Genomic DNA, 144,179 nt, shown 5'->3' on the forward strand with positions numbered 1-144,179 from the left:
TTTTGAGACCTCTCTGTTTAGATACCTGGCTCATTCTTTGAATTGGCTGTTTGGTTTTTTTTTTTTTTTCAACTTTTTTTTTTTAGATCTTTATATATTCTGGATATTATTCCTCTGACAGACTTATAACTTGCAAAGATTTCCTGCTCTGAAGATTCCCAATTCACTCAGTTGATCTTTGTTTAGCTTTGCAGAAGTTTTTTAATTGCTTGGTTTTTGTTGTTGTTGTTGTTGTTGTTGTTGTTGTTGTTGTTGTTGTTGTTGTTGTTTGAGACAGACTCTCGCTGTGTGTCTCTGGCTGTCCGGGACCTCACTTTGTAGACCAGGCTGGCCTTGAACTCACAGAGATACGCCTGCCTCCCCCTCCCCGAGTGTTGAAATTAAAGGCATTCACAAACACCACCCAGCAAGCTTTTTAATTTTGTGAGGTTCCACTTGTCAGTTGTTGGCCTCCATTTCAAATTCCAGGACAAATAGAATCCTATTCAGAACATCTTTTTCATCCTTTTCACTCACTCCCACCTGGCAGAGATCTCTCTCTCTCTCTCTCTCTCTCTCTCTCTCTCTCTCTCTCTCTCTGTATGTATGTATGTATAAATGACATCAACAAATCAGATAATCCACTTTTAAAATGGGGTACAGATCTAAGCAGAAAACTCTCAAGAAAGAAAACTCAAATGACTGAGAAAAACTTAAAGAAATGTTCAACATCTTTAGCTATCAGGGAAATGCAAATAAAACTACTTTAAGATTCCATCTTACACCTGTCAGAATGCCTAAGAGCAATAGCACAAGTGACAGCTCATGCTGATAAGGATATGGAGCAAGGAGGACATTTCTCCATTGCTGGCGGGAATGCAAACTTGTGCAACTACTATGGAAGTCAATGTGGTGGTTCCTCAAAAAAAATCAGAATAGATCTACCTCAAGACCCAGCTATACCACTCTTGAGCATATACCCAAAGGACACTCCACCCTACCAGAAAGCAATTTGATCAATTATACTCATAGCAGTTTTGTTTATAATAGTCAGAAACTAGAAACAACCTAGATGTCCTTCAACTAAAGAATAGATAAAGAAAATGTGGTACATTTACACAATGAAGTGAAAAAATAACATTATAAAATTTGCAGACAAATGGATGGAACTAGAAAAAATCAATTTGGGTAAGGTAACCCAGACACAGAAAAAAAAAGCATGATATGAACTCACTTTTAAGTAAATATTAGCTGTTAAGTAAATTATAGTCATGTTACAATCCACAGACCCAGAAAGGGCAAATAACAATGAAGGATCTAAGTGGAGCACATGGATCTTCCTGGGAAGGAAAAATGGAGTAGATTTTGCAGGAGTACTGGGGATGGGTGGGGATGGGAACAGGAGGGATGGGTGGTGGGAGAGAGTACTAGGAGAGGCAAGTGGAATTGGAGGACATTTGGGGGTGATATGGAAACCTAGTGCAGTAGAAACTCCCAGGAACATATAAGAGCGATTCTACTGAGGACTTCTGGTAATGGGGACTATGGAGAACTAACCAGCCATCTTATGTAACCAGGTAATTCCCAGTGGTGAAACTGGAACACCAACCTAGCCACAAAAATTAGACCTACAATCTATCCTGTCTGCAAGATGTGCTGAGACAATGGACTTAGAGAACTTGTGGGAAGGACCAACCAATGACTTGTCTAATTTGAGGCCCATGCCACAAGAGGGAGCCCGTACCTGATACTGCCTAGATGATTCCGGTTAGCCTAAAGACCTAGATAGAAAACAAAACTGTCTTAGTTAGGGTTTCTATTGTTATGAAGAGGCACCGTGACCACAGCAACTCTTATAAAGAAAAACATTTAATTGGGATGACTTGCCTGCAGTTTCAGGGGTTCAATCCATGATCATTATTGTGTACATGGCGATGTGCAGGCACACATGGTGCTGGAAAAGTAGCTGAGAGTCATACATTTTGTAGGCAACAGGAAATGGACTATGATACTGAGTGGTATCTTGAGCATAGGAGACCTCAAAGCCTACCTTCATAGTGACACACTTCCTCCAACAAGGCTATACCTACTCCAACAAAGCCATACCTCCCCATAGTGCCACTCCCTTTGGAGGGCATTTTCTTTCAAACCAACAAACAAAACAATAAAATGCTTCCTACTAATATTCTGCTATACTCATAGATGGGTGACTAGCCCAATTATCATCAGAGAGACTTTTTTAAAGTTATTTTCTTTTCTACAACTATTCATTGGCCTCTTACCACTACTTGGATTGCAATAAAAATTAAAATAAAAAGTTTAACTTTTAGTCATTTTTTTTACCATAATGGTAACAAAATTAATTCTTCTAAACATTTCTAAAAGACACAAGAGTGGTATGACCTAGCAACTTTTGACTGTGGAGAATGTTTGTTTGCTTGTTTTATTTTTACTTCATTCCAGTGGAACAATTTGGAGAGCTATTGTAAATTAATTTACATGATGATGTCTGGCAAAATTTTACTTGGTAATTGTCAAACTGGCTATGGAAGAGGAAGGAAATGAAGGGGGCAAATATTCCTCATATAACCAGAAGGAGGCCAAGGCTCAACACACCTAAGAATCACTTCAGCTAAGTCTTCTTGATGTAAATTTTTAACATCACTTACAGTTGATTTTGTAATTGTGTAGGAATGGGTATGAGATCCAGTTGGGAGGGTTGTTTGACTCTCATGCATGCATGAAGTACTGGGTTTGATCTCCAGCACCTCAAACTGGGCACAGTGGTAAATATCTATAATTTACATACTTGGGAGATGGATCAAAAAGATCAGAAATCCAAGGTGATTCTCAGCTACATAGAAATTTAAAGGTCAAACTGAGCTATATGGGACCCTGTCTCAAAGGAAAATTATAAAAGATCATTTCAAACTCGAAGAAAATATGACTGTCACGATCACACATTATTCATACTCATCACACGGTATAGGAATATATATATGAATAGAGGCTGTAGAAAGACTACAAAGGATTAAAGAGACTGCATCAGAGTTAAGAGGCTCCAAAGAGACCCGAGGGGCAGGTGAGAGAAGTGACAACATCTCTGTGTAAGGGTCAGATCAGTGGCCTTGTTTCTGGGGGACATTGCTGTAGGAACAAGGTGCAGACTCAGAGTTGATTAGAGCCTTAAAGTTGATTCAAACTCTAAAAGCAAGTTGTGGAGCCGGGTATTGGTGGCTCACGCCTTTAATTCCAGAACTCAGGAGGCAGAGACAGGTGGATGTCTGTGAGTTTGAGGCCAGACTGATCTCCAGAGCGAGTTCCAGGCCAGGCTCCAAAGCAATGCGGAGAAACCTTGTCTCCAAACAAACAAACAAAAAAGCAAGCTGTGTACTACATGAACCAGGTCATCTCCCACACCTCAAAAAAAATCACTACTTTACATTAATTTAGTGAGTTTAACTTCCCTGTCAGGATTGCTGTACAAGAGAGAGAAAAGTTCTACACCTCTGCAGAGCAGTGTTTTATTCAGAAAGTAACCAGTACATTGACCTATAGCCTTATTGCTTCATATTCTGGTTGCCTAGAATTATCTCACTTCTGTAAGTCTAATTTTCTCAAGCCACACTTGACTCCTGTTGTGAAACTTTTCCTGTTGTGAAATGTGAAGAAACATGTGTTCACCCTAGACAATGCATGAATGCCAAGGTAGAGAAATGGTTCCACTCTCCCTAGCTAAGTGAACTGGTGAGCTTATTGGGGGTTATTTACAGGAATGAGGACAGAAGCTATTTACAGGAGCACTTGGGGTTTAAAGGCAGCTGTATCACCAAAGTCAGGACTCACAAAAACTGCATCTCTGGAGCTCCCTGCTTGACTTGCAAACTGTGCAGCTAGGCTGGCCAGAGGCACTTGGGGGGGGGCAGTCTCCTGTGCAATTCAGCAACCATCCAACTTAAGGCCAAAGAGATTAGGGAGGGAAAGGGACATGTTTGATTTCCCATGGAGAAGCATCAGTGGAAGAGAGAATTTTGACTGGTACTCTGAGAAAGCTACTTCTTCCTAGGTCTCAAATCATCTCTACAAAAGGAAAGCTGAAGAGGTTGAACTGTATGCTGCAAAGTTCCTATCGACAAACCTCAAGTGATAATATTGGTATCAACTCTTCCAGACAGGAACAGTGTCTGCATTGCGTCTACATTGGACATTATGCTGCCTAAAAAAATCAAAGCAAAACAAAATTTCAAAAACTTTCATTGGAACAAGAAGGTATATCAATATGCATAGTGCCTTTATATTTTTGTTTCACCAACCATATATTGGGTGACTAAAGAATGTTTAGGAAAGATACATATTGAATTCAGAATCACATAGAGTGTTATTCAATTATATTGTTTTAAATACTGCGATGAAAGGAAAAATATGGGGTGGTATAGCGATGTGTAAGTAAAGCCCTTATACCTGACTTGAAGTGAAATGGACAGTAAAGCCTCTGTGTCTGGCTTTGATAGAAATGTTTCATCAAAGCTTTTGCTATGTTTGGGTTGATTAGTAGAAGTAGAGAAATTGTTTTAAGACTGTTTCGGCTTCGAAGAAATGTTGTTTTTCTGGAGAGTCTGCACTTGGTGCTATGTGACATGTAGCAACTGCACTGACCTTGGTCCTAAGACACTCCTGGAAGCCCTGGAGCTCTTCCTTTTGATTGTGGCTGAGATTTATGTGGGTTGTCTGCTTTTGTGGGCAGCAAGAACAAAATGACTTTGATAGTTGGAACCTTTCCAGCCCCAATTATATATGTTTGGTGCTTGTATATGATTGAATAAAGTAATTGGAGTGAGCTCTCTGGGTGTCAGTCTTTTCCAAGACGGCTGTACCACTCTCCTTCTTCAGAAAATGAAGGCTTAGTAGCATCTTGGTGAGCTCCTCTCTCTACTGCAGCACCTACAACCCAACACCAAACAATAGGGTGGCGAGGGTATACAATGGGAAATCTTGCCTGATTTGGAGTGTCAGGAAAAGTTTCCCTAAGGAAACATTGGCTGAAAGGTAGAAGATGTATAGGAGTGACATAAGTAAATTAATGGGGAAATAATCCACACGGTAAAAGGTTATAAGGCAACCCTCCATCTTGCCTGGTAACTTGACAAAATTTGTACTGAAATTAAGTCAGTGTGATTTGAGTGATCAAGAGATAAGGCTAAGAAGGCAGGGACAATGTGAGTAGATGCTGCAGGATCTTGCTCGGTCTGAAGTTTTAGTTCACTATTTACTATCTTGCTTTGGATCTAATTATTTTATCCCCCAAACTGCCCAGTTTTTCCTCATAGTATGGCCTCAATAAGATTACTGATGAATGGTGGATATCCAGTATATCTCTGTGAGAAAAAGAAAGCTCTTACTGGATAAGTGATAAAACAAAAAATAATAAGTTAAAGAAAAGGATCAAGAGAAGTAATAGTTGGTAGATAAAATTGTGTAGAAGTCCCTGATGAAAGCAAGATTTTACTGGTGACAACTGCAATATGCAAAGAGTGTGTGTCACCGTAATTGACATCTATACCATGAGCAGTAGCTATTGGGCAGACAGAGGTAGATTTTTTTCAATTGTTTCTGTCATTTCAGTGACACTAATTACACATTTTTGCACCCAAGTCCTTGTTAGGATACCTTAGAGACTGAAAAAAATTCAGATTTAGCATGATAATCACTGATTTACAATTTTTATTACTGATTTATTATCTTTCAGTGCTTAGTTTTAAATGCATATTACAACTCACATACCCAAGATATTTACAAAAAGATCATTCTGATTTTTTTCAACAGCACATCTGGAATACATAAGAATTCTAAAATAAGTTTGCAAGTTATAACTTCAAGGTTAAAAAAGGAATTTTAAAAAAGAGAGAGAGAAATCTAATCTTTCAAATGGCTCCACAATGGCTGCAAGCCCCAGCACCGTGGAGAGGCGTCTTTCTCTTGCAATTTGTGGCAAGACTTCAGATGAGGCTTCTGGGCAAGACTTAAGGTGAGGCTTCTGTACTGAGCCTTGTCTGATAGGCTCATTTAGATTATAGGCCCCTCCCTGGGTGTGAAAAGTGCTTCCGGGATCGGCCTGAGGTCAAATGCCATCTGAAGGTACACCAAAACAAGAAGGCAGTGGCTGGCAACCTGGAAGTATGCCATGAATGCTCTACCTATGTAACACCTGGATCCCAAGTCCTCATACTCAGGCATGTGAAAGTTATCCGGGGACCAGCTGTAGTGTTACAGCAGCTCAGATGGAAAGATAGCCTGGCAGTCAGGAGCCAAGGAATACCACAAGGTCACATAGCACAAAAGATTCATCAGGAGGGAAATCATCAGTAGAGACGCTGCTTCTGCTCGGGCGAAAAACAGAAGAAAACTGAGCAGAAGCCAGGGCCTATATAGAGTCTTTTGGAGAGCGAGGGTGGAACTTTCCAGAGGGTGACTTTCCAGGGTGGAGATTGGTGGGATTTCTAGTCCAGAGATTAGACTTTTTACTCTGTAGGGTGGGGGCAGGCTCCAGCCATTAGGGCATGTACAGTGTTCTGTGGGTGGAACCTGGCAGTTGGAGGTGCTCAGGGGAACCCCCTGGCCACTTGTAAGCTTGAGGGGCTTACACCATTGGCCAGGATTAAGGCAAATAACAGCAGAGCCTCATCCCCAGATGCCAGGTCCAACTATGGTCTAGTAACGAGCTCAAGAGGACAGATCCCTTGCCTCCATTTGTTTCAGAGTTTTTACCACCTCAAGTTCCCCTTCAGAAATTAGTTCAACCAGTACTTCCGTGGCAGAGTCCCCCCTTCCCCCTCCCACTCATCCCACAGGAATCAAAATATCTAATCTGATGACATCTGCTTTAGGGGAAAGGAAAGCTGGCTGGATCGTCTGCGCTGTAAAAATCCAGGCAGACCCATTAGGGTCTGGGGACTTCTGAGTCATTTGCTGGGCTTTCTTCATGAACCCTTGATGCTGGGAAGGATTTCAAAAGTAGAGGAATCCTCAGAGGAGGGAGAGATGAGAAAATGAAATCCAGAAGACAGGATGAAACACACATGCCGTGAGAATCCTGAAACATAAAGAATAGGCCTGTTTGGGGCTGGCTAGAAGGCTTAGTGGGCAAAGGAGGTTGCCACCAAGCCTGACCTCCTGACTTGAGATTCCTGTCACGTAAGGAAAGAACTGATTGCTGAATTTGCCTGTGCCCGTGCCCAGGCATATCTCCCCACCCCACAAAATAAATATAATTTTTAAAAATAAAAAAAGAAAGAAATAGGCCATAAGTTCCCACAGGACTATCTCCTTAGAGACAGCACAGTTCTTACTCACAACTCATTGCCAGCTATCCTTGGGCTTGCTCCAGTTCTCTTTCTGTGGTACAGAGCACCTCTCTCTGTTTCTATTCCTTATTCACTACACTGAATATGTAACCTAGAAATGGTCTGGCTTTGTTGCGTGTAGAATTCCCTGGCTCTCACTTACCCAGGTTTCAGACTACCTGAAGTTCCTGTCTTGGAAAAAATCTATCTCATCTTGGTTAATTGGAGAACTGGTAGTTTTTCTAACACCCACCCCTCCATCTTGTTTTATCTAAATATATCAGAAAGGAACTCTAATGAGTCAGATTAACTAGTGAGTTTCCAGCTAAAACCAGTAGGCTACATATGAAGATCTTTGAGGTAGACAATGTGCTAAGAGCTCTTGTGACTCTTAAAGGGTAGAGCCAGAAAAGTCACAGTGACGTCCATGTGCCAAGTTTTCTTGGGGACTGAACCTCTCAGATACCCTTGAGTCAATTTAGCAGGCAAGGCATAGATGTTCTGATTCTGGTAACCCTTCTATCTCCTTGCCTCAGTTCTCAGAGATTCAAAAATAGAAAAGTGTTGCATATTAAATTTTTTATAAGCCAGAAACTTTGAGTACCACAATATGAGCCTCCCTCTGGAGAGGAGAGGTAGAAGTTTGTCGTCTGTCTTATGTGAGAGATGTAGCAAGATAGTTGATATGTCCATTATTCATATCCAGGAAGTGACATCAAGTGGGTAATTTGAGCTAATATGAATATTTAACTTACTAAGTCCTGGATCATGTTTAAAGTGAGTTCAAGCATCCAAATATGAAGAGAACTTTAAATCCAAGTATGGTGAAGAAAGCCTGTTAACCCAGCACTCCAGATCAGCCTGGAATGGGGTGAAGCCATGTTTCAAATACACACACACACACACACACACACACACACACACACACACAGAACACAAAAAAATAACCTTTGATAAAAAATATAAATGGAAAAGATGCCTATGGGATTGACATTGCATAGGCAAGATGGCTGAACATTACTTATTCACACTGTTCCCTCTTGATACTACATAAATAGGACCTCAGGCACTGCCAGAGGTGAAGCACTCATTGGTAATTACATTATCCCTAGAAGACAAGAATGTGAGAGTGTTGCATGTGAGCTGGATTATATTTTTCTTACAACATTGCTGTGACATTTCTATCTCCTTGGTTAGCTTACAGTCACCGCAATGCAGTCCATACTATGACAAGTTATTCTGTGAATAATGGTTTCTTGCCCATCATTCTTATTTGTGGAAATAGATGAAGCATTACAAAAGTTTTGGGTACTCTCTCCCCTTCTCTGTAGTTGGCAGCTCTGATCCTAATTTAGTTGTGTCAAAGTGTCTAGGAATCATGTGGTCTGGCAAAGTGTGTATCCTCCACACTCTATCTTAACTGAAAGTCCCTGAAGCAATAAAGTGTGTGTTCCCATTCAAAGTCATTTCTGGCTTCCCTCTGTCCTCATTTCACAAACCTGAGACACTGAGTGCTGTTATTAGAGACTTCTTCACATCTTGTGACCAAGGTGTTTTTTTTTTATTTTTTTATCAATAGGGTCTTCCCTTAAATCCTGGTGGACAAATGAGAGCAATGGCTTTAGGCTGTAATGTTCTGGCTGCTGTTATTAGTCCTTAACTAACAACTCATAAGGGAGTAGCTTACTCCTGAACTGGGGATTTTGTTTTACTATCCATGGCTTCTGGAAGGAGTATTATCCAGCCCTAGTAATAATTAACTTTGAGGATGTTAGGATGAAACCTAGTATTTCACAAGTTCATTAGAAATAAATCTGAAAATAGTTTGAAACATACATTCCTGAAGATTTCATGGAATATCATAAAAAACTAGCTCACCCTAATAGGCAGAACTCAGGATTGAGTCTTGTCACTGGTACTTTGAGAAGGGGGAATGAAGGGACCAGACCCCTGTGTCCTCTGTTTTAGCAGCCATGACAGGCTAACATGTGCTCGCCTGAATTTGCCCCTCCTGTCCTGGTCACTAAGAGGTCATATATGCACACTTGGCATGTTGACAACTCTTATTTCCCATCTCTTTACCACCCATGGTTACCATCACCCAAATGTCTTCCATGCATTTCTGTCCATTAATTTTGTTCTGTGAGAATTCTTCCCAACCCTGAGCTTTCATCTGCCTAGTCCTCTAGTCTTTCTCCCTGCCTAAACTTTTCTGGCCACAATATTCCTCTACATTTTTACCTGTATTCTACTATCTAATTCCCTAGTACTAACCAATTTCCTTCTCAGTTTCTTAGCTTTCACACCACAGTGAAGAGCTAAAGCTAGCATTCTCATTGGAACTTGTAGCATTCATCCTCTAGGGACTGGGTTAGTTACCTCACTTAAAATACTCTTCCCAGTTCTTTTTATAGCCCTGAAATGTTCATAATTTAGTTTCTCTTTACAGCTGAGGAATATGCCAGTGGGTATATGGATGACATCCTCATTATTCTTTTACCAGCATTTAACCTTTGTCTATTAGTATTGTGAATAAGGCAATAATGGCAGCGATTATCCCTGACATAAGATATAGAATCATTTGAGTATATGCCTAGGAGTAGCTGGATCCTTTGAGCTAGTTTTTTTGATAAATCTCACCAATTTCCAAAGTGGTTATACTAGTGTTCAGCCCCACCAACAGTGTATAAGTTCTCCCTTTCCCATGTCCACACCAGTATTTCTTGTTATTAGTACTCCTGATAACCATTTTGACTGGGGTGAGATGGAATCTTAAAGTTGTTTCAATAGCATTTTTTTTTTATTTTTAACATTTTAAAATATATTTCCTAGCCATATGTATTTCTTCTTTTAAGGATGTTCTGTTTGGTTCTATAACCTCCATTTTTAATTGGGTCATTAATTTTCTTGGTGTTTAGAGCTTTTGTTCTGGACACTAATCCTCTATCAGATGTGTAACTGGTAAAATTTTCCTCCCATTCTGTAGGTTTTCTCTTCATTTGACTGACAGTTCCCTTTGCTGCTAATCCCCCAATTTTATGTAGTACAGTCAGAATTTATTCTCAAGGAACTGCTCTTGAGATCGTCTGAAGTTGAGAATGTCACATCTCTAGGTGATTAGACGACAGGGATGGTAAACTCCATTTTGAGTGGATAGCAGAACCACCCATCCATCAGAATACCCGTTTCACTCCTGGCTTCTCACTACATTGTAAGCTTCATGAAAGAAGGCAGTGTTTCCCACGGAGTACAAAGCCTGGAATTCAGCAAGTTTATCAGTTGTGATGCCTACTCTCAGCTCTCAAGTTGCTTTGATCTAGAATCCTCTGTGGGAGGTGCCTCTAGGCAACACTTTGAGGTTCTAATCACTAAATTAATTGAAGTGGAAGAGCCACACTTTGCAGGTTGCAACATTCATGAGGTGAATGTGAGCTGAGCACAAACATTTATTGTTCTCTGCTTCCTGATGATAGGTACACCTTGACCAAAGTTACTGTGACCAGGACTTCGTTATGAGAAAAACGAACTTGAACCCAAATAAAACCTTTTCGATGCATTTTGTTTGTCATGACAGGGTTTCTTTGTGTATCCCTGGCTGTCCTGGAACTCACTCTGTAGATAAGGCTGGTCTGGAACTCAGAAATCTGCCTGCCTCTACCTCCTGAGTACTAGGATTGAACGCATACATGGCCACCTTCGGCAAGCCTTTTGTTCTTTAAATTGCTTTTGTCAAAGTATTTTATTACAGGCACAGGAAAAGGAACTAAGATGCTATAAGGGAGGGCACAGTGAAACCATGGCTATCATAGTGCTATGTGGCTATCTCTAAGGTGGAGAGGAAATAGAAGGAGGTATTTAGGGGAGTCCAAAACTGCCACGGCTGCCTCTCTGGGGCTGAAAGAAGCAGAGCCAGGGGGAAAAAAAGCCTTGCTGGTTTTTAAAGGAGAACTGGTTGATGCAGGGAGAGGAAACAGAAAGTTGGAATTGGAACTGGTGGTGATGGTAGGGACTGGGAAGGGCAGTGGGCACTGCCTGGGCCGGCAGGGAGTGAGAAGCGATGGAGTGGGCTGCATTACAGGTACCTGTTAAGAGGAATACAGGCGCCTGGAGGTCAGTGTGGGGCTCTGATATGGAGCCAGATGCCCCATTTGCTGGAGGTGGGAAGAGAGGAGGGAAGGGGCTCTTGGGGCAGATCAACCTGTTCTGCAGGTTTCTGCATCCTGTGAGTTTTTGGCTATCTGCCAGCAATCCTTCTATAGTCCAGCCTTAGTTGAGGCCAGACTTCCCTAACCCCCACCCCCCACACCCACCCCATCCTCCTCCCCCTCTGCCCAGGATTGGGACTTAACAGATAGTCGTATCGTATTGTTGTTTAAAAGAATTAACGGCACAGACATCTTCCCATACTTACTATGGCAACTTTTGAAAATAGGATAAGCTCTCTCTTTAGCTCTTTTTTATTTCTACAAGGAAACTAATAGTGTTTTGTTTTTAACTTTGGATTGTCATTCACATTACCTCACAGGATTTTTTTTTCTTATACTAAATCTTGGGTCTGTTCATTTATTTGTTTGAAAGAACAAATTTATTCTGGACTCATAACGCAAACATAACTCCAAAGCTTCATTCAGCAACTGAGATTCACATGTGAATACTGAAGAAGATGGAGGGCAGACTGGTAAGAAAAACAACAAATCCAGTAACTTGGAAGGAAATGCAAACAACTGCACCTCCATGTTCTTCTTTCTGGTCCTTTCCTTTTACTCATCTTTAAGGGGTAAACATTATCCCTAGCATAGGAATGGACTTTGGGAGCCCACTTCACATGGATATTCTCTCAGCTTAGACACATGGGGGAGGGCCTAGGCCCTGCTCCAAAGGATTTGACAGACTCTGAAGATCCCCCATGGGAGGCCTCACCCTCCCTGGGGAGCAGAAGGGGATGGTATGGGGGTTAGTGGGGGGCAGGGGAGGAGGGAGGGAGAGGGACTGGGATTGACATGTGAAACAAGCTTGTTTCTACTTTAAATAAAAACAGAGGGGAAAAAACAAACAAAAAGAAAAAAAGAGGAAAACACAAACCCTGTGAACCCAAGTGTGGAGAATCAGCTCTCTCTGTAGGCATTTCCTACAGCTAAAGCACTAGAATCTGAAACCTCACATTTTGAACTTGGCAAAAAGAGAGATCTGATGCAGTGGATGGTCTGGGTCTACAGAGAGAGAGAGAGAGAGAGAGAGAGAGAGAGAGAGAGAGAGAGAGCTGGCACAGTGGATGGTCTGGATCTGCACTCAGACAACTGTACAGCAGCTGCAGGCTGCCCCAAATTTCTTGCTTCTAATATAGCACATGCAAACATCTAATCTACTGGCAGGTTTCTGATGATGGGGTGCTTTTAAGTGTTTCACAACTGGCTTCCTGGCAAAGAAAAACAAACAAAATAATAATAATAATCTAGTGGTAGTATTTGCCAGTTTCCATGGTATACATAGCTTGTATCATGGCCAATTTCCAGTAACAAATGTGATGTTCATCCATTCACAAAATTCCTGAAAATGTATCAGTTGACCATAATTAGCTGGCAGCAATAAAATTTAGAATACTACTGTTTTTTCTCAGAGCATTATCATCATATACATCAGTCTGTTTAAAGTTTGGGTTCCATTAATAATGCCATGTGTAATTAAATTTATTTATTAAATGATAATATTTATAAAGTGTCTTGTGATAAGAGTGGGAGGGAAAAAACTGACCATCAGTTAAGAATCTGAAAAAGATCAATGTTTTTGTTTGTTTGTTTGTTTGTTTGTTTTCAAGACAGGGTTTTTCTGTATTGCTTTGAAGGTTGTCCTGGAACTCGCTAGGTAGGCCAGGTTGGCCTCGAACTCACAGAGATCCACCTGCCTCTGCCTCCCAAGTGCTGGAATTAAAGGCATACGCCAAAAAGATAAAATTTTAACAAGTATAATATTTCCATTCATATTCAGGCTGTCCTGGAAACATAAACACAAACTTTTATTTACTTATCTAAGGTCAAGAAATGCAACAATAACTATTTGATCATTTAATCTGGATGATTTTACTATTATGTAACAAATGCCTAAATATGTGAAAATACAAAAACAAATTAGATTCTTCCATTGAGATCTTCATTCTGTGACAAGGCAAGACAGTCTATCGGTTCCTCCATCTTGTATTCTTGCTGAGGTCACTTCACATTTAGTTAGAATTTTATATCCTTGATGGAGAATATTCCATTGAAAACAACAAAACTCTATTCTGAATCTAAGGTCAGGATATCCTAGCTCACATAGCTTAGCTTCTGTTAAACTGCTTGCTTCTGCAGAACCTCATTCCTTACCCCCTCCAGCTAACTGCTTATCTTGGCTTCTTCTCAGCCCTCTTTCAGCTGCCGAGAAAGATGTCAGCACATGGTTTCTGCCTTTAAAAACCCCATGTTCTGGACATCTGAGGTCACACCCAGGTCCTCAAACACTTGGGTGTGGTCCAAGCCAACCGGAATAAAGACTCAATTGGCTATAAACTGTATCTGAGTGGTCACCTCTGGTAAATTCTCCAAAACATTTTGGAGGTCCCAACAAGATCCCAGGGACTGGACCTGGACATTTGGGGGTCTCAACACCCCAAAACTACCAACCCCCCCAAAAAGGTAAATCGAGAGTCAACTGGTCGAACACCTCAGGAGGTCAATTTCTTCTGCAGAATGCACCATGTGATTAGGGCAGAAGATGGGGTGTCAGATGCCACTGCAGATCCTGAGTTCAGGGTCTGTATGAGAAATTACCAGAGGCATGTACTTCAACCCTCCCAACTTCATCTGTGGGATGAATGAATGATTGGTAGCTACCTGTGATTTGTCTGGTTATATGATGCTTAAGATTACATTTCGGGTTTTAAATATATATATATATATATATATATATATATATATATATATATATATACCTTTAGCATGCAAGCCTCTAGTTTGTATATGCTGTATCCTGTACCCAGTCAGTCCACTTCCCTGGAATAGTTGGGTATTTCTGAAAAACTATGCAATCATGTAAAATCTTTCACTGCCTCAGCTGTTCTTACAAGGTAATTAGTGAACAAGGCTTACAGGCTAACTGCTAGTTCTATTTTGGTTTGGGATAACTGGGGGATCTGCCTGATACATCTTACAAAAATTAAGCTTTTTTGCACCTGAACAGGATATGAGTTAATGCAATCCCCCCAAATTGTAACTTTGGGGTTTTTGCCTTTAAAACCTTTGGACTAATGATAGCCTGGGCCTTATCTAGAATTTCCAGTGTTTGGTTTGGCCATAGCCACTATTTGAAAATAAAAGGCTCTTCTTACTAAAATCGCCTTGTCAGATTGGTGAACCTCTGGATGAACTCAGGCCCCTAACAGCTGTTATTGTATCTGCATTGTTTGTTTCTGTCTCTTTAAGTCATCCTGTCACTTGCCCGCAGGGAGGGAATTCAACTATATTAAAACATTTTTAGAGGAGCTTGTTCGATAGGGACAACTATAGAATTCATTTCTCCCCAGGAAGATTTTGAGAACATGAGTGGCCCTCTTTTAAGATGGGATGGCCACCTGAGGGATCGTTGGATCCTCAGGCAGTCAGGGTAGTCTGGGATGTTGTGACCAGCTCTCCTTGTCATCCAGATCAGTTCCCCTATGCCAGTCATTGGCTAACACTTGCCCTTCAACCACTCCTATGCTTGAAAACTTACATTCTTCAAGGGTCAGGGTCCTCCTGGTCTGGCCAAAATGGTGGAGAAGCCCAAAGTACCACAGGTTCTCGAAGTTCCATCTGAAGAGATGCATATTCTGCCATGTTCTCACTGGATCAAAAGGAAATTCAAGAGGGACCAGAGGAAATGGTTCTCACCAGAAGGAAGGCCAGGAGGCTGACTTATGACACCCGGGTCCCTTCTTTCCACTAAGGAGACCAGACAAGCTTTGTCTGAGGATTCAAGAGCACCATCCATTCTCTCTTTGAGGGAAATGCCAGGACCCTATTATAGACAAGGGGGAGAAAAAGAAGAAATACATCTCCCACCCACCCCCATTTATGGTGTATATTCCCCTCACCATCAGTGATTATTTTTTCAGAGAAGCTGCAGGCATTTATCAGCCTGTTGGAAACTGTTTTTAAACACACCAGCTGACTTGGGATGACTGCCAGTAGCTCTTGGCCACCCTGTTTATGGGTGAGAACTGAATCCAGCTAGAACTTGGGAAGTTGGCTCTGAGGCCAGGCAGCAAGACACTGCCTGATGCAGAGACCCAGGTAGAGTGGGCCCTCCCTTCCACCTGACCCAGTTTTGATCCTAAGGCCCATGAAGGTTAAAAGGTTGTTGGACACATTTTTCTAAACATTGTTGGGAGCATTAATAGTGGCAGCCAGAAAACTACCAACTGGTCTAAGGTGAGTCAGGTAATTCACAGGTCTGATGAATCTCCTGCTGGGTGTCTGGAAATGCTCTCTCAGTCATACCCGATATTGACTCCCCGAGACTCAGATGCTCTTGAAAAACCAAAGATCCACCAATATGGCCTTTTGTCAAGCAGTCAGCACCAGATATAAGGAGAAAGCTACAGAAATTAGAGGAATTTGAAGGGATGAATACTTCTCAACTATTAGAAATTGTTCAGGAAGTTTACAACAGTCCATATTCAGCCAAAGATAGACAGGGAATGAAACTCTCCCTGAGTGGTTATGGCTGCCTTAGGGAAACAGACAAAAGAGTAAATAGAGAAAATAAAAAAAGGGAAAGAAAATGTCTGATAAAGAAACAGTGTGCTTGTTGTAAGCAGAAGGGTCACTGTAAGAATGGCTGCCCTAGCAGAAAAGAAAAAGAGCAGAGCTACCCATCTTCAGCTATCTGAAAATTGATGGAGTCTGGGTTCCATAAAACTTAGTCTCTAGGATCCCAAGATGACCGCAAGAGTAGGGAACAAAACTGTTAACTTTCTAATAGACACCAGAACAGCCCACTCTGCCTTGACAGATTCCCTTGGACCACTCACCTCCAGGAAAACAGCAGTCCAAGGAGCAACATGTCATACCACATAGTTTCCATAGACAACCTCCTGGACCACAGGCCTAGGACAAGGTACTGTGAACCATTCTTTTCTTATTATGCCTGACTGCCCATACCCATTGATTGGAAAGGACTTATTACAAAAACTTAGGGCCACAGTCTCTTCAAGGGAAACTTGGCTAGTCTAACTGTGGACTCTGGTCAATCTCCTACCAATATTCTGGTCATCTGTTCTCTATCTTAGGAGTACCTCTTACACAAGGACTTGGCCACCAGGAAGGAAGAGTTATCCTCAGGCTACCTGAAGGAACTTAAAGCAAGTCACCTGGATGTTTGGGCCCAAGGGGAAGCCGCCAGGCTTAGCAGCGCACCAGTCATTCATCATAGTTCAGTTACTAAGTTCTGTAACACCAGTACAGTTCAAACAATGCTCCATGAACCAGGAGGCCAGACAAAGGATCATCAAACAAATCAACCAGTTGAAGGAAGCAAGAATTCTTGTCCCTGCTACTCCCCATGGAATACTCCCTTGCTCCCTGTCCTGAAGCCTGACACTTGACTTCAGCTAGTACAGGATTCAAGAGAAGTCAGCATGTGAGTCGAAACCATCTACCCCATGGTACTCAACCCTTACATCCCCCTAGGCATTTTTAGCTCCAAAAGAAGATCTACTTGGTCCTGGATCTAAAAGATGCTTTCTTCTGCCTCCCATTTACCCTAGTCAACCATATTTGCCTTTGAAGAGACCACTGGTCAACTAACCTGAGCTCTGTTTGTACAAGGGTTCACAAACTCACAAACATTGTCTGATGAAGCCCTCAGTACAGCTCTATTGGAATTGAGACAAAAATACCCACAAAGCACCCGCCTCCAGTATGTAGATGATCTCATAGCTTTGACCTCTGAGAAGGGATATAAGGATATGGCCAGCTATGGATAGGGATTTGCTGAGCTAGCCAAGCCCTTCTAAGTCAGCATCCCAGATTCATAGCCTTTGCAATGAGCTGAGATTAAAAACACATCTGGTCTATACCCTAGCACTGGCCCTCCAAGACATTACTAAGCCATTTACTTGTATGTGAATGAAACCAGAGGCATTGCCAAGGGAGTTCTCATGCAAAACCTGGACCCCGAAAAAGATCAGTGGTATATGCGCCCAAGAGACTTGACCCAGTCAAAACCAGATGGCCAGCATATATAAATGTCATAGCTGTCACTGCCCTGCTGGTAAAGAAAAATTGACAAATTAATTTTAGGACAAGAACTGTTTCTCACTGGGTGTTGGTGGTGCATGCCTTTAATCCCAGCACTCCGGAAGCAGAGGTGGGTGGATTTCTGTGAGTTCGAGGCCAGTCTTGTCTACAGAGCAAGTTCCAGGACAGGCTCCAAAGAAATACAGAGAAACCCTGTCTTGAAAAACAAAACAAAAAAAAAAAAAAAAAAAAAAAAAGGTCTCACAGCCCCACACTCTGCTGAGGCCCTCTCGAGTGCAGCCTATGAGAGATAGATGTTTAACACTGAGATGATCCAATAGAAAGGCTTTCTTCTGGATCAACCTCACATTAGGTTCCACAAAATGTCAGCCCTCAACTATGCAAGTCTCCTGTTGGACAACAAACCCCAGAAACCCCTGAATAACTGTCTTGAGGTGACTGACATAATCTCTTTCAGGCTTTTGACCTGGCACTGACAACACCAGATTGTGTTATTGTTCACAGATGGAGGAGCACTTTCATCTAAGACAGGATCATGGGCAGTGGTGGTGACCCAAGTTGGACTATCTGGAAATAACCTTTAAGCAGGGTTACCTCAGCTTAAGGAGCTTTGCTTTTAGCTTTGACTTGAGCACTCCATTGAGGGAAAAGACAAGGCTATCACCATATACACTGACAGTCAATATGCTTTCAGCATGGCCCATGTCCATCGGGCTACATACAGGGAAAGAGTATTGCTAGCCCGAGCAGGAAATTAGATAAAAAAAAAAATAGAGAAGGAATCTTAGCCCTACTGGAAGCTATCTGGTTATCCAAGGGGGTGCCCACTACTCATTGCAAAATACAGCAAGGAGGGTGGAATTCCTTAGAAGCCAGAGGCAACAGAGTGGCTGACTTTACTGCCCAGGAGGTGGCCCTAGAACCAGTGGAACCTCTTCAAGTCTTGGTAGCTTTGTTGGAGCCCAGCTTAACAGCCCACCCTGAATACAGGCCAAGTGCTATTGACTGGGAAAAATGAGAACTGGCCACACAGAATAAACAAGAATAATGGATGTTACCTGATGGCAGATCAGCAAGTCTGAGAAGGTGACTGGTTTTTGATCCCCACCAAGCCACCCACCTGGTTAAAGACACCACTGTTAGATGTGCTGTCTCTCCTCAGGTAAACAATAAAGGGTTAAGGGAGACCCCACAAGGAATTTTTTTCACAGCTTTCTTCATAAGAGTTAGAATTAACTCCCCAGTAAGGGAATAGGTAAATTACATCATTTCAATACTCCAAACTGGATTCAATAACTGGGTTATTAAAAATGTCATGATTTACAATTCTATGGTTATAGATCAGTTCAGGCAACAAATGTGAGGAAAACATAGATAAATGTGAGGGATAAAAAAAACATGTATAAGCATATGGTGTGTGTATGGGGAGGGGTGTGTGTGTGTGTGTGTGTGTGTGTGTGTGTGTGTGTGTTATATGTGTTAAAAACCAGGTGTTCCTGCAGCCTGTCCCAGAGTCTCAACATCTATGGAGTCAGAAGTAACCAACCCTTTAAAAGGTCCTTGGGTCCTTGCCATCACATCTCTTGCTCTCTTGCTCTCTTGCTCTCTCTCTCTCTCTCTCTCTCTCTCTCTCTCTCTCTCTCTCTCTCTCTCTCTCTCCATGTCCTCACTCCAAGACAGCCTTTCACTCCTCCTCCCTAATAAACCTTTTATGTGAGATCTGTTGTGTGGTGTGATCTTTTTGAAGAATACCTTGGCCTCAACCTGCCAAGGTATCTTCCGTTGCTAATTCCTAACAATATGCACAGGTGTGTGTGGTGTGATGTATGTATATACTTGTATGTGCATGTGTGTGTACATGTATTTCAGTTGAAGTACTATATGGCAGAAGGAGGGAGGGGAGGAGGAGCAACCTGTGACTTTCTTCCTCCAGCTATTCCCATCTCTGCAAGTTTCAAAACCTCAAATAGTGCCAACAACTGAAAACCAAACCTCTAATGACAAATCTGTGAGGGGCATCTCATATTCAAATCATGATAGTTTTAGCTGAGCATATGCCTATAATCTCAGAACTTAGAAAGTGGAGGCAGGAGGACCAGGAGTTCAAAAAATAGATTGGCTACCTAGTGAGTTAGAGGCCAGCCCAGGCTGTATGAGACCCCCTACGTCAAGAAAACAAAACCAAGTACTGTAGTTTTAAAGATACCATCCATAAGAACATCAAAAATTATATAACATCAAGAATAAAATAAAATGAACCCAATAAAATGAATACATGGTGCCAGTACAAAAATATTAAAATATATTAAATTATCAAATACATGAGATGATCATCTTAGATATAACTGATACCTATTATAATATCTTCACATACATATATTTACATACAATTTGAATTTTTAAAAAGTCCTAGTTAAATTCATTATGAACCTGAAAAACTGGTTTGTAAAGGATTAGGCATCCAAGTAAAGCCAGGAATAATTTCATAATAAGATAGAAGAGCTTGCCCAATTATGTAGCGATGCTTATTACAAATCAGTCATAACTGAAATATTTTATTGTCTTAGAGCAAATCAAAATCACAGCTACCAAGTAGCAAGCCTATAAATGATCACATAAATATTAATATTAGTACAGAATTTGTTTTCTCATCTTGGGGATTTAAAGGTATTCATGATTCTATGAATCACCAGATAATAATTTATTTCTATTTAAGAAAAACACAAGGTGTAAACTATGTGTGTTTAAAATACACTCTATATGCTGGAGGCCAGAGGATCAGAGACTTACTTCCTGGGTAAGTAAACACCGGAGTACTGGGTATTGCTGCTTGATCTCCAGGTTTGGGACTTACCCAACTTCTTTGAATTCCCTTGAACTCCACACATACACTATTTGTATGGCAGCTACAAGACTTGCTACACAGTCAAGAGTACGTGGATTGTGTGTGCATCATTAAAATGAAGCCAAGTATCTGCTTCCCCATTTTCCTGTACCAGCCAAAGATGCCAAAGTAAATTCAAGCCATCCCACTTTCTCGAAGCAGATCAAGTTACAGGTTTCATAAAATGGAAATTAACACTTTACTAACATTAGAAAATGCTGTCTAAATATTTCAGATAAGTTTGAAAAAGCTCCCTAGGCCTGATAAAATGCTTATTCTCTCTATCCCTTTTATTTCTACCTTCAGGCACTGCTATATAAACCTGCCAGGGTTATTAATGCATCTCACAAAGATTCCTTGGTGTTACTAAATATGGAAGAGCAGAGGAGCAGGGCCTTAAAAGAAGAAAAGAGTATTGCTGTTGAGGAAGGAACAGTACTGCCCCCTTCCCTTTTCTTCTTAGTGCTTTAGGTCTTCACATAGGAGTCTCTGCAAAGGAAAAATTAAGAACAGCTAGCTCCATTGGATGTCTCTCTCTCTCTCTCTCTCTCTCTCTCTCTCTCTCTCTCTCTCTCTCTCTCACACACACACACACACACACACCACCACCACCACCACCACCACCATCACCACTACCACACACACACACACACACACACACACCACACATACACACCACACACACACACACACACACACACACACACACACACACACACACACACACACACACACACCACCACCACACACACACACACACACACACACACACACCACACATACACACACACACCACACCACACACACACACACACACACACACACACACACACACACACACACACACACCCTATAGAGAAAATCCACTTTACTTAAATCTTTGAAATATTCTTTTCTCTAGAAATAACTCACAGATCATGTGTTGATGGTAGGGTAAAATTTTCAGTGTGTAACTGTAATATTTTGTCAGGTCAGTGCCTACTGGTAGTTTCTTTCCTCACCTGCTTTTCTTTCGGGGCTGTGTGATGGCTGATGTTATGTCTTAAGTTTAAATTACTGTGCTTAAGAGATCTATAAATTAAAAATGCCTCTACCCTGTAAGTCCCACTTGCCCAAGGACAGATAACTTCCTGGGATTCTAGGGGCTGTGTTGATGTAAAATAGCATACATGTGCATTTATGCTTCTGTAAACAAGTTTGGTTGTACTGAGAGAGAGAGAGAGAGAGAGAGAGAGAGAGAGAGAGAGAGAGAGAGAGAGAGAGCTCGATTGCATGTAGGCGGGGAGCACATAGCCTTTTGAGTTTTGCCCTTTATCTCTCTCTATGGAAATAGGAGACAGACAAAGAGAAAAGAAAATTTGAAGGTCTCTTTGGAAGAAACAAGAAACAAATTAAAATGTTGAAATTGAACTAATTGCATAAAGGCACGGAGTATGTAGTCTTGTGAATTTTGCCTTTATAATTCCCCAATTAATGTAATTCAGAGCTAAAATCTGAGCACAAGTCTCACATATGGCCCAGGACAGTATCTATGGTCTTGGCCAGTATTTAAAACGACTCTTGTTTACTAAAATTTATTCATTGTCAGACTGGCGAATCTCTGAACAATCCCAGACTTGTAACAGTCTGAAAGACATAAACAGTCGGAAATCTTAAATGCAGGTAGACTTAGAGGTTTTCTACATGCCAGGGTTACACACACTAATGCCTTATATATAGACTAAAGTGCTATTTCTGTTTGTTCTTCAATGCTAATGCCAGAAATTTTTTTCATTTTGATATCGGCTGCCACAGGTCTTATTAGAGTTTATAAGCTCCTCATCTTCAAAACCTTTGGTTTCCATTTAATCTTGACCTGACTTTTCAGTACTATTCAAGTTCAACAATGACTCCCAAGTCTCTATCAGTATCTAATCCCATTCTATCCTGCTCTTTCCTTCCCTTGTTAAAGGTCATTGTTCCACTGTTGTGTGCCCTTGGGCTTCAGTAATCTGTCTGTATCACTGCACACATTAGCCCTTCCTTAGCTTACTTTACTTATTCAGCCTAGCCCTGGGTACACCTACTTCCATGTTTTGTCTTTCTGGTACAGAGAATTTAAAAATCACTCCATGAATTCTAGTCCTTGCCACGCTCACCATCTTTGCTTTTCCTCAGAATGTCCCGTATTGACTGTATGGAACAGGATAGTCCTGAATGGATCGTGTAAGATTCTTGTAATTTTTGCTTCCATTTCTCTATTTTGTTTCTTGTTTTTCCCAAAGAAACCTTAGAGTTTAATTTTGCCTTTTCTTCAGTTTCCTAGTGTCATGGTAGCCTGATTTAGGTTTAGTAGAAAGTGTTTATTCATTTAACTTCCATGGTCTCTCACCAACAAGCTAAAGTTTGTCATCAGAACACTTTTGATGAGAAAAGGGATCTATTCCCTCTGCTTTAGAGTTCAATAAGCAAGGATAATCATAGCTTGAGATCAGGGGTAGGGAGAAGAGTAGGATTCAGTCTGGCCTCTTTATTGATAAGCCTCTGTAAGGAAGCAGGCACTGGCAATATATTCTGATCCTCTTGCCTCAGAGCCATGACAGTCACACATGCAATTATGATTTCAAATAACTAGTCACTACATCTTTGTCAGAAAGCCATTCTCAGACATAGTCAACAGGCACAACAGACCATATGTGCCCACATGTTGACAATTTCTAGTGACAGGTCTTACACAACTCCTTGCTGTGGACACCTATGTGTAGTTGGCTCTCATCACTGCCTTGATAAAATGCTTTCCACATGTTATATATAGCTTCCCAGAGCTGCCATTTGTCTATTGTATGGCTAGTCATAACTTCTTGCCTTCCCACAATCACCTCGGCCATGTTCCTAGAAACCTTCCAGACAACAAAGTCACTGCACTGGGATCTAGATTTAGGGGAGAAGACAATGAGGACATTCTGATGTATAACTTTCTCAGACATACTCTCAGGGATCCATACTTTAGCAAGACAGCAGCTCCAGCTTGAATTGATCCCATCTCTTCTATTTATTGCTCCTCTGCTAGAAACTGTTGTCCTACCATGGCCAATCCTATAGGATACACCTACAATATCTACCCTTGACCCCCATACTCTAGCCAGCCTTCTCAACAACCAAGTTCAAGGCCAATTTGAGAACTTGTCTCAAAAACATAATCCGCAGTGACATCTTTAAAAGTTGGGGGGACATATTTTCTCTTCAGAGAAACAATCATTTTCTTTCATATTCATTATGCATGACAACATAAAAGAATAATTTATAGTATTACCCTCACCTCATTAATACCCATTTTCTTCACAGATTAACTGGTAAGCAAATAAATAAATATAAGACAAAGATATTATTTTACTCTTCTTCCTCAATGTTTGATCAAGTATTCAATCAATACTATTAGCTGTGTTATAATTATAACTAAAATATTACTATCTTTTGAGGTTTAAGTTAAAGTATTAATTTGCTTATTTTGTGTATCAACAAGAATCTGTTTTCAATTTATAGGTGTTCAATGTTTTGTTTTTATTATTTATTATGTTTATTTATGTGTGCCTGGGTGAACTTATGTGGACTATACTTGTGCAGGTGCCCTTGAAGGCCAGAATGAAGGGACACTCTCTGGAAAGCTTCAGTGTGGTGAGCATGGCTCTGGCAGGTATTGCCCTTCTCTCCCATTTCCTCTTAAAACCATTCGACTATATTCCTAAAGCTAGTCACTAAAGTCTATTTCCTTATTTTTTCACTTCCCCCTCCTGAATCTGACTTCCAAGGTCCTGAAGTCCAACAATCAGAAAACACCTTAGTCTCTCGTAATTAAAATGCTCAATTAAAATGAAAACCTCATCCTAACACAGGGTTTCCCCCTTGTGCCTTTATAAACTGCCTCCTATTTGCCATGCCTGCCTTCCCTCTATTCAGAGGCAGTCATTTGTACCTCGAGGGCAAATGCTCATGCCTACTTTCTCTTGTTCCCTTCCCTTCTACCTCATCCTCTATCTCCTTTGTCTATTATTCCCTGCCCTCTGTCCCTCTGTGGCAAATAAATCTCCTTTGTGCTGAGAACTTGGCCTTGGGGGTTCTGAGCCGATACTTTTCCTTTCAGATGGGGTATTGGATCACCTGGAGCTGGAGTTACAGGTAGTTGTGCACTGCCAGACATGAGTGTTAGGAAGTGAACGAAGGTCTTCTAGAAAAGTAGCAAGCACTCTTAACCACTAAGCCATCTCTCTAGTCCTCTTTTGAGTTATTAATCATTTGCATTCTTTCCACCTTGATCGAAGCTACTTTCTCAAAAGTAACATATTTCAAGAGTTCACTCCTGAAGTGACAGCACAAAGCCTACCGCACATAAAAACCAAATATCCATGATAGAGATTATTTTTTAAATGCAATTAACAAGTGTGTATGAAAATACCATAAGAGCAGAAAATATGTTTTGTAAATTGTTAAAGAAAAAGTACTATAACTCAGGGCTCAACACGGGGGTAACTTTACTGTAAACAAGTGCAGACAAGTCCATGGACTTCCTTTCCCTCTAACTGCCATGTGAGGTGCCACATGTGTGCATTTATCAATCACTATGGCTAGACTGTATAAAGAAAAAAATTCCTGCTGCCAAATTAAGAGGTCATATGCTCCTTCTTCTACCCTACCTCTACTCAATCATTCCTTCTTCTGCCCATCCTTACTTAGCACAGAGACATAACAGAGGTGTGAACTTGGTTAAGGAGACTGATGCTATGGTTACTCTTATCCTGCCTCATTCATAGGACAGAGGTTCCTCTCTAAAGAGCAAGCTAGGAGGGCTGTAGGCTCCTATCTCCCCCCAACAGTCAATCTAAAGAAAACAGGTGTCTCGTCCACAGGATGGCTGAAGCTCTCTACCAAAGTACTAACTTTATTTGAAATGAAGTACGGGAGAATTTAAGCCAAAGGTGGTCTTACAACCAATACAGGTGTTTGTAGGCAGTGAAAGACATCAAAGTAGTGCTTATAGAAATTTGGCCAAAGAGGACAAGATAGACTTAAGAGGAAAGCGACTTCTGGATCAGGGCACTCTCCCCACTACTTCTAAAACAAAGTTCAAATTTAATTGCATTAAAAATAGGACACTTCATATCTAGGACATGGAAAAATAATAAAGCACTCAACCCACAGTTACAAAAGGTTAAATTTTGACTGAGTTCTTAGAAGAAAAGAGACCACTCTCACCCTTGGTGAACAGCTATCTACAGTGCATTAGCTTTGGTCTGCAATCAGTTCCTGAAGCTCATGTGTTGAAGCTTAAATCCCCAGTGCAACAGTGTTTAGAGGAAGCAATTTGGGATATAAATAGCAGGATATTTAGGTCCTGAGTCATCAGTGGTTGAATTGGTGACTCTAGTTATATTTCAATGGGCGATTGGAATGTACCGGAAACTTTGAGATGGATTTTTGTTCACCTGAAATTCATTTTCATCTTCACTAGATTCAGAAGCATCTATGAGATTGAGGCTTTCCTCTGGATGTTCTTGTGCCTCTGAGGGTGTTTCCAGATAGGACTAACAGAGGAGGGAAGCCTCCTACTGAATGTGGATGGTTTTATTACTGTATTATTACTTTAGGCCAGGAACTCAGGATTCAAACAGTAGAAAAGGAGAAAGTTGAGGCAAGCACTAACATTCCCTCTTTGGGCTTCCTGGTTGGTTATGAAATAAACAGCTCTTCTTAGCCACTTGTTCCCACTGGCAATGTTCTTCTGCCAGAGAAAATGGGGTCAAAGGACTATGCCTGGACCCCTATGACATGAGCCAAAATAAATTTTATAAGTCCTATATAGTAGGAAATTTTATCACAGTAACAAAGAAAAGTACCTAATATACCCAATGCTTAAGAACATGCTTTGTTCCCAATTTGTGTTCTTATTCTCTTTATTGTGCAGCTACCATTCATGAGTTCATTCCATCGTGCTCTTTGGATAATGATATTCTATTTCAATGTAGATCCAGAAATAGTAATGCCAAGTGACCATGAACTGAAACCACTGAAATGCAAGATAACATTTTCTTCTTCTTTTTATTTATTTATTTTTGAGACAGTCTCTGGACAGAGCTCTGGCTATCCTGAAACTATGTAGACCAGGGTAGCCTCAAACTCCCAGAAATCTGCCTGCCTCTGCCTCTGTAGTGCTGGTTTTAGGGTGTGTGCAACCACACCTGGAAAAATCTTCCTTTTAAAGTAAAAGCGTTGTGGGTATTTGATCACAGCAACTCTAGAATGATAGGAGATAAGTGGTAACAGCTGAAAAGTCCAGGATACTGATAGGAATGTGAAGAGTAAAGGGCAAATTCACACAGGTCTAAACTAGAGATGTCTATTTCATTAGGGAGCAGACAAGAGGTCATGCATGTTAAAGTCTGTCAAGGTTAGGGTTCCTTTTTCCATTGTACCTTTTGGTTTCTTTGTCAAAAATCAGGCGTTCATAGGTGTGTAGACTAATGTCTGAGTCTTCAATTCGATTCCACTGGTCCACATATCTATTTTTATGTCGATACCAAGCTGTTTTTATTACTATAGCTCTGTAGTAGAGTTTGAAGTCAGAGATGGTGATGCTTCTGGAAGTTCCTTCCTTGTAGAGGATTGTTTTAGCTATTCTGGTTTTTTTTTCCCAAATGAAGTTGAGTGATGTTCTTTTAAGGTCTGTAAAGAACTGTGTTGGGATTTTGATGGAGATTGCATTGAATCTGTAGATTGCTTTTGGTAACATTGCCATTTTTTATTATGTTGATCCTACCTATTAAAGATCTTTCCATTTTCTGATGTCTTCTTTAATTTCTTTCTTTAGAGACTTAAAGTTCTTGTCACACAGGCCTTTCCCTTGTTTTTAAAGAGAAAACATTTTAATTGAGGGTGGCTTGCTTACAGTTTCAGAAGTTCAGTCCATTGTCATCATGAAAGGGAGCATGGCGACGTGCAGGCAGACATGGCGAGGGAGCTGAGTGCTACATCTTACAGGTAACAGGAAGTTGACTGACTGTCACACTGAGGGAAACTTGAGAAAAAGAGACCTCAAAGCCCACCTGCACAGTGACACACTATCTCCAACAAGTCTAAGACAGTATAATTTCAGTTTCTGTTCTTAGCCTTTCGGCTGATACATAGAAGAGCAAAGCCTTGACTACTGTTATAGCAGTTCTGATGTTTCAGTCCATAATTGCCTGGCTGCATGTTTCTGGGCCTACAGTGAGGCAAAACAGCATAGTGGAAGAGCATGGTGAAGCAGAGTTATGTAGATTGCTATGGGCAGAATATTTCAAACTACATTTAAAAATACACAAGCATTAGTGGCTACTGATGCATCTTGAATGCTTTTAATTGTTTTTAAACTTTTTATTTCATATATTAATTATATACTTGAAGAGATTTCTTGATGACATTTCTATATTACATAAAATACACTTTCATTATATTAACCTATCACTCATTCTTAACCCTCCTTGTAATACCCAGGTCTTCCCCTTTTAGTTTCATGTCTTTTTATCCCCTAGAGAATAAAGAAAGAAAACATGGTGTTTTCATTCTTCTGTGATATGTGTGGATTACTTTACATAGTATATGATCTCTAGTTCATTTTTTTCTTCAAATGACATAATTACATTCTTTGTTAAAGTTAAGCAAAACTTCATTGTGTATCTATACATTTTATTCATCTGCTGAAACACATCTTCGTGAATTCTATAAATTAACTATTGTGAATAGTACCATATTATATTTTAAATAGAAAAAGTTAAAGCAGCAGAGAATCATATGCTTTTCATAATAGTTAGACTACCAAAGGCCTTTTATTACTATAGAAAGAAAGGGATGGTCAAAATGAAGGATAAGTTAAGGAAAAGGTTTAGGAGAGGCACAAAAAGGAAGAACAACACATAGTAATAATTTTTGTGCCTCATGATTCAAGATTATTTTGAGTCAGTTTCTTAAGAAAAGTAGGTATTGAAAAACTCTCAGTATATGATAGGGAGTGTAGGTCAGTGATACAGTACTTATCTAGCATGTGTGAACCCCTGGAATGAGATCTCAGTTCTGAAAAAAAAATATAATTCTGAACAAAAAAGCATGTGAGAAGGAGAAAACAAATTTAACAGTGGGTCAAGAGCTGGGAACAACAGTTATAATTAGATCTGTACTTATGAAAACTAAAACAACTTATTTACAAATTGAATCAAGTGTTAACATGTGAACAGCTATTGACTTGATAATAAAATAGCCCATTAACAATCAAAGTGTGCTGTGAATTCTTTTTATAAATGTGTATATGCATGTTCAAGTATTCAGGCACACACACACATGGGAGTCAGGGGATGCCCTCAGCTGTCGTTCCCAGGAACACCATCCACTTCCTTTGAAACAGCCTCCCATTGGCCTGGAATTCATGTATAGCTAGACTGGCTGGCCAGGTTCTCCACTGATGGGATTACAAGTACAGAACACCAGACCAGTTTTTTTTTTTAAACATGAGTTCTAGGAGTCAAACTTAGGTCTTCATGCTTGTGAGGTAAGCACTTTGACTAAATGTACTGTCTCCCTGGCCCTGGCATTTGTTTTGCACAAAAGTTACTAGAGTAGAAACTGTCTTCACCCTAAGATGTACACCTACAGTGATATGCCATACATGGTGAAAAGCAGACCACTACTAGAAAAGAAAGAAGAAGAGTAACGGCAAGCTTTCTGGCTTTCTACAAAGTTATAGTAAGTACAAACTAGGTATTTTGGTTCAACCTGCTTATCTCTCACCTTCCTGTTTTCTCAAGGCATTAAAAAACTCATTTTATGTGGTTTGGTCTCAAAGTTTATTTCACTTTATTCAAGACAATGATTAAATCATACATATGGACACAGAGGAGACTGTATATGAAATATAAACAATGATTTGGTTACTTTAGTTCACTAACACTAATTGTTCATTTTTTTCTCTACAACAAATTCCTTTGATGCTTTTACAATCTCTTTAACTTTCTCTCCACCTTTTACTCATTCCATCTCAACGTGCTAGTAAATTATTTTGAGAAATGGTAACTCATGAAACACTTGGAAAACTGTCAAAGGATGTGACAGTATTGTATCTAAATTACATAGGTGTCTACTTACTTAATAAAGATAGTATCATAGAGTTACACACACACACACACACACACACACACAAAAAAAAAAAAAAAAAAAAAAAAAAAAAAAAAAAAAAAAAAAAAAACGAACAAAAGCTATCAATCTTGCCAGGCTGCCTGGGGGACAATGAACACAATCAAAGTGCAATGCAACAAATGAGTTCTGTCAAGTCACTATTGCCAAGAGGTTTTTCTGCTCAACAGTGTAACAAGTTAAGCAAGCTGCCTACCACATAATAAATTGGAGACCAGGCTGGCCAAAAGAAAAATTGAAAATAAAGAATAGGAAATGTATTTAAATGCTCCAAATATATCATCATCCATAGAACACAAGTAACTACATTCAGGAGAAAATGTATAGTCAATCTAGTTTTTACAAGAACTATTTTGATTGCTTACACTATTTGCTTCCGGAATCTGCCACCTTCATTTTGTTAGGCCACTGTTTTGATTAATTTTACGTGCATTACTCCTATTATATGTCACATCATGCAAATAAAGAGGCAAAAATAAATCAGATCTAAATAATAATGGCCAGTAGATTCTGATGATATGCTTCAGTATTCTCCACTTAGTGGCTTTACTAGCTACTCCTTTCTCCTCAAGACTGATTATCTTGTCTACTACTCAATCTATTTGACATCAGATTCTAGAAATGAGCCTTCCTAGCAACAAAGGAAAATTAGTATGTGGCCTCTCCATTGGTAGAAGGTCAACAAGGGGAACTATGAACAAGTTTCTGGAAAGAGCCATAGGGAACCTTAAACCGTTTATAAAGCCAATTATCTGATTAAAGCCCTTCAATGTTTGTGGAGAGGCTGGGATGTTACAGGTCCAGGGTCTAATAACAAGGGCCATCTTTAGCCCACTTAACAGCCTTTTGTTATCCACCTCTCCATGTGACCTAACCATTTTTGTGATTACATAAATCCTTTGGAATAGATGAGCTGATAGCTTCCACCAACTGAAATGTTAAGAATGCTGTGAAATAGCATCTGAGATCTACAGCTAAGATTTCCCTATCTTGTTTCGAGCTGCTTACCTCAGGTTCCCACCAATGCATTTGGAAAATATCTTGATTTATTACTTTTGCTGTTGTTATATAGCACTTTCATAAAACTGCTACCATATTGGAACAAAAAACTGGGGTAACCCAAACCTCATTCATACTTGCCTTTAGAATAAACTATCTCTTATTCCCTTCTGAAAAAAATATTGGACTGCTAATAATAACTTCTTCCTTATTGGTTCCGCTAACCTAGACTTCTGCTCTTATTATACACACCTTTGTACTCTAACCGGCCATCATTCTCTTCCAGTGCTCTGCAGGGCTATATCCATCCCACCAGAAATGCGTGGTTTTACTTCTTAGATCCTTATTCATGATAACTGCAGAAGTCTAGGAACGTGAGAGTGCCATCCAAACCAAGGCATGGAGCACAGAGCTGAGCAAACTGACTCCCAACTAATCTTAAAATGCTCCCCAAAGCTCATGATTTGTTTTAGTCACTGTAAAACTGATGGCCTCTAGATACCCATCTTTATTTTCTGCCCTTTCCTTCCCTTTGTAAGAGCAAAACCAACCAACCAAACAAACAAAAACCAGAATTTCAAATATCCCTCAGCTCTACACAGCTGAAGGTGCCCTTGAACTTTTCATCCTCCTGCATCCGATTCCCCAAATACTGGGATTAGAGTTGAGCAACATCAAGACTGGTTTACATCCTACCCCACCCCACCCCCTTTTTTGTTTTCTTTTGCTTTTTTCCAGATAGGGTTTCTCTGTGTAGCTTTGGAGCCTGTCCTGGAAGTACCTCTTGTAGACCAGGCTGGTCTTGAACTCAGAGAACCTGCCTCTGCCTCCCAAGTGCTAGGATTAAAGGAGTCCATCACCACCGCCCTGCTACAATTCCCTTTCTTGAAGGAGTTACTAGAAAAAAGACCCAAAAAAGAAAAAAAAAAAAACTTTACAGTTGTCAATCAACATCCCCCACCACCACCACCACACACACTCTAGACTCCTTCAAGGACCAAGAAATACACTTTACTAGAAAGCAAAGTTTTTTTGTCCCTCAGTTCGTGTAGGTTAGATCCCTTGGTAATCACAAATGCTGCTGGCCTAACCGCCTCCACACTGACCAAGAGGTTATGCTTTCCAGTTCCCTGATGATTCAGCTGGGCCTGTCCTCTTAAAAAATCCAAGTTGCATCTGCTCAACTAGGAACAGCCATCCCCCTACTGCTCAAAGTAACTGATTAAAATGTTTCAACCGCTTTAATCCATCTTTGTTATCATCTTCCTAAGACTTAGTCCTTCCTCTGTGACATGATTCCAGCAATGGGGGAAAAGGGTCTCTCCTTCGTTGTCTTCCAAAGTACTTCTTTACAGCCTGTGCCATAAAAAAATGAGGTCTGTACAGATTTTTTAGCTGGGTGTCTTTACAGAGCACATGCCATGTCACAAGTATCTGCTGAATATTTAACTTTTGATAGATGACATAACACTGACCACGGTAACTGTTAATCTTAAAAAGGCTCCGTGTCCTTTACCTTTCTCTCCCTTCCAGGTAAGTAGCTGCACAGAACGGTGAGGATTTAGTTGGTCTCCTTTCCCTAGCCTGAGCCTACACCAAGAACTGTCAACCATAGAAAAAGGCAAGCCCCTCCTCCAGCTCGTGAAATTTTAGGGAGAAAGCTCCCAAAAAGGGGAGTCTGATGGGACCGGGTGGGACTTCGGGGCGGCGGGAACTCTGAGGTGCTAGCAAAGGGCCTGAGTGTGAGCAGGGACTGGGAACCAGGAGCGGAAGCAGGTCAGCGGGCAGGGGGCCCGGAAGCCGGTGTGCGAGCGAGCGGAAGAGGGTCGCGCGTAGCGGAAGGCGAGGCGCCAAGAGCGGAAGAGGGTCTTCGGACAGAGGAAGGGGAAGTCAGCGGCAGGTGCTGTAGAGCTGTGTGCTCTACGGAGAGCGGAGCGCCCGCCTGCCAGTCCCCGGAGAACCCCGGAACCTGGTGTGGCGTGATCGGGGAGGAGCGCCGTTTCCGGCGAACCCGGAGCGGAGGAGCGCGCGGCTGTGCGCCGAGTCGCCGCGCAGGCGCACTGCCCTCTGCCGGCTCGTGGCGGCAGTGCAGGCGCGGCTGAGGTGGGCTCGCGAGCTTCTGGAGGTCTCTGGGAGGATTCCTGGCGTGCTGCAGAGGTCGTGGGAAAAGAGCGACACGAGCAGTTTCCCAGGGGACTGGAGTCCAACTTTCTGAGTTGATTTCTGGGTGTTTTGGGATCCCCGTGAGAACCTAGGTGATGTTCAGTTGGATGTCTATAATGTCTACTGGTAAACTTAATTATCTTGCTTATTTTAAACACTGCCTACATATTCGTTTCGTGAAGCCATTTTTTTTTTTTTTAAACTACGAAAGTGGAGCAATTCAACTTTGGTGGGTGGTACTCAAGGCATTTAAACCCTCCCCACTTTTGTCCAAATCCCCGAGAGGAGTTATTACCTGGAAAGGCTCTGTGGAGGACGTAAAAGTCGGTACTTCTCATTCCCAACTTTCACGTCCGATTCTGTAACGTGTTACCTCTGTTCTGGGTGCTACAGATTTAGAGATAGGAGCAAGTCTAATCGAAGAATTGGTGTGGAGAAACACCACTCTCCTGGGGGCACTGGCAGAATTGTGAAATCTCAGGGGTGGAGGAAGAAGCGCATGAAAGCAAAACGGGTTGGTTTTGTTTTGTTTTGGGACACCTTATTGGACTATTAATTGACAGCCGTTAAGCTAATGGTCAGCTGGGGCGCACAGAGCAGCGATTGTCATTCCAGAAAGGCAAACCGGCTTGTGGAGAGACCGAGTTGCAGCAGGGTGAGTTAGACAAACGAACCAGATAGATGGTGAGTTAGCTGTGCTCGGGTCCTGAAGGCCTACGAATTTTGTTTTAAGAAAATGGTTGGAAATTATTGTTTTCCAGGCACCCCAGATGCCCTCTTGACAACTAAATTTAGCAGGAAAACTTGTCAAAAGAAGTAGTTACGATAGTGTTTTATGCGACCGCGAATATTAATGGTGGAGATGGGGTTTTAACTAGAGAGTTAGAGAGGATGACTTGGAATTACTGTCTGGAAGACGAAGACCTGTGCTAAAATTTGGGATGACAGAAAACAGGGTTTGAGGAAATGAAAGTTACTTTCTTGGTTGTGTGTAGGAAGGCATGTACTGGAACTTGAGAGTTAAGGAGTATAAAATTGAAAACCTGAGAAACGGGATCTATATTTCAGTCTAAAGTACCTTCTGATTTCTCATTGTTTAGTTTCTTCCTTAAATGTGGAATTATGTTAATTTTCTGACACTAGTTAATGATTCCAGTGTGGTGTTAGATAGAAAACGACTTTTAATGGAAAAACTAACGTAAGAATTGGAGAGGAAAACCCTAGGTCCCAGATGGCCAGAGGGGGATCCTTTCCAGCTACCCAGTGGTTTGGCAGAAAGCTTTCTCAGCTGGAACGATCTGTTCCTGGTAGGACAGCAAAGCAACCCTACCCAAATGACACAGTTTGGGGAAAAATTTTTTTTTTTTTGCGCTGAAGAAGGTTTTATAAAATTTTAACTGCCCCAGAACCTTTTCATTGCTTTGTGTTCCCAGGAGAAAAGCAAATATGGGTTGTTACGTGTGTCTAGTCTATAGCAGCACCTGAATCTTAAGCTCTTTTTAAATTGTATTTTCAGATATTATGCTAATTTACTAATGTCTGATATCTTACCATCTTAGCAGCACAGCCATCATGTATCTTTAAAAGTGATTTATTTTTAATTAAGTGTATGGGGGAGTGGCCAGGTTATGTGCACAGAGTGGAGGTTCAGAAGAGGGCTGGGTCTCCTGGAGCAGGAGTTACCTGGGAACCAAACTCAGGTTCTCTGAAGTGGGGGAAAACAATTGTAACCATTGAGCCATCTGTCCAGCCCAGACCACTGTGTACTTTAGTTTGTGAACAGCAAGCTATTATCAAATTGCTAGAATTGGAGTCCCAAAGTTTGGGTCAGTGAGTCTAACACGCTTAAGCTGTACTTTGAATTACTCTGGGACAGACAAGGAATCTACAAGAAGTACAGAAAAACAAGGGTCTGTATTGGGAGAGGCACAGAATGCAGGAAGAAGAAAAGATGATTTGGAATTAGTAGAATGGGTATGTATCATAGTAGAAGCCTTTCTTGGGAAAGTGTCCATTTCACAATCAAGGTTAAGGACACAAAGCAATTCATTACGTAAATATGTTAAGTGTTCAGTGATTTGATGGTAAGGAGGCATGATCTGGTAGCAGCAATAATGCTGGAGTCGACAGATGTTGGAGAAGGAGACAGTATAACTACATAAAGTAGGCAGATCCCTTAAAAAGCAAACAAGCAAACAAAAAACTGAGTCTACTAATGTATATTAGCAATTAAAATGCCAATGATTTTTAAGCCTCTACTCTTGTATTTTATACATTAATTTCTTGTTCTTTTCCTAAACAAAGCATTATTAAAAAAACAGATAAATTATTTAAATAGCCATCTAAATCCTAATCAGGTTTTCTTAGCATCTTCATTTGGCGTTATGAACACTGTGGGGGAGATCAGAACTTTTGCTCCAAATTAATTTCTTAGTCATCTCTTCATACTGGATCATACTCAGGAGCAAACCAAACCTTCACAGAGCACACGCAGCCCATGTAAAGGTGACAAACTCATTAGGTTTCCTTCTGGCTATGGAGGACACTCAACTTTTCAATTGAGTTTGTGATCTTGAAAGCTTGTGTTTTTCTGTACCAGAAGCAAATCCAGCAGAAGTGTGACCCCTGCTCCTTGTGGTCTTCTTAATGTGAGTGAGTAAAGGTGGCTAGCTCCCGGTGTCTTTCCCCAAAATATGAAGGGTATTGTGGGGGATGAGACTGTCCAGTGGAGACAGAATGAAGGAGAATGGAAATGGAAAGTCAAAAAAGCAGTACCAGTAGGAGCAGGCACACTTTGTTGCTCCTACAGAGAGCTTACATTCAGTCTTTCTCTGGTGATGGGAATGAGTAGAATGAGACAGGTGTTGACTGGGTTCCCTCAATTAAGTTAGCTTTTTTTTTTTTTTTTTTTTTTTTTTTTTTTTTTTTTTTTTTTTTTTTTTTTTTTGCTATTTACTGGCAAATTACCTCTAAAAGAATATATTAGTCCTAACCTATAACAGCTATTTGCCTTGTGAGAGGAATCGGGAAAATTACTGATATGTGTAACATGCTAACATGGGATAATATTAGTAATCACTTTTAGGTGGAAACTTAGAATTCTGTCTTTGAAGAACCAGGTCAAAAAAAGGAGAAAAAATAATTGGCAGGGGTGGGGGGATAATAAAGCATATTATATTTGTGAAACTCTAATTATTTGGGTCCATGTATATATGTATGTATATATATATGTATGTACATATGTATTTATGTATGTATATATGAGGAGTGATCATGAGAGAAGAGATGCAAGTTTTAAGTAATGGCCAAATCAAGGAAAGCTTTGGACATAATTCTTTTGTTAGTAGAGAGGCGTTAATAAAAAAAATCTCAATTTCAAAATATCCCAACTAAATGATAGGCACATCCAGCTATAAATGAGGCCTGGATCAGAGCTATGAATGTGAGATTTGTCATCTTACAGACTTTAGGAAACCTGTGGGCAGTGGAATAAAAAATCTGTAATAGTCAATAAAAAGTGCACATACACACACAGTGTTGCAAGACACTGTTGCTGGGGAAGATACAACACAAACGTCTGTTCAGTCCAAACTGAGAACCAATGACAGACCACTGTAACAGTCCTTTAAATTCCACCTTGGTGAACTGGTGCATTTACTTACAGGAGCAGGAATGACTCAAAGGCATTATTGAAAGCCCACCCCATCATGGGCCAACACTTGTGAAAGCTGTAACCTTGAAGGAAAATGAGTTGTAGGCTAGCCTGGCCTATTTAACCTGACCATGTCTTTTATTTTTATTTTTTATTTTTTTTTATAATGGAGCTTACCTTCATTGGAAAGGTTTTTACAATTCAAGAGGAAGTCCTATTATTATATCCAGACATAATAGTAGAAAAAGAAAAATGATTCTCTTTATTAGGCAACTGCATACTTCTTTCTTTTCTAGAAATGGCAAAAAGTCTTTTGACTACATCTCTGTCTGCAAGGACAAAACTATTACAAACAGGGGTGTCGCTTTATAATACATCTCATGGCTTCCACGAGGAGGAAGTGAAAAAGATACTGGAGCAGTTTCCTGGTGGGTCCGTTGACCTTCAGAAGAATCAGAATGGCATTGGCATTCTCACTCTGAACAACCCCAACAAAATGAATGCCTTCTCAGGTAAGAGAGGTCCTCCTTCTCCAGATAAAGAAGGACACTAAGTCATAGCCTGCTAATGTAGTTTTCCTGGCCTTGCTCTGGTGAAAACAATTCTTGAAAGTCTTGGTATCCCTTGTGGAATATATATACACAGAAGTAATTTCCTATAATGTGAACCAGAAATATTTTTGTTAATTATGCATATTTTTTTAAGTCATGAGTACAAATCTTGGTAAAATGAGATTCGTGTGTAATGGTAAATATTCTATCAGCCATCATTTAGAAGGCAAAACAAAATAGAGCTGCCCTTCCACCTCTGATGCCATGCCTTCTTCACTGTGATGGAATGCACCCTCATAATCCTCATGCCATACCTTCCTTGCCATGATGGCGTGCACCCTTGTATACTGTGAGCTAGAAAAATGATTCCTTCCTTAATTTGTTTCTTGTCAGGAATTTTTACATCATAGAGAGAAATGTAATTATCACAGATTCCACACAGTCACTGTATGTATTTTTGTAAAGTATTTTTTAACCCCATAAATGAAAATGAAAATTTCCCTAATAAGGAATTTTTGTGGCATTAGATTTGTTTACTTTGTTCTGTGTTAATTCAGCTAGCTTAGAAACTAAGTTTTGATAAGGCAGTCTAAGCTTTTGGTTCTATGTATCAAACATAATCCAAATATTCTTAAAGAGCCGGTGTTGGTGGCGCACAACTTTAATCCTAGCACTCAGGAGGCAGAGGCAGGTGGATCTCTGTGAGTTTGAGGTCACCCTGGTCTACAGAGCGAGTGCCAGGATAGGCTCCAATGTCTTTGAAATCCGTTATATTTTGTTCACTTGAAATTAACCACTCACATTTCAAGTGTTCAAAATTTACATGAAACTAATGGTACTAGCTTTATATATTCAATTATGTAGGTAGTATTAGTTTGATGTATAATTTGCAAAACAAATAAAAGCAGAGATGTTTTTAAGTAATGGTGTTTTGTTAGCTTGGGTAGAGAGATGAGTCTTTGCTTAAAAATAGTCAAAGCAGATACTCCAAGGCCCTTTAGTGTGTAAGGTCTCCTCTAGCTCTTAAGGTTTACTGCACTAAGTCAAAAGAGTGAGTTTAAAATTCACTAGTAGTATAGTTCTTTATATTTATGGCTACTGTTACTGTTTAGGCACTTAAATATTATGTGTGATTGAAGATGTATATTTGTACATATTGATTTATTTACACTAAATGTGTGGATCTTTGGTTTCTCCCAAACTATTAATAATTTGCATGCAATGGCATTGTTCAAGCACGAAGGATATTCTTGAAAAGTTTCCATTTTAAGTAGATCATAATTAGAAAGGATTATTTTATTAGTTATTTGTGAGTACATAGCATTGATCTAACATTTACTGTAGAGCCCCATCCCATTGGTTACTTTAAAAATGGCAGAGTAGTGATTATTGACCTTGTGGAATTTTTTTTTTCTCCAAAACTAAGTCTGTATTTTTTAATGGGATCCATGCAGTAAGGCTTGGAATCAGTGAGTACTCTGGAAGTTTTAACTTTCAGTTATGATCTTTACTTTGGCTTCTAATTTTGTTTGTCTTTACCTAGGATATTAAGGATATTATGACCTTGGAAGATACCCAAAGATGTGCATAGATACAGATTATTCATTACAACTTCAAATGTCATTCTCTGTGGTTTCCAATTTTAAATTTATTGTTAAAGGAAGCTTTTGTAGAATTTTGTAATCATATCACCATGATGATCTAATATGTAAATCCTTGCCTTGACTGTGCCTTAGGCATGTTAGTTTGTCAACCACGGCATTTATTATGTATTTATTACCCTTTCCTAACCTAAGTAAAATCTTGTTAGTTTTGCTAGGAAGAGAGTTAGACTCACTTTGTCCTGTATTTTATAGCCTATTCATTATATAATCTCACAGTCATCTTATGTTTATAAAACTTGCTAAGCTTGTTCACTGAGACAATTAACATGCATTTGCTATCTTTACCATAAGAAGTAATTTGTGCTTATCACTGTATCCAATATTACATATCCCAATTTTTCTATGTCTAGGACATACATGATATATTCTTATTTTTCTTTCTAAATATATTTGTTTGATTTCTTAAGATACATAGGTTAATGAATTTAAAATTATAAGGCAGGGGCTGTTTTATATGCCTTGTTTGTGTATTCCATTGTATTAGTGCAATAGGCATTTGGTAAATACACTGTAGATATTTGTAAAGTATATGTCCTGGTAGTCTTGCTGGAACTTTGCTATTTCTGTTTTTATCAGTCTCTTACATGTGTTCATATTTTTACTCTCCTCTGGTAGGTGTCATGATGCTACAACTTTTGGAAAGGGTAATTGAATTGGAAAATTGGACAGAAGGGAAAGGCCTCATTGTCCGTGGTGCAAAAAATACTTTTTGCTCAGGATCTGATCTGAATGCTGTGAAAGCACTCTCCACCTCAGAGGCAAGTATGTGGGCTGTGTACCCGAGGTTGCTCCCATCAGACACAACTGAGAAAATCATGTTTTAACCTATGTGATTGTTGTTATAATGCATACTCCTTAGTAGCCTTCAAACAATAGTTTTTGTTTTGTTTGGATGGTTTCTCTTTTATTTTTTGAGAGAAATTATGGAGGTTTATAAGGGAAATAATATAGGAAAACAAATAAATGTTAAGGTCTTACAGGGTGGCTGAAATGTCTCATCTTTGTGGTCCAAGAGGAGCACTCTTGGCTGTGTGTTTTTGGAGACTGTCTCTTGCTTTCAGTATTGTTTCTGAGACTCTCCTTCCTCTCAGTAGAGGCCCCCATGTCTCTTTGATTTCTAATTTGATTGAATACTTTTAAAGAAAAAGTAGAAATTTTAGAATAATTTTAAGATTGTGAAAAAGTTGGAAGACTAGTGTAGAATCTTGCACGTGTGTACCCTGTGCCCTTTGTTTTGGCGTATTTATTCAGTATAAAGATTTGTCAGATACTTATGCACCAACATTGGTATTTTACCGATAGTGAAATTCTACTCTATGATGTCACATGTGGGCTCTCAATAGTGAAGTTCATCGAAGCACAGAGTAGAATGGGGGTTGACAGGTACTAAGGATGGAATATGGGAAATAGAATTTCCATTACACAGGTAAATTAGTGCTAGAAATTAGTTTTCTAGCACAGTGTTTATAATGAGCAATGCTATATAGTATTTCCATATGGTTTTCCAAGATGGTGGATCTTACGTTGAATGTTCTTACACACACTCCACATTGATGATAAAGGGGATGATAAAAATACTAGAAATGATGGGTGTATCTGCAGCCTGAATGGGTGCTCAAAGTGGAATTGGTGATTATCTGCAAACTCAAGTTGTGCACATTAGATATATCCTTAGTTTTACATGTCAAAGTAGTGTAAAAGAGAGAGAAAAGAAATTTCATAAAGTATTGGTATTGATAGTTCTTTTGTGTCCTTTTTCTGCTTTGGAATCCTATATAGTAGTCTACAGTGATTCCTTGGATCTCTCATCTGTGAAAGTTTCTCAAACTCTGTGTGTTTATGTGTCTGTGTGTGTAGTCTTACTGTAGCTTAGATTGTCCTAGAGATCATTATGTACATTCTGTATCCTTGATTGGATTCAAAGTCTCTGAAGTCCTCCCGCCCCAGCCTTCTGAGAGCTAGGCTTATAGTCATCTTATAGCCATGAGCCACTACATCAGCTTCTTTGTAGGTAATATTCAGGGTTGCAATAATATTTGTAAGGTATTTATTACATGGTTAATTTAAAATTGACAAGTAGAAATGGTGTATATAAAATTCCTGAACCATTTTTTTTCAGATAGTCTGAAGTATTCTACACCTGAGAAGCAATTGATGTTTGTGTAAATATGAAATTTAAAATCCTAGAGTCTAGGAATCTTTGGCTCTTAACATGAGTTGCAGTTGGAGTGTGAATGCATCTACCACTTGCAGCTGAGATCACAAGACCTATTGTGATTTCACACTGTGAACGAGTTTTCTCTCAGTGAAGCTCTTCTGGGTCCAGCATATTGACTCTGTGTTACAGACGTGCCAGTAGCATCTGCATATTTGGTGAATTTGCTTTCTGGGAATGATGAAGTAACTGAAATATATAACAAGTTAGTAAGTGGATTACATTGTCCTCTAAATATACTAAAATGCTTTAGTGTGATTATTAGAGGACTTGTCTTCAAAAGGTAATTATATTGGTGTTTTGCCAATGTAATATTTCAACTAAAAATTTTGAAGGCTGGGTGGTGGTGGTGCACGCCTTTAATCCCAGCACTTGGGAGACAGAGGCAGGTGGCTCTCTGTAAGTTCGAGGACAGCGTGGTCTACAAAGCTACACAGAGAAATCCTGTCTCGAAAAAACAAAACAGAAAAAAATTCTGAAGGAAATTTCTAAATGTCCACAGAAACAGACAAATCCAGTGAAACCCTCATGTATCCATGGTAGTGTCAACACTGGCACTATTGTATCCTAAGCTGTTTCCTTAGTTTTTTCCTTTCATGTGTAACTGACCCCTTAAGCTAGTTTCTTTTGGGGTCTTTTGTTTCATGCTGAGGAAAGGAACTCCAGTTGTCCCTATTATACAGTTGAGATCCATGGAGAATGTGGAGGATGGACTAAAGATGGACTAATGTGACCAAGGATTGGCCCTGAAGAGTTATGTAAGGGAGAAAAACAAAACATAGAAAAAAGGATGTAAGTATTATTCACTTACAAAAGTTAGGTTTTATGCTGTGGATGTTCTGGAGACCCTAAGAAATCTCTTTTTAGAAGTAAGAAGGAATCAAAGTCCACAGTGGTATATAGGGAAATACAGAATTGCTTACTTTACAGCAAGTGGGTGCAATGCATCAAGGAAAGGTTTGGGTTTAGCAAGTTTCACAGTCTTAACCTAGCTTGAAGATGATGTCCTCCTTTGTCCCTGACCTTGTTTGTTACTCTTCTGACAGTGTATTGCTTGGGTCTTTGTTGCTTAAATGTCTACAGGTATCTCCACACCCCCCCCCCCATGGCCTAGTTTCTGTCTAACTGCATTGGGCTTGCTGCTACTCTTGTACAATTTCATTTTAACCATAGTAATATACAAATTACTTATTTTCCAAAAATCTTTCAGTGTATTTGGGAGAAATTCATTAATCCATAAAACTGGTTCATATGGTCATAGAACAAGACACTTTGCAAGATGGGAGTTACTGTACTCAAGATGGGCACAGCTGCAGAAGGCGATGCTCATGGTTCTTTGTGCACATTGAGTACTGCACATGTTTTGTCGTGGTTGGTATTGGGAAGAGCTAGACAGGTGAGGTTGGATCTCAGGATACAGACAGATGAAACAGCAGCTGCGGCAGCTCTCCACACCTGTGTCCAATACTTCCCAATTGCCTATACCCAAACATTGGTAGGTCTGTCTCTCTGTCTTTTCCATAGTTATTTCCTGCAGGTAGTGTTTTATGTTTTGCTGATTTCTTTCTTCCTTTCTTTTTAAATTTCGTTTTATTTTATGTATGCCTATGTATCACCTGCGTGTCCAGAAAGGACAGAACAGGGTATTTGATCTCCTGGAGTGAGAGTTACAGATGTGGTGAGCTACAGGGTGGGTGCTGAAAATTGAACCCTGGTTCTTAGAGGAATAGTCTGTGCTCTTAACTGCTGAGTAATGTCTCTAGCCCATTGACTTCTTTTCCTCCCTCACTTCAGGGAACTGAATGAGTGTTTGACTTTGTAGCTTTGAATGATAAATTAATAATAGCAATTCTTCCTCTCCCTCCTCCCACTCTACTTTCTTGAGCTTTTTGTGTAAACCAGGTTGGCCTGATACTCACAGAGATTCTCCTGCCTCTACCTCCCAAGTGTTGGGATTATGGTGTGTGTACCACCATATGGCTTGATCAAATTAAATCTTATCCCTGTATCTTTTGGGCCAGTATTATTTTTTATTTTTATGATACATTTATGGTCAAAACACACTCATTCCATTATAGGATTGTCATTAGTATTGATAGAATGCTATCAACCTCGAGGAAGATATCACATAGCTTCACATTTTCTACCACCCATATCTCTGCACCTCAGTTCAAATTAATTGTTTCTTCATTGGCACTTTTGTCTATTAGTTTAAGCATTAGAAATAACAGCAACAACAACAACAACAAAAAAAACAGTACACAGTACCTTAATGGTTGATCCAGCAAGATTATTGAGGACTCGTTATATTCCTTAGCCCCCATCTTGTAGAGGCAGTATGTCAAATAATGAATTGAAACACTCAGTTCATAGAAAACAGTTGGTAACTACTGTAGTTAAGGTACAGGAATAAAAAAAAAAAGTACTGTGAAACACAAAAGAGAAACCTATTGCATTTGGAAGGTTGTGATGGAATCACATTATTTGACCTAGACATTCCTTAAAATAGAACAAGAACAAGCTACCACAACTATGGAAATGATGGACTAGTGTGAGCAAAACACAGAATGTGTGCATTTGTGTGTGTGTGTGTGTGTGTGTGTGTGTGTGTTTGTGTGTGTTATATGTTATATATAATATGTAATATGATACTGGGGCATTTGGTATTTAGAGGATTGCCAGATATTTTACAGCTGAAATTGAGATTCTTGGTTGTAGATAATAATGCCAGTAAGGTACTTTAGGACTATGTGGAATTTGTTTGTCCAAGATCTTAGACTATTCTGTGGCTGATAGGAAATCACTATCCTACAGGAAGTGTTACTAAGCAGCAGGATGGAAAGTATATCTAAGGAAAAGAAATTAAATACAGAAATATTAGCTAGGAATTAGAGCTTTTTTTTTTTCTGATCAACCCATGAACTAGTTCATAGGTTGATGAACTAGTTCTAGACTAGTTCAGTTGGAATACAAATAGAAAAAAGAAAGTAAATTTTGGAAATATTTCAGAGGAGGAATTGAGAGCACACATGCTGGACCTAATGATGAGGATGCTGTGAACTAGAGAGATTGTAATAACACCAGCATTCTGAGCCTGCTGCTTATTATGACTTTTCTAGTAGCTAAGCAGTGTGTGTGAACATACGGATTCCTACCTTTCCTGCCATCCTGTAAATCAACCAGATTCCTGTTTTATTCCCCATTTCTATGGATGAGAAAACTGAGCTCATAGTCATGGTCTGCTCAAGTGCATGCTGCTACTAAGTGGTAGAATGAGAACTCAAATTGCCCTTTACTCCTTGTAAGTTTTGTAGTGCTGAGTTTGAGGTTCTGATGCTTCACATAAACCAACAGTGGAAGTGGTTTAAACTTTCAAAGAAAAGAATACAAATGAAGAGAGAGAGAAAGCGCTATGGGGTGGGTTTAGGAGAGTCCTTGCCTTTAGGGGAATGGCTGAGGGGATGAGTGAAAGGGGAAAACTGGAGAACAGTCAAAGCAACAGACAAACAGAAAACGGTTCCTAGAAAGAGAGGACCACAGTGAAGGAACCGTGTTAAGTTGAAGAGAAGATGATACTTAATAAAGCCAAGTCGTTTAATTTGGCAAAGTGTATTAAAATGTTTTAGGACAAGGCTGAAAGCCAGGTTATACTGGATTAAAGAAGGTATGGCTCTTATGAGAAAATATGTAGTTTGTGAAAAATCTAGGAATCTGAGCCTTAGAGTACAGAATCCCAGAGCTCATTATAACTTTTCTTTACACATGGCTTCCTAGAGGAAGCAGGTTGGAGAGTCTGACTCAGGTTACTGTGACTAGTGCTCGACTCTATACTAGGAAGCTGGAATGGTCAGTCTTGGTTGTCAACTTGATAGGATTGAAGAGTCACCATGGAAATAAGCATTTGGGCATTCATGTGAGGGGTTTGATAGATTAGGTTTATTGAGAAGGGAAGAACACCCTTAGTGTGGGTGACACTGTTCCATAGGCTGGAGTACTGGTCTGAATGAAGAGCAAGCAAGCTGAGCAGCATTGTTCACCTCTGCCTCCTGACTGAGACTGCAGTATTCCCAGCTGCTTGTGGTCTGCTGCCATCCTTCCTTGCCATGGTAGACTAGATCCTCAAACTATTATGCCAGATCAACCCTCCCTCCCTGCCTCCCTCCCTCCCTCCCTCCCTCCCTCCCTCTCTCCCTCCCTCCCTCCCTCCTCCCTCCCTCTCTCCCTCCCTCCCTCCCTCTCTCCCTCCCTCCCTCCCTCCCTCCCTGCCTCCCTCCCTGCCTCTCTGCCTCCCCTCCCCTTCTCTTCCTTCCTTGTTTTTAGAACTTTCACCACATGATTGAGGAAAGAGAGTGATACAGGCTACCCTGTGCAGTGCTAAGCTCCAGCCCTGGGAGAGTAGCACAGAAAGCACCATTTACAGTTCAGCCCCACAAAGTGCAAAATGAAAACTGCCATTTTCAAAAAAAAAAAACAAAAAATGTGGCTTTGTTTCTTTTCAAAATCTGAATTTTGAAAGTATTTCTTATGTAATATACTAATTTTTGTGTTTATGCTTATTTTTCTTTAAAGAATGGGGTGGCCTTATCTATGTTCATGCAGAACACCTTAACAAGATTTATGAGGTAATGTATCTTTCTTTTAAAAATAGGATTTTTAAAATACCTGGATTAGTATTCCATTATTTGTATATTTAAAAAAGTTAGACAAGCTTCAAACTGTGTCCGTTGTCATGATGGACTATGTCTTTATGCCATACTAGGAGGCAGTCATTAGAATGAAATGTTAGTGAGGTGTGAACAGTTTTATAAAGAAGGGGAAAGAGGAAAACCATTTAAGAAACAGCACCCATATAACCAGCTACCACAAGAACAGCTATGGTGAAAGTCAAATACTGACAGCAGGCAGAGAAAGGATGTTGATCAGGAGGTGACTTGCAGAGATTCCTCCAGGATGGAGAGTGGTAGAAGTGGGGAGAACTGTGGACTGGATAATACTTTTATAGCTTTCTGACAAGAATGGGTTTACTTTACATCCAGATAAAGGAAAAGGGAGAAAAAAAAATCTGCATTTCAGATTACAAATTTGGACATACTTTGAATCTCTTTTTGATTTTTTAATCTAAATATAGGCAGTTTAAAGTTATTAAAACTAAGAAAATTCATATTTAAGTATGCTTATTAGTGATACATTTCTGTATTTTTAATACTTATCTGAGAGTCTAGAATAATACTACTGTTTTAAATGCCATCGCCTTATCTCACTCTTTCTTCCACCACATTGTTCTTGACTTTTTTTTTCTAGTTTAAAACTTTTTTATTTTAGATTATTTTACTATATATGTCTGGGTGTTTTGTCTGGGTGTTTGTATTGTGCACTACATGTGTGTCTAATGCCTTCAGAGACTACTATATTAGCTACTATATGGATGCTGGGGATTGATCATGGGTCCTCTGCAAAAGCTACAAGCACTCTAAACAGCTGAGCCAGTTAGGGCTAGGGTTAATCAGCCCTTTCTCTCAATTTTTATTATTTTTAATTTTTATTAATTAATTTATTTTTGAGGTACAATATTATGTAGCCCAGTTTGGACACACACACACACACACACACACACACACACACACACACACACACTTACTATTAGTGAAGGCCAGCCTTAAACTCCTGATTCTCCTGCTTCCATCTTCTGAGTGCCTAGATTATAGGTATGTAACACCACATCTGGCTAAAAGTTATTCTTGTTTAAGTAATCCTTTTTATGTGGAAGTAGGGCTTATTAGGAAATATTTAGTCCAATAGCATTACATTTTGGTTAGAATCTTTAAAAAATGTATACTTTGAAAACATTTTAGAGGACTGGGTGGTGGTGGCGCACGCCTTTAATCCCAGCACTTGGGAGGCAGAGGCAGGCAGATCTCTGTGAGTTGGAGACCAGCCTGGTCTACAAGAGTGAGTTCCAGGACAGGCTCCAAAGCTACACAGAGAAACTCTGTCTCAAACAAACAAACAAACAAACAAAAATTTAGAACTACCTGTAGTATTCTCACACTGTTGTGTCAGGATTTATTTTTATTTTATTATTAGTTTTTTAAAGATAGGCTATCACTATGTAGCCCTGGCTGTGCAGGAATTAGACCAGGCTGACCTTGTATTCTAAGACATCCACTTGTCCCTGCCTCTCAATTGCTGGGATTGAAGGTGTTTACTAATATCTGCCATGCATGGTTCTTTATAAACAGAAACAATAAGATTTCTTTTAGCACTAAGTAATATTTATATATAGGAGCAGTTTATGGCCATTTAGGCAGTAGTGATACGCCTTTTGGTGGAACTCTTAAATACTTGCTTTTGTAGGTCTGTGTTTTAGATCAGGTTATCTCTTGGGATATGACTGTAATATCCCCAACCCTGACTATAGAGCAGACAGTTTCACAGTGAGTGTGCTGTATTGACAGCTGTGGAGGTATATCATAGGCTCAGTGTTTAGAAGACAGTTCCAGTACATACTACTACTGTGAAGCAGGCAGTGAGTCAGGTAGGTGAGCTGCCGTGTGCTTGGCCTCATGCCACCTTCCTTCTGAGGGTGCAAGGATTCACTACCCTTCATGGTTCTTGTTATTAACTGCAGAATGTTGAAGACCTTAAAATGGTGCATATGAATGAATACTAAAGTTAGTTATTGCCATCCATTTTTCTTCCATATACAGACTACCTTTAATAAGCGTTGCTCTGGTTCAAGGCTGGGCAATGGGTGGAGGAGCAGAATTTACTACAGCATGTGATTTCAGGTAAGGTAAAATTTGCTGCAGACATAAACACAATTAGCACATGCTTGAATGTAGTTTTGCCTTAATTTCAGTATTTCATATATTCTTTTTTTCTTTTTTTTTAAATTTAAATTAGAAACAAGCTTGTTTTACATGTCAATCCCAGCTCCCTCTCCCTTCTCTCCTCCCCTGCCCCCCATCAACCCCTATCCCATTCCCTTTCTGCTCTCCAGGGAGAGTGAGGCCTTCTATGGGGGATCTTTAAAGTCTGTCATATCATTTGGAGCAGGGCCTAGACCCTCCCCCATGTGTCTAGGCTGAGAGAGTATCCCTCTATGTGGAATGGGCTCCCAAAGTCCGTTCATTTACTAGGGATAAATACTGATTCACTACCAGAGCCCCATAGATCGCCCAGGCCTCCTAACTGACACCCATGATCAGGGGGTCTGGTTCTGTCCTATGCTGGTTCCCCAGCTATCATTCTGGGGGCCACAATATTTCATATATTCTTTTTTTGGGGGCGGTGGGAGGTTTCGATGCAGGGTTTCTCTGTGGCTTTGGAGGCTGTCCTGGAACTAGCTCTTCTAGACCAGGCTGGTCTGGAACTCATAGAGATCCGCCTGCCTCTGCCTCCCAAGTGCTGGGATTAAAGGCGTGTGCCACCACCACCTGGCCTATTTCATATATTCTTAAACATGATAATTAATTAAAGAATATTGTCTTTTTATCAGTCATTAAAATAATTTTAGTTTCATACAGTTACTATTGTTAAATTATAATGCATTTTTAAAAATCAACAAAAGACAGTGACTTTTAATAAATCAATTCCATAATAGCAAAATTCTTAAGAAGGAAAGTCAAGGAAATATATGAAACTCTAAAATCCAAGACAATTACTCAGAAGGAGTTAACAACTCAAGAACATAAGAAAAGAATGGACCCAAAGTTTCCCGTGCCTGTCCTCAAGAAAGATTTGCTGAGATCCGTTTCTTTCTGAGATCCATGTCTCCACCATTTGTGATTCATAGCAACTTTATAAATGAAGGAACAAAGTTGCAGGAAATTCTGGGAGCTGGTAGTTCCTCCCCCTTAGAATGATTTCCAGCTTTGAGTAGCTGTGTGGGTGCAGAGGCTAGAAAATCTGATGCTTTCCACAGGCTTGAAGCTGCCTTCTTAGTACTGTCCCAAGGAACCACGCTGAGGAAACCTCTGTATTCTGTTGTGTGCTTGTCCTGAGATCCATAAACATGGAGTAAGACAATAATCACATTGAACCGTTCTGTGTTGAGAGCCTAGAGAAGTCCCTGGAGCCTTGAGTCATAGCAAAGAACTGTGTTTGCAAGAGAGGGTGCTTTATTTTAAAAATGCCCTTGATCCTTTTAAAGTGCTCAGAAATGGTGTGTGTGTTGTAACTGGCACTAAAACAGGAGGGCACCAAGGAGCCCGAGTGCTCGCCCCGCATCTACTGATCTTCACTGTGTGCCACTTTATCTGACTTGAGTCCTGATTTCTGAAGCTAAGGACATAGCCCTTCTGATAGTATAGCATTCTGAATACTCCAATAGGTTATGTTGATCTGTTATAAAGGTTTTTGAAATAATCTTATATTCAGATATAAATTATATGTAGCCAGAAGCACCCATTTTAATTGTGCAATGTAAAGGCGTTTTGATGATGCATCATCCCATGTAACCACCAAAGTTAAGACATGGAACGTTTTTACTTTCCTTATATACTTGTGAATATACAATAAACATGGGTATGCAGGTGTCTCTACTGTAAGTTGACTTGGATCCTAAAAGGTACATACACAGGAGTGGTGCATATAACTGGATTGTGTGGTAGATCTGTTTTTAGTTTCTGGAGGAACCTTTGGATTAACAAAGTACTAGTTGTGATCTCTCCAGTGGTGTAGACAGTTTCTTTTTTCTGCATCCTTGTTGGCATTTGTTCTTTTCCTGTGACTTGATAGCTGTTCAGACTTGGATGAGATGGAATCTCCATGTAGTTTCGATTTGCATTTTTCTAGCAGGTAAAGAATGTTGAACTTAGTTTTTCATGTGCTCATTGGCCATTTACACTTATTTTGAAAATTGTTTGTTTTGCTTTGTTCATTTATTGGTAGAGTTATTTGAGGAATTAAAATTTTGAGTTCTGTGTATGTTTTGTATCACCAGTCTCCTGTCAGACGAATATCTGGGGAAGATTGTATTCTGTTCTATGGGCTTTTTCATCATGACGGCTTTATCCTTCGCGTTATAGAGCTTTTATATTTAATGTAGTCCTATTCATCAATTTTTGCTATTTCCCAAACCACTGATGGTCTATTCAGAAGCATATTGGCTGTGTCTGTATGGTAAAGTGTTTTCCCTTAGGAGTTTCAAAGTCTTGGGTCTTCAGTTAAGGTCTTTGATCCACCTTTAATTAATTTTTGAGCAAAGTAAGAGATAGTATCTACTTTCCCTCCTCTTCATGTTGCCAGGGATGAAATGCAGATTCTGTGCTACTTTTATTGAGTTGTCTTCTGTTTCATCATGCTTACTAGCTGTTGATTCCTCTTCCTTGATTCCCAGGGCCTGCTTCACTTCCTCAGACTTCTTGTTTTCTTCACTGTTCTCTATTGTATATAGAGTCCCAAATATGAAACCTCTGCTTCGCCATCAGTCCATGTCTTGCTATTTATTTTCTAGTAGCATCATAATACTGGGTTTTGTGTTATTTGTGATAGGATCTTTCTATGTAGGCAAGTGCATCTGAATTGGGGTTCCTGCCATCTCATCCTCCTGAATGTTAGGGTTACAGGATTGTACCTCTCCATACTTGTTTTTTAAGGAGCAGAAATTTTTAGATTTTAAAGTAATTTTAGGCTTTGATTTTGAAATATTTTTAATGTCTGAAACCTGTTATCCAGTCTCCTAGGATGCTATTAACAGAGAGCCAGGTTGTAATTATAGATCAAGAGATTTAGAGATGAAGTGTTTTTAACTGGTCTATATCATTCACTTTTTTTCTTTCAATATTTTAATATCCTTTGGTCTGGTCTGGGATCCAACCAAGAATTTATTTTGTCTGATGTAGATATAGCCTCCCCTACCTTTTTCTGGTCAATTTTTCTGTCCTTTTATGTATACCTGCTATTTAACTGAACATAGACGATAGTAGGTCACATGAATTAGGTTCATACTTTCCTTTTTCGGTAGTACAAGGTACTGAATCCATAGATGCATTGGGAAATCCACCTGCCATTGAGGTACATCTCTTGCCTTTTTTTTTTTTTTTTTTAATTTTGAGATGGGGTCTTACCAGGACACCCAGGGAAGTGTTGAAGTTTTTCCTACTTCTGCCTCAGTTTCTCAAGAAACTAGGATTAGGGATCTACACACCAGGCCAGATTAGGGCACACTCATTGTTGCAATGCCTGCCTTTTAATTGGTGAGTTTGTCCTACTTTATATTCGTTATTGATATGATTTCATTTCTGTCTACAATATTTTTAAAAAGTTATTTTATATGCATTAGCGTTTTGCCTACATGTATATACCACATGGTGCTCTCAAGAGGGCAAAAGAGGGTATTGGATCCCCTGGACCTGGAGTTACTGGTAATTATGAGCCATCATGTCAGTGCTGGGAACTGAGCCTGGGTCCTCTCCAAAAGGAGAAACTGCTTGTAACCATTGAACTATCTTTCCTGCCCTCTCAGTCTACCATCTTGATATTTTTTCTAATGACCTGATTCTATTTGTTCTCTTACTTTCTTTTCTTGCCTCATTGTACATTGTGTGATAACATTTTACTTCTACTGACCCTCTCCCAACACACACACACAGTGAGAGAGAGGAGAGACAGAGAGAGAAAAACTTGTTTCTTCTAGTTTTGAATTAACAGTATGCATCTTAAAGTTGTCACAGCCTTCCATCAAATAATAAACTAATTTATGTAAGATGTTAGGATATTACACTATACATCTATTTCTTGTGTCCTCTTCTTTGGGTATATTAATATTTATTTGGTTTCTATGCATTATAATGGCACAATTACTATATTTTTGCTTTAGTCAATTATCCTTTAAATAAATGCACATAGTGAAAGTAAATTGTCATGCTAATTATATTTTCATCAGAAAGAATATTTGGGTGTATTATTCTGGTTTATACTGATTGCCAACTTGACGGAATCTAGAATCATTTCAGAGAGAAATCACTGGGCATATCCATGAGGGATTACCTACATTAGGTTACTTGGGGTTGGAAGGTCCACCTGAACTATGGGCAGCACCATTTCATGGGCTGGGGCTCTGGACTATATTAAAAAGGGAATGCACCAGGACACATAGCTTTCTATTTCCTAAGTGTGCATGCAGTGTGCAGAGCTGCCCTCCAGTTCCTGATGCCTTACCTTCCTCACCAGGATGGAATGCCCCACCCTCCCATTAACAATGCCAGACCTTCCTTGTCACGATGGCATGCACCCTTGTATACTGTGAGCTGGAATAAAGTCTTCCTTAACATGTTTGTCAGGAATTTTGACATTGCAGCGAGAAAAGTAACTATCACAAATTCCACACAGTCATTTTATGGAGTTTTGTAAAGTATTTTTTAACATAATAAATGAAGATGAAAATGTCCCTAACAAGGAATTTTTGTGGCATTGTTTATTTTGTTGTGTATTATTTGACAGCTTAGAAACTAAGTTTTGAAAAGGCAGTCTGAGATTTTGGTTCTAAGTATATGAGACATAAATGTTCCGTTTCCTGACTGTTACAAAATCAGAATCTGGGAAACCATGACTCAATCAAAAGTAGGTGCCTGGCAACATCTTTGGATTCCCCTACTTGCCCTCTCATCACAACCTCTCACTCCCATGCAGGATTGACTTAATACACTGAATATTATCATAATGCTTTTCCTGACTTCCAATCTTGTAAACTAAATGTTCTGTAATAAATGTGTTCCCATTTTTACTTCTTATATAATAGAATAATAGAAACAATGTGAGAGAAAATTCAGTAAACTCTTGAATAAGAAAATTTTGCTTTTTATTTGATAATTAAGGACTTGTTTTAGTTAAGTTTTGTTTATTACTCAGAAACTTTAGAATTGTTTTGATGTAGGAGACAATTTACCAAGATCTCAACCTCTTTGAAAACCAGTATAAGTGAGTGGATTCATGGATACAATGAAGAAAAAAATAAATAAATAAGTAAATCTGTCATAGCACCCTCTGCTGTCAGGACTTCAGACTGCATTAGGTTGCTGCTTGGTTTTCTTTGAGGGAGCTGTCACACTGGCTTTGTGGATGATGTGAGACTAAATAGGAAAGCTTTCTGTATAAGCTGATAAATGCTTGTTTTCTTTATTTTAGCCAGAAGTACAAGTACAGAGTATAGTATGTAATTATATAGATATAAAATATATTCAAAGAATTCTATGCTATATGCAAACAGGTACTGATATACTTAATATTCTTCCTTAAGAGCACAAGTTAAGGATTTATAGGTGTTCTAGAACTACCAGACAGCAACTTAACAAAGAAATAAAAGAACTAACAGAAGTTATGACTCAATTGGGTTTAACAGACATCTATAGAACATTCCATCTTCTTCTCAGCGCCACATGGGACCATCTCTAAAATTGACCACATACTCAGCAACAAAGCAGACCTCAACAAAAAAAAAAAAAAAAAAAAAAAGGAATAATCCCTTGTATCTTATATCACCGTGGTTTAAAGTTAGAATTCAACAACAACACAAATTGCAGAAAGCCAATGGAAATTGAACAGTACTCAATTACATCACTCCTGGGTCAAAGAAAAAATAAAAACAGAAATTAAAGACTTCCTAGAATTCAATGAAAATGAAGGCACAACATACCCAAACTTATGGGAATCTTTGAAAGCAGTGCTAAGAGGAAAATTCATGGTACTAAGTGCCCACATGAAGAACCTGGAGAATAGTCACACTAGAGAGGACATGTTAGGATTTCCAGCCACATGGTCTGGGGGTGGCTCCACGTACTGTATAGAAGAGCTCTGTGGTCTTCCATTTCAATACATATTTTGTTACAGGTTACTATACATACCTTTCTAAACTCCAGCTTTCTTTTGTACATTTTATATATATATAAAAAAACTTCCTGTTTAGCAAAGTTTCAGTTCATTTAAAAATGTTCTTGGATCTGTTTGCTAACCTTGAACTAGGGTTCCCTCATCAGAAGGCAGTAGCATGATAGAGTAGCCTTGTCTGCACTCAGCAGCGGATCCAGCATCCCTGTCAAAAGTAACAGTCAGGCCACAGAGATGGCTCAGCAGGGAAAAGTACCTGAATTCAACCCCTGGGTCCCACATGAGGGAAGGGAGAACTGCCTCACATAAACTATCTGGAGACCTGTGTATGTGTGCTATGGTGGGTGTGTGTACATACACACACACTAATAGTCTTTGCCCGGTTGTGGGTAGTTTTCTCCTGTGATATATCCATCCAAATAGTAAGACACATACCAACATCTCATGAATTTCATCTCTTCCTCACCATTATGTCAGATGCACTTAGAGCTCTTTTATATCAAAGTTAGGGAATTTAATAGCTTTATAAATCGAATATGATGACTTTATAATTATAAGGGCTAAGTCTTCTATATAGGTTCTTAGATTCTCCTTGCAATAAGCATTCCAGGTGATACTAAGTAACTCTAGAATTACTGTTTAATCCTGGCAGATAATGAAGAAGCAGTTCTCATTTTGAGATATATCTTATTGAGTCATTTCTTTTTGAATTATATTTTCCAACACTTGAAAATTTAAAGTTTAACTCTGTGAGACTAATGAAGGATCTTGTGAAATGTTTCCTGAGAGCTTTGTATGTCTCTAACTGTAAGAAATACCTTGTTTTCTTGTGACCAATGGAATTTTAAAATTATGCTTAATGCATACTAAAAGGTATGTCAATACATTATATTACTAGCTATGTAATTTATGAAGAATATATATGTCAGATTATAATGCATGCTTTTACAAAGATTACTTGAGGATTTGTTAGTTGTAAAATAGGATTTAAGTGGGCATCCATGGGACAGTAAGGCTGGGTGGGTAAAGGTACTTCCTACCAAGTCTGGTAACCCATCCCAATCCTATCCCCAATACTCACATGATACAAAAGAGAGAACCAGGTAACCTCCATACATATGCCATGGAATGTGTGCCCACACATGTACATGAAAAATGACATAACTGATCTTTCAACGAGGAGACAAAACATATATAAGGATGGTTGCCTAGTTTATAACAACTCATGGATGGCCACTGTAATAACTTGTACAGCATCCTCTACCTCATAATGACATCTAGTGTCTCACTAATTTATGTTCAGTTCTAAATGAGTTTATTCTTGACATCATCACTTTCTCAGCTGTGCTAATGGCTACACCAACACATGCCAATTCCAGAATTTGTTTTAAAAACTGGTATATTAAGTTTTTCTGAGACTGGACTCAAAAGTAACAATCATTTCTATTTCCACAACTATTAGATATTATATTTTGCAAGTTTAATTCCTTCCCAAATTTTTGACAGGTTCCTGTTGTGGAGTTAGATTAGATTCTTCTAAGAATTAGACTTGCTCTGCCTCATACGCATTTAAAAGCTGTTTATTGAAGCCATTTCTATAGTATTGTTCATCGTTGTAACATACTCTTGGTGGGAATTCATCTCTCTGGGGAGAAAGTTTCCCAGTGGGTTAGTAGGGGTTTTCAAAAATTCTCTGCAGTGTTTCATGATTAAAGGTCAGGCTGCAGTCTGAGAAACTTGATACTAAGAGAACTAAGTCATCTACAGTTGGACATACAGTGTGCTGGGAAGACAAATCACTTCAGCTATTCTTTCTTATAGTGAATAGTTTTGAAAATGGTTATTCCTAAGGAAAAATATAAATTGCAATTTGAAATTTATTTAGGTCAAATTAGGTTTTAATATTACTAAGTCTTCTGTTGATACATGCAACAAGAACGTACACAGGCAACACTTCCTAAAAACTGTAGAACTTTATAGTATGCAACTAGAAGGTGCAAAGCTTTTTTATACCCACCGATTCCGTTGATTAGTCTATGAATTACCCTGATCATAAAAACACTACTTGGGGATATACTTACTGCTGTCAGTCAGTCCAATCCAAGCCACTGCCATCTTCCTTACTACTCTTCCTGCTCCTGTGAGACACTGAGGTCAACTATCTGGGGTCAAGTCCTGGCGATTCCATTGTATGGTTATTCAACCATAAAATGAGAGTATTTGTCTGTTACTCTCAAGAATTTGTTAACATGAAGTTCTTTTTATTTTTGAAGGCTGGCTTCTCAGTTTCAAAGTTTGGAAAAGCTAAAACAAAATGTTATTTTCAAAAGCAATTGTTTGTTGAATAAATAGTATGTGGTGAATTAAATTCTAGTTGGGAACATTCTGCAACATTGTTTCTATGTCTGCCTAAACCAATTAATTTTGTTAGCCCAGGAGCATTTACTACTTTACAGTTATAGTATATACATGTACTTACAGAGTTTCCTCTCTGTTTTTACAGGTTAATGACTATGGAGAGTGTGATCAGATTTGTCCACAAGGAGATGGGCATAGTTCCAAGCTGGGGTGGTGCCAGCCGGCTGGTTGAAATCATTGGCAGCAGACAAGCTCTCAAAGTGTTAAGTGGGACCCTCAAACTGGATTCCAAGAAAGCTTTAAACATGGGCTTTGTTGATGAGGTCTTACAGTCTTCAGATGAAGCTAAGGCTCTAGAAGAGGCACAAGAATGGCTAGAGCAATTTGTCAGTGGGCCTCCAGAAGTCATTAGAGGTTTAAAAAAATCCGTTTGTTCAGGAAGAGAGCTGTATTTAGAGGAAGCATTACAGAATGAAAGAGATGTTTTAGGAACACTGTGGGGTGGACCTGCAAACCTAGAGGCTATTGCTAAGAGAGGGAAACATACTAAATAGTTTTTAAAATATGGGAGTACTACAAGTTGAAGCTTCAATGAGAACATGGATGGAAGTGAAGTTATATTAAAAATGAGCAGCAGAATTCATTTGAAGTTGACTGCTTATATGCTTATTTGGTTTGGTTGATATTTTTCATATCTCAATTTGTTGGTTTTTCTTTTTTAACATTTGCTTAAATCACTTCTAGCAACTTCTACATTCCTACAGTAATTCTTATCCTAGAGCCAAAGATCAATTTTCAAACAGAAAATCTATTCTTGAGCTTATCTTTTGTAACATATTTATTAATTTAAATTTTAAGGCAGGGTCTTAAACTTATTATGCAGCCAAGGGTAGTCTTGAATTTCTAATCCCCCTTCCACCATCTCCCAAATGCTAGTATATACTATTACATCTGGCCATTTTGTTCTTTCTTAAGTTGATGTAATTTACAAAAACAAAATACCTCGGTGAATTTTTCTTATGAAGCAATCTCCAAACTCAAACAAGAAACAATTATTTTTGATAAACTCTAGTATTTATTAAATTATAAAGTTTTTTTAATCAAAAAGAAAAAATGCAGACTAAGAGAACCCTCCACGTACAAGGACAAGACAGCAAATCCTATGGAAAGGAACACCATGAAGTGTGTTACAGATTGTGAAAGAACTTAGCAGCTGCTGCTCTACATTTCTATCTCAGTGAGACCAACTATGAAGTAGTTGTTAGTCATCTATTTTTATATCCCAAATTCACATCTATTTTCCACATTAAGCTTCCTGCTCATAATGATATCAAATATCTCACAGGTGCCAAATTTTAGTAATGATTTTATACCAATCCATGCAGAAAAATAAAGTTGTGCAAGAGTCAGATGAGGACCATTAATGCACAAGTACACACTGGCCAAAAGAACAAAAGACTGAAAAAAAATACACTAGAAAGTAAACAGATGTCAAGAAAACTGTGTTATTACTGAACAGCTCTCAAATATTAACACCCCAATTCCTCACATTAAATAAATTTCAACAGAGATATGTTAGACATTTTAATTTCAGGTCTGTCCTTCCCATATCCCTTCCCACCCCAACTCCCACAATGCACTACTAAGGATGAGTATAATGTTATGTGGGCAGAAATTTACAGGTATCCATTTCACCCTTGAGTGTGGCACTGAAGACGTTTACTTAAACCTCTGTCACTGTGCACTGTCCATCAGGCCTTCTCGACCTGACATTGACACTCATGGTTCCAGCCCCGGCTGCTGATCGGTCAATCCCGGATCGGTCTGACCGGTCAGCTACTGTCTGGTTTGCATTTGAAACCAAAAGTCTCTGTTGGGCCAAGGAGTGCTGTGCAACCACCACAGGGGCGCCCTCACTATCACTGCTGGCATCCGATTCAGTCTCTTCAACAGAAGTGTCTGGCACTCTGCCAGAAGGTGGTGATTCATGGTCTTCTTCTCCTTCGCCTCTGTGACTCCTTTCAGCTATGCTGTCTCCACTGAGTTGTAAATGAGCAAAAGAGTCTTCCAGAGAAGTGCCTGCATCGGGGGATGGTGTTACAGGGCTGGTTAGCTGACCATCAACGGATGTGAGGGGCCTTGAGGAAGATGGCACTGGCAGCTGAACAGAAGCTCCAGTCTGCGCTGATACACTGTCCGCACCATCGGCAGAGCTCTCTCTTGCTAGATTTACAGTATTAGTGTCACAGTCCAGCCTAAGTCCAGCTACTCCCTTCTTTGGTATATCTATTATATCTCGCTTAATCTTCCTGCGACGTCCGTGTTCATTTCTCCTATACTGAACCATGTTTTCAAGATCAGCAACATACAGAAACCCAGCAATTAACATTTCCGTGTTCTTTTTACCTTTGGAAAAAGCATCTTCCAGCTCCCGACTAGTGCGCTCATCATACTGCCACCACCCGTTTCTTCCTTCATAATACCACGCATATTCACCATTTCCTCTACTTGCCGCCTTAAGTTCTTCTGGTGACAACAAGGTTGGCTTGTCAAGGAAGTCCTCAGGAATCTCTTGTCGACAAAGAGCACATCGCTTCCCAAGCCATGAAGCGCCTTTTACACAGAGATAACAGAAAACATGCTTACAGGGCAGACTGACTGGATGAACACATGTTTGCAGACAAATGGCACACTCGGGAACTGATAGAGAAGGTGCAGCATTGGAACAGGACTCGCTCGCCTTCTTATTTGTAGGAAGCATATTTATCGAGTGATCAATTTCACCACAGCCAGCCATCCTAGGAAAATGAGAAGAAAAAAGTAAAACCAGGTTTAAACTTCTCTGATACCTTTTTTTTTTCTTTTTTAACTTCTCTGATATCTTGATTCACTTTGAGTTCAGAAAATACCCCCAAAGTACCTATTCCATGCAAACCACAAGCTATAGGAGGAAGACATAAAAACGGAGACCAGCAAATTCAAAGCCAGCATGAGCTCCATATGCCCTATTTCAAACAAAAGATGGGAAAGTGAAAGCAGGAAAAACTCAATATATGTAAACACCCTCTTTTATTTGTAGCTGTAACTCATCACTTTTTATTTACAGGAACCAATGAAGAGTTATTAAGCAAAAAATAAAGCAAGGCATATATAGTTTATGTTAAATATTGTTTCTACCCAGCCACAGAATTTATAAGACAGAACTAAATGTAGCATTTAAAAACATGACACCTACTCCAAATTAACTTCAGTATGTAGTAGAAACATAGCTCGGTCCTTCAAATTGTGACTCTGACAACAGCAATTTGTAGCCTTTGTTTTAACTAGCAATTAGATTATGGTTCTAGATGTTTATGTAAGTCAGAAATTTAGCTCCTAAACTACCCTTTTGCCTCATTATATCCAAAACATCGATAAGTCATATTAATATCATATCCCATCTGCCAAATCCATGTACCACTACCCATTCTTTTTCAAGTCATCAAACATTGATTATTAATTCACTATATATACTTTTAATTCACCCATACTCCTTTCTTTACAAGGTTGATTTTAGTATAATCTAAAGTTTCTAAGGATGCCTCAAATGATCTGGCTGCCACTTTTCACACTATCTTCCTCTCCTACCAAAATTCACTCTAATCAGGCATCCAACAATCCTGTGTACTACCCTTCAGTGTGATTTATGTATATTCATACAGGACCATGCAAATATTTGTGAAAAGAAAACACACTGTTAAAAGCAAACTCCTGGATGTTATCATATTGTAAAATAGGTATTTAAGTTTCATTTTACTTTAAGCTCAAATATCTAATTCAAAACTTTTTCAATGCAAGATACATACGTACACATACCTTGTCAATATGAAAAAGTTCTTATATTGATCAATTTAGTGCTGAGAAAGCTCAACAAAGAGCCAGATAATAGAAAGCTGCTAATGGCTCTTAAACAGATGTTAGGTCACAATCTTACTAAGAAAGTGAAGTAATTTTATTTAAAAAGGCCACATATATAATCATCCAGTTATGAGTCATCAACATATACATGGTTTTTAAAGTCATGAAAATGGGTGGCACAAATCCTTGTGTTATCCAACACTTACAAATGATAAGAAGCCTGTAAGAGCTTTAAAAAATGCTCAGAGGAAGACAGGAAACTGACAATATTCCCACAAATGGCAGGAGAGGAGAGGCCTTCCCAAGCAGGTTAAAACAGAAACTGCAGCTCCACACACTGCCTTGCTGCTCTGACTGCCAGAGGCCAGCAAGCTTGCTCCCAGTAACTCAACCAAGACATCTTTATTTCCTATTGCCCCAAAGAGGGTTATGAAACCCTGACTCCTGCTACCACTGATCACAAGCCAAAGAATCATCAGCAAAACAGAGCTGTGCTTGTACTCTGCCTTATTGACATGCCTCCTGGTTCAGGATGGGCTTCTGCCAGCTATTTGAAAAACCTCTTAAATTTTGTAATCGGAACCATGATCTAACTCCTCTAGACCTCTGACTAGCATCTCAAAATTAATTTAATGACCTCCTTTAGCCCTAATATACTTGAACCCATTCTTTTTCAATCCTTATGTTTTTCATTTGGATTTTAGCACATTCTCAATTTAGCTCTTCTTTTCTTTCCCTTTTCTCTAGTACCCCTTCAGCGTCAGCACTCCCTCAAGACTCTGCACAGATTCTTTGTTGTACACATTATATGCTTAGTCAGTATTATGAGTATCTTACAAGTACCAATCTCCAAGACTCCTCAACCTCAAGCCTGTATTTCTGCTTCTGTTTTCCAAAATTCAACCTCAGCACTCTAGATATCTGAAATAAACACAACCAAAAACAATCTATATCTTTGGTCTCCACCTTGGATAAACCACCATTCTCAGTACTCATCTACCCCTGGCCACAACTCCTTTAGAGTGCACCTCTTTATTCCAGACCCTTGGATATGCCTTGCACAAAATATTAACCTTCCAATAGTTTCAGTCTTCTCTCTCCCTGGCTTCTCCTCTCAGTCAAGTGTATTAGTCATCTTTCAACCTTTAATAGTTTCCTACTGTATACATAATCCAATAGAAGTTCCTAAGCATAGACTTTCAAGATCATTGATACAGACTTTTCATTAAAACAGTTAAAATCTTAGTCGTATCATTTTTCTTCATGTTAACACTTCCTACACTTGCCTAAAGATAGGAAATAGCTAGTGTGTACTTTCCTAGAAATCTAAACCCAGGGGGTCTGGATTTGGGTTCAATGGTCTGTGTTTTTAACTAAGTGATCCCAAGGGATTATTCTCAGAGAAACTTAGTAAACACCGTCTTAGGGAAATGACTTAATTTCTCTAATTCTGCTTCTTCAACAGTAAGGCTACTCATATTTAATGGTTAAATTCAACAACTCAAGGAAAATATCCACCAGGTACCTGGTAAGACGCTAAGTATTGCATAAACATTCACTCCTTTAATTCTGATAGCTCTGTCTTCCACTCTACTTTGTATATACTATCAGTTCCTGATGCTCTAAAATACCTTCATGCTAGGTATCTGTACCCCTTTCTTGTTCTCTCCACTCTCTATCCTTTACATGACATTAATTGATTCTTCCTCTCAGTTCCAAAAACATCTTACTATTATCTCAATATAGTATCTGTACTACCACTTAATTGGTAACATATTTATCGCATCTCATTTACTAGACTATAGTGCATTCCTTGATGATCAAGATTAAACTCACCCCACCACCACACACATGGGTGGGTGTCTGTGGGGTGGGGGATAGTGCTGGGGATCTGTCTCAGTGGTAGGGAGTTTGCCTAGTAAGCACAAGGCCAAGGCTTTGAATTTGACCCCCAGTTGTGTATGTGTGTGTGTGTGTGGGGGGGGGGCAGATACAAAATACACAAAATTCACTGGCTCTAATTTTAAAGAAAGTGACATAGTATCATTTTTCTCTTATCCAATTCTCAATACTGACATTGAATGATATAGTCATACTTTTAATGGCAGCGTTATCATACTGAAAAGGGAGGTAACAAACTAGTTTCTGTGTCAAAATAGTATCTGTAAGAGTCCTTCTGGTCCAGGAATTTGGGTGCTGTAATGATCAAGACTGAAAGTCAACAAGGTTTTCATTTTCCATGACCCAGAACTATGGTATTGACTGTAGGAAATGTTCCATCAAAAAATAATGAAATTTAATATGAATAGGTTCAAATTATCAAACACAAAGTCTAAATGGCAGGAAAACATAACTAATAAAAACACAATTTAGAGTAAATTGATATGAATAAAAATAAAGTGTAATAATTTTTAAATCACATATTCTATGAAAAGCCCTTACATTTTATGAAACAAACTTTTAGTAATTAGTTTTAAAATCCAGAAATCTTTCTCAAGTAAATTACTATGTAAAGTAAAGGCGGGAAACAGAGACCTCCAGCTTTTCAGCCTTCATGTATCATAGTTTCCCTATGTGAAAACTGTTAGAAATTTTGATTATAATCATTTAGTGTGAAGAGAACTGCAAAGTCATTGGTGAGCCAATAAAAAATTTCATTTTGCATAACTAAAACTAAACACAAATACAGTTCTCTGCATTTATCCTTCTCAATCTACTTAAGCTTTGGGAAAGCCATGACACTCTAGATGCTTTACTTACATTTCTATCACAGATCCCACAGGCACCTGTCACAAAAATAAAACATCTTCTTTAGCAGTTGTCAGCCAACTTGCAGGGTTTTCTCTTCCACTGCTGGTTCATTCTCTGTACTGAAAAAGAAAAACAATATCAATAGCTATCGCTCTACAAATCAAGATCAGTAGAATTAGTCAATTAAGTATGGTTCTTTAACAAAATATAGTGGCAACTTTTATAATTAAATAAAAGTAAAGACAAGGAACAAGGATGTTTTCTTTTACCACTGCTGTTAACACAATGGAAGCTCTAGCAGAAAAATTAGACTGAAGAAGCAATAAAGATATACCAAGTAACATAGAATAAGTTTTTAAAATGTACATTTTTACTGGTACTGAGATGGGAGAAGAAACCTATTTTCTCTTTATGGAATCCTAAGAGACTGAATAACCAAGTCCAACAAAGTTGTAGATTATAAGTTGGACACATACATATTAAAATATATGAATAAATCTTCTCACTAAATGCAAAAATAAACATATAGCCAAATGATCTTTGAGAAAGTGTATCAAGCCTGTTCAATGGGGGAAAGAATATTTCCCAATAAATGCTGGGACAACCAGATTTACACCAAGTCAAGTCATACTTCATAGAACACAAAAATTAACCCCAAGTGTATCAATGACCAAAATATCATAATCAAATCCTCAAAAATCTTAGAAGCTATCTGAAAGGAAACTCTTCAAGCATTAGAACACACAACACCAACATCATAGGGAATAAAAGGAATATATAAATTAGACCTTACCAGAAAAACAAAACAAATGGACAACTTACAGAAAAGACCATTTTGAAAATTAAGACTACTTATAGAACTCTTACAGCTCAATGAAAAACAAAAATAAGCACCAGACATGAAAAAAAAAAAATCACTGGGCATGGGGTGGGGAACAACCAATGAGCACATGGGAAGGTGCTTGCTTAGTACTGGTAGTCCTTAGTAGAATATAAATCATACCCACAGCCATGTGTCTACAGGGAGAGGGAAATACTTGTGGGTGAGGATGCAGACAAATTGGACCTTTGATAATATCAGTCCTATGGAAGTTTGATAATTATAACACACCCCAGTAATTCCACTGCCAGATACAAATCAAAAGAAAACCATAGCTTACCTAGAGATTCATATACCAAAGTTCATAATAGAATTATAAACCAAAAGGTGGACACAGAGTGTGTCTTTCCAGATGAATGGATAAAGGAAACATGGCATTTAACAGTGTTCTATTCAGAACAAAAGAAGAATGAAGTTCATCCAATATGGATGCACCCTGAAAACAAAACAAGATAGACACCAAGAGAGAAATACTCTATATAGTCCTAAATAGGAAACTTCATAGAGACCAACTTAAGGGTTCTTAAAGACCAGGAGGAAGAGAAAAGAGGGAGCCACTGCCTCAACAGTACATTATTTTGTCTGGATTATTATTCATGAACTATTTCTAGAAATACAAGGAAGGCTATACATTGAGTTTTACATTTAAAAATGGTTACAGAGTAGAATGTCATAATTCTTACATTCTACTACAATAAGTACTTTAAGTAAAATAAACAAGTTCTGTAAGAACAAGTCAAAATGGCAACAAAATGTCAATAGGCCATCCTTAACCCAGAGTGAATTAGCATCACTTGCCTTCCTACATAGGCAGCATTAGCACATTAACCAAAGGGTCTATTTATATGCACAAACACACCCAATTTCACAACCTGCATGCCAACTTTCTCTCAAGCTACCTCTTGTCCAGGGAATCCAAAAACACCATCAGCCTCTACATCTTATATAGTATTCCTTCCTGTGCTTTTAAGTGCTCACTTCAAGCACATTTCATTCCATGTAAAGCTTCCTTAAAACCATGCACATGACCACTGAAGAAACTGCACAGTAGGTAAAGCTAAGTGAGGAGACTTTGATACTGATTTTCTGTTCCCTAAGCCTCCCACAGTTGGCAACTATCTTGATAATGTATTTAAGATTCTCATGGCTAAAGGTAAATGTTGCAACCTTAGCTAGCTTTCCCTACCAAATGTTTAAGAGAACAAAGAATTGATTTCAAAGCCAAAGAATTTTCTAACTAACTAGCTAGACAACATTTCTAAGAAATGTGCTTCATTTTGCTCTGGCTTTAGATAACATGGATACCACTATTCCACCCGTCCTACCAGCTTTTTCACTCTGCTTTCGTGTTGCCAAAACATTCAGTGGTATGGTAGGATTCTTACTGCACTTCCCTCTCATAGCCTAAACAAAACAGACACTGTCCATTTTCCCACAATGCCCTAAGCTCCCATCTGCAGGTCAGAGGTAAGCATCCTCCTGTTCCAGCGCCACTGGTTCTGAGATGCCTACCACTGGCTGTGCTGACTTCACTTCATCAAACACATCCTCTTCATTCTAGCTCCTGGTAGCACCACAAACCTACTTATGTATCCTTGAGAACAAACAGCCCAGCTTCCCAGACGTCCTTAAATCTTGCTCCCATATATTTTCATTAGAAACAAGTGGACAGCATCTTTTAGGGATCCTCCCAACTATAGATTCTAGGCTAGAGAAACTGACGAAGTCAGTCTAAAAAATAATTTTCATTTTTGAACTCCTAAATTTAAGTAACTTTACTTCTTAGCAATAAAATACCATTTGGCATTTTCACCTAAAATCAGAAGTCATAATCCCATTCTCAGACTGGTCCTCTCTGCTCATTTCTCATTTCCACACCTGCTCTTAGTTATGGAGACTAGAGACTTCTGGCCACTTCCTCATCTTCTTTCCTTTATACAGTTCCTGATGTCATTTCCTTTTCTGCCCAATCTAGAATCATCTGAAAGTTCTTCTTTAACAGAACCCTTGTTTGGCAACATCATGCTTTTATTCACTTCTGTGGTCTACACAAACACCTATGTCTGATGAATCTTGGAATGTGCCATTTCACTTTCCACACCTTAGCTACTTAAGAGTCACAGGGAAAAACAGAAAATACTCTTACCACCTTCTCAGGCCCTACATCCTGACACACTGAAGTTTGTCAACTTTTATCCCAAACATTCTGGGAATCTACTTCTATGTAACCAGTGTTACATTCACTATGCCTCTGAGTGAACCGACCATGTTCCTACACTAGAAGCCCAAATTTAGTGTTCCAGTCCATACAATAAAGACAAAACTTCTCAGGAAAACACAGGCTTTAGGTCTCTGAGCCCTAAATACATAACTGCCTCAGCTTATCTAGTTTATCCATGACAACCAGCTTTCCAGATTGCTACTGTAGTTACACCAAATCAGCCCTTGGTAATTCTGTACACCATCCTGCCTTTAAGAGTCTTCCTCTTCTCTACCATATAAAACGCTTGACAAAGTTCACTGCACTGTACAGGAATGGTCACCCAAACCACTTCCCTCTCCTACATTTTACATATTCTTTCACTACTGAATTTATCATGAGGATTGACATTACTAATTTATGCACTGCCTTTCTGCTGAATCATGAAGACAGCACAAATTTTATGTCTTTAAGTGGTTAGTAAATTGCCTATCAATTTATGCTGATTTCAACTGGAATTTGTTTAAAGACCACAATACTTAAGTCATCTGTTCACATAAAATATCTGCGTTTCATCTGAGAAGAAGGCACTTTCTGGGAACTACCAAGTCCATAAAGATAAGGAATCCTTAAAGAACTTACAGTGTAACTCAGTCTACAGCCCCAGCTCTAGAACCTGTCATCTTCCTATCATTTGACAAGCACATGATTTACCCGGCTATTGCCTACTGAAGTATTCTCCAGAATGTAGATAAATCCCAAGAATACAGACAGCCAAACAGCAACAAAGGTCCTTTTCCTGACAAAAATATGGAATGAAGGTAAGGATAACCAGAGGGGACAGCAATCTATATGTGTCCTTTGTCTCCTGAGAAAGAGTGCTTTGGTTTGGAAAATAAAGGACAACAGATATTCTGTGCCTCACTCATCATATTTTTGAACCATGGCTCAAAAGTCAATTTACACTTTACCTACATTATAATGTGTGTGTCTCTGCGTGTACAAAAACCACTGCTGGATATTTGCTGTCTGTCCTTCCCATCTTACAAGTTGTGTTAACCAGAACTGATCATCTCAGTCATTTTAATCATGCATTCCAGGCACACGATTGAATGGTAAAATTCTCGCCTGTAACATTTGGTGTTAAATTTCTTATAAAAGTCTTGGCAGGCCACTGAAAGTGCCTTCTTCCTACTAACGAAATACAGAGAAAAGTTTTGTTCCTATTGCTAATGCTTTACTTCTTCCACACATTTATTTACATATTTTCTCTTTAATAAATCACAACTGTTCTTGCTTATTTATTCACTTACCTATCTATTCTAGTCTTGTCCATAAATATTTCATCTCTATGACTGGCCTGTACTTTAAAGTAAACAGTAGCAAAGAAGTTTCAAAATAACTCATATAAATCTTTAAGAGTTCCTCCATTTGGACACCTAAGCAGGTTGTAGTCTCTTATAGAAGCAGACACTCAGTAACACCAGCAGAGCATTGACTATGGGCATAGCCCCTTTCTCATCTCAATCCTATCCCTTCCCTTAATAAAAAACACTCATCTTTACCACACCTATCTTCTGTACTAGGGATTAGCAGTGAAAAAGTATTCCCAAGAGACCACAATGAACATTCCAGTATGATTTCCCACAAATGAGTGAGCTTGCGTTTCAAAAACAGTTAAAATACATTTACTTTGCCTGATATTTCTTTTACACTCTTTTTCATTTTGATTCTGGCCTCAAGAATAGAAGATACAACTCTTAGAAATTCTTTTCACCAATTTTTAAATTTTGGGTTTTATTTCTTGCTCCAAAGATAAACACAAATGTTACCCTTATTTATTCAGTGCACCATTAAAATTGTTTTACTTCCAATTATGCCTTTATTTTCAAAATCCTTGGCTCTCATAGACAAACTATGTCAAAGTATCCCATCAACAAACATGACTCCAGCCAAATGGGAATAACTTTATAGATATAAACAGGACTTCCATAGTATCTATATGAATGCACAGTACATATATTTTTCTAAAATCTTTTAGGTTATACTATATCTCACAGATACAAGCTGAGACAAATGGATAGTAAAATTTGGGAGGAGAAAAATGAACTAAAATGCCTACTGAAATCTAGGTCCCAAAAGACCAGCACTGGCACTACCAGAAGGTTCCTTGGAAATGACTACATGAATCCCAGACTACAGTCAGATCTCCTGGTTACTTATGTGCACACTCAAGTCATGAAACACTGGGAAATCAATTCTGTCAGTGCAAACTCAAATCAGCCTTGAACTTGGGACTACGCAACTTACAAATAACAGCAAGCTCAGAAGGCATATGGCTTACTCAAAGTCTAAAAGCTATTGAGACTCTGAAAAGGGATTCAAATTCAAGCATACTACATCTTCTTTTAAAAACACTGCCCTATCACTGGAAAGGCAAAAACAGGAAGATTGCCAGGAGTTCCAGGCCAGCTTGAGCTACATAATGAGGCTTTATCTCAAAACAAACAAACATCTCTCTCTCTCTCTCTCTCTCTCTCTCTCTCTCTCTCTCTCTCTCTCTGGCAAAAGAAAGAGAAAGAAAAATGAAAAGGGAAGTACCACAAAGATACAACTTTCTCTTAGGAAAATTAACATTATCTAAAAAGAACTTGTAACAAGCCAGTATCTAATTTCAAATTTTCTACTAGTTACACTAAAGCCGATAAAAAGAAGCAAGTTAATTTTAAAAACTTATTTTATATAACTCAATATATCTACAGTCTCACCATTTGATTATGTATTCACTATAAAATCATTAATGGGACACTGCATTTGCATGTGAACCCTCTGAAGTCCACACAGACTTTACATTCAGCACAACTCAGAGCTGCCGAGCACTAAGGATCTTCAGAGTCTTTCCCATCCTCACCAAATTAACCTACAATGCCATATGTATTCACACATCTCCCTTAAAAGATGAAGCTGACAAACTGTTAAAATAATCAAAGAACAGAAAGAATGAACTCTATGTAATAGCTTACTTTGCTGAACACAGATTTAAAAACAACAATAACAACAACAACAAAAAAACTGCATATATTCTGTTGTGATCAAAGTTGACAGGTTTGGATGACGTTGCCAAACTGACCCATTAACTACCATCTTGCAAATGACAATGTCAAAGGTAAAAAACAGGGCACACATGAAACACTCATAAGAGGCATATAAAGACAGCAGAAAACAATTTTTCACATTATTTCAAACAAGACTTTTTAAAGTTAGAGAGGTGTTTTTGTTTTAATCTAGGGGATTTTTAAAGGGGGAGAACGGGTGATTTCAAACTATGTGCTAGAAATAATTTAGCAAACATACATGATTCAAATATACAATTCCTCCTACAATAATTTTTAAATTATACACCAAACTCAACACAAATTAAGAAAGTAACATGAAAACAAGGTTATTTGGTCCTTAGCAATTGTGGAGTAAAAAGTAGTAGACTGTATTTATAAAGAGGATTACAGATTAGTAATGAACTTAGATCTTTATCAATTAACCCAGTTAATTTTTAAAAACTTTAAAAATAAAGCCACATTTTATTACTTAAAAAGTGTAACTACTAAAGAAATTCAAACTGCAATTACTTGGATACACTGTTAATTCCTGATGTAAAGATTTAGGATTAATAGCAATTCCATTTATCAAGTCATTTACACTTTTTAAAAGTCCACTGTCCCTAGATAACCGACTTGAATAAAATATTGACCTTTAAAAAATAAAAGAAAAACAAGAATATATAAAACATAATTAAAAACATAAATATCAAATTATATATGCTTGAACACTTTCTGTTTTCCCTATTTAAAGAATTAAAGAAACAGTTTACTCTTTATTCAAAATACACAAAACAGGATATATTGTATAAAAAAGGTGTCAATGATGGGGTACTACTTCAAACCTCCCTCTGTATACAAGTTTACCTACATGTGTATCTATTATAAACACAGGAAAAGAGAGCAGAGGTCAGGTGGGATTTAACACACACATCTTGAAATTTCTTAAAAAAGATTCCCAAATTCACAGGCATGTAACTTTTGTACTTCATCACATCAGCTTTCAAAAAAAGGGCTAAGTCGAATTGGAAACAAGTGTTCTGTCAAAACTCAATTTCAGTTAAATGTAAACAATATCATCCTATGACTACCGACTGCCTTCACAGTCTTCATATTTAGGTGTAAATCTTCAAATTTCTTCCCTTCGAAGTGGGTTTTGCATTTACTTCAATAACTCAGGAAATATGAATGTCAACAGACACTTTAATCTCATCAATCAGGTTTCATGGCCAGCAACCATTATGTAAATAACAAAGTCCTCTTATTAATTAAGATGTGAGACCTTGGTCAAGTCATCACTACGTATTTGTTGCTTCACCCTCTCCTCTGTGATTCTACAATTTTAAATGTTTTAATTAAGAGGCCTTTAACAACAGGCTTTGTATTAATTAACTAAGGTGAATGAGAGAGTACAAATTAGCAAAGGAGGCTGTACACCAGTGTAGACATAGTGTCTATCCTCAGAAAGACTGTTTCTAATCCGGCCAACAGTTCCACAAATTCCCTCTGTTATCAAGAACCCAACTGGGCAAGAGGACAGAAAAAAGACTCAGTACCTTCTACCTCTAATTCTTGCAGGAAAATATTTGTAAGAATCAGTAACAACTGGTTAAATCCGTCAAGCACATATATGGCTAACAGAAAATGTGTCGTAAACAGATGAATATGAAAAAGTTCTTCCTATTATGTTTTTTCAGGTCAAGGAATTATCTTGAATCCTTTAAAAACAAAAAAGAAAACAATGCAAAAGTGACTCTTATCACTTGACGAGTCTCCCAAAAGAATTTTTTTTTTTTTTTTTTGCATTCCTCTTATCTAATGACCAGCTATTTGGGATGTTTTCCCATGATTACAACTCTACTCAGTTCTTCACCAGCAAAACAGAAATCTTCAAACATTTAAGCACAAGGGTTTTCATTCTGCCCACATTACATAGGCCCATTTGAGACATAAACCCAAGTGTTCCACTGTATCATATCCAAGACCCAAACACATCCCAAACTCCTTTAGTGTGGCAGTCACTCTCGAGTTTTCTCTTTAAAAATGAGATTTAAGTGACCTATTTTCATGTGTTTTCACAGCACCCAGGAGCTTTGCTGCTAGTTTGTATGGGTCATTTCCTTCATTTGTTTTCAATATGCCATGTCCTTTAAAAAGTCTAATATAGGTCATTTACTGAAATGTTCTACATGCTCAAATTCGATGACAATATACAACTTTCAATAGCCAAGTTCCAGGTGCACATCCCGTTTACAAAACAAGGAAGGCAGACACACACACACACACACACACACACACACAAACACACGGCGGGAGGGGGTGAACACACCCTAGCACCTGAAATGTCAATCAATGAACAAAGCCTTTTCTATCTCCTTTGACTTTCTTCTTCCCTAAGTTCTTGTCAAGTATTTCGGTACTGTTAAAAAACAAACAAACAACAAAAACAAAACAAAAACCCCAAAATGTTGAAAACTTGAGAAGTGCTTAAACAGCACCCGGAGAAAAGACAAAATATAGCTGTCAGAATGCGTGTGCTAACTCACAGTCCGGAATCTCTTACCTAAGTAGAGGACGATTCCATTTCCATATCCTCAAAAACAACGTAACCATGCCTTTCTCTCTTAAAAGAAAAAAAAAAAAAAAAGAAGAAGAAAAAAATAATAATAAAAACAACACCGCTCAGGAAAATAAGACAGCCAGAACAATGAGGATCCCGTGCACTCCTAGATGGGGTGGAGGGCAAGGGAGAGAACTCCACACCCAGCAACCAGAACAAAGCGACAAACGAAACGGGGATCTTCGGATGCACCCGGGTAGGGAGGCCCCGACGCGTATTCCGACACCTCGGGGTGGTTTCAGGTTTTGGGAGCCATCAAAACAAGAACACTCGGCGGCTTCCGCCAGCGCGAGGAGGAGGGACGGCTCCGGGCGCTGGGCAGGCTAGCAGCACAGCACAGCACAGCACAGCACAGCAGCAGCAGCAGCAGCAGCACCGCAGACGGCAGACAGAATGCAGCCCGTGGCTGCCCGCAGCCCGGCCGAGCCCCGCGGCGCTGCCCGCAGCCCGGCCTGCGTAGTAATGGCCGGGGCCGCGCCCGTCACGCTCCGGGCTGCGCCAGCTCGCCTCCCTCCGCGCGCCCGTCCGGGCCGCGCTGGCCAAGGGCGTCCCTGTCCTACCGGCCCCGACCCGCCGCCGCTCGCCGCCACTCCAGGCGCCGCCCCGCAGCCAGCGCGGTCGCAGCGCCACCCGCCGAGGCCCCGCAGCCCTCGGACACACGCGCTCCCCACCGGTCCCGCCGGTGCCCACCTCTCGGCCGCCGCCGCAGCCACCTCGCAGCCTCTTCTCCTCCGCTTCGGAGCCCGCAGCGGACGGGGACGCGCGCGGCCGCCACGTGACGCCCGGCGCTCGAGGGGGCGGGGCCGCGCCGACGGAAGCCACGCCCCCACGGCGAGCGCGCGCGCGGCGCCGGAGGCTGGCGGGCGGGCGGTGCACGCTCTGCCTGCAGACCTCTCTTGCCCTTCCCCGCGGCGGGGCGGCTCTCTGGCCGCGATCCCTCCCATGCTCTTTGTGCACCTTATCACCACCTGGCTCTGACACTGTGGGGTGCCACCAGAGAGCACTGAGCGAGGGAGCTAGACATCCGGGACCAGGAAGAGGAGCTCTCCTGAAATCCAGCCTTCTGACCCCAAGAAGCCCTTGGGCCAAGCCCTAAGTTTCCAATTGAAGTGTCCTTAACTGCTTGTTCCTTATCAAGAAGACATCTGCAAAGACTCGGCGTGGACTGGATGGTCCCCTGGAATGCTCCAGTTTATTCACTCACAAATGGCTAGGAAATTTAATGGGGGAGGGGACGTGTTGGGGGTCTCAACAAGTCTTTTGTACCCTAACAGCCTAGGAAGCTAGAAGAGGAAATCAATCGACTTAAGAATCTAGAGTAAGTTTTGCCGATTCATTTGATGGCAAGCATACAGTTTTAAACATCAAAATCTAGTCGTTCGTTTTTACCCACACATGGTCTTTTACAGAGCTGAGTGAGTTTTCTCAAGTTGTAGTTAAACTAGGTGGATTAGCGGGGCCTCGTCACCTTTGAAAGTATTTCCGCCTCCTGTAACTGTTGCATTGTGCTTGCAACAATGTTGCATTTTGAGGTTTATTAACTGTCTCAATGCCAGGACTGTAAATGTTTCGGGTGCTTATATGATAGCTACAAAGCACAGCCTCTGCTCTTAAGGGAAAGGAGGAAGAATTCATGTGGAGACAGCCATGAGTAACTGAATCCCGAGCATGGATTCGGGCTACTCAGTCTGTTGTTCTAGGAAATATTATTACATGAACTTTGTATAGCCACAAAAAGGGAAGATTATACGTCAATGTATTATCAAATATTTTGGTAGGGGTAGTCCATCGGGTAGCTGGGCGACTGTGACAGAGCATATTGTTTAGGTTTCGGTGCTATAACGTTGGTTTTATAATTGAAAACGAACTAGGTATCTAGTGGTAGGGTGTTTGCCTATCATGCTTGAGCATCTGGATCCAATCCCCAGTACCACACTGGGTACGGGGAATAAAAAAGGAAGCTACTGGCCAGCTAGGTTTCAACGTTGTATTCCAGTCAGAAAGATGTTAATTCAGATGATACAGGGATTAAGAGTAAATGGCGACTATGTGGGGGCGGAACAAATATTTGGCTCTTGTTTGCAGCATTTTCCTATACCACTATTACAAAGTTTAGTCAGCCAATCAGTTCACAGCATCTTCCATATACGTGTGCTTCTTTAGGGAAGCGCGTGCGCATGCGCCCTCTCTCTCTCTCTCTCTCTCTCTCTCTCTCTCTCTCTCTCTCTCTCTCACACACACACACACACACACACACACACACACACACTCCTCTGAACGTCTCTTGGTGTGAGTTAGTTCAATAAGTTTTCTTCTAAGTAGTGAAAGACCCTCGAAATGAGGAGTCTCCCCCATCTGGCCAGTCCTGCAAGAACTCAATGTCCAGTCCAGTTGATGCAACATACAAGAGGCTTCATTGCAGTTGTTTAGCGAGCTAACCCCATGTTAGCTCGGGGCTTTCATCCATCCACCATGTCGCATGGTTAGGAAAGATGCTTCGAAGCCACTGCATAGAGATCTTATGGGCAGTGTAAGGGGAGTGTCTAGGGGTATGCACAGGCTCAGGATTGGTGTGCCTCCAGGCTTGGAGGACTTGCCCTGTGTTGATTGGTCAACTGGTGGTTGTTATTACTTTGTTTAAAAAGAAGAAAAGAGAAATGCTGAGACATGAGACATAAGACTATAAGTTTATTATAAGGCCCGGCAGAATGGGGAGACTAAGAAGAGGAACAGGGGTAAATGGCTGACCACCATGGCCGGTCGCCATAGAGAGAGCACACAGGTGAGAGAGAGAGTAGAAAGGAAGCTGAGAGGAAACAGAGCGGGGAAACAGAGAGTGGGAACAGAGAGCATAAAGGGGCAGGGACTTGTCTTTTAAAAGGGTCCTCTGCACCTGCGTGCAGACTTAGTTCCCATGGAACCTTGGGCTGACCAGGGTACTGCCTGTTCCACCAGGTAACAGGGGCAGGCCAGCATAATACCTGAACCTTTCAGTGGTTGTGGCCCATAGGCCCTCCCAGGGTGGTTGCTATGCTCTGTGTGTCATTGCAGTGCACTTGTCGGTAAAGTACACCCAGAGCTGTAAAGCATAGTGCCACCAGCTAACTTCTGATTGGTTCCTTGCCATGAGGCAGGCATCTGACCTCCTAGTGACCAAGGCAAGGTCAGGGCAAGCGCTTGTTACTGTCATGGCTGCCGAAAGGGGCAGACATCTGACCTCCTAGTGACTAAGACAAGGTCAGGCACGTACGTGTTCGGCTGTTATGGCTGCCGAAATGGGGAGCAGGTCCCTTCAGTAATACTATATTTTTTATAACTTTAATGTACAGATATTGGGAGACATGTCATCTAACTTTAAACTTAGTTCCTTGTCGTGTACTTTTATTTTTAATCCCTATGGTATTGCAATCCATGCATATAGGAATAGCAAAGGAATAGCAATGTTAATGATGTTTACTTCGAGATTCAGGCTTGAAGAAGCAATAGCAGTACTACCCATTATTCTAGGTTGCATGCTTTATAGTCATCCAATCCCTCAATCATCTGATGTAGATCCTTTTGCTGTTGCCATTTTACAGAACTGGCACATAGCTAGGATTTGAATTCAGGTAGAGACTCCATGCTCCAATTCATTTTCTGGATTAGGAAATGACTTCCACAAAGAAACTCTTCTTGTTTGGGAGAGCTAGAATCAGAACATAAATATGTCACCTGGCCCCTACATCTATTAGGAAAAGGCCTTTTTTGCTGTCCTTCAGTCTCCCTGGGTGCATATGAGGCATGAATTATATAAGTGGTAGGAGTGTAGTGATATGTTATTTATGATTATTAAAGCTTGCCTGAAGATTCCGAAAGCAAAGTCAGCCACAAGTCATAGAAGCCAGGCACACACATTTAATCCCGGGAAGCCAGAAGCTAGGAGGTGGTGGTTCACACCTTTAATCCTAGGACTCAAGATTAAGAGGTAGACGGATCTCTATGAGTCCAAGGCCACACAGATCTACAAAAGAGTGAATCTAAAAGAGAATTATAGCTCATACCTTTATTAGGGAAAGTATACAACATTAGGGAAGTATACAAAACAGAAGTAAGGTCTCAGAGAGCATTTGTTCTCCAGCCACACTAAGGAGAGGTAGCAGTTTGAGACTTGGTGAAGTGCCCTGTGTGGATCAGCCCTTTCAGCCTGAGTTAGAGGTAAGAGCTAGTGGCCAGCTGCTTTTCTCATATTCAGCTTGAACCCCAATATCAGTCTCTGGGTCTTTTATTTTTCGTGTTACGTATAAATTCTATTCTATTGGCCTACTGAAACACATGAGACAGAAATGAAGCATCAGAAACCTAACTAAAATACTCTTCCAGGTTAAGCTCTTCTCCCATGCCCAAAATCATTGTCATTTCAATAGATGCTTCTATGTATCTGTATCCCAACCCATCTTTAGTGTCTTTATCTTTCCTTGCAAATAAATTGTTGGCTCTTTCCTGTAAGTGGATGTTTATCTCCTGCCTGCCAGTTCCCAAATAACCACTCAGAGGCCGAATATAAGTTATAAATGCCGGCCAATAGCTCAGGCTTGTTACTAGCTAACTCTTATATTTTGAGTTAACCCATATTATGCTCAGTCATGTGGCAGTACCTTTGCTAGCAAGGCGCGTTTATCTCCTGCTCCCTCTACATCTGGCTGGCAACTCCTGACTCTGCCCTTCTTCCTATCACCCTTAGTTTGGCTGCTCAGTCTATATTTCTTGCCTGGCTACTGGCCAATCAGCATTTATTAAACCAATTCGAGTGACAGATCTTTACAGTGTGCAGGAAGACTATTCAACGGCACTTTTCATCTTCAAGTTACACCCAGGATCCTATTGCTTATTATGCTCACTTTAATCACATTATCTCTAAATCAAACCTATTGAAAAGATGTGAGGTCACACCACTCTTCTGTTCGCAACCCCCCTTGGCTTCCCAACACAAAGAAAAATAAAATAAATAAATAAATAAACTCTTCTTTTGTGTGCCCACCCCTCCTTTCTTAACTCCCAGACCTCTCAATCAGCTTCCTGATCCCACAATACCCTACACAAATTCGCAGCCACATTTTTTGCTGGCTGCTCCACCCCCCTCCCACACTTTGAGTGCTAGTTCTCATAATGGCTTGCTCTTGCCCTTGCTGCTAAAATATCCTCTCCCTTCCTCCTCCTTTGAAGTCACCATATAATTTATTTACTAACATTTCTTTCCATTTTCTCTTTCATACTTACAGCAATATGTGAACAACTAATGTAGCGGATGTAATGCACCATTATTTGGGGGGTGCTGCTCTAGAACAAATCACCTAGGAAAGTAGGTGAATAAAGACCCCAACAGCCAAATCCTGGACTTGGTTCTTTATACAGTCACTTCTTCTTGAGATTATCCTCAGTATGCAATAAAACTAAAAATGGGGTCATTAAAACAACAAACAAAATGTAGCAGCTATAGAGAGAAACTTGGCTGTCTCACATGTAACTATTTCATTCACTAAACATAGCAGTGCCTACTATGTGCCTAATGGCCAGGGGCAACCATTCATCACACACTGCAGTCAGTATAAGTATGTTTTTTAACTTACCCATTCTTATTAAGTTCTTCTCTGAACCACAGCATAGAACTTACAAGGGCAAGAATCTGTGTTCTATTTGTAGGATATGTTGGTTAATCTTATCAACTTGCTGGGACTTTGAGTCATTCTGGAAACAATTAAAGTGGGAAGATCTGCCCTAAATGTGGGTGGTACCATTTCATGAGCTGGTGCTTGCCTTGGTCTGAATAAAAAGAGAGCCAAGCATCAGCATTCACCCTTTCTGTCTCTTGACTGTGGGTACAATGTGACTAGCTCCAGCTGCCCTGACTTCCCTGCCTGATGGACCCTAAACTAGCCCTGTGAGCCAACAACCCCCTTTTTCCTCAAGTCGCTTTTATTAGGAAATGTTGTCCCATCAACAGGAGAAATAACCAATACATATGCCAATTGCCAGGAATAATGTCTGCCATTATTTATACAGGTTCCCCCAAAAAATGCCTAAAGGATGAATGAATGAATGAATCAATGAATGAATGAATGTGAGAAAACATGCCTATGAGTAGGTATACATACATACATAAAAGAAAAAGGGGAGCTTATTCTTTATCAGTAATTGTAGGTACAGACAATCATTGAATTAAATACTATTTACCGCATCTCCAACTTCCTGAAAGATATTGGTGAGTTCCTGTCTTGGTATTATGCAAGATGACATCTTTCAGCATCATCAGGAGTGTGTTTTAATGTATTTAGCTCCCAGTCATTATTAAAGGCTGAAGCATTCAAATTAGTTACTTGAAGAATAAAATTAGAGCCTAACAGATTGAAGACATCTCTGTGATAATGTTCCTGTCATTGGCATTCTGTTTTGTGTCACTGAATTAAAGATAAAGGAGATGCAGCTGGCTTCTAGGAAGCCTCTGTATTGGTAATTTACTTCATACCAGTTCATGAAAGATTTTCACGGATACGGCACATCTCCTGGTTACCATTCTTCACCCTGAATGACACATTTTCTTCACATTGTTTGTTCAATTTAAGAATAAGATCTATTTCACTTCCTGAAAGACAAATAAAATGTGCAGGAGAAAATCACGTATGTTGCAGTGGAGTGATTTTAGAAACTTTATCTAATGAACCCTGGGACGCCTCCTGACACCTGTAGAGAGTCTACAAGGGGGAGATCATTTGTTTAATAATATGGAGACTGTAATGGCCTTGTTCAGTTCTGTCAAATATCCAGTGCTTCCCAGAATCTACAAAATATAGGATATAGCAAAATAGTAAATGTAGAAGCAGATATGAGAATTTAACTACATCTATTAGGTGAGGCATGAAAGAGATTTGGAAAATGTAAAATAGTGCCACTTTTCTTAATGAATTATCTTTTTTTGGAAATACAGTTACTTTTCATAACATGCTATTTATATACTTATGGCAATATCATGACTTTTAAGTGAACTAGTGCATTTTAAACCATCCTTAGTTTTGATTTCTTATTTGGTAAATATTGACACAAATAAAATGTCTCTAGGGTCCTGTGTAACTTTCAAGTACTGAAAGGAGTGCTGATCTGGAACTCTTTCAAACACCAAGTAACTGTGAGCTAGACTTTGTTACACATGCAAGCAATCCTCTGATAGCTGTGGACATGGCTTTCTCATTTGTCTGGAAGCAGAACAAAACAGATTCAGGAATGCACCAGTCATTAGAGCTAGCAGATGGAATGGAATAAAGTAAGAGGGAATTTTGGAAAGCAAACTTTTCCATTTTTAATTGAAGCATTACTCTCAGAGCTAATACATAGTATATTCCCCACCCTATGGCTTGATGCTGCTTGCTTTACAGTCATCAAATGATACTAGTCTGTTGTCAGTCTGGTGTTTTCCTCTTACCTAATGTGATAATTACCTTTTGTCTTTTTTTTTAAATCCAGTCATAGAAGTTGTTACGGTAATAATTTCACTGATGAACATCTGAAATCCAACATGGAAACCCATGTTCAAAAACGGTGAAGTGAAGAATCCAAGGAAGTTGAGGAAGCCTGGCTGAGAAGACTGTGCACAAGTCAACCATAGGGCGGTAACGACAAGAAGAATCCTGGGATAAAAGCTGCTGTTAATGAACACAGCAGTTCGATCATTTAAAATATGCAAACTTCACTTTTCCTGTCTGTTACCATAAACCAGAGGTGAGCTATTATCACTACTCATTAATTTGTCAAACAAGTGGACAGTTTTAGCTCTAATGGCTATATTATCACACCACTGGATGCTCTGGTTCTCAGACACTTGGGTTGAGATGACATCAGTTTCCTGGGCTTCCAGCTTGCAAACAATAGATTGTAGAACTTCACAGCCCCCATACAAACATGAGCTATTGCTACATAACATCTCTCTTTCTCTGCAGTTATGGGTGCCCACTGGTTCTTTTCTCTGGAGAATCCTTTAACATCCTTATTCCTTATTTCTGTTAGGAATCTTTGAAATTCTAGGAAACACTAGCATATAAAATGAATTAAGGCATGAGTGTTCACCAATGTGCTAATGGCAGTAAAGACATAATAAGCATTTGAGATAAGAAAGGACTGACATTGAAGCTGCAGAACTTTTTTTCAATCTTTTTTATTTTTATTTTTATATATTTGAATTACAAGCAAGATTGAATTACATGACGATCCCAGTTCTCTTCTCACTCCTTTCCTCCTCTACCACCCCCCCCCCAACTAAAATCCTACCTGTCGTATGTCCTTCTTCTAATCTATACCTGACTCAAAATTTCTGAAACTGCAGAACTTTTAACAAGAATGTAGGACACAAACTCTCAGTTGGTGTGTGTGTCATACCTGCAGCTCACTCATTTATATTTCAGCTCTGAGTAAAACCAGCTTAAAGGTGAAATTCATACCCCCTCCCAAAAAAAGAGTCCTCACTGTAGCGTCTTAAAAGCTGTTTATCTTCTGTGTCTTAGTTATGTGAGGTCATGTCATCTGTGCTACAATCAGATCTGGAATGTCCCTCTAAACAGCATGTGTTAAAGCTGAGGCCTTAGGTTGGTATGTAGAAAACTTTAAAAAGAGCTGGCTAGTAGCAGGATATAGGTTATTAGGGGCCTGCTATGCATAGAACAGTGAGATACTGCTCTCTCTCTCTCTCTCTCTCTCTCTCTCTGTGTGTGTGTGTGTGTGTGTGTGTGTGTCTGTCTGTCTGTCTCTCTCTTTCTCTCTCTGTCCCTCTCTCTCATATCCCTGGCATTGGTTGCTCTTTCTGTCACACTCTTCTGTGAGGAAGTGTTACTATAGGCCCAGTGGCAACTGATGAAACCACTCCTGGACCAAAACCTTCAAAGCTGTGAACCAAAATAAGCTTTTCTTTGTGATGATTTTTCCCTCCTGGAGTTTATGACTGAATGGAAAGCCTGCTATCCACGCTCTGCATTGTTTACATGAGTTTGGGTTCACTTGGGCAGAATTTGCTGCAAGAAACATCCTAATGCATGTTGTAAAGTTCCTGCACCTGACTGAAAACAAGCCATACACTTGTTACAAACTAGCCCATCCCTTACTCTCCTACATCCTCAGTCCCGCTAAAGTGGCAAAAGTAAGAGACAAATAGAGAAAACCCCTACTTCAAGAAGTTTATGTGTCTCTATCCATCTTTGATAATGTAGAAAAGAAAGAGAATAAGAAGAAACTGCACAAGTTATAATTAAATCCACAGACTTGTGATTCAATTTTTATTCCTAATAGAACAATATATACTTAGATGTTCATGAAATCGTCACTATAAACAGACAGAAGCAGGAGTGGTCCAGGGAGGTAAGGACGAACGGTGAAGGAAATTCATGTACAAAGATATTTTGCAAATCAAAAGTTTGTCAGGTCTGACTACAGTGTACCTTAGCTAGTTAGTTATTAATCACAAAGTATTGACTTAGAAAAACGTTATTATTTCGAAGTTTAAAGTCAAACTCTGAGCCAACAATCAAGTCACAATTATGATTTTGGATGACATTGAAATAAGAATAGCAAGAAGAGACAGCATTAACAGTTTTCAAATGTGAGCAAATTTAACCTCCAATAAAATGTTATATTGCTATAATTATTACTGAAAACTATGAAAGTAAAAAAGCAAAGAAAAAGAATAGAGGAACAAAAACCTAAATATAGAAATCAAAGTAGAAAAAAATATTTGAAAACCCAAATACTTTTATTCAGATTTAGAAACAAAGGTACCGGGCTGGTGAGTTTGCTCAGCAGGTAAAAGTGTTACATGTGGTTGGAGTACTTGCGGGTCCTTCATGGCTTATCCAAGGGTTGAAAATAAGGACTTACACAGTTGCAAATGCAGCATGATAACTTTATGAGGAACTGTGGTCTAATTCTGACTAGAGACAATTCTGCCAAGATTGATTGCCATGATACATGAGTGGAGGTACACACAAGACCTGATTATTGTTCAGGCTTCATTTGATTGTGTTCAAGGGGGAGAGTTCCGTTGCTAAGGGGCATAGTCTGTGTAGCTCTCTATATTGGTCAATAGATTAGGGCATACAGCTTTTTCTCTCTTTTATTTTTCAGCTTCAGATATCTCTTCCAGGAGTTTAATCATATGTATGTCCATTATTCAGGCAGAGGATGGTAAATAGAGCATTCTCCCTAAAAGTTCCTTTGAGGACAGTTTTGCCTTTCAGTACAAAAACCAAACTCCTAATCGAGGCCAGATGGGCCTTTCCATTCTTCCTACCAGACGTGACTAGAAAGTGTCTAAATTTGATTGTTTCTAGGGGCAGAGAAATAAGCAGCTATGTGCAGGTGAAGGCCCAGGTAGACAGGTGAGTTCTTTGGGGGAGAGGTTTGTGTGCACAGTATATGCCACTGAAGGAACCAAGCTACCAAGAGCACTGTTACAAGAGAGGAGCTAGGCTCAGAGATGCCTAAGTGGCTTAACACTTGCACAAGCCTAAGAATCCAAGTTCAGATCACCAGAACCATTATAATAATGGGTGTATGGTTAGCTGCCTGTGAGTCCAGCCTCAGAAGACAGAGGCAAAGTGGACCCAGAGCAAGATGGCTATGGACAGAGACTGCCTCATTGATTAAGTGGGAGAGAAAGACAATTCATTACATCAACCTTAACATGTGAACTTACACACATGCTTACAAACATAAAATTTATATACAACACACACACACACACATACACACACACATACACCAGGAAACAAAAAAGGGGTGGGTGAGACTATGCATAGCTAAAATCAAGCAGAGCCTCAGGTTTTCACATGTCTTAAATGAAAGTGCTTGCCTAAAATGCAGGAGCCCCAGTTCCAGCCCTCAGTACAGGATAGACTAAGTTAATTTTCTCTCAGTGTCCACATGGATCACAGGCATAAACATGCTTATTGCTCTAGCTTTCTCATTGCTGCCCTCGCTGTTGATTGTCCTGACAGTTATTTTGTTGGGCACACATCCTTTTGTGGTCACCCCTGGAGAAACCACATCTTGATCTTGAGCAAAGCAACTCTTTCATCTGCAGGCCAAATGACATTTTATTGCTTTTTTTTTTCCGCCTTGCTTTTATTTTTTAAGTACTTTTTTCTTTGTTTTTGAGATTATAATATAATTATATGATTTCCCCCTTCCCTTTTCTCCTTCCAAACCCTTCCATGTACCCTTTCAAATTCGTGGTCATTTTTTATTTAATTGTTGTAACATATACATTGACAGAGAGGACATGTTTCCTCATATCTTGTTTTGGAAGAATGGACGTTCTTTAGCTGTGAACCAAATACTGACTACTCACAAGAAGGTACCTTCTTGACTTGAGAAGACATGACAATCAGCCATGGACATTGCCAGCTTTAGAGGGGTAGCTGTTACCATTGTCCAGTACAGAGTTCTTAGCCACTGCAAGTAGGATCAGCTTGAGAACGATAGATATCCTGGTCTCAGTAGAATTATTCCAACCACAGAAAGTAAGAAAAGACTCTTCCTCATCAAGATGTGTGCCAATTTTATCTTGTGTCCCACCTTTAATGATTTCTCAGAATGACTCATCTGGACAGAACTTTTTACTTCAAAAGAAAAAAAAAATAAAAGATCTTGCACCAAGCATGCAATCGCAACTCTGTGGTACATTGGCACGATTCATGTCATCTGTGTTTTTCAGTCACGCAGTGGACATCTGCTGTTTGTGTCTGCCAAAAATCCATTTCCCTTTCTTTTGAAATTGTGCCCCAAACTCACACTGGGAAGGCTGCCCCTTCCCTATGGATACAGGCATGAAATTGTTAAACACGATGTTCCCATTTTTTTCCAGTCAGGGGATAGACACATAGCCCTAACTATACCAATTCAAGCTTTCTTTTTCTCTAATTTGGAACTTATAGGAAATGTGGAGAATGAGATAAAAAGCAGTTGGCATCAATTATTCCAGCCTGTTATAATTGTCCTTCGGTTTTTCTCTCTTGACATATGTCAGCGCCTGACTTCAAGAGTGACTCTCTGATTGTATACAGGGGCCTGAATTATTCAGTTTTACCTATTTATTTCTTCTGCTTCTTGGGCTAGATTGATTTCTATTTCTTACACCTAAGAAATCCTAACTGAGCAACCTCCATACTGATTTCCTGAGTGGTCTTACAAGTTCGCACTCCCACCAGCAATGGAGGAGTGTTCCTTTTTCTCCACATCCTCTCCAGCATAGATTGCCATTGGTCTTTTTTATTTTAGTCATGGAGGAGAGGTAATGGAGGAGCAGAAATATTGAGTTGGGGGAAGAATAGAGGAGAGAGAGAGCAGGATGAGAGATACCGTATTAAAGAGAACCATTATAGGTCCAAGGAGAGATCTGGCACTAGGGAGTTCTCCAGAGACCTACAAGGATGACACGAACTGACAATCCAGGCAATGGGGGAGAGGATAACCTAAACGCCCTTCCCCTAAAATGAGATTGATGACTACTTTTTATGCCATCCTAGAGCCCTCATCCAGTGGCTGATGGAAGCAGAGACAGACATCCACAGATATACACTGAACTGAACTCTGGAACTTAGTTGAAGAGAGGGAGGGATGAAGATCGAAGGGGTCCGTACCATGTTGGAGAAACCCACAGAAACAGCTGGCCTGAACAAGGGGGAGCACATTGACCCCAGATGCTGTCTGGGAGGCCAGTACAGGACTGATCCAGACCCCTGAACATGTATGTCACTGAGGAGGCCTCTGCACTCCAGGGGACCCCGGGTAGTAGATTAGTATTTTCCCTGGTGTAAGAAGGGACTTTGAGAGCACATCCCACATGAAGGAATGCACTCTTGGCCTGGACACATGGGGGAAGGCCTAGGCCTGGATCAGGATGATGTGGTGGACTTTGGAGAGCCCCCTTCAAGGGCTCTACCCTGCCTGGTGTGGGGGGGTAGTCTGGGGGTGGGGGAGGAGGGATGGGGGTTAGGGGAGGGAGAGGGAGAAGGGATTGACATGTGAAACAAGCTTGTTCCTAATTTGAACTAATAAAAAAAAATAAAAAAAGAAAAGAAATCCTAAGTGATGCAACTTATCCCCATGATAGACTTTTTTCTTCTATATAGATATACTCTTTCCCCACATTTCCTGTTGCTGAGTTTTACTTCTATACCAAGACAGAGTCATACATTAATGTTGTGTGACTTTTCCTGGGAAGATGTGAACTAATGTTTGTTCACTCTGGGTAGAATAACAAAAACAAATTCTACCCGAGTCTGCCTTGGAGAGTCAGTGAGTTCACTGTGGTTGTGTATGGGAGCATGGGTGAGGGGTCACTCATAAGGGCATGGGCGAGGGGTCATTTACAAGGGCATGGGTAGGGGGTCACTCATAAAGGCATAGGTGAAGAGTCACTCACAGGGCATGAGTGAAGAGTCACTCACAGGGGCATGGGTGAAGGTCACTCACTGGGGCATTGGTGAGGAATAACAGGGGTGAGGGGTTTATTCATAAGTTACTTAGAATCTCACAACATCTGCCACTTGTGTTCCCCTCTAGTTTGCAGACAGATGTAAATGAATGGAATCCCACCTGCCCCCATCAACCTTTTAGTACTATCATAACATTTGGAAGTGGTTTTGTGAGTCACATAACATTCTGAGCTTGGTGAGCCCTGTAAGTTTGGTGCATTTCCTGAGCCTCTTAGTGATCATATTTCCAGACTCATGGAAGTCTCCTTCCTCCTTCCAGGAAGAACTATTTCAATTTGGAGGAGATAGAAATGCTGAAAATTTATTTTGTTCACTTGAAACTCAATTAAAATGTTATCACATTTATTTTGAGTGTACATGCGCGCGCGCGCGCGCGTGCGTGCGTGCGTGCGTGTGTGTGTGTGTGTGTGTGTGTGCGTGTGTGTGTGTGTGTGTGTGTGTGTGTGTGTGTGTGTTTGGGGTTTGTGTGGGTGGTGCCACAGTGTTTCCAAGGAGATCTAATGATACCATGGGAGAGTTAGTTCTTTCCTTCCACTATGGGAGTCCAGGTCCTGGGTTGAAAGGTCAACAGGCTTGCTGTTAAGTGCCTGAAATAGCTAGCCCTATATTTCACTAGGCCTGTGTTAAAATTTAACTGATTTTTCTTTTGGTTTGTCTTATTCCCCCACCCCCATTGTTTTGGTTGGGTTTTCATTGTTTGCTTTTGGTTGGGTGGATGGATTTTTTTGGAGGGGGCTATTTTGTGGCTTTGAGGAAGGGTTGCTATGATCCTACTTTTCCCTTGGTGTACATGATTGTTACTCTTTACCACTCCCCAAGTGCTAGAATAACAGATTTGCACCACCACTCCTAGCTGTATTTTGTATTTAATTGCCAAATCTGACAACCCTAATGTTACAATAAGTAAGAGTTTTAAATGCTGAATCACTGTCTTCACAAACATGCCATGCTTCTTCCTAGGCTTCATATTATTCCAAGTTACTAGGGGTGCATATGCTACTTAATTTCGCTAGATGTATTCCCATGTGAGTTGAGAAGATTAAACATACCATGAAAATATATGTTGTTATTGCAGAAACTTCTGCTGGCTTCATATTTTTGATAAATTTATTTTATTGGTTTAATTAATTAATTTGTGTGTGCGAACATGTGCCTGAGCACAAACATGCACTTGGCACAGCCTATGTATAGTGGTTAGAGGACCACCTGGGGAAGTCAGTTTTCTCCTTTCACCTTGTGGATCCTAGGGATCAAACTCCTATTTTCCTGCTTCATGATAGGTGCCATTATCCATGAGTCATCAGATTGGCCTGCTATTGATTTCCTAAATCATTTTTTGAGAATTTCATAAATGATTACTATATTTATATCATTTCACTCCCTCTCTCTTCCTGCTACAACATCTCTGATTACTCTCTCCTCCCTCATGTTCATGGCCTCTTCTTTTAAAATTATTGTAATTCATAGTTTTTCAGATTTCATTGTGTACACTTGATGCACACAGTGCTGTGCACATGAGAACACTCTCACACTGGTGTATAATGTACCAAGCATATTCTTTGTCCATGCCTCCTCTTTCTGCTGCTTCTCTAGGTCACCAGTTTCCTTTTTGTCCTACAGAGTTTTGCTTCTGCCTCCCTTCATGTACACATATGACTTTTGTATCTATATAAATCTATGAGCCACACATAAGAGAACACACATGTTTGTTTTCCAGAGGTGGAGTTAATTTGTTCAGTTTATGGTTACCTCTAGTCGTATCCATTTTTCTGCAAATGATACAAGTTCATTCTTTTTTAGGGTTGAATATCTTCCAGTATTTATTTATACATCACATTTTTTTATTTCTCCTTTTGGATACTTAGGTTGGCTCTGTAACTTACCTGCTGAAATAAGTGTTGATGCACAAGTGTCTCTGTGACATGTTAATTTACAACCCTTTAGATAAATACCCAAGAATATTATAGCTTGGGCACATGGAAGATCTATTGTTGGTTTTGTGAGAAACCTCCACACCAACTTCCACAATTTCTGGAAATTTACATTCCCACCATTAGTGTGTAAAAGTGTATTCTTTTGTCTGTATCTTCAATGCTAATTGTTATTTATTTCAAGACTGTATTATTATTATTATTATTATTATTGTTAATTATTATTATTATTATTTTACACAGAGTCACACTATGTGTCTGTGGTTGGTCTGGGACTCATGAGATCCTCCTGGCTCTGCTTCCCAAATGCAGGGATAAAAGATGTGTTTCACAACAGTAGGCTTATTTTTATGTTTAATTATGTGTATATGTGTGTGTGCTTATGTGTGGGTTTGGGTGAGTACAGTGCTTCAGGAGGACAAAAGAGAGCATTTGGTTCCCCGGGGCAGGCGGCTGTGAGCCCCAACTTGGATGCTGGGAATCCTACTCATGTCCTCTGCAAGAGCAGCATGTGCTCTTAACCATCCAGCCACCTCACCAACATCATTTGTTTTCTCTAAAGAGCTTTACTTTGGTTACTGAATACTTTGAGGCAGAGTCTCATTATGCAGCCTTGCATAATGAGACTTAGAATTAATTTGCTGAGTTGGATATTACTATCACAAATGGGTCATTGCAGTATAAAAGTGGTTTTTTTGCACTTATGGAGATTATCATGTGTTTTTTCGTTTCTAATTGGTTATTGTTGCAGTAGCATATTTTCTGATACAGAAATATCTTTTCCTATAGATAGCTCCAATCTGATTATGAGTAAACTCCCTATGACATTCCTAACAGTCATGTTACATGCTGACAGATAGGCAAGCAGACACATAAACACACACCAAATATAAGAGGCTCCGTTTGCTAATATTTGGTTTAGAAGGTTTATATCCTATGTAACATCAGCTTACTGTTTGTCCTTATAGTATTTTATGACTAGTTCTGGAATGGATGCTATATCGTCATAAAATGAGACAGCTCTAGGGTGGTTTCTTTTATTTTATATCCTTTAGAATAGCTTGTATAAATTTGGGTTGATACATTCCTTGAAATAGTAATCCCCAGATTCCAGCGTGAATTTTATGCATATTCATCAGCTCCACACTCAGGGATTCTAATTTAGTAGGTATAAACCAGGCCTTGAGAATTCTTATAACGTGCATCCAGGTGATACTGACACTTCTGTGCTGGCATCTAGATGTTAAGAACCTATTTAAAACATGGTAAAAATTACTTCTAGATCATGTGGGCCTGTTTACTTTGTTTTGATAAATAACACATAGATTTTAAGCTATTCACTATCTTCATGTTTCATTTCCTCTCCTCTTACCTTTGGTGTCTGATTTGGTAGGTTATAGATATATTTTAAAGAACTTACCCATTTTGTCTCACTTTTCATTTGAATGGGCAATCATCCCCCTATACCATGCTTTAAGTCTCTACTGCACTATAAGCACATAATTTCAATTTTGTTATTATGTATTTTTTGACCTCTCCAGTGATATGTTGGAGCTGCCTGGTTCATGCTGCCCAGAACCAAACATCTGTGTATCACTAGCCCATCTGTGAACAGTGGCACCAAGTGTAAAGAAATCAGAATCGGTAGCAATGGGAAAATCTAAACTATATTAACCAGAGCCTCTGCAATAGGTTAATGAGAAGAGGTCCCAGAAAGTGAGTGGCATCTTCTTTGGAATCCTTTCTCTTCAGCTGAGAAATGACCTTCACACTGTGAGAGGTTAGCTTCCTAAGCATCACAGTGCTGAAGAATACTATTTTAAATGTGTTAAGGTGTGTTACATTTGTTTCTATGGCTTTTGTTAGCAGTGCAAAGACTTATTACATTTGTTTAATTAAGTAAGATTAACCTGGGGTCAGGAGGTCGAGTCAGCAACTAGCTGACAGGAAGTGGTGCGAAGAAACTAAGTATAGCAAGGGTTCTTAAGCAGGGGCTTAGCTGAAGGAGAGCCCTTTTTTGGAGACAGAGCAAGGGGAGGTTAGCTATTTGCTATTTAGTCTCTCTGAGCTAACAGAATTTCACCTCAACCTTTGAATCTTAAATTCTAAAGAAAGTTTGAGATTTGGAAAAAGTTTCCTTTAGTGGCCATGATAGGGCTGCTTCCCTTGCAGCCGACCACAGCAGGTAGCTTCAGAGTTACAGTTGCTAATTAGGACACTGGTTGCTTAATTTGCAGCTACTGAACTGAAAGAAAAAGAAAATCACAGTGTGAACCAGTACTAGGGAGCTGACAGAACAATTCCTGGTATTACCGAGGAATAAACTTTTTCTTTGTTCCTAGAAGCAGATATGTGAAGCCCCTATAATCAAAGTGCACTGGGATAGAATTCTCAGAAGAGTGCCATGTAAGTGGGGTAGGGCATACAGTGAAGATGGTTTGGCTGCTATTTATTTATTTATTTGCTTTGTCGAAACAGTGTTTCTCTGTATAGCCCTGGAATTCACTCTGTAGACAAGGCTGGCCTTCGACTCAGAGATCTGCCTGCTTCCTGAGTGCTGGGATTAAAGGCTTTAACCACCACAACCAGGTTTGGCTACTGTTCTTATGACCTCTTTGTGGTGATATTGTTTATGATTCATTAAAGCCACTGGAGATCAAAATAGCAAAGCAGCTATACTAGTTAGCCATAGAAGCCAGGCACACACCTTTAATCCCAGGACACAGGATTAAGAGGTAGACAGATCTCTGTTAGGTCAAGGCCAAACTGACTATGAGAAATTGATCCAGTCCTAAAAGAAACAACTCACACAAAGGTGATCTCAGCACCTGGTATCATATGCCTTTAATCCCAGCAGGGAGGTGAGGTGGAGACAGGAGTGATATGGCTAGGTGGCAGGTGGTGAAAGGAATATAAGGAGGAGGAGCCAGGATCTGAGAGCCTTGTGCCTCTGAGGATGTGTGGGGACCAGAATTGCCATTTCCGATGGGTAGAGGTAAGATCTACTGGCTTGGCTGCTTTGCTTCTCTGATCTTCAGCTTGAAGCTTGAACCCCAATATCAGTCTCTGGGTCTTTAATTTTTCATGCAACACCTCTTATCTACTACACTGGTGAAAGAGGAACCCCCAAACACTGATGTCTGACATTAGAAAGAAGATGCAAGCAGCAGTTTCCTTGTCACATGCCTGCACACCCTGAGTAGACACTGAATGCCATGGAGGATGACAGAAGGGTCAATGAAAAGGAAAGGACTGTAAAGAGCAGGCTTTGTCATAGCAAGAAGGCTGCTGGGGGAGGGGGGTGTCTCTATTGATTCCCAAGGTAGATTGTTATGTGATTGGTTACTTTGAATGATTCTTGGGTTGACAGTAAGGGAAGAAATGTTAAGTTGGAGACAGTGTGGGTGCAGCTGGCAGGGAAACTCAGTTTTCTTTTCTTTTCTTTTCTTTTCTTTTCTTTCTTTTTTAATTTATTTATTAGTTCTAGTTAGGGAACAAGCTTGTTTCACATGTAAGTCCCTTCTCCCTCTCCCTCCCCTCACCCCCATCCCTCCTCCCCCACCCCCAGCCTACCCCCACCCCATCCACCCACCACTCCCCAGGCAGGGTAGGGCCCTCAACTGGGGCTCTGCAAAGTCCACCAAATCTTCCTGTGCTGGGCCTGGGCCCTTCCCCATGTGTCCAGGGCCAGAGTGTAACCCTTCATGTGGGATGGGCTCTCAAAGTCCCTTCTTGCACCAGGGAAAAATACTAATCCACTATCAGGGGCTCCCTGGAGTGCAGAGGCCTCCTTATTGGCATCCATGTTCAGGGATCTGGATCAGTCTTGTACTGGCCTCCCCCACAGCATCTGGGTTCGATGTGCTCTCCCTTGTTCAGGCCAATTGTTCTTGTGGGTTTCTCCAACTTGGTACAGACCCCTTTGCTCTTCATCCCTCCCTCTATTCAAGTAAGTTCCAGAGTTCAGTGGATGTCTGTCTCTGCTTCCATCAGCCACTGGATGAGGGCTCTAGGATGGCATAAAGAGAAGTCATCAATCTCATTTTAAGGGAAGGGCTTTTAGGTTATCCTCTCCACCCTTGCCTGGATTGTCAGATCATGTCATCCTTGTAGGTCTCTGGTGATCTCCCTGGTTCCAGATCTCTTCTCGGACCTATAGTGGCTCCCTCTGGTATGTTATCTCTCATCCTGCTCTCTCTCCTCTATTCTTCCCCCAACTCAATATTTCTGCCCCTCCATTTCCTCTCTACTCCTCTTCTCTTGCTCTTATTGTAGCAGCTCCCTCCCCCCTACCCTCATGCTCCCAATTAGTTCAGGAGTTCATGCCACTTCCATTCCTGGGGACCATTTCTCCCTTAAAGTCCTTCATGTTTCCTAGTTTCTTTGGTGAAGAGGATTACAGGCTGGTAATCCTTTGTTTGCTCTATGTCTAAAATTCATATATGAGTGAGTACATACCATGTTTGTCTTTTTGTGACTGGGTTACCTCACTCAGGATGGTTTCTTCTAGTTCCATCCATTTGCCTGCGAATTTCAAGATTCCATTGCTTTTTTCTGCTGAGTAGTACTCCATTGTATAAATGTACCACATTTTCTCAATCCATTCTTCAGTTGAGGGGCATCTAGGTTGCTTCCAGGTTCTGGCTATTACAAACAATGCTGCTATGAACATGGTTGAACATATGTCCTTGTTGTATGAACATGCACTATTTGGGTATATACCCAAGAGAGGAATGGCTGGATCTTGAGGTAGACTGATTCCCATTTTTTCTGAGCAACCGCCATACTGATTTCCAGAGTGGTCTTACAAGTTCACACTCCCACCAGCAATGGAGGTGGTTCAGTGGTTAAGAGTTTATACTATTCTTTCAGGGACCTGAGTTCAGTTCCCAGCACCCACACAAGGCAACTTCTAACTGCCTATGGCTTCAGATCCAGACGAATCAATGTCCTGATATGGGCTCTTCAGGCATCTGTATTTGAACTTGTACATTTCTACAAGCACGCACGCGTTGCACGCGTGTACACACACACACACACACACACACACACACACACACACACACACACACAAACAATTAAAACATAAAAATGAAAACAACTTTTTCAAAGGTAGTGAATTTAAATAGGAAGAAACAGAGCAACAAAACCATAAGTGGGGACATGCTGTGGAATAATGTATAGCATTGAAGGAGTGGTGGATGCCTTTCTTTTGTTGCTAAGAAGAAACAGGGATAGTTCGTAACTTTTCAAACGAAACAAAATAAACATGTATAAATGTTATAGGGCATTAGTTATTTCATTGAGGTGTGACAGTGGTTAGGAGCTAGGTCAGGTGTTTCCAGGTTGTTGGCTTCCTATTTAAGAAAATAAATAAATACAAGATCAGACAGATGCAAAGTGAGAGAAACCTTTATTCAAAACAAGGTGATAGTTCAGATAAGACATACAGTCAAAAGTGACAGCAGGCCACGTGAGTGAAGGTATCAAGGACCCTAGCTATTGTTTAAGGCTTCCTTTTTATGGAGTTTAAGAGAAAGAAGAGTTGCTAAGGGGAGTTGTTTTCTACGTTGATTGACAAGTTACATTCCTACTTCTTTATTGTGAATGTCCCTTCTCAGAGCACATTACTCATCCTGTACATGCCCAATTATGCAGTTAGGAACAGGCATAAAATAGTAAATAGCTTCTCTCTAAAAGTTCCTGGAGACAGTTTCATCCTGTTGTGCATGCATCCAGAACTAATCTAGGCCTGATCACATTCTGAACTCTTGGACCTATATATTTAGAATAAATTTAATTAAAACTGTCTAAACCTGGTAGTCATTAAGAGAAGGAGAAATTACTCCCTTGTTTGAAGTGGATGTTTGTGGGGTTGAGGTGGGTCTCCTGGATCGCTAACAGTGTGTAGGTGTATTGTGGGGCATGGCTGGAGGTATGTGCACAGTGTGTGCAGATAAGAGTCATCGACTACAAAATGCATTAATATTAGAAGACATGTCTGGGTGAATATCCTGAACCAAGTGGAGTCCTGGGTTGCTAAAGTATTTCCTGACATTATTGCCTCCTGAAAAAATAATTATCCTGAGAAGTGATATGGTAATTCTGTGATCTTCATAGATCAATGCCTTGACTTTCCAGGCCATCATCATTTCTGTTGATTCAGGAAGAAATGAATAGTCTGAATAACTCTAATATGTCTTAAATAAAGTGAAAATTTTACTATATAATTCCAAACAACTTAACTTATGGCTAACTTGCTTAACTACTAAGCTATAAAAATATCTAAGTGAAAATAATATCAAATATATATATAAGCTTTTACAAAACTAAAGAATATTTTCCAATTTGTTTTATGAGGCCATTTTTAAAAACTGATACCAAAACTGGTTTAACAAACAAAAACCAAAGAACTGCCCAAACAAGAAAAAATATGGGTTAAATATATATATTTCAAACACATTATAGAAAGCTGAGCCCAAAACATTTTAATTATATAATGCATAGTAACCAACTGGGTTATCTTAGGAGCAATGGGTTGGCTTAACAGAAAGATAAATCAAGATATTATCTATATTGCATGCTAAAAAAAATACTTCAAACTTATCTCAGTGAACCTAGAAAAAGCACTCTTATGATCTTTTCCTGAAAAAAAAAAAAAAAAAAAAAAAAAAAAACACCAAGAAGGAACACAGGAATCCCTAAGCCAGTGAGTTCTTCTCACCCTTCTTAATGTTGCAACCCTTTAATACAGTCCCTCATGTTGTGGTGACCGCCCCCCCCTCCACCCATAAAATTATTTTCATTGCTACTTCATTGTGACTGCCCTTGGCCACTACTAAGTCCGAGTATCAATTTGGATGAATGACAAGAAGCCTGGTCCACTTTCTGAGAGAATGTCTCTCACCTTTATTGTGCAGCAGCCTTATATACAACCTTACAAAAACCCTAGGTCAAAGGGGTCACCACAGGATATTGATCCTAGTGGGGTGAGGTCAGGAAAACAGGAGGTACCTGTGGTTGTGCTGGAAAACAACTCTTAGAGAGCCCGTGGGGGCTGGGTCCCAACACTTCATAACTGTGATTTTACTACTATTATGAATTGTAATGTAAATATTTTTGGAGACAGAGGTTTGCTGAAGGAGTCTTAACCCACAGATTGAGAACACTGCTCTAAGCAAAGAATAGTGGTATAGTTGTGCAAGAACTTGGAGCAGGAAGTTCAAGGGACCAGTTCAAGGTCCCTTTTGGCTGCAAGTCTGAGGCCAGCAGAGCTCCCTGAGACCCTGTCTCAAAAAGTAAAAACAAAACTAACCAACCAAATGAACAAACACTAACCCTTCTCATATTTAACCTGAATTTTTCCTCTTTCTTTCTTTTTCTTTCTTTCTTTCTCTCTTTCTTTCCTCCCTCCCTCCTTCCTTCCTTCCTTCCTTCCTTTTTTTTTCTCTTTTTTTCTTTTGAGACAGTTTTTTTTTTTTCTTTTGTAGCCTTGAAAGTCTGGAACCAACTAGCTCTATAGACCAGGAGAGATCTGCCTGTCTCTGCCTTCCAAGTGCTGATGACTCATGCCATCCTTCTTATCTTGACCCCAGCCTTGCTTAAATTGATTTTTTAAAGGTGAATGCAGAAGTGTATGCTAATGTAGTACTGTTCATTTGATGTAGTACTTTTTTTCTTTTTAACTTTTCAATTCTTTTATTCTTGCTCTCCATTTTTATTTAAATTAGAAACAAGATTATTTTACATGTGAATCCCAGATCCCTCTGCCTCTCCTCCTCCCCTACGCCCCCCCCCCCAACTAACATGCTACCTATCCCATACCCTTTCTGTTCCCAAGGGAAGGTGAGGCCTTCCATAAGGGGTCTTCAGAGTCTATCATATCTTTTGGGATAGGGCCTAAGCCCACCCCCTTGTGTCTAGGCTCAGGGAGTATCCCTCTATGTGGAATGGGCTCCCAAAGTCTATTCCTATGCTAGGGATAAGTACTGATCTTCTCCAAGAGGCCCCATAGATTTCCAAGGTCTCCTCACTGACACCCACTTTCATGGGGTTTGGATCAGTCCCGTGCTGGTTTCCCAGCTATCGGTCTGGTAACCAAGAGTTCCCCCTTGTTCAGGTCAGCTGTTGCTGTGGGTTTCACCAGGCTGGCCTGGATCCCTTTGTTCATCACTCGTTCTTCTCAGCAACTGGATTTCAGTTCAGTTCAGTGATTAGTTGTGGGTGTCTGCTTCTACTTCCACCAGCTACTGGGTGAAGGCTCTAGGATGGCATATAAGTCAGTCATCAATCTCATTATCGGGGAGGGCATTGAAGGTAGCCTGTCCTCTGCTGCTTAGATTGTTAGTTGGTGTCATTGTTGTAGATCTCCAGACATTTCCCTAGTGCCTGATTTCTCTTTAAACCTATAATGACTCCCTGTATTATGGTATATTTTATATTGCTCTCCTCTATTTTCCCCCCAACTCAAACATCTTGCTCCCTCATATCCTCCTCACCCTTCCTCTTCTCCCCTTCTCATTCTCCTAGCTCCCTCTTCCCTGCCCTCATGCTCCCAATTTGCTCAGGAGGTCTTGTCCCTTTCCCCTTCTCCAGGGGACCATGTATGTCTCTTCTAGAGTCCTCCTTATTTCCTAGCTTCTCTGACAGTGTGGATTGTGGGCTGGTAATCCTTTGCTCTATGTCTAAAATCCATATATGAGTGAGTACATACCCTGTTTGTCTTTTTGTGACTGGGTTGCCTCTCTCAGAATGGTTTCTTCTAGTTCCATCCATTTGCCTGCGAATTTCAAGGTTCCATTGTTTTTATTTTGTGCTGAGTAGTACTCGGTACTCCATTGTGTAAATGGAGCACATTTTCTCTATCCATTCTTCAGTTGGGATGATGCAGTACTTCTAAACTGCTGCAGTACTCGTGTGAAGGAATTGTTGCTTCCTTCTAAGGTTAGGAACAAGACATAGGTGTGTGTTTTTCTGTGACACAGCATGGACAAGAAGGGTACTATTGTAAGAATCAAACATCTGGAGTGGAATTTCCCCTATGTATAATTACATGTGAGGTTGCCTTTCCAGTAGCCATTTACAACCTTTCTACAAACCCTTTTTATTATGGAGCTTTTGGTTGATTGACACTTTGAAAAAAATGGTGACTATATTTTAGACTCCAAATTCTACCTTTCTACCTAGTATTGATCCAGAGCTGCCTTTTTTTTTTTTTTTTTTGGTTTCGTTTTGTTGTTTTGGTTTAAGACATCATCTCAGGAGTGTTAAAGTGAATATTGAATTAAAATTTCTTGTGATTTTGGTTCTGCCACTGAGAAAAATTACCATACTTTTTCATGGCTCCAGCTTTTTATATAATAAACAAAGAGTTATAAGAAAGTCTTTCACCTTCTGCAGTAGTGGATTTCCACTTTTAAAAAAATGTCCTTAGTGTTATGTATCCTAGTGTTCTCTACTTTGCCCTCCCCTCCCCATCCCTAATGTATTACTCCCTGTCCTAGTATTCCTCTTTAGCCCTTTGTACCAGGTGTTATCTCTCTCTCTCTTAAACACCCACTCTTTCTGTGGCCCCTAAGAAATCCCCTGACCTCTGTGAGTATTAAAAATGAAGCATATCTGAAAATCCAGGGCTAACATTCCTTTTTTTTCATCTTTTTAAAATTTCAATTAGAAACAAGATTGTGTTACATGTCACTCCCAGTTCCCACTCCCTCCCCTCCTCCCCTACAACTGCTCCCCAACTAAAACCCTACCTGTCACATATCCTTTCTGCTCCCCAGGGAGGGTGAGGGCTTCCATGGGGGATCTGAAGAGGCTATCATATCTTTGGGATAGGGCCTAGGCCCATCCCCATGTGTCTTGACTCAGGGAGTATCCCTCTATGTGGATTGGGCTCCCAAAGTCCACACCTATGCTAGGGATAAGTACTGAACTACTACAGGAGGTTCTGTAGATTTCCCAGGTCTCCTCATTGAAACCCATGTTCCTGGGGTCTGGATCAGTCCCATGCTGGTACCCCAGCTATCAGTCTGGGGACCAAAAGCTCCCTGTTGTTCAGGTCAGCTGCTTATGTGGGCTGGTCTTGACCCCTTTGCTCATCACTCGTTCTTCTCTGCAACTGGATTCCAATCAGTTCAGTGATTAGTTGTGGGTATCTGCTTCTACTTCCACCAGCTGCTGGATGAGGGCTAAAGGATGGCATATAAGACAGTCATCAATCTCATTATCAGGGGAGGGCATTTAAGGTAGCCTCTCCTCTGTTGCTTAGATTGTTAGTTGGTGTCATCTTTGTAGAGCTCCAGACATTTCCCTAGTGTCTGATTTCTCTGTAAACCTAAAATGTCTCCTTCTATTATGGTATCTCCTTTCTGGTTTTCTTCTATTCTTCCCCCTACTCAACCTTTCTGCTTCCTGATGTCCTCCTCAACCCTCCTCTTCTCCCCTTCTCATTCTCCTAGCTCCCTCCCCCTCCTCCCTTGCTCCCAATGTGCTCAGGAGATCTTGTCCCTTTCCCCTTCTCCAGGGGGACCATGTATGTCTCTCTTAGGGTCCTCCTTGTTTACTAGCTTCTCTGGCAGTGTGGATTGTAGGCTGGTATTCCTTTGCTCTATGACTAAAATCCACATATGAGTGAGTACATACCACGTTTGTCTTTTTGCGATTGGGTTACCTCACTCAGAATGGTTTCTTCTAGTTCCATTCATTTTTTCTGCAATTTTCAAGATTCCATTGTTTTTTTTTTTTCTGCTGAATAGTACTCCATTGTTTAAATTTACTGCATTTTCTCTATCCATTCTTCAGTTGAGGGAAATCTAGTTTGCTTCCAGGTTCTGGCTATTACAAATAGTGCTGCTATGAACATAGTTGAACAGATGTCCTTGTTGTATGGATATGCTTCCTTTGTGTATATGCTTAAGAGTGGGATTGCTGGATCTTTTGGTAGACTGATTCTTATTTTCCTGAGGAGTCACCATACTGATTTCCAATGTGACTTTACAAGTTTGCACTCCCACCAGCAGTGGAGGAGTGTTCCCCTTTCTCCACATCCTCTCCAGCATAAACTATCATTGGTGTTTTTTTTTTTTTTTTTTAGCTATTATAACAGGAGTAAGATGGTATCTCAGAGTTGTTTTGATTTGCATTTCCCTCTTGGCTAAGGATGTTGAACACTTTCTTATGTGCCTTTCAGCCACTTTAGATTCCTCTATTGAGAATTGTCTATTTAGTTCTGTACCCACTTTTTAATTGGATTGTTCGTTGTTTTGGAGACTTGCTTCTTGAGTTCTTTGTATGTTTTAGAAATCAGCCTTCTGTCAGATGTGGGGTTGGTGAATATCTTTTCCCAGTCTGTGGTCTGTTGTTTGTCTTACTGACTGTGTCCTTAGCCTTACAGAAGCTTCTCAGTTTCAGGAGGTCCCATTTATCAATCATTGATCTCAGTGTCTGTGCTACTGGTGTAATGTTCAGGAAGTGGTCTCCTGTTTCAATTAATTCAAGGGTATTTCCCACTTTGTCTTCTAATAGGCTCAGGGTAGCTGGATTGATGTTGAGGTCTTTGATCCATTTGGACTTATGTTTTGTGCTAACATTCCTGGATGAGACAATGCCATTGTCATTCTGGGTCTAGGTCTCATTTAGAATAACTAGTTATAGCCAAACACAGGCAAACACACACACACACACACACACACACACACACACAAGAAAGGCTCTCACTTTCTCTTTTAACTTGCCTTTAACATGGCCTAAAATTACTCTGAGAGTTTGTTCACATGGATCCCTGATTGCAGCATCCTAGAGGCTCTCATTCAATGCACCTGACATAGAACCAGGCAATTTTCATTTCCAGGTCCTGATGCTGCTCTTTGTGCTCACACTGGCCAAGAAACCATATGATACCTAGTTGTAATTCTGTCTTAAGATACTAGATTATGTATTTGGATGAAAACTAGAAATACTCTAGTAATTCTCATCGAAAATAGCAGAGCACAAACATTTGTGTAACAGTCATATAGAAATACTTGTTCAGAAAACCTAGTATCTCAGGTAGGATCTAGGTTAATGGAGCACATGGTTGCATTTTGTGTGCAGGTTATGAAATTTCATCCCTTTGGTGACATTTTTAATGTACAAAGTTGACTTTCATTTTCTCAACGTTAAACACAGCTGTTACTCCCAAGATAATAAGACATGTCCTCAGAATATGGCCTCATATTACCCTGAATGACAATCCCTACTGTGGAAGAAGTTGCATGGATACTTTCACAGAATAAAAGAATAAAACTACTCTTATAGAAAATATGTTGTTGGGGTATCATGTAGGTAAGTTGCATCAGAACGGGGAAATCTGTGTTTCTGATGTAACTACATTCTTAGCAATAGGGATGGTGAAAGCTAGTAACCAGCCAAGTTTAACAATACATTCCAAAGGTTTATGAATATTATTTTACTTGTTGTGAATTTTAACCTCTGAAATATACAGATCTGACTTTATCTATGGTCTGTACGTTTCATTACTTCATTCTTTTTCCCTGCTTGCATTGCAATATTCTGTGGTTTGATATTTGGCATGAATCCTGAGATTTGGGCTCTTATGTGCATAATGTCTACTTCATTGAATAACCCTCAGTACTCCAGAAGATTGTAGATTTAACCTTATTATTAAGCATTGTTTAAGCAAAGTATAGTGCTGCAATTGCTGCAGTTTTCTGCTCAACTACACAATGAACCCTATACCCACACTACTTATTGTGCTTTGAATTAGCAGGCTTTGGCTCAGGAAGGGGAATTAGTGCTGATAAAACTACTTAATTGTCAGTCATATGCCAGCATGTGTCCCTTCTCACCTTGGTCAACGAGCAAACAGAACCCTGGTGGAGTGTAGGCACTCAGATATATTTAGACTGAAAATAGTTCGGAAACGTAAAGTGGGCAACATAGTGGGCCAGAACTCAAAAATCTTAAAAATGTGGCCATTGTGATGACGCAGAACTGAATAGGGTTTAAATGTAGTGATGAGAAATTCATGTGTTGAAATTATGAATATATGAACCATTATGTTATCCTGGTGTTGGAAATTTAGTGACTTTGGTGTTTATAGGTGGGACATTGGCTGATGATTAGGGTTAAATAAAGCTCTCAGGTCAGGGTAGAGTCTGATGACTGACTGTTAGTCAATCAACTAACAACAAACAAACAAACAAACAAACAAACAAAGGAAACAACAGACCAGAAGATGCATAGACCTACATTTGTCTGAGAAAACACCCAAGATAAGTGATGTAGAAGAAAGAAAGATTTATTTTTGTTCATAGTTTCAGAAGTTTTAGGCTATGACCCTGTCACTTTGTACCTCTGGAAAAGGAAGATATTATGGTAGGAGGGCGAAACAAAGAAAAGCTGCTTGCCTCATGTTACCAAAAAGAGAGGAAGAGCAAAGGGAAAGATCCAGGGACAAGATATAACAACCTTCAAACATGTGCCTTCAGCAAACCACTCCCAACTAGGTCCCACCTCCCAATAACACATTCAGCTATGAATTCATCAATGATTTATCATTGATGAAGTTATCATTCTCATCATAATACACTCACACAGCATTAGCACCACCAGGTATGCACAAGCTTTCAATACCCCGACTTTTACATGGGGAAGTGCATATCTAAATCATCATATTTCATTACTTGCCTTCAGAGGCTCATGTCCATCTCAAAATTTAAAATGCATATAGCCTATATGCATAAGTCCTACAATCGAAGAACTCTCTCTAGCACTGTTCAGAAATCCAAGTTCAAAACACTTCTCTGGGATTTAAGACTCCAAACTCTTAGCCATGAACTTGTATTTCAAAAAGCTTTACATATATCAGTACAATCACGTGATAGGAAGAAGATTATCATTATCACCCCAAAAGGAGGGGATGGGGACATAGAAAAAGGTTGAGCCTAAAGTAAGACAAATCCACACCAGGGAAAATATTATATCTTGCATTTCTATGTCTGTTATTAGTGACATGATGGCATAATGTGAGAGCTCCAGACATTTTGGTACCAGACATTTTGGTGCAGAAAGATATCTTTTCTTTTTAATATTGGCGAGTTCTCTACACATTGCATTCCTCTTTCTTTGGCACATGCTCCACATTTTTGGAATCTCCAATGTAGCTTAGATATCACATTCACAACGTCTATCTACCACCCTCTCTGGGGCATCCTGTAGGTACTCTGACCCTGTTGAGCATTGCCTGGATCATGGCCCTTCCTTTGAAACCTGGGTGGAAGCCTTTGTGACTACATAATTATAGCATTGTCTTTGCCTGCAAAACCAGCATCTCATGTGGATAAGGCCAAAGTCTGCCACCAGCTCAAGCAGTCACAAGGTCTCTTTGGATCATGGCTTTCATAGACTTGGAGTATTTGTAGAGCTGGACACACCCATAGATGTGTCTCAGGAGACCCAGGCTGCTCTGGAATTGTCTTCCCTGATGTCTTTCAAAGGAGATTTTACTTCTATATCTTTCAACCTATAGAGGGTACCATCTGATCAATTTCTGAGATATCCTCAAGCTATCTCTTCTATTGTGCAAAATGTTTAGCTTTTCTTTACAACATCACTAATATCTAGGAATGGCTTCCTTCTTCAATACAACTTTACACCCACTTTTTTTTTTCTGACTGCACCACATCCCCCCAAATCTTTATACTCTTCTGGCTCACAATTTCATGGTAAATATACCTAACACTAGCCAACAAGATCTGTGCAAGAGCATGGATGATGGTCTGCCTAGAAATCTGCACCAGATTCTTTGGTCCCTTCCGTCAACACATGTTTACTACAAAGTCTGTGGCATGCATCTGATGTAAGTTATTTGCCACCATGTAACATGAATGGACTTGTCTAATCCCCAGTGGGCTGCTTATTTCCATCTGAAACCTCTTGAGCATAACCCTCTCTGTTCACATTCCTGTCAGAATTCAGGTCTTTGGGGTTCAGAGCATAATCACTTACATCACATGTTAAGCTCTGCTTACAGCATTCTAGGCATTTTTCTAGCCTGTTTCTAATTTCCACATTCTTCTCACAAACATGTTTCAAAGTTACCTAAATCTCACACTCAGGTGTAGTCATAGCAACAACCCTATTTCTGGGTACCAATTTCCCGTGTTAGCTGCCCATTGCTGAAAGTGCTTCAAAAGTAACAATCAGCTGACAGAAAGAAAGATTTGTTTTGGTTCATAGTTTCAGAGGCTCCAATGCATGACCGTTCAGCTTCATTGCTTCAAGCATGAGGTGAGACAGACCATCTTTACAGAGGAGCATGCTACAAGAAAGATGCATGTCTCATGGTAACCAAGAAACAGCAGAAGGGCACAGAGACATTACCTACCCTTAAGTTATGTACCGAATGACTTGTTTTCCAATTAGTCCTAGTTCCTAATAATGCATCCATTTATGAATTCATCAATGGCTTAATCCTCATGACTGAAGTTTGACCTCAGTTCCAATGGCCTCTAGGGAGTGTGTGTGTGTGTGTGTGTGTGTGTGTGTGTGTGTGTGTGTGTGTGTGTGTGTGTGTGTGTAATCAGTTGATACCTTTCTTTGCTGTGCTTTGTATTTATATATGGATTAACTTTTGTGTGCTTAACCTTCCATTTCACCATTTCTTTCTGACTCTTCTTGCTAATTTCTCTCACCCTTCCCCAGGTCAGGGAATACAGAACAGTGCATTACAGCAGGTGCTGAAAACTTATTGCAAGGGATAGGTTCCAGATCTGCCTCTTTCTATGGGATAACTTTGGACAAATTCCTTAATGTTTCAGCATTGTTGCAGTTTCACCAAATGAAACATCAAGATGATGTATTGGTCTTTTTCTTTGTCTATGGATTCAGTTTTTGAAATTTCAGTTATCCACAGTCAACTCTGTTCTCAAAGTGGTAAATGGAAAATTCCAAAAATAAGCAACTCATGAGCTTTCCTTTACACAGTTTTGTCATGAAGAACTCTGATGCTATCTTGCTTGACTGCTTCCTTTTTGGAGTATATCCTTACGACTTGCTAGTAACTCCTTAGCAACTGCCATCCTCTCATTGACCCTTGCAGTATTAGCGATGCCTGCGTTCTTACTTTACTCAATAATGATCTAAAGTTCAGGATTACAAATGCTAGGGAATTCATATATGCTATGGAAAAGCCACAAAACACTTCCTTTATATGAGAACATGAAAGTAAAGCATAGAGATTAGGAGAAAAAGGAGTGAACCCATTCCCACAACTTTGATTGCAATATTTTCTATGATTGGCCTATTTATTATTGCCTATTAAAAATCCTTTATTACATCTAATATGTACATGAAATTTTAGCATGTAAGATATACTATAGTGTACAGTTTATGACTATTTTCAGTTTTAGCCATCCACTTGGGGGGTGGGGAGTCAGACTATATCTCCTGTGGTAAAGAAGATAGTTCAGTAATTTGGTTGATAAATCAGTGAGTACATAAATACCCATATGCACATACATACATTTACAAGTGTATCTATGCATATACATACATACACATGTGTCTATGATAATGACAGTCCACAAGGACTCTGTAAGCATTATTTGTCATTATAAGTTCTGAGTCTCACTGTGCTTCTTTGTGATGTGGGATAATGCTCTTGTTCACTGTAAAGATTTGTCACTCATATTGCTTTAATAAAATGCTGATTGGCCAGTAACCAGGAGGAAGTGTAGGTGGGGCTACCAGACTAGGAGAATTCTGGGAAGAAGAAAGGCAGACACACAGTCACCAGCCAAATACAGAAGAAGCAAGATGAGAATGCCTCACTGAGAAAAGGTGCCAAGCATATAGCTAAGCATAAATAAGAATTATGGCTTAATTTAAGTTGTAAGAGCTATATAGTAATAAGCCTGAGCTATAGGCTAAACAGGTTATAAGTAATATAAGCCTCTGTGTGTTTATTTGGGACTAAATGGCTATGGGACCAGGCAGGACAGAAACTTCTGTCTGTCTTTGTCGTTATTTTGTTCCTGACCTTCCCCTATTTCATTTCTCACATTTTCAAACAATGGATGTAGAAATTGTGTTATTCTTTAGTTAAATGAATAGATTGTAACATTACAATTATTAATTAAAAAAAAACAAGTATGTTGTGATCCATTACTCTTTTAAGAACTCCAGCCAAGAGCCTGGTGAGATGACTCAGGTGATGCTGCCCATGATTAGGACCTGAGTTTGTTACCTAGTACCCATGTAAAAAGGCAGGCATGGCTGGGCACACCTGTAATCTTAGTGCTGAGGAGGTGGTGGACACAGTTGGATCTTTGTGACTTTTCTGGCTGGCCTGTCTAGCTGAGCTATGGGTATAATGAGGGACCTTGAGAGCAAGGTAGAGAATGATTGAAGGGCACAACTGACCGTGACCTCTGTCCTCCACATGCAGGGAACACACGTGCAACTATACTCTCACACACATAACCCATGTGCCCCACCCCTCATGGACTTTGTCTTTATAATTTTTTCTTCAAGTATAATATATAAAAGAGAACATCCTCATCCAGGTTTGATTTATGGAGCTATTTTAATTAACTAATTAATTTTTAGTGACACATATGCTAGAAAATATTACTAGCTAGGGTGCCGATTCTGAACATGTCTGAGGTATGTAAACTACTGGCAAAAATTTGCCATTTTCTCTTTTATTCACATCAGGTTATTGTTGCAAGTGGTTTCTTTTTTATTTTAATTGTGATATTTTCATGCTTATTGAATTACATTTTTACACACTGTATTTTGCTCATAGTATTTCCCTTCCCCAAACCCTTTCCTGTTCCTTCCCTCCTCCATACCCACCCGACTTTATGTTCTTCCTCTCTCTTTCAAAAGAAAAATTTCAAAGATAAAACAAGCAAATCAAAAAGACACAAGTAGCAAATCAAAACAAACAAACAAACAAAAATACTTGGAGTCCCTTTTGTATTAGCCAACTACTCCTAATCATGAAGCCTACCCTGGAGTGTGGCTGATACACCCAGTGTCATACAATTAGAGAAAATGGATTTTCCCTCTCCTAGCAAGTACCAATTGCAAATAGTTTCTTGATTAGGGGTGGGGATTGTGTCCACTTGACCTTCTCAGTGTTTGGGTTTTGTCTGGCTTGAATTTGTGCAGGTCTTATGCATGCTGTCACAGTCTCTATGTGTTAATTCATATTTACATCATCCCTGTTGTGTCTGGAAGACACTGTTTGCGTGGAGTCCTTTATCACCTCTTGCTCTCACAGTCTTTCTATCTCCTCTTCCGTATAGATCCCTGAGCCTTGAGGGATGGTTTTGATAGAGACATCCTATTTAGGACTGAGTGCTCACTCACTGCACATTGTCCAGTGGTGGATCTCTGTGTTAATTACTATAACCAAGTGAGTGAGGGGCTGATCTATGGGTACATCCAGATCCCGAATAAATACACAGATTTATTCTTAGTTATGAATGTCTGGGCTTAGCTTGGCTTGTTTCTAGCCAGCTTTTCTAACTTAAATTTTCCCCTTTCTCTTTAACTACATTTTGCCTCTGGGCTTTTTAGCTTTCTTTATTCTATATATCTTTGTTTTCCTTCTTACTCTGTGACTGGCTGGGTGGCTGGCCATTGGCAGCCTCCTCTCCTTTTCTTGTTTCCCCTCTTCTCTTGAGCCTAGATTTCTCCTATTTATTTTCTCTGCCTGGCAGCCCTGGCCTATCCCTCTCCTGCCTAGCTGTTCTCCATTCAGCTGTCTATCAGACAATCAGGTGTTATAGACAGGCAATGTAACACAGCTTTATAGAGTTAAACAAATGCAACGTAAAAGAATGGAACACATCTTTGCACCCTTAAACAAATATTCCACAGCATAAACAAATGTAACACATCTTAAACTAATATTTCACAAGTAGTAGGCTTTCCCCCTGGGTTCTTTTTAGCCTTTTAGCCATTCTTTTTTCTTTTACAGAGCCATGGATGCAATGAACTCAAATAATTCCCAAAGAGGCCAAAGGGGCTGAGACAGAAGACACAAGGGCTGCTCCATAAACACGTCCTCATTTCACAGCTTCCTCCCTTGCCCTCTGCCCTTAGCTGGGCTCCTCTACTCTTTGAGAACAAGTCATGGCAATGCTTGGCAGGACATGTGACTTGAAAGGTCCCTCTGGAACCGCTCAAATCAGTGAGTTGGTGAGAGGGCTGGGCTATTCAACTTGGTGTTTTCATGGTTGCATGGGCTATCTGCTATCTCAAGAGTCAACAGAAGTCAGGCGTGGCTGCAGAATCCTTTGAAAGTGTTATCAACTTGGAGTTAATGAAACTATGATAGCTTTGTGCCTTGCAATGAATCCTTTTTCTGAAGTCATTATCACTTGTGCCAGATTCTAAACACAGTCAGAGCATAAGGAAAATCAGTTTGAATTAAGGTGTGCTATGTCATTTTTCTCTAAAAAAACCAAACAGATGAGTGCCTAAGCCAATATAGTTGATTGTGGCACAAATGTTGTAGCCCCTGAATGGGAAGTATACCATCTCCTGTATCAAAATGCTAACACCACTGAGAGATTTGCTTTAAAGGTAAATTCATAGATATTCCATTTTCTTTCCAAAATATGAATGCTGTCCTTCCAAACATGTTGATACATAATGTAGCCAGGACACTCTGTTCCACCTAGGCTTCCATTCCTACTCCTAAGCAGCTCTCTGTCAGTTTCTGGCAGTCCCTTAGACTTGTGAAAAATCCTTGAAGAGTTTTCAATTTGGATATTAGCACAAAGGCTCCAAGAGTTCCTGGTAGTTTGTTTACCTCCCACCAACAGCCCTTGGCTCACTGCTAACTTGAGAGGAAGTATGAAGGACTGCCCTTTCCCCTTCCAATAGACACAGATGCTGTGGTAAATTTTTTGTTGCAGAGATTTTGATGTCCTGGAAATATTATGTTGGCTTGTTTTCTTAGCTGCTTTTATGTTCCTATCCTGCTAAATCTATTCTCTTCCTTTATGTTCTTACTTTATAAAGCATAGCGACACAAAGGATAGTGTCAGGCTTGGTAGGTATCTAAGAAACCTCACCTGATGGGAGTAACCAACCAATTTTTACTGCTTTTAAGGGCCACTTGGTGAGATGGAACCCATGTCTGACACTGCTAAATGGCTACAAGGCTAAAAACCTACGGGGAAGCCTTCTATTATTAGTCTGATCAATGTACATAGCAATAAAATGACTCCCAGCAACATTCTACTGTTGATCAGTGCCTCACTCGGCCCTCATCAAGGAGACAACTTTTCTCAGTACATAGTAATTAACATAGATGTCCACAACTGGACAATGTGCAGGGAGTGGGGATTTGGGAGCACTCAGCCATCTCCTCTGTGAAAGGAGAGGGAATGTAACATTGAATTCAAGCTGTGCTGACTGTTGCTTCTGTGAAACTATATCCAAAGCAGTTCAGTCAACATGTCCAGTCTATGTGGTTAAGGTTCATGTAGGTGCCATGTTTTAGTCCATGTAAAAGTTAGTGCCACATCTGGAAATAACTATTCTTGCCAAATTTGTGGAACAAATTGCTAATTTGCTCTACCTCTCTTTTGCTTTTGTTTTCCTTCACATCCATTGCCCCCCTTGCCTTCATCTCCCTCCATCCACCTATCTGAGAAAAGGCAGATGGACAGGAAGAAAGGAAGGAAAGAATTTCCAGGTTAAGAAATGCAGCAGGCTGAAGGTACGTTGTGTAACAAATTAGAGGAGTCAACTCTCTAAAGAAATGATCCAATACTGAAAATCTGAACATAAAAAGATACAAAAAACAGGATTCTGAAAATAGTAATGAGGGCTTGTTAGTAAGAATGGCACAAATCCCAGTGTAGCTGGCCTGCTAAAACTATCAGGGCCATAGTAAAGAACATTGAAGAATACCAGAACAAAACAGATATCCAAACTGGCTAAGGAGATCTCAGGACACCTTAGGGGGAATGTCTACTTTTGATTTCATTATTTTAATATATACACCCCATATATGCATAGATTTAGTTCTGGTACAATACATGAAGATGTGTGTGTGTGTCTGTAAACCTATGGGTGCCATAAGAGATTTTTATGCAAAGACTTGGCTAACCAGGATAGAGAAGCTTAATGTTCATCATAACAGGTACTCATTTCCACATAACAGGAAAATACATATCCAACGGAATAAAAATAAACATGATAATACCTGGGGTTCACACTCCCTTAGAGATCTCTAATGGGTTGTGCAAGCCTTGACCATTCAAAGATTCTTTTAGTTTGGTGTATTGGCCCTCAATAGTCTATATTAGATAGAAAGCCTGCTGCTTTTTTTTTTTTCTTTTGTTCTGATCTAAATTTTGTCAACAGTTCTTGAGTCAAAGAGAACACACTGTTGAAGAACAAGCACTGGACAATAGCTCAGAAAACCAAGAAAGTGTTTGGACCCAGACACAAGGCAGAGTCTGCCGGATTTCTTAGAACCCCTTGTGTTTTGGGGTTTGGCAGGAGAGGAAACTCAAGGGAGCTCCCTTGGCTCTTCTTGTGCAGCTGGGAGGAAGCGCTAGCCAGGGTTATGCAACACACACCAGATAAATGCCTCTATCACTTACAAGAAGCCAGAAATTTAAAGTGCATGAAAATTGTTGTCTTTCTATAAAACCAAATAAAATCAACCATCAAGAACATTTGTTCACCCCCACAGAGAAATAACTAATCTCTACAATTGATCCTCCTTTGAAATTATTCCTGAAGAAATGTTAAAATTCTGAAATTCCACAGAAGCATTTTTTTTCTTTGCTTCCTATCCTGCTAGTAGAATAGGTATTCACAATTTTCAAAGCTTCAGCATGCCAATTCTATACCTAACAGACCTCCGTGGAGTTTGTGTTCTCCCTGTTTTTCATATACACCTACTGTAACCTTGTTTGTTACCTATTTGTGTTTGTGAAACTACCTTTTAATGTCTGAGTCATCTCTCCTGCATTGTTTTACTATTTTATTTGCATCATCAAGCTGGGGAATGGGAGTGAAAGTTTAATGATGATAGATTTCCCAAAGTAGCTCACCACGAATTGAATCTGTATTTCCTCTCTTATCAGAAATTGTGGACCATAGATTTGCAACATTTTACCTTCCAAAGACAGAGATGATTTATTAATCAAAGGGTACCATATATTTACTATTGTAGTATGGATGTGGAATGTCCCACATAGTCTTGTACATTTGAATACTGAATCCCTAGCTAACCATGCTGATTTGGAAGGTTGTAGACCCTTTAAAAGGCAGGGACTTCCTGGAGAGTATGGGATTATTAAGGGAAGGCACTGAGGTTTTATAGCACATCTCTCCTTCCTGTCAATTCATTGCTATCTGATTGTAAATGTGAAGTGGCCATGTTCCTGTGGTCATGTCTTCCTGGCACTGTTTCTCCCTTAAGTTGCTTCTAGTGAAAGTAACATTAAAAGAAACTAAGTGTTGCAAAATCGTCCAGAATAGATTTGCATAACCACACCTTCCAAAGACAAAGAGATGAGAAGTGAAGAAAGTTTTCTAAAATCTTATCTTGCGCAAAAGAGTCCTTCAGGTTCATTCCAGAAACTATTTCAATACCTCTTCTCCAAGAATCTTGGGGATTTAGGTAACTTTAAAAGTTCTGAACATCAGAAAAATGTCATTCCAATAAATCTTTATCTGTTGCTTCATCTAAGTTAAGGTAGCCTTTGGTCATGTATCTCTGATAGAATCCTAATATTCCAAGATTTTCATTCCTCCATTTCCCCCCATAAAAACACTATTACACTGTTTTAAACTGGAGCTTGAACATCAAACTCCTAGTGGGAACCTTGTTGATGAGGTTTAGTAATAGAGAAGACCCATTTACCTTTAGAATTGTTCAGCCCTAGGTTACATAGAGCAAATTCTAGAACTTGTCTTTTCTCCTGAAATCCATTCTTGGCTTTCATCGAATGGAAGATTCAGTTATGTGCCCATTCTAGATGTCAGTCTCACTTTTCCACTCATAATAGAAATCCAGAACTTATTTCTGTGTGTGCTGGCCTGAAGGTAAGGCTTGATTCCCTCCTAGTCTTTTCTACAGCCAAGGATGCCTTGTGGCTATGTTCAGTGATACTTTAGGATAGGTTTGCTCTCTCTCATAATCTCATAGATTTTCAAAATCTCTCTAGATGGTAAACTATCAATTCTGTTTCCTTTCCTTTTCTTCAAGCACCCCTCTTTTTTGACGGTAGTGCAGTCTAGCAGGAATCTAATCATGCCTCTTGTACCACGAGATGGACATCATGGAATCAGATTGATAGAGCCATTTATGACACCATGGAGCTCTGAGCCAGCCCAGAAACACATATGCTCAGAATTTTCTTTCTACATGTATTTATCTAACATTGTTTATTGTATGTGTGTGTGTGCGTGCGCTCGCGCGCGAGCGTGTTTTTGTATGGGTCTGAAGAAATCCTATAGTACTAGTCATTTCCTTCCACCTTGTGGGTTCCTCACATCGAACTCTGGTGGTCAGACTTGGTGGTACTGGAAGGAGTGGAATGGGAGAGATTAGTAAAAGTCTAATAACTTAGACTCCAAAGCCCATATAGGAAAAGGAAAACTTTCAAGCCTCTCTAAGTTCTCAAAAGGCAGCCCGACAAATAAGGCTAGACAAAGAACTGGGTATGTGACTAGAAGCCTGAGACCAGATAACACATCCCAGCTGTGTCAACATTTCTCTGTCCTAAAGAAGATCAGATAGCTATCAATTCATGGTTGTAAAAATCGCTGGCCCAGGAGATAATTAACAAACTTATTTCCCCTACAACATCCTGCTTAATTGCATCCTGCCTGAAACATATAGTTATTGTTTCATCCTACATAACCATGAAAGCTTTGCAATCTCCAGAATTTATGTCTTTTGAACTTTCCCTTTAAACTGCCCCCGCCCCGCCCCCGCCCCCCCCCCCCCCCCCGCCCCCCCGCCCCCAGCTGTAAGCACCATTCTGCTTGCTTCTGAGCAGGCAGGATCCATGCTGCAGGGTGACAATAAAGAAACCTTTGTTCTTGTAATCGGTGAGTTGCCTCCTTGGTTCCTCTGAGGAACTTGGGGTGCCTCAAACTGGGCAAGCACATATGATGAGAAATGACTATGGAAGTTGCATTGTGACATACTACAGGTGTTTTCTTGTAATCCAGAATGGCCAAGAGCCAAACATCAGAAATGAAATAAGGACCCCAGCCACACAACTCCAAGGAACTAAATATAACTGCAAACCCAACAAGGTTGGAGAAGACCCTGACCTCAAAATGAGGAAGGCCTATGTTTTGGTGAGCTTTTTTGTTTTGTTCTGTGTTTGTTTCTTTTTTTTTTTTTAAAGATTTTATTTATTTATTATGTATACAACATTCTGCTTCCATATATATCTGCACACCAGAAGAGGGCACCAGATCTCATTGTAGATGGTTGTGAGCCACCATGTGGTTGCTGGGAATTGAACTCAGGACCTCTGGAAGAGCAGTTGGTGCTCTTAATCTCTGAGCCATCTCTCCAGCCCCTGTGTTTGTTTCTTAATAAGAGCCAAAACAGAGGAACCAGTTAATCCAGTCCAAGGTTCCCAACACTCAGAGAATTTGATATGTTCAGGGGATCTTAGTTTGTATGCAGCCTCTCCTGGCTTTGGACTCACAGTGGAGTGTACTGCCTCAGCTTCATGAACACTAGGATTACAGTTGTGGACCACAACACCTGGCTTTTACAGTTGCTTTTTAAGGATACCTGTGTTTTTTTTTTTTCTGTCTCCATATGTTTTCCACTTTTTCAATATTTGATTGAACAATTTTGTTTAATATATTCGTGCTGCAAAATCTCTCAGGAACTAAGTGGCATGAACTATAGGAAGGGAGAGAAAAGAAGAGGGGTGGAGAGATGGAGAGGAAAGAAGTAAAGACGAAAGGAAAAATTGGCAGAAACTTCACAATGACTGTTTTTTCAATTGATGAACTTAGGAGTCAGAGGTTAAGTGACTTGTTTGAAGTCACTTGCTATACAGGTTATGAAGCATGGTCCCCAAATCTACTGTTGAGACTTAGCTTTTCAGACTGATAAATGCTAGACTCTGCTTATCAGAGGGCTTCCTAGTCTTACCTCAGTGTGTACATTTGAGGCATGCATCTACTCTCCTCATGAGACAATCGCCAGTGCTTTGCACTAGTCAGCTAAGTTCAATTTCAATTTGGGGCTTCTTGCATTGTTCCTAGGGAAAGGATAATGGACAGAAAATGTGGGAACTTGGTAGATGTGGATGAGCATTTTCATCCACACTTACCCTACAAACCAAACTTCAAATTCAAGATTTTGAAGTGCCTTGGGAATAGGGTGGGACAGATAGATCTCACTAGAAAAGAGAAATAGAATAAATAGTTGTGGGTGGATGGAGGAGTCTGAAATGGGGGGATTAAGCTGGTTGGGGGAGAGAAAAGAGGGGGAAGGGAGGGTTTCTCTACCCTACTCCCAACCTAACAATGCCTTGAAAACGACACAAGCCACACAGGTACACCCAAGGAAACATATTCAATTACAAGAAAAGAGAAAAAATGACAAACTGGAAGAAGGAAGGAAGGATGAGGGCAAGGAGGATTATAAAACAAAACTAAAAAATAGATTTTTCAAAAATAAATCCACTCTGGTGTTTGTATTGCATTTTTGCAAACCTTAAGCTTTTGTGAGCCTTAAGCAGTTCCTGCTTGTGTCATGCATTATGGATGTATTCAGAGCTGTGAAACTCCTTGAAGCATGTGGAATATCAGAGAATCTAGAACATTCTGATCTGCCTGCCTTGCCATTATTTCATTTTACAATTGGAAATAAAGATCGCTTGCTTTGCACTATAGCATTCTTCAAGGAGCAATATATTTTTAAAAGCTCTTGTGTCCAATAACCACTTTTACACATTGAGGAGAAAGGATAAGCTTGAAGAGAAAAAGGAAATCCTAAGCCTTCTCCCAGAGTCTCCCTCCTTAGCCTTGACTAGCAGCCTCTCCACCTTTCTATCTGTTCCCACTGGAAAGTAGAGCCATTGTCAGCCTTCTGTTTTCCTTGCTCATTCTAGTTATAGCTGATGAGAAATGCAGTAGCTCAATTTCTAAAGTAGTTTTAGCTCTGAGTCTTTACTACAAGATCCACTGCAGCTGCTTTCTGCTACAGCAACTGGTTTGAGCTACTTCCTCTGCTTTTGTTCCCCCCAAATCCATTGTCATCCGAGAGCAAATCTGTTGAAATATCACACGTATTGTGGGAACTCCTCAGAGGAAATTGTGGAGTACTTCTGAAACCACTTAGCCAAGAGTAAAATTCAAATCTCACTCATATTATCCCCTGCTTCCACTCCACTCTGTTTAAAAATGTTGTTGTATCTTGGGATCTTGTCATTGCAAAACTTTTATTAGAGGCCAGCAGATGCAGCATGAAGTTTTACAAGAGTGTGCAGCTGGCCGTCTCTAAATGTCTAAAATTCTGTTTGATTGAGCTATTTTAAGGTAATTGAATGTATAAATTTGAGTTTGGCACACGCTTTTAAACTAGTGGAGCTCAGCCTCCTGTGAGGAAATAAATAAACTAGGGCCAAGGCACCAAGCCATCATTTTCTTATTTTTGTAGCAAACATTATGAAAAATGTTTAAGTCATAAAATCTTTTATTTGAATTCTGACTTTACTACATTTCCTAATAGTTTAATCTTGGGCATTTTATTTGTTCCTATTTTATTTTTATTCCAGAAGATTATCTTTAGGTTGGATTTATAAAAACGTTACTGTCATATAATGAGTACTTAGGACAATACACTTTAGTTGTGACTAACTTGTTTTTAAAGTTGGAAGTTATAGGACACATGGAGAGAATTTCAGTTGGATGGCTATCTAACAGCAGCATGAAGATTAATATCATCCAGTGCCTTCTGGCAAAGACAAAGGAGGGACATTATGAAGAAAATATAACAAAGGCCAGGCATAAAACAGTGATCACAGGAAGACAATTAGAGAATGGACTTAAAAATAATATAGAAAAACTGGATAAGACTCCACAAACAGATTTAATAAGCTTCTGGCTTACAAGAGGGGGTATGATGTGGTACTGTTTGCCAAGCTAGAAAAGACAGAAGGTATGTAAATTTAACACCAGGATGACAATTCAGTTTGCTCCAGCATATGTCTGAATTGCTATATAGGGCACCCGAGATGAGTTTCATTTGAATTACTTTGAATTATCCATTAGCGATAAGGATATGGGGAAGAGTAGGGTTAGGAGTTTAGATGTTAGAGGATCCGTGTTAAATGTGGTTAATATCTTACAAGTGGACATGAGTTTTTCCTATGACACATAAAGGAGGAGAATCAAGACCTAGTGATTCCATAGAAACCATACAAGGAAAGGACATTAAGAGGGGGAAGGCAAGCATCTCAAGCAATCAGAGGGCACATAAGGTAAGGACTAAAATATGCCTGATGATTTTAATAACCAGAAACATCTGCAAGGTGGGACTTGTGACAGAGATAATGAAACACAGATTGGGTATCAGAGAGAGTCAGGAAATGGGGAGGTAGATGTGAGTACATAGTACTCGAAACAAACAAACAAACAAAAAAGGATATGGTAATTGTGAAATTTAAAAACAAAAAAACTTGAAGTATACCTGACTTAACTAAGGTGCCTAAAGAAATAGAAAGCTGTGGTCCAGACAACACATAGACACCACATACACCAGGCAGCTATTCTGCAGTGTGTGTTGTGGGGAGGATCTGGAAGTGGGAAAATGTTCTTGCAAAAGGGTCTGCATTTTCTCTCTGATGTAGAGTTTGTTTGCTAGGAGTGATGGAGAACATCAAAGCAGTGAAGACTCAAAAATATTATTGTGGGATAAGAAAGAGGAAGTGGACAATGAGTAGTTAGAACTTTTGCTGTGTAGTGCTAATCGCTCCACTGATGTGGGAGACTATGAGTTTGTAGTGGCATCAATCCATGCTGCCATGGCATTTTTGAGGTTTGGAAGCCAGATATGTGATGGGAAAGGGAGGGACTGGTTGATGCAGGGTTATATTTGGGGTTTTAGGAAGGACAAAGGAGGACAACTACAGTCTCAGAAAGTCTTAAAAGTAATAAATCACAGGATTTACATGCATGGTGTGGATAAGGAGGATCATTCAGTGGTCCCTCTTAGCCAGAGGCAATGGTGATTTGCATAACTGATCTCTGTCTGCAAGATCAGATATATGATGAGGGTATGACGATGCCTGCTTATAAATGAGGAAAATGACCCCAGATGAACAAGTATGTGAGTGAACCAAGTATGCAGATGAGAAATTAAGATATATTTGGCACAGAGAATATTACTAGAAGACCAAAAGGTAGAGACACCAGGAAATTGAGGTGACTGTGAGAAAACATGGTAATCTAGAAATGAATACCCCAGAGCAGGCCCTAGTCTGAGTTGGTATTATCAAGGGTTTCAAGCACACACTGAGATGGGAGTGTTGGGTGGCTGCCCATACAAAAGTGCCAGTCATCAAGACAGAAAGCAGAAGAGGTGAGAAGATGATAATGGCATTGGCCTTGTGTCCTCAAGTAGCATGTGGATAGTTAGGGGACAGAAGTAGAAGTGGTATGGGAGAGTAAAGCATGATTTTGTCAAATGTGAAGGTTTAAAGAGCAGCCCCCATCTCTGGATTCTCTCCTTCTCCCAATCTGTGCAGCTTCCTGTCTGATCTATCCACTCTTCAATCCTATTTCCCTCCCATTTCACACTCAGACTGCAGCATGTGGCTTCTAAATTGAGAAGCCTGCTGCTATCCCATCAATGTACCAACCTCACTAGAATCGTGCTTCTTGGAAAAGCTCAGATGAGCACTTGAGCAGCAGGTGTTGGTTTGGGGACACAACTGAATGATTGCTTTTAAAGATTCCCAGTTGTAGAGAGGGAGGAGTGATGAACACAGGGGTCAAGACCATGCTGGGAAAACCCACCGAAACAACTGTCCTGAGCAAGTGGGAACTCATGGACACCAGTCTGACAGCTGGGGAGCCAACATAGGACCAAACCAGGCCCTCTGAATGTGGTGTCAGCTACAAGACCTGGACAGTCTATGGGACCTCTGGCTGTGGAATCAGTATGTATCCACAGTGCACCAACAGACTTTGGGAGCCTATTCCCCCATGAAGAGATACTCTCTCAGCCTAAATACACAGGGGAGGGCCTAGGCCCTGCCCGAAATGCCTTGAAAGATTTTTACGATCCCTCATGGAAAGCCTCACCCTCCCTGGGGAGTGGATGGAGAGTTGAGAGGGGGGAGTGGGAGAATGGGAGGGAGAGGGAACTGGGATTGATATGTAAAATAAGATCGTTTCTAATTTAAATAAAATTTATTAAAAAAATAAAGATTCCCAGTGAACTCCTAAGGGCGTCTCTGAAGAAATTATGGTGTCTCTGAAGAAATTCTAGCCCAGGAATGCAACTTAGATTAGAGTTCCCAGGAATATCAGCCCCCACACCTGAGATAGCAAGACTCCCTTAGGTCCTCTAGGTAACATGTCAGTTTTGCTTCTCTTCTTTTAAACTTGGGCTCAGTTAAACCCTCGACAGATGATCTTTGTCAATGACAATTGCTATTAATCCCTTGTTTGTGTGGTTTCTTATAATGGAGGCCCATGATTTTCTTATTTGTACCAAATTTATCATTCTAGCCCGTGTGATTCTTTTCCTATTTTGATTTTTCTCATCCCAGATGTTAATTCTTTTTGCATTGCCTTATTGTTTCAAATTTGAGGAACCATCCATTACTTTAGCTCTATCTAGGTTACTGAGATGAAAGTAATGGACAGGTTCAAGGACATAGATGCTAGCTTACTGCTATGCAACCTGCAGCTGACACTGATGATTTTTTTTCTAGCATCCCTTACACAGAGTTGTTCAGTAAGATACAAAGCCAGCTTTGCAGAGCTGATTCTCTTAATATTATTAATAAAGATATTCTGAAGAACCCTGCCAGGGCTTTTGATAAATGTAATCCCATGAAGATTTCTTAATATATTATTGTAAAAGCCTTAAGCAGCAATAATAGCCACACAGCAGGAAAATACTGTGAGAAAGCCAAGCTGGAGGTGTGGACCCTGCTGTGAGTCAGGCTTCCTGTGCTACTCCCTCGCATGGCTAAGCTTGGCTTTCCTGCTTCCATATTCAAGCTTCACATTATTTTTAGAAAGTTGTCATATATCCACAGGCAACTTTTGAGTTGAAGAATTTCCCCTTGTTCTTCAGGGAATGGCCCCTTGCTTTAGGTTAAGGAGAATGTTTTGAAAAATAAAGCAATTTTAAAGTTAGGTGCTTTTGTGTGTGTGTGCTGAAATGTATTCGAGGTTTTTTGTTTTGTTTTTAATCAAAGGGTGCACAGACACAAGAAACTGACTTTTCTGACCTTGTGTCTGATTTCACATGTTACCATCTAACAAGAAAGATAGCATTTCTCTACTATTAACTCAGAAGAAACTTGAAGGTGTTTGTTTCACTCCAGCTTGAATTTTCATTGGGCAGAAAACTAGAATTCTGTATTTCTCACTGGATCTGTACTATAAACATTACATTAAGTTTCTATTTTTAGTTGTTAAGTAAAAAATTAATGGAGTTTAGCTTCATTTTTGCTGAATATGAAAAGTACAAGATGCTTTGTGTCAGCAGCTGACTACATTAATACAACATCCCATTTTTAATTGAATAGCTGAAATCATGCCAATGTATAAAAGAGATGTAAGCTGCTACAAAATGCAAAAAGGTGAATTAAACAAAATTGTATACAGTGGGCTGTATTAGACAAAGCAGAATATAGAATAGAGACTTATAATTAATGTCTTTAAAGTTTTAGTAAAATATTTTGCTGGGCGGTGGTGGCACATGTCTTTAATCCCAGCACTTGGGAGGCAGAGGCAGGCTGGTCTCTGTGAGTTTAAGACCAGTCTGGTCAACAAAGTAAATTCCAGGATAGGCTCCAAAGCTACACAGAGAAACTCTGTCTCAAAAAAAAAAAAAAAGACAAAAAACAAAACCAATTTTTTCTCCATTTTTTATTTGAATTAGAAACAAGATTGCTTTACATGGCAATCCCAGTTCCCTCTCCATCCCCTCATCCCTGCCCCCCCCCCAACTAACATCCTACTTATCCCACACCCTTTCTTCTCTCCAGGGAGGGTGAGGGCTTCCACAGGGGTCTTCAGAGTCTGTCATAGTCTTTGGGATAGGGCCTAGGCCCACCCCCGAGTGTCTAGGCTCAGGGAGTATCCCTCTACGTGGAATGGGCTCCCAAAGTCTATTCCTATGCTGGGGATAAGTACTGATCTACTGCAAGAGGCCCCTTATATTTCCAAGGACTCCTCACTGACACCCACGTTCATGGGGTCTGGATCAGTCCAATACTTGTTTCCCAGCTATCAGTCTTGAGACTGAGAGCTCCCCCTTGTTCAGGTCAGCTGTTTCTGTGGGTTCCACCAAGCTGGCCTGGATCCCTTTGCTCATCACTCCTCCTTCTCTGCAACTGGATTCCAGTTCAGTTCTGTATTTAGCTGTGGGTGTCTGCTTCTCTTTCCACCAACTACTGAATGAAGGCTATCGGATGGCAAATAAGTTAGTCATCAATCTCATTATCAGGGGAGGGCATTTAAGGTAGCCTCTCCTTAGATTGTTTTTTGTTGTCATCTTTGTAGATCTCCAGACATTTCCCTAGTCCCTGATTTCTCTTTAAACCTATAATGTCTCCCTCTATTATGGTATCGCTTATCTTGCTCTCCTCTATTCTTCCCCCAACTCAACCTTCTTGCTCCCTAGTGTCCTCCTCACCCCCCTTTTCTCCCCTTCTCATTCTCCTAGCTCCCTCTCTCCCACCCCCATGCTCCCAATTTGATCAGGAGATCTTGTCCCTTTCCCCTTCTCTGGGGGACCATGTATGTCTCTTTTAGAGTCCTCCTTGTTGCCTAGCTTCTCTGGCGTTTATGGATGGTAGGCTGGTAATCCATTGCTCTATGTCTAAAATCCATAAATGAGTGAGCACATACCATGTTTGTCTTTTTGTGACTGGGTTACCTCGCTCAGAATGGTTTCTTCTAGTTCCATCCATTTGCCTGCGAATTTCAAGATTCCATTGTTTTTATTTTCCATTGAGTAGTACTCCATTGTGTAAATGTACCTCATTTTCTCTATCCATTCTTCAGTTGAGGGGCGTCTAGGCTGCTTCCAGGTTCTGACTATTACAAATAATGCTGCTGTGAACATTGTTGAACAGATGTCTTTGTTGTATGAATGTGCTTCTTTTGGATATATGCCTAAGTGTGGAATTGCTGGATCTTGTGGTAGACTGATTTCCATTTTCCTGAGGAATCGACACATTGATTTCCAAAGTGGTTGTACAAGTTGGAACTCCTATCAGCAGTGGAGGAGTGTTCCCCTTTCTCCGCATCCTTTTCAGTGTTTCTGACAGGAGTAAGATGGTATCTCAGAGTTGTTTGAGTTGCATTTCCCTGATGGCTAAGGATGTTGAGCACTTTCTTATGTGTCTTTCAGCCATTTTACATTCCTCTATTGAAAATTCTCTATTTTGTTCTGTTCCCCACTTTTTAATTGGATTACTTGGTGTTTTGGAGACTAGCCCCTTGAGTTCTTTGTATATTTTAGAAATCAGCCCTCTGTCAAATGTGGGGTTGGTGAATATCTTTTCCCATTCTGTGGGCTGTGGTTTTGTCTTGTTGACTTTGTCCTTTGCCTTACAAAAGCTTCTCAGTTTCAGGAGGTCCCATTTATTAATTGTAGATCTCAGTGTCTGTGCTACGTTCAGGAATCAATCTTATGTGCCAATTCATTTGAGGGTACTATCTACCTTCTCTTCTAAGGGGTTCAGTGTGGCTGGATTTATGTTGCGGTCTTTGATCCATTTGGACTTAAGTTTGGTGCATAATGATAGACATGTATCTATCTGCAGTCTTCTATATGACAGCATCCAGTTATGCCAGCACCATTTGTTGAAGATGCTTTCATTTTTCCATTGTATAACTTTAGCTTCTTTGTCAAAAATCAGGTGTTTGTAGGTGTATGGGTTAATGTTAGGGTTTTCAACTCGATTCTGTTGATCTACCTGTCTATTGTTGTGCCAATACCAAGCTGTTTTCCTGACTATAGCTCTATACTAGAGCTTGAAATCAGAAATGGTGATGCCTCTGGAAGTTCCTTTATTGTACAGGGTTGTTTTGTCTATCCTGGTTGTTTGTTTTTCCACATAAAGTTGATTATTGTTCTTTCAAGGTCTGTGAAGAATTGTGCTGGGATTTTGATGGGGATTGCATTGAATCTGTAGATTGCTTTTGGCAATATTGCCATTTTTACTATGTTGATCCTACCTATCCAAGAACATGAGGGATCCTTCCATTTTCTGATATCTTCTTTAATTTTTTTCTTTAAAGACTCAAAATTCTTATGATTCAGGATTTTTAACTTCTTTGGTTAGGGTTACACCCAAGATATTTTATGTTGTTTGAGGCAATTGTACAGGGTGATGTTTCTCTGATTTCTTTTTCTGCGCATTTATCAACTGTATATAGTATGGCTACTGTTTTTTTTTTTTTTTTTGGTTAATCTTGTATCCTGCCACTTTGCTTAAGGTGTTTTTCAGTTGTAGGAGTTCCCTGGTAGAGTTTTTCTGGTCACTAATGTAGACTATCATATCATCTGCAAATAGTGAAAGTTTGACTTCTTCCTTTCCAATTTGTATCCTCTTGATCTCCTTTTATTGTCTTATTGCTCTAGGTAGAATTTTAAGTACAATATTGAAGAGGTATGGAGAGAGTGGACAGCCTTGTCTTGTTCCTGATTTTAGGGGAATCATATTGAGCTTCTCTCCATTTATTTAGATGTTGGATGTGGGCTTGATGTATATTGCTTTTTTATGTTTAGGTATGTTCCTGTTTTCCATGATCTATCCAAGACCTTTATCATGAAGGGATGTTGGATTTTTTCAAAGGCTTTTTCAGCATCTACAGAGATGATCACATGGTTTTTCTTTCTCAGTCTGTTTATATGGTGGATTACACTGATGGATTTTTGTATGTTGAACCATTCTTGCATCCCTGGGATGAAGCCTACTTGATCATCATCCTGATCCGCAGGATGTCAACCTGGGGCACGGGAGTCAGGGATAGGGAATGGGGACAAGAGACGCAGAAAGAACAGCCACAAGTGGGATTCTGATCAAGTGGCAAACTTTATTTATAAAGTTTGTAAAAGAAACATTACTAAAACTCAAGTCACACATAAAACATCACACACTTATAGTGGGAGACTTCAACACCCCATTCTCATCACTAGACAGGACCACCAGATAGAAACTTAACAAAGAAACATTGGATTAAACAGAAGTAATGACACAATTGGAATCAACAGACATCTATGGAACATTCCATCCAAACACAAAAGAATATAACTTCTTCTCAGCACCACATAGAACATTGTCTAAATTTGACCACATAATTGGCAACATAGCAAACCTCCAAAGATACAAAACAATATGAAATAACCCCCTGTATCTTATCAGACCACCATCCTTTAAAGTTAGAATTCAACAGCAATACAAATTGAAGAAAACCTACAAACTCTTGGAAATTTAATAACACCTAATTGCACCACTCCCAGGTCCAGGAAGAAATAAAAAAGAAAGTAAAGACTTCCTTGAATCCAACGAGAATGTAGATACAACATACCCAAACTTATGAGACACTTTGAAAGTAGTGCTAAGAGGAAAGGTCATAGCACTAAGTGCCCACATGAAGAAACTGGAGAATAGTAACACCAGAGAATTGACAGAACAACTGACAGCTTTAGAACAAAAAGAAGCAAACTCACCACGGAGGGTAGACTCCAGGAAATAATCAAACTGAGGGCTGAAATCAATTAAGTAGAAACTAGGAAAACATCACAAGGAATAAATGAAACAAAGAGTTGGTTCTTTGAGAAGACAAACAAGATAAACATCTATCCAAACTAACCAAAAGGCAGAGAGAGGGTACAATTCTGTACAATAAAGGAACCTCTGGAGATACCACCATCTCCAACTTCAAGTTCCTCTATAGAGTTATAGTAATAAAACCAGTTTGGTATTGGCATAAAAACAGGCACATGAATCAATAGAATGGAATTGAAGACCCTGACATAAATCCACACACCTCTGAACACCTAATTTTTCACAAAGAATAAAAGAAAGCATCTCTAACAAATGGTGCTGACATAACTGAATGGTGGCATTAAGAAGAATGCAAATAGATTCATATCTATCACCCTGCACAAAACTCAAGTCCAAGTGGATCAAAGACCTCAACATAAATCCAGTTACAATAAACTTATAGAAGAGAAAGTGGGAAATAATCTTGTATGTGTTGTCACAGGAGACTGCTTCCTGAACATAACACCAGTAGCACAGATGCTGAGATTGACAATTAATAAATGGGACCTCTTGAAACTGAAACACTTCTGTAAGGGAAAGGACACAGTCAATAAGACAAAATGGCAGCCTATGGAATATAGGAAAAGATTTTCACCAAAGCCACATCTAACAGAGGGTGAATCTCCAAAATATATAAAGAATTCAAGAGACTAGACATCAAAAAATTCCACAAAAAAATGGGGTACAACTGGTCATTGGTGGTGCATGCCTTTAACCCCAGAACTTAGGAGGCAGAGTCAGGTAGATCTCTGTGAGTTCAAGACAGGCCTGGTCAACAAGAACTACTTCCAGGACAGGCTCCAAAGGAACACAGAGAAACCCTGTCTCAATCCCCCCAAAAGGGGGGTACATATCGAAATGGAAATACTATTGAAACTGTTATTTGTCCATCATAATTAATAGTTTTGTTGTATTTCTGTTTCTAGTCTTGTCACAGGTTAGGGTAATTCTAACAATTGCCCATTTAGTTAAATATACTAAAAGAAAAGGAAAATATCAACTTGAAAAGGAGGGGGCACAGGAGAGGTTCAAGCAGAATAACTAGAAGGGGCTGGAGGGAGGAAATAGGAAGGGAAAGTGATGCAATTCTATAGTGGGAAATTACCAATACGGAGTCAGGTAGAAATATAAGGGTATTTAATAGGGAAAAGCCTTACTTACAGAGAGTGACCTAGCCAGCCGGCGTGGCAGCAGTCTGTACCGCAAGAAGCAAAGTGAAACCGAAAGAGCAAACGCAGTCACACTACATCACTCTGACCACGCCCTCACAAGCGTGGTCAGGCACACCTGTAGCCAGCCCCTAAGAAGGCGTGGCTACAGCTTCCCCTACACAATTCTACTTTAATTAAAACATTTTTAAAAAGAAAGAAAATTACTCCGTTCCTCACTTTGTCTAATAGGCTAACATGCTCTGGTCAAATTTCTTTCTTTATAAAGAAGGCCCATTTGAAAACACAGAGAAAGATTTTTGTTTTTTTTTTTTCTTTTCCAACCTTTTGTGGGATATTTGTTTACTGTGAAGATATATTGTGGTAATTGGTGTAATAAAATGCTGAATGGCCAAGAACTAGACAGGAGATAATGGATTATGGAAACTGCTAAACTAAATCCAACCTATGTGCTTTAAGAATGTCTTAACTTTAAGATGAAAATTAAAAAATATGTTGCATTTGGGGAGAGGTTATGCCTTTGTTTTCACAGGAAACAAAAAGCTATGATTCTCTTCAAAATTAATAAAGATCAGATTTGATTGGGGGGGACCGCCTGAAAAATCTTGCTATAGGCAGAAAGAAAGAAAGAAAGAAAGAAAGAAAGAAAGAAAGAAAGAAAGAAAGAAAGAAAGACTACAGGACAGGTGATGTATATGCTGTTCCCATCCTATGGGAACAGCTCTGAGACTGGGTTTTCATGGTACATCTCATTGGCTATAGAATCCTCATGACTTGTTATTACATGTCAAACTTTCATATGGTATGGATAGAGGTTTAATTATAAGTCAAAAAAACTTATAAAGTTAACAGATGGCTTTTACCTGCTCAAACAGAAAACAAAGAATCATCTTTATCCAACTTGTGCATACCACACATTCCACACTTGTGTTAATACAGATATATATATATTACCTTTAAAAGTTTATGTGTTTTCAGAACAAAAGAACCAGACACCAATGAGCCAGGTGATCCAGCCTCTCCGAATACCTCTGTTACAGTTTCCTCAAAATTTTTCATCCAAAACAATTTCAAAGCTGTTAGTTGAGATGGTCCATGCTAATGCACTACTCCAGTCAGGACTTCAGATATGCTCTATATTTTTCCATCACACAGAGTCTAAACAAAAATAATATAGCTATTTCTACCAGAACTTGACTATTACCCCAAATTTCTAGGGTCCCCCAAAGATGCCATCACCCTGAGACAACAGGGAGCAGTCTAGAGAACATGACACCCACATTCACAGGAGGTGGGGTGGGTGGTTTTTGGTCATTGAATAGAAATGGATGTTTATCATCATTTAAGGGGGGTTGGTTACAAGTTGTTGTTGGTCATGGTCAGGGAAAAAGCTGAGTAAAGAAGATTAGATTCAGGGATCTCTTTCTGAAGGGAAAAATGAGGGATGTAGTATAGAAATGATGGGATAAAAGGGTGGATTGTTGAGTCTACTTTTGAACTAAAACAACTACTAATCTCAAATATTTTATATTGGTGTGGATTTTTATATATTGATACAAATTTAAGGTTATTTTTGTTATACTGTACTCTTGTTTAAGGTACTGTACCTATGCAGCTCATTTAACAATTTCTAGTCCTAAAATGCTATTTAAGATAATAAAGGAAAACAAATTAGTAGTTAGAGTCATCTATAAAACCAAACATACAGTCATGTTAGGTATGTTTTCAAAGTCAAAGAGAGATACATTTTAAATAGACAGATGGTCTTCAAACACTTCAGAGACCTACAGAATATGACATTTAAAAAGGTTTAATAACATAAGGCTTTGTGTGACAGTGAGGCATGTCTGCTATAGAAAACACCAATTTACTTTTAAAAAGGATGATGGGCACTGAAGAACCTCCATATGGAATTTGCATTCCTTTGTGGCAAAGTTAGCCATGGGGCAAAGAAACTGCCCTTGCCTTGACTGCTGACAGAATGTTGTTCAAATTGGACAAACAGGATACAAAAGAACTGCAACTGCTAAACTTTGCAAAGACAAGTTAGGACAGTCCTTCAAAATTCCTGCTTCACAGAATAGTCTGTCAGATATTCTAGGCCCATAAGTCAAAGATGGATGCTCCAACATTGCAGAGGAACCACCAAGCTAGATGTCTCTGTCATTTCTTAGTTTTGGAAGTTGCTTTCTCTGCACTTCTTGCTTAATCAGGTAATATTATATCCTTCTCAGGTCACTGATGGGGTTGAAGATTAGAATGTTATAGTTATCAGTTTTCTGTAGTTTTGATAGAAAGTAAATCAGGTACAAAATTTTGGACTCACTAAAATAAGATAGATAATGGAGTATTTTCTCTGAATTTGCCAAATACTAATATACTGACTATTGTGAATGCATTTCATACATGATAATTGCTATTATTGTACATAGTTTTACTGTATTAGAGTTAAAACCTTTCCTTTTTATTGAGCCAGAATGGGGGAAACGTTGTGGGATATTTAAATACTGTGAAGAGGTATTTCTGTGGTTAGTGTAATAAAAAGCCATAGCTAGACAGGAGAGATAGGTGGGGCTTCCAGGCAGAGAGAGAATACTGGGAAGAAAAGGGCCGGTCACCAGCCAGATGTTGAGGAAGCAGAGTGGGCAGTTCAGAGTAAAGGTAACTGAGCCACATAAAAGAATATAGATTAAAAGATATGAGATAATTTAACTTTTTAGAGCTAGTTAGGAACAAGCCTAAGCTATAGGCTGAGATTGCATAATTAATAAGACACCTCCAAATCATTATTTGTCAGCTGGTGGCCCAAAGAAAAATATGATTATACCCACTTTGTGTCATAATTATAAAATGTGTCATTGTTGGTGAATAAATATATTTTTAGCATCCCCCCAAATAACCATCAACACCACTACTACCAACTAAAGTAAAGTAGACCTGAGTAACTGGAACCATAATTCAGCCTAACCTCGGGGCTCCTTTCTTACCCACTAACTACAGAGCTTCTCTCTGGAATTGCCCTCATTCCACGGCTGCGATTTCTTGCTTTTGATTCCCTCCTCAATACACCATGGGCTTGATTCTATCCTTCTGCCTCCATAGAGACAATTCATGAGAGGTTATCATCTTGGCAGGTTCCAGGTGGACATGTCAATATTAAGTAGATTGATTGTAATGTGACATTTGATTTAGTGATATTCTCAATGCTTCAGTATCATCATTTGCTTGGTTCTTGACCTATTAACTTTTTTGTCTCTTGATCTCAGATTCCAACATAATTTCCTTTTCTTCTACTAATATTTAAATATTGTTACTTTTGCTTGCCCCCCCCCCTTCAAACATAGGTTTCATCTCTCTTGCCTGCTTTCTCTTGCTAGATGCCATGTATAATGGCCAGTACCTTTCAATGGTTCCTAATGCCGGTTGCTTCCTTCATCCTTTTCTGCATTGACCCCAGCTCCATTTATTGTGGATTTGTGTATTATTTTATACTACGCTGTTCAAAACTGTTGCTCATCAGTCTTGACTCATTCTTAGCAAAATCCACCTGATCATCTCCACTAAACAATACTTTGCAAAAGAAATTAAATCATGCCATTGCCTTTTGGTAAATGTTTGCAAAAAAAAAAAAAAAACCCTCATCATTGTTTTCAAGACAATATTGAGAACTTTCTCATATGTATATATGCTGTTTGTCATTAGTTTCTTGCCTACACACCTCCTAAATTACTCATGAGAGTCTGTCATTCTTCCAAGTGCAAATTCTCTCTCTCTCTTGTTTTTAATGTTTTCTCATGGCCTGTGCCACTCAGGCCATTGTTTCTCTAATTTGCTTCACTAGCAAAGAAAAATAGTCAAAATTTGAGGATCAGATTCAGGTCCTCAACAGTCATCCTTGTCGTCTTCCATCCACAGCTGGGAGAAGGCCTCATTCCTCTCAACCACCACAGCATCATGCACACCAGTAGAAAGCATATTAACAGCATGTGGCTATAAATGTGAGTTTCTTCCACTAGGAAGGTTCAAAGATGACAAATTGTCTTATGGGCTTACATCAGGAGTATCCAGCATGCTGCCTGGCAATCAGTAAATGTGAAAGGAATACAGATGTGAGTATGTACTGTATGCATGTGTTCATATGTATTTGTGTAAGCGTTTCTATTTTAGATTGACTTGGAAAATCTGTTTTAAACACTGTTCATTAGCAAACCTAACAAGCAGCAGATTACCAAGGACCTATCTTTCGCTTCACATGCTGCATACTTTGTTGTCCCTTACAATGCCTCTCTACAGTCCGTAATAATGTGTTCCTTTCATGTATGAAGATACTGGGAATCAAAGCTTAGGTCATTTTTCCAGTGTTGCAGGGTCAACAGTAGAGAGATTGAAAATCACATGTCTCTCTCTTCTCAAAGCCTGTGCTTTTCTCACTAACTCACCCACCATCCACCACCCCCAACTGATGTCCCGTGTTCTCCAACGATTCCATCTGACAGTTCGTCTTGGCAGCTTCTCCAGAAGTGCATCTGGTTGTCCCTGGAGGCAGTCAGATGGGGCGGGCCAACTGGGAGACAAAGAGGAACAGATGAGCAAATTCTCTGCAGGGGGTGTATGGGGGACCCTGTGAAGAGGCACATGCAAAGACTGGGGTCCCGACCTGCTGCTTCTCTCTCTCCTTCCTCTCCGCCCCTCTGTCTTCTCCTCTCCTTTCTGTTGAATATTTATTTTGGGCTGGTTATGTTTTGCTGTGTTACACCCAGAAGTGCCTAAAAAATGAAAACACTTCTCTCAAACTTGCCGTATGAATCCATCTTTGCTGTTGTTTAAATGACTAATCATGAAAAATCAGGACAATCCTTTAAAATTTATTACAACTCCTTGCTTGGGTCCATCTGCAGAAGGGGAGTCTAGGATTTAGGACAGTCTGTATGCAGTTCACCTACAAATAGCAATTAGGTCAAATTAATCAAAGGTAGGGGAGTGCTGCGTAAATTGGTTGTTATCTTTAAAAGAAAAAAAAGTGTTAAAGTAAAACTCATTGTGCTGGTTTGGAACATCTGAGAAATACATAACTATATGTCACTAGGAACAGACTGTGAGCAAATGAACAGATGAAACTACATCTCAGGCTCAGCTAAATGATCTTTCGCTGCCAAATGCTTCTCTGGGGAAAGAGAGACACATGTACTTTAAAAATACCTCTACAAAATCAAATATTGCTATGTATTTATTGACTACTTCAGAAATATTTACCTTTTCCCTGGTAACAGGCTTACCTAATTTTTTTAAACATTGAAATTTGTGTGTGGGAATAAGAAATAAATGAGGGAATATAAATTGGGGGTGGCCCAACTTTTATTTATTTTCTTTCAGATTTAAGTTTATTATTTTTTAGTTTTATGTATATGAGTGTTTTGCTTGCATGCATGGCTGTACATGCCTAGTGTCCATAAAAGTCAGAACCGAGTGTCAGAACCCCAGAAACTGTACTTAATGGACAGTTGTGAATTGCTATTTGGTGCTTGGAATTCAACAAATGTCCTCTGCAAAAACAAGAAGTGCTCTTAACCACTGAGCCATCATTCCAGATCCTCATTTTAATTTTTATTGTTTGTTACAAATAAGACCTAATGATTTTGAGGAGGTATTGTAATTTACTCACACATGATAAACACACACACACACACACACACACACACACACACACACACACATACACACACACGTATTATATCAGAGATATAATGCTTGGTGGGCTATGTACAAAGATCTTATTTAAAACATTACATAAGGTAAGTGAAATGATTTGAGGGACAGGATTTACATACTTGTTAAATTTACGGGGAGCAATTGGAGTAGTCTATGTAATTATTTTGCATAGGAAGGGAGGTTGTTTATCATGTAGTCTCGTTGTAAACTTGAACTGAATGGGGGAACTACACACAGGTGAATGCATACAAGATACCCACGAAGCTTCCTCCTTTTGCTTACTGTGATGAGAAGTAGTTAAAACCATATTCTTGATGGTATCCTCTTACAGCAGACATTCTGTGCCTTGACAACACATTATACTTGAGACTTTGTGATTTTCTTTTACAAAAAAAGATGTAATTTTCCCTCTAGCCAAGAGCAGCAATAATTAAAACTAAATATGAACCACTTTCATATCTAAATGAACTGACATAAGAAGGGGATGCTTGTTACACTGGTTTCAAATACTAAAAAACAGGAGAATTGACATGTATTACCAGGATTACCCTAACTTGTGAGAAGATAGTTTGCAGGCAGTGTTACATTTGAGATCTTAATGTAAAACCAATTCTCTCTTTGGTTGGCTTGGTTAATAGTGGAAAACATTCCTCAAATTAAAAAAAAAGAAAGAAATCCATTCTCTATTAGCAGTACTAAGAAGAGTCAGCCCCCCTCTCACCCCACTGCGTGCAAAACTTTCCTTCCAGATGTTATTTCGTATTTATTTTGCAATGTTTATTATGACAGTCCAAGATGTTCATGTCTTAGAGATACATTGGGGAGTTTATTTATAGAGAGACAGCTTCGTGAAGTGAAGACAGTTTACTTTGGGTGTGGGTTTAGCTACACAGCACCAGAGAAACGGCACGTCTGGGTTCCTCCAGTATGTTTCTCTTACTCCTCATGTCCTTTCATTATTAGAACTCTGCTTTGTCCTTTTCTTTTCAGTTTGTGTTGTTACTACTGTAAATTTTCTTAAGTTTGTCTTGGGAGGAATGAGTTCAAAGAGCTGCCACCTGGCAGAGGAAATGGGAAAGATGCATGGTGGGATGGATGATAGACTAGACACATTTGCTTTTGAGTCTGGCTGCCATCAGAGGTGAGACTGGAGTAGATGGAGTTTCTCAAGACACCTGGATAGAGAGCAGCTGATTCTTATGTTGACTGAACTCTAATGTTTCTCAAAGGAAACTTAGACCAGGAGACCACAGAAGCAACAAATGTCTCTACTTGTGAATCAAGTTGGCCGGAGTCTTCCCATGGATGAAGATTCGACTAGCCTTTTTATGCATTGCATACCAGAACAGTATTCAACCGTGAAGATAGAAGTGGAAGGTCAGCCAAGTTTCCATTTCTTTCCTTTGACTACCACAGGGCCACTTTGCTAATTAATGTTGAACAGCATTTATTTCAACAATGAATTTATTTCTTTTGTAATTTAAAGCAATGCTATGTTGTTTTTCCTGACGGTTTTGTTCCTCATAGTGTGCTTAATTTTCCTCAAGAGAAACCCAGCTGGTGTCTAAGAGGATTTTGAGGTTCAGGGGAAGGCTGGGAAGCGAGGAGGACCTTCCCCTAGGATTTCACTGATGTCTGTAGAACCAGAGCTTCCTTTGCAGAAGCCTAATCTCTGGGGGACTCCACGTCTCACAACCTATTTAGCACCCTAGTTCCCCCTTTGACAGGCAGCTTGGGAAGGGATGTTTTCTCAAGTATTCTCAACTTATATTTAACATAATTTTCATTTCTTGTATTTCCAGCTGACAGAAGGAAGAGCAAATCTGCCTGGCACCTTTTCTCTGAGGAACTGATATGATCTCACACAGAAAGAGTTCCCTTGGCATACACATAGCCAGTGGGTAGCCATGATAACTGGGGCCTTCATGGTTGAATGTGCCTCAAGTTGGAGTTTGTTTTAGTTTTTGGTCATTTGCATGGTGACCTTGAATTTTCTGCCCAGTCCAGGAACTACTTTCTGATTGTTACAAATACACACTTTCTTTCAAGATGGTCATTGAATCACTCTTAATTTATGTGAATTTGTACTTAATCAACTGTATTTTCTGTATTTTGTAGGGGGGTAGGAGGGTTAGTTACTAATACTTTACTTAAAAAAGGAAAAGAAATAATCACCCTGAAAAACAATAGTATGTTTTCATTTTATTTGTAATAAATAGAAAGTATTAAAATTTATTATGAATGCCAGGGGTGATATATGAGTTACTGAAAAATAGCACAAGCTTTTAAGCCCCACAGAGAGGTTTGATAATACTTTTAGAATATTCAAATACAGTCTTATAGCTTTACTGGGATGTCACAACACTGTCGGTGATAATTGACTGTATGTTAAGGATGACAGAATCTATTTTGCCATCAGCTTGGCTTACTTATTCACATAATGCCTATCTGATGGATGGCAAGTACATTATTGGCTTGTTTTATATTCATATCTCAAAGACACTACTCTAAACATGGAATAAATGACCCTTGTTAAAGCAATTTTACTTTATAATTTAGTGATTCCTAATGATACTTTGTTAATTTAGCCTTCATCTGTTATCTAATTGGCTGATTTCTTGAGCAGTGGTATTGGGAAAGGTATTATCATGAAAGCAAATTGGTATGACCTTCAAGAACGCTTGTGAGCAAATTATCAGTTCTAATGATCATCAATCTGAAGACATAAATTTGGAATATCTAGAGATTCTAAGCAAGCAGGCTCCAAAAAGATGTCTTCCTTTCTATAAATTACACCGTTTTGGATTTTACTGGATGTTCTGTATACACAACTCAAGAGTGTTTTCTTACCCGCTTTATGTGTACGTGACAGGCTGTTCTCTCCACAGCCCATGGTCAGTGGATGCTGTTGCTTTACTGTTGTATGTAATTCTCTCTTCTCTTAATTCAATGTAAAACTCCAGCATTAAGTAATCAAGAACACAAAGAATTCCTAGCTTGAAACTGACTCATTTCCCTAAAGTGCCCCTACTTGTCTGTGTCTCCTTTATGATCGATCATACATTGCACTCATGGCTGCTTTGGATAAGCCTGAACTATGTTTTGCTGGAGCATTTGAAATCTTTCTTATTTAAAGGCTTGAAGGTATCAAGGTCAGATGCTAGGCAACTTGGGGCCAAGCAGGTCTGGGAAGACCACATCTGGTAGTACTCACTGACTCAGAAATGACTCCTGTTCACGATGCAAGATTTAGTAGAGTTTATTTTATTATTATTGGGTGTCACAATATTTGCAATTGTTCTCATGACACTTTTCTTTCTTTCTTTTTTTCGTTTGGTTTTTCAAGACAGGGTTTCTCTGTATTGCTTTGGAGGTTGTCTTGGAACTCTGTAGACCAGGCTGGCCTCGAACTCACAGAGATCTACCTGCTTCTGCCTCAGGAGTGCTGGGGTTAAAGGTGTGAGCCAACAACGCCTGCTCTTGTGACACTCTCAATGCTCTAATGCCAGTAGCTTCAGAAAACAAACCACAGGAATTGGCCAAGTCTCAAAGCAGTGCTCACCTCAGGCATTAGAATTTCCATTAACTCCTCTTGGGGAAGGGTCTGAATAATTTCCTCTAAGAGTAAAATCCCCAATGTGGCAACCATGTAAGGAATGGAGAAGGAGTGCAGTCTGTCCAACAGCGAGAGTTAAAAACTTTCCTGATATTTGCCAGCTTTCCATCTTTACAAACAAAAGTTTATTATGGGTCTTTGATGTATTTTTTGGGCGTGGAAAGCACAAAGTTGGGAGCGTTGACCAGGATTCATTGTGGGAAATTCCCAAATAATCAGTAAAAAATATTATGTTTAAAGAAAACAAAACAAAACAAAAAATAAAAAGTTCAACCCCTTTTAATTGATTGATTTTGTGTGTGTGTGTGTGTGTGTGTGTGTGTGTGTGTGTGTGTGTGTGTGTGGCAGGGTTATAGTTGCCATCAAGCATACATGGAAGTCAGAGAACAACTTTCAAGAGTCTGTCCTATCCTTCCACTGTGTTGGTTGAGGGGATCAAACTTAAGTTGAAAGGCTTGGGGCTAAGCACCTTTATCTGGAGAGCCATCTTATTGTCTCTGATTTTGAGTAATTTTTATTGACTACAACTACAGATACTGAAGTTGTTTATATGCCAGATTATTTTATGGTCCTGTAATTTTGTCTGCTGAAATGCTTATGCCATTGATTTCCTAGAAAATGGGATGTTTGTACTACTTAATGATCTCTTATCCCTGCATCTTAATGGCTAGGAATAAAAGTCATTGCTATTGTGGAGTTCCTCTTTCACTCCTTTCTGTCTTTCCTTCCTTTCTCTCACCCACTCTCATTTCTTTCTTTGTTATATGTCATAAATGATAAGAAAGGATGTATGAACCTTAGAACATGTGTACTCAGTGTCTGAAAGACAGTGAGTGAGGCATCGTTTGAGCTTGCTTTGCTGTTCCCACAGTAAAGATCCATTTCTGCGTATCTGCATGAGAACTAAGGGAAAGACGGCAGTGTTGGTCATCACTGTATGAACAAATAGAGGACAAATAAATTGAGATCTACTCCAGAGGCAAATAGGGCTGCAAAGCTGAAGGCTTCCTGAAGATTCAGACCCGCTAGTCTCTTTTGGCCTCATCTTTGCTTTTCTCCAGTGGCCTATGGTGTTCATTTCTTCTTTTTAGTCCTCTTGCCTCTTGTTGCATTCACTTATTTCCCCCCATGTGGGAAACCATATGTTGTTCTAGTTGAGGGGTAAGTCTTATCCTGGGTCATTCCTCTACTAGAACTTTTCAGTCTTCTTCATGAGATAAAGTCTTAGATCATGACATGTTATAGTTAATCTTGGAAATAAAATTAAATGGCTTTAAAGGCTATGATGAAGGGCAGTTGGAGTTGGCCAAAGACAAGAATGACTTCAGAGCTGACTACCTACTGGTCATGTGACTTTTGGAGAGTTTTCTGTGCCTCAAGTCTCTTGTTTGTGAAACATGGACACCACTGACTTCTCTAGAGGGACTTTGGCATAATTGCACAACACATCTTACTGAGAATATTATGGCTACTGTAAAGGAGACCCAGCTGTTCCTTTCCCTCTTTCTAATAATCAAAACAAAACAACAAAACATTGGAATATAACACTAAACTGAGAGGTTAGTGAGCTGAGTTATCCTTGATTAAAATGGAAAATTTTTCTGAGTGACTATTGAAGGATCAGTGATAAATGGGGCATTTATATCACCGCCATTGAAATTCATGGAATATCATGGAGGAAGGGTGGACAGAATAGAAGAGCTGATGGAAGGGGCCAGTTGTAGAGCACCAACGTCCAGGCACTCTAGAATTCCGAGCAGTTGTTATTATCTGCATGAGGTCTGTATGAGATGGCGTTGATCAACAGCATGTCACTGAGGAAGGAGAGATCATGGGGTCGGACCCTTATCTTTGGATTTATAACCTGTTAAAGGGGGCAGAAAGAGACATTTTTCTTTAATGGTGTAGCTACTGGCAAGGTGCCTGTGTTCCTGTAAATAAACATTCACCCATGCTGCTGTAAGTATGGTCAACAAATTTCAGTGGGCCACAAAACAAAACTAACAAACCAGAAGGTCATAAAAGTATAAGGGGACCTACTTATGAAGAAGAAGGATTTAACAAAAGTAGGAGGTGGACAAGAGCAGGTAATGCAGGGCAAATATGATCAAAATACATTATGCACACATATGAAAATGTATGGGCATGTAATGAAACCCATTAGGATGCACAGCTAATGTATGCTAAAACAATTAAAATGGAAATTCTCAATTGATTTGAGCAACAACTTTAATTAGCCTTTTTGTGGAAGACGAATTGCGCATATACTCCCATAGCATGTGAGAAGTTCTACCCCATAATAAACTTGCCTGAGGATGAATTCTTTCCCCCTTAATTTACCTAAAGACACTTGCAATACTACTGAGAAAGAATTTAGCCAGTCATTTTTATATTGAAATACAAGGAGGAGATGGAGTGTCTCTACTTATGCCTACTTATAAAATGTGCACATTCTTAAGAATAATCATTTCTTGCTTTAAAGATTGAAGGCAGCTGGCATTGGTGGTGCATGCCTTTAATGCCCAGCACAGAGGCAGGCGGATCTCTGTGAGTTCCAGGCCAGCCTGGTCTCCAGAGTGAGTGCCAGGATAGACTCCAAAGCTACACAGAGAAACCCTGTCTCGAAAAACCAAATAAAGAAAAAAAAAAGAAAGAAAAGAAAAGAAAAAAAGATTGAAGGCCACTTGTACATTTGTATTCATTCTAGAGTTACTACTGCTCTGTTTCCACAACTCTTATTTTTACATTTATTTTTGAAATCATTATACATGTATATCTCTTGGAATTTCATATACTAATCAAGCAATAAAATTGATTTACTGGTTTGACTTGTAGATATTGGTTTGCTTGTCATGTGTGGGTGTGTATTTGCCTACAGAATAATTATTGTTCCATTGAGTCACTAGTCTTTTTATTCTCATTGTATTCTTGCCAAAAAGAATGGAGACTGTGAAAGGCTACACAGCTGGTCCTTGGTTACAGAATTATAACCCAGTGAACAGCAGAATTCAGGCAATGACTGTCTACACACATATATAGCACACTCTTTCCACTTTCTTTCCCCTTCCTTTTGTGAGGATCAGCCTCTATTCTTGGCAGTAGCTGTTTTATACTCCTTTTCTTCCCTCTGTTACTCATTTTAGTATTTGAATAACACCAACATTACCTATTAATATTTCAATAATACAAGATCAGTAAAGTCTACATCACAGTATACATTTCCTCTTTTGTGAAAAACACAGTTAGGATCATTTCCAAAGGACATTCTCACTAGTGAAGATTCACTGGGAGCATCACCATGATGTAGAATATATGTTAAATGTTCCCTGGCCTGGATCCCCCACTCCCTTGCAATAAAAATGGAGACCCTAAGTGTCATATCAATGTCTACAGGCTTAGGGTATAACCTAAATCTGGTGACAGGTTATAAAGTTATAAAGCTAGACTTTGGAAACCAGGGCAAGGGTATGAACTAGGTACTGACAGATTTGTGATGTTCTATCTGAAATCCATTTCTATATCAGGAATTTCTTGGATGCTTGTTACTATCAACAGTGCCTTTTAAGGTGAGTGCAACAAGTTTTCCGTAAGTCAGTGGTGAGACTTAAAATGCTTGAGGAGGGCTGATTATTTGAATATTATGTGATTTCTTATGCTTGAGAATCTAGCAGGGTACATTGAAATTTTTAATAGAAATTATCATATATATATTTATGTATATTCTATCCAATGTATGGATAATGTTAATTGTAATTTGTTTTCTCTTGTACTTTTATTTAAGTGTTGCATCAAAGATATAAATATTTTTGTGGTATAGAGGGCCATATGGGAAGATATGCCTATGTTTGCTCTGTCTTTGATGGATTTTATCCCTTTCCTAGACCACAGACAGTGTTGTTGGAAGAACGAAGACATTGTTAAAGAGAAATATACGTAAAAATATTGAGTGTGACTCACACTGAATAAGACAACACTGAGGCAGTTATGATGTTTGATACATTCAAAAGTTCTTAACCGGGGACATAGTTCCACTTAACATCATTCTGTAGTATGGGGTTCGATTCCCTTCAGTAGCATGAGTGTTATATGGAGATTGAATGAAAACTCTCTGAAATAGTATAGATATGGTTGATTGGAAAGTGTATCCCATGCAAACGAGAAAAGAAACACCAGAGTAAGAACAGTAATAAACTATTTAAAACCTTTATATCTCAAAAGAGGAAAAGCCAAGCAGCCCACACGAGCAGTAGAGTAGGTGAAGAAAGGGTGGACAGAGACAGACAGGCAGGAGGCAGTTTCACTGCAGGTTCTTCAGAAGGCAGCGACCTCGAGAGAGCCACAAGCATGGTACACAGAGCGGCTGCACAGCCTCCTGTTGTTGCAGAAGGCTAAAGTGGGTCGTGAGACAGAGTCTGTGCTGCACACTCAGAGATCCTCCTCCTGCTCAAGACTGGCTGGGTCCTCTGGGAACCATGGCTGAGGCCTTCTGATAGGGGGCTCCAGTTCCCCAAAGAGATCCACAGACTGAGAAAACATGGAGAAGAAAAGCTAAATGTAGAAGATGCAGGATGAATCGACACACAAGGTGTTCATCTCTAAGAAATGAAGGAGGGGGCCAGGGAGATCATTTAGGTAGGCTTATGTCCCATAATAGATTTTTTTATTAAAGTAGGAAAAATAATAAATATCCCCTAGCATTGCATAAGCAAGTTTCCATTGGTTCAGGTAATGGGGCATTGAAGGAGGAAACACTGAAACTGTCATATACATTTGTAAGACACAGGTCGCCCATGGAGCAGATTTCTTCTTCCTAGTTCTTGAGTCTCTAACTCTTACCCAACAAAACAAAGTGAACCAAACTTTAGAAACTATTAACAAATATATTTATTGTGGTGGCTTTCTCCCCTACTAGATACACCTTGTTAGAAAGTAGTATCCCTTTAGTTCCAGATGGACCCTTAAGCAGGTAATAAAATTGTTTTCCCTTCATTAAGAAAGAAAACACACTTTTGCAAACATGTCACATTCTCCTCACTCTAGCTTTTGTTTTCTATAAAGTCAGAATTTTCTTCTAATATGTATGGTTTTGCTTTTGGAAGAAAGTTACAGGTACATGTTTACAGACTTATATAAACCGAGGTGTAGCAGACGATCAACCACACAGCGCTAAGATAGATTGGAGACCTGTTCCAGGTAATCACAACCCTTCCCAGTCTGGAAAGCACAGACGATCTCCAGTTCTATGATTTCTTCCACAGTTTGCCTTACTTCAATCCCACACAGTATATTTAACTCTGTTATGCACACTCAGTTTCTTGCAGAAGTACAGGATGAGGACAATAGAAGTAATCTTAAAAACAAAAACAAAAACAAAGCAACACTTGCTTCTTTGATGTTTAACTCTAGGATTCCACATGCCAGGCCTTAATTCTGACCATTCACTAGATCTCCTGGACAAATCCACCCTGTTCTTGGAGCGATGTTTCTCTCCCCTGACCTTTGTTTTGAGGGACACTGTTTCTTTGAAGTTGCAGAATTATCTTTTGCTTCTTAAAGACAATTACTTGAAGAACAATTTTTATAGGGAAAAGATGTTTCTTCTCTGGGTGTCATCATTACATTGAGGATAGCTTATAGGTTATTGATAATTATGTACAGATTTTCTCATCTTTTAAAAATACACAGAAGCACATAAGATAACCATCTGAAAGTATCCCTTCTTTGAACGTTTGGCTCTTTGCTGTTAACTATGCTTGTATGAAGAATATAGCAACTATTCGGAATGTTGTTTAGACAGAGCGGTAACTGATGTGTTGTCCGTTTGTGGTCCTAATGGCTAGAACACCTGTCCTGGGCATCTGGTTGAGATAGCAGCATCATGAGTCTACAATCACCTCACAGGACCCTCTAGTGTACAGTGCTGATTGATACCGATTTCTGTTGTTTCTCTTGGGCTTTTCTCTTCTGCTGCTGCTGTCTGTCTTTGTTTTCCCGCTGCTCTGGGGTCTCTCTGCTGGACTCCAAACCTTTGCTGTCAGAGCTTGTTTCCTTTTTTTCCTCTTTATTGAGTTTTTTTCGTTTTCTCTCCCTTCCTTTTTTTCCTGAAATGAAAGGACATTCATTTAATAAAATTTATTCAGTTGTATTCTCTTTGGTTATTCTAACTTAATAAAAATAGCATTTTTTCTCAAGTTGCGTATTGTACTCATAGATAACAAATATATAGTCTTTAAGATTTTCTCTCAGATACTTTTGTCAAACCAATAGACTTTTTGTGACCAATAGCATTAAGGGATTTATTTTGCAAAATTGTCACTTATGCATACCAAATGGAAAACTTACATATATTTTTAACCACCTGAAAACTTGATTAATATGTACATTTATCTGGTTTATATTTAAGGCAATATTTTATATTCAAGTTTACAAATAGCAATCATATATTTGTAAGCTGTGGTGACATTTGCATGTTATCTAAGAGGAGAGACTTGATTTATATAACAAATAAGGAAATAATAGTTCATAATGCATACCAAGATAATCAGGCTTTATTTTAGTACCAACTGAAATTAATTGTATTGCAATTTCTCTGTGTGCATGGTATGCTGAATATAATTTATCAGTACTCCTATGGTGTAAGCTACAAGGACAGGAACTTTTTGTTTTTAATCAATCAAACAGATATTTGTCAGATGGAGGTTCCTGTCCTTGAACTGTGTTTATAGCATCAATATAGCTCAGACTTGTAATGTATTGTGAGGTAGAATTTTAAGTGAAATCAACATGACTATAAAGATATTGTTGTGAATAGGAATATTGCACCACATACGGAGCCAGCATGAACAGTAAATTTCGCTGCATTGTGCTAGGTAACCATGAAAAATGTTGGTGAGTATTTTGCCAAGACACCAAATTGGGTACATCTTCCCCTTTTTCCTTAAGAAAAGGGAACTAATTTTTGTCTGGTGAATATTTTTTGTATAATATTTGTAATTTTTAAGGACATGATTTTGTTAAGATGCATTAACACATATATATCAGTAAGAAATTATTGTACACAAATAAATTCATAATAAATGAGAATTGGGAACCAGACAGTTTTGGATGTGAGACAAATCTAGACTGTTGACCCCACACCCAGAGCCATGCAAACTTGAAATCAGTCTGCATACAATGAGGCACTATGGGTGAAAATATTTTGGAAAAATTATTTGTGTGAGAGAACCAAAATATTTTCAGATCCTGAAACAGGCTGCAAATATTGAATTCAGTGGTTTGGCTCCTTTTTTCTCATCCTCTGGTTACAGAATCTCAGGGAGTGGTGTTACTAATACTTCATATGTATACTAGGCCACTGCAGTCTCTTTGGATTAATGATTTTATGCCATGAATAGCTTTGTCATGAGACTGTATTTACAAAACCTTCCAATCACTTCATGCAAACTTGCCTTGTTGAGTTTAACAAAATGCATGTTCAATTTTTGAATGCTAGTAGAACCGTTAATAAATTGAGGACCCAGAGAAGGATAAAGTAAATATCAAGTTATCTGAGGCATATAGAGTTCAGCAAAAACAGTCAACTATTATTTCTAAGCTGAAATAATGACCCACTGATTTGCCAACTTCAGTTTTCTTTTTCACTTTAAGGAATATTATGGCATTGCCGAGATCTCTACGGACAGACCTCAGGCCTTTCTGTTGGTTTTAATGTCCACGTTACATATTTGCAGAGCTGACTTAAATAATGGAACTAAACAACAACAACAAAAATTGAATAGCAATTGCCCTTCCTGACTATGTAACATAACTTAAGCTCCATAACGTTCTCAGGCTGACAGAGTATGAGTTTTCACGCACTCGAGTTTCTTCTTAGGAGGTGCTTGCAAACATTGAATGACATAGTAGTTCTAGATGGAGGGGCACCTGGAGGGTGTTAGAGTTCAATTTTTTTAAAAAAAAGCCAACAAAAATCATTCCAAAGTTCTACCGAAGTAACTGACCTCAAACAAAATGTTATTTTTATGGAAATTACCCAGAAGTTCAGTGTTTGACATTGTTCTCTTGATGATTGTCCAACATGTTACAGCTGTGATCCCAGCCATAATGTTTCAGAAACATAAGACATGTATTGTTTCTTCCTCCGTCATGGCTTGATTTCTATGTGGATTTTTTTTTTTTTTTTGCCACTTGTGACAACAAATTTGACTTCCAAAGTATTTCTGCTTATTAGCAAACTGATACGATTATTTCCTAAGACAGGCAGAAACACTTTTGGAAGCATCTTGAAGTTTAGTATTATGGCTTTATTATCCAAGAAATAGCTATTTACTCTGGGCGGTGAGTGAAAAGGGAGGCTCTGCTATGGCAACAGGAAACTAGCACATTGTACATGTTTGCTGTCCAATGCAAGGTTATTGCACAAGAGAAAAAATGGCATTAGTCTTTTATTCACAGGCCATGTGTTAGTAGTTGGAAATATTCACTACCATTTCTGCATAAATAATATAGTTTACTCTTGTCCAAGAAATAAAATAGAAATGCCCAAAGTGGCTGCAGTCCATTAAAAATCACGTGCAATTTGGGATAATTTTGTAAGGTTTTCATTAAAAGGACTTCTCTTTCTATTGTAGTGACTTGCTGAGCTTTCATTGATGTGGTTAATAGTTATTTTGTGACTCTTTTGCAATTTTGCAAACTAAGCATTCCAATTAAAACAATCTGGTGTGTGTGTGTGTGTGTGTGTGTGTGTGTGTGTGTGTGTGTGTGTGTGTGTGTGTTGCCCTTCATTGAATACCCGTGTGTGCTAGTCATGACCACGTGTAGGTGTGCCTGAACTGGATTGTGAAGTAGTCTAATGATTGAAAGAACATTCATTTCCCCACGGTGTTGTAAGCTATAAGGAGGAGGTTTGAGCAGAAATCATGGAAGAGAAATTGCTGTGAGTAGTTAAGTACAATCTGAGCCTGCTAGGGTTTGAATGTCCTCCCTTTAAAACTCATGGTAAAATTTAATTGCCACTGTAACCATAGTTTCAAAGGGACCTTGAAAGGGTGACTGCATTGTGAGAATGCTGCCCTCATAAATAGATTAGTGTTGCTATCATGGCAATGGGTTATTGCAGGGATGGCTTACTGATAACATGGAGTTTGGTCCCTTTTCCTTTTGCTTCCTCACACAAATGACCAGCCTTTCTGCTGTTTACCATGCAGAGTCCTCATGAGACACCAGTTCAGCATTCTTAGACTTCTGGCCTCCAGATCCATGTGATAAGTAAGCATCTATTGTTTATAACATAACCTGTGAGAGTCTTTTAGAAAAACAGAAATAGACCAGGATGGTCCTTCTTAGAGAGGCACATGCTCTGAAGTTTTAGAATACCATTCTTGGGGCCGGAAATCTCTGCTCAGATTCTAAGTGGAACTCAAGTAGTTACATAACTTTTTGCAAGGTTCTGATAAACCTCAGGATTAACTGATAGTTCAAGTAGAAAAAAATTCTCTTTACTAAACTTTTCAAGGTTAAATAAGATGCTTACAGAGCATTTACCATGGTGCCTGACATGTTAGTCATATGACAAACTAAAGGTAATATTGTGATTATATAGCATAGACATGTTGTAAGTCTTCACTCCATGCCAAAGGTATGTACATTTTTGCCTGAGCATGAGCACAAGATATCGAGAATAGCATGCTAACTGTGGCTACTTGCCTATACCCAGATGGAGGCAACCACAAGATCATACAGGAAACACACAGGAAGTGCTGGACTCAGCTAATAGAGACTTAATGCAACTCTTCAGATGATGTTTAAGTTAAACCAAGAAGAATGACAGAGTTTGTGAGGCTGGTGAAGGAAGAGGACAGGGTAGGCAGTGAATGATATGTCAACATGTGATGGCGGTGCAAGGACATGGTGACCTGGGACACTGAAAATACACTTCCTTGGTTTGGTCAGAGTCTATATATAGGCAGTTACTGAGAAGCACTGCATTCCATTGCCATGTTCAGAATTTGTCCTGAAGCATCAGTGGTACTGAAAACTCTGGAAGGGCTACGATCAGAATCCTAGGACATACTGGAGCTTTGATGCTTGGGTTATAAGTTAAAACAATACATGTTTTAATATGTAACATTTAATTTTCCAGAAACTTGTAACATGTAATAAAATCCATAAAGGGAGTGCAGGTAGTATTTATAATTCATCCTTACAGTTTTATACTCTCAATTTAATTTTTGGCAGTTTCATACACATATACAAATGGATTTTAGACATATTCATCTCCGGATGCCCTCCCTTTAGAGACTAGCTTTTCAAAAGAGTAATTAAAATCTCTATTCAGGTAAAGAAGCCACACATGATTTAAGGTCTCCATAGAAATTAGTATCACGGATGTGAACATATATCAGGATTGAGATTGTGAAAAAAATTATTTTCTACTGATGAAAAGCACAGCCATTTGCATAAGCACTGTCTAGAGCCTTCCATGGAGAAGGCTGGAAACATAGAAGACTTTAAAAAATGAAAATCCCTATACCCTGTGTCTGGAGACCACGACTCAGTAGTTTTTATAGAGCGCCCAGGTACTCTTAGTCAGCTTTACTGTATTTTTCCCTTTCCTCTCCTCTCCTTCCCCCATTTTTTTAGCATTTTCTTTTATTCCTGATGATTTACCTGAAACAGAATTACATCTCTTCCCCATTCTCTTTGATCCTTCCAGCTTCTCTCCCAGTTTCCACACCTCAAATCCCTCCCATGTCTTTCTGCCACTCTCAAATTGATATTCACAGCATCTTTTTCTTTATTATTGCTACATACATTATATATACATAATTATGTGTGTATGCACAAATACATATAAATGCAACCTCCTGAGTTTTATCTTGCTATCTGACACACCTAAGAACTGTATTTGTAGAGAATTGGAGTACCCGATTTCCTTAAACATATACAATCAAAATTTGGGTCAAATAACATGGTTACTAAGTACTTATTTTTCACAATGGGTGTAAAATTGGCATTGATGTGCTAATCATAATAATTTGAAGGGCAGTTTTAAAATTAGGTACATTGAGGAACTGAGGTGAGAAATGAAAATTATTTACAAATAATCTTTAAAAACATGTAAAAATTTAGCTAAAGCAAAAAGGAATAACCTTAACACTTACTGAGAGCAGAATATATCTTGAATTATTTTGTTTTTGTACATTTTATATTATACGTTATGTATTAGACATTAAATTCTCATGTGAAAACACAAGTCTTAGAGAACAGTCAATAATCTTTTGAAACACAATGTGAATATGATTGAGAGGTATTTTCCTAGAATCATGAGTGACAATTACTTAGATTATAAATATGTCTTTCTTTTTTGTGTGTACAGAAATCTTTAAGGGATTCATTTGTGAAGTTTTTAAAATTGCCAGTAGGGGGAGCTAAGAAGCTTCAAGTAGTTCCTTGTTTTAAGAAAAAATAGACTAAAAAAATTAACAAAAATCTAAAAGTGTATTCCCCATTCTAGATTGACCGCCAATTCTATGACCCAACCAACTAGTGAAATATCCCTCCAAAAAGATAAAATTTACCCCTTGGCCTGTAGTTATAAAACGAAATTCCATCTGAAGCCCATGGCTTTATATGTTAAAAAGAGTTGATC

At 39.5% G+C, this 144,179-nt stretch overlaps 3 protein-coding genes and 1 long non-coding RNA gene across 9 annotated transcripts in view; 2 read left to right on the forward strand and 2 right to left on the reverse strand.

The window, feature by feature from the left end:
• The first annotated feature begins 32,519 nt into the window (after positions 1-32,519).
• Positions 32,520-56,748, forward strand: Echdc1 (ethylmalonyl-CoA decarboxylase 1). Of its 5 annotated transcripts, none has more exons than XM_027398413.2 (6): positions 32,520-32,771; positions 36,780-36,995; positions 39,314-39,456; positions 45,483-45,535; positions 47,621-47,701; positions 56,245-56,748. In XM_027398413.2, exons 2-6 carry the CDS (start codon positions 36,782-36,784, stop codon positions 56,651-56,653), a joined length of 900 nt encoding a protein of 299 aa, XP_027254214.1. In that variant the 5' UTR covers positions 32,520-32,771; positions 36,780-36,781; the 3' UTR covers positions 56,654-56,748. The 5 variants fall into 5 exon arrangements, with proteins under 5 accessions (XP_027254214.1, XP_027254212.1, XP_027254213.1 ...); XM_027398411.2 differs by lacking the exon at positions 32,520-32,771 and adding an exon at positions 32,778-32,957; XM_027398412.2 differs by lacking the exon at positions 32,520-32,771 and adding an exon at positions 32,778-32,923.
• A 700-nt stretch (positions 56,749-57,448) lies between these two features.
• Rnf146 (ring finger protein 146) lies at positions 57,449-72,341 on the reverse strand. Of its 2 annotated transcripts, XM_027398410.2 has the most exons (4): positions 72,233-72,294; positions 71,486-71,545; positions 62,757-62,866; positions 57,449-58,897 (listed from the first exon to the last, which is right to left on the reverse strand). In XM_027398410.2, coding segments are annotated over exons 3-4 (1,077 nt in total). In that variant the 5' UTR covers positions 62,759-62,866; positions 71,486-71,545; positions 72,233-72,294; the 3' UTR covers positions 57,449-57,822. The 2 variants fall into 2 exon arrangements, with proteins under 2 accessions (XP_027254211.1, XP_027254210.1); XM_027398409.2 differs by lacking the exon at positions 71,486-71,545 and having other exon boundaries at positions 72,233-72,341.
• Positions 72,342-72,398: 57 nt separating this feature from the next.
• On the forward strand, positions 72,399-84,141 carry LOC103161525. Its single transcript, XR_003481866.2, has 3 exons — positions 72,399-72,860; positions 79,037-79,291; positions 84,082-84,141. It is a non-coding gene; the product is annotated as an uncharacterized LOC103161525 (long non-coding RNA).
• A 53,009-nt stretch (positions 84,142-137,150) lies between these two features.
• The window catches only part of Rspo3 (R-spondin 3), an 81,806-nt gene continuing 74,777 nt past the window's right edge, over positions 137,151-144,179 (reverse strand). The window contains exon 5 of the mRNA XM_027398416.2: positions 137,151-138,627. Within this exon, the coding sequence (XP_027254217.1) occupies positions 138,434-138,627 (194 nt within the window). The 3' untranslated portion in view covers positions 137,151-138,433. The remainder of the gene's footprint in view (positions 138,628-144,179) is intronic.

Source organism: Cricetulus griseus, chromosome 2 (genome assembly GCF_003668045.3).
Source record: "Cricetulus griseus strain 17A/GY chromosome 2, alternate assembly CriGri-PICRH-1.0, whole genome shotgun sequence".
Classification (NCBI taxonomy): domain Eukaryota; kingdom Metazoa; phylum Chordata; class Mammalia; order Rodentia; family Cricetidae; genus Cricetulus; species Cricetulus griseus.

Coding starts and splice junctions, on each gene's coding strand:
- Echdc1 (XM_027398411.2), top strand. CDS start 32,927: ATGTTCAGTTGGATGTCTATAATGTCTACTG. Junction 45,536..47,620: donor ACCTTAACAAGATTTATGAG/GTAATGTATCTT, acceptor TTCCATATACAG/ACTACCTTTAATAAGCGTTG. Junction 47,702..56,244: donor ACTACAGCATGTGATTTCAG/GTAAGGTAAAAT, acceptor CTGTTTTTACAG/GTTAATGACTATGGAGAGTG.